This window comes from Leptinotarsa decemlineata, unplaced genomic scaffold (genome assembly GCF_025532065.1).
Source record: "Leptinotarsa decemlineata unplaced genomic scaffold, Ldec_3_MD MMD2_tig00026314_RagTag_RagTag, whole genome shotgun sequence".
NCBI classification, from domain to species: domain Eukaryota; kingdom Metazoa; phylum Arthropoda; class Insecta; order Coleoptera; family Chrysomelidae; genus Leptinotarsa; species Leptinotarsa decemlineata.
In genome coordinates, this window is record NW_027412684.1 from 13,313,276 (window position 1) to 13,425,763 (window position 112,488).

Here is a 112,488-nt window from a genome sequence, read left to right on the forward strand (position 1 = left end):
CCTTCATTGAAGGACACTGTCTGATGGTTGTTTGTAGGATACTTTTGAATTTAGTACATATTTGATCAATACTCATAAGATCATTGAATTCACTTTAGTTTATATTGTTGAGTAATGTATTGAATTTTTCATGGTCAATTTTTCTGAAATTTAATCGCCCACAGTTAGCTGTAAAATATTTTTCTTTGATAATATCTCGAGTGAACCCAACTGATCATACAGGATGGTGAATGTCAAGTTGAATCTACTCATGTTATCAATGACAGTTCGTAATGACATTCATTCGTTCATTTGATTGAATTTTAGCCATAGAATAGATCAAAACCTTTGAATATTACTGGAATTTAATCCCAACTCCAAATCTTTATTTTCAACACCTCGATACGTGTTTTAATTACCAAGTGATCATCTTCAAGAGGAAGATGAGTTAAATCTATATATATAATTTCGAGAATTTTATGATTTGGAGGGAGAAGAAAAACATAACTTCGTTTTTCGAACGTTCTTCTCGTTTATTTCAAAGATTTAGCAACCGTCGTAGAAAAAGTATAGTACTCACCTCGAAGATAAGGCCAATAATTACCTCCACTTGCGAATTATTCGGCTAATTCGGTTCGTGGGTGATTGGCTTCTTATCCTACTCGGTACGTAATATACTATTAACGTCGCGTCGTTTTGAAAAATTAAGAATTTAAGAAGACACCCTTTGCATATATGTATATGAAAAAGTACCTACATTTGTTGTTGTGAACAATTTTGTGAACAAAATACTAATATTCTTCATTCATTTCTATAAATGTTGAAGTCTGAACCCTCATCATTGTTCCCTGTTGTTTTCAATTCCTTCGATATCTATGAATTTCTACATTCTATTTATGAATAGTTGTTGAATAAGGGCAATTCTATTCAAAGGTGTGTAAGCTACCCCATTACTTCGAACATTTGGTTCTAGGAATCTCTTTGATGAATTTCTTCCTTTCCTTCATGTTCTATTCTGAAACATCATCCTATTTCTTCTTGTAATTATTACTTTCATGTTGGTTGCCTTGGCCCCAGCATCCCATCATTCTTTCTTCAAAGAATGTGCTGAAGTTAGAAAAAGCTCTGTCGAAAACAGTTCCATCAGATTCAACTAGTTCTTCGGTTATTTTATCATATTTGTGTTCCGCTATTTCCACACAACACCAATAATAATTATAATACATTCAGGCTCTGGTTACAAGAACACATTTCTCAATGAAAGATTCTTCAATGGATGCCTCAGAATCCCGCCCCAAAAGAACAACAAACAAGAAGGAGGCAGGAAGAGAATCATAACAATGATACACCACATAATGGAAGTCGTACATATTTGTTCTGACTATTAAGAGGCAAACTCGAACATTCCACAGGGCTACAACAAAAGGCACTTTCTGGATATCATAAAACCGCTCATATTTACCATCACTTGGCGGTATACAGTCGGGGGTTGACACTTCTGTGCTAACAATATGAATATGAAAACAATCTCGTTGCTGCTTTGTCAAACAAAAAATGTTTACCGGATTGATTGTTCAAAAAACGAAGAAGGACGCGCTATTTAATTACCGAGAAACCCCGTTATGTTGCTCAGTTTTGGAATTTCGATAACAACACCCTCTTTTTAATTCTAATTCAATTCATGCGGATATTTATATGATTTGACAGGATTTGGAATGAGTTTTTTTCGATTGATTCGGCCGTTACTTGATGAAATCAATCATTTGAAAAATATAAATTAAATTGTGGAACGTATTCTAAGGTACATATTGGTCAAACTGGCAGAACATTTAGGAATCGAATCCAGGTACATCATATAAGCTATGTAAATAAGAAAACAAGTTCAACATATTCAAATCATCTTTTAGAAGAAAACCATGTCTTTAACAAAGAGTTTGAAATTTTACACATTGAAAAGAAAGGTTTGAAACTGAAAAAGATTCAAACAATCTAATGAATGACCAACTGGATTTGAACAAATCACCATTATTGAACTTGTTTTCTTAACAAACCGAGGAAGTATTATTGTATTATTTTTCAAATAAAGTTTGTGGATATCAAATCGTGGATTATGAAATTTGGAATAAGTGAAAATTGATTCAATAACTTTTATAGCAGGGGAGCCCACGATGAAAAATGGGGATTTACTCGAACGTCAGATTTTCTAAGGGGGTGTAAAGTGCAACAAAAAAAGCTCTCATTCAATAATCTGATGATTTCGATCTGACGCAAACTCGCGGCCATTATAATAATGTGCAAAAAAAATTCGCCATTTTGGAATACTCAAGCGCGTCAGATTAAATATGGTTCATCTTTGTGTTTTAGACGTGTTGTCTCATAATCTGACGATTATCTAGAGGGATTCGCTTAATCTGACACAAACAATATTTTTCAATTTTTTTTCAATTCATTGTACTTAATTAATTAAAAAGCTCAGGAAATAGCATGCAAATAAATAAGTGTATATTTTTTAAGTAGAATTCTTGTATTTATAAGAAAATAATTTTTAAAAATGCTCAAAAAAACTTAATTTTTTCAATCAATTGGTTAATTAATAAAGAAAAGAGAAATTAAACTGTATATGTTTTTTACCACTTTTATTTGTAACTAGCGTTACTGCAGTTTCGTCTTATAAGGACATTTACAAACTTATATATTGCATAAGTTTGAAAATGTCCTTATATATTGTATAAGTTTGAGAATGTCCTTATAGGACGAAACTGCAGTAACGTTAGTTACAAATAAAAGTGGTAAAAAACATAGAAAGTTTAATTTCTCTCTTCTGCATTATGCTTTCCTACCACGTAGTAACGGCCACATCCATCAATTAATTGATTAATTAATCATCATCTTCATCACGAACGAGTCTCTGTGATCAGCTGTGATGGCGTCATGGCAACAGAATTCAGAGTGGGGACGGAGTGAGAGAGTAATAGATAGAGAAAAAGTGAATAGAGGAATAGAAACTCGGAGAGGGGAATATAGGTATCACACAGCTGCACGCATTAAACTTTATCGACGATTTTTTGTTATTTCAGCTTGCGGAAATCGTCAGATTATAAATTTTTCGTTATCCTTGAATTATTTCCTTCGAATTAAAAAAAAATCAGCTACGCTCGAGAATGTCGAAATGACGTTATTTTTTTACAAATTTGCTGCCCTCCCCTTTCTTTACGTCACTCTCAAATTGTCAGATTACTGGAATATACACTTTTTAGCAGGTAATTAACTCACCCTACCTTAATCTGACGCGCTCGAAAATTTCTGATGATCAATTTTTTTTACTAATCTGATCCTTTATCCTTCACGGGCGGCCTTATATATGGGGCTCATATTTAGTGGAGGTACTTAACCGAGTACAAGGTATCCCCCTGTATATTAATCTGCCGCTCTTTAGTAAATCCCGAAATCCCCGCTTGGGCTCCCCTATTATCAGATGTTGTTCATTTTTGTCGTTGATTCGCATTTTATAGATTCGCATTCAGAGATAATTACTGCATATTATTAAACTAAGTCACCTCACGGCGTGTTTGTCTGTCTGTCATAATTTGAACAATGGGGAGCAAGCAATGTGTTTTGATTCCACTGTGGTAAATACTGGTCGCCCCATCGGAACCTGCGTTTTTTGAAAAAATTATTAAAGAAAAATCTTCTTCATTTAGCATATCTCAACCATATTTTAGAAATTTTTCTCAAATCAGTTTTTGATTCAAAAATAGCACAACTACTAGCCCCCACTCAAATATTTTCAAAAAGTTTCAGACTGAATGGTCGACTCTAGACAAGAAAAAATACAAAACTGCTATTGGAGATGAAAATTTCAGACATAATATAGGGAATTCAGATGAAATATCAATTTTTTTTCAAAATGATTGAAAATCCAACAGCATGTTGTATCGGAATGTCATAATTTTTTTCTGGATCTGCAAAAGCCACGTTATTTAAGCCATTAACCACCTTAATCTGGTAATCAATCGTAAATATGAATTATAATAATAACTGCTTCCTTTTCCTTTCTAATAGGTACCTTTCTGCTTTTATTTTCTCCAAAACCCATCATTTTCAATATACATTGTGCTGTTTCCACTTCGGAAGAAGTTTTAACTATACCTTTTCTCATGTACCAATTTCGAAAATAAATAAATAAAGAAAAATCTGAACGGCAGATGTAATCAAATCTTGCAATATTGTTAGGTAATTTATAAAAAAACTCATTTGAATAAAAAGTATGAATTTTAACCTTGTAGCACGTGTTAACCTTATCCCAATGAGCTTAAATTTCCTCATTTCTCAGCCAATTTGCAGCTCTTGCAACTCTTAAGGGGGTTCTCCTGGACAGTCCGACAGCTGTAACTACATTGATCCATTTAAATTCGCATGCAGAGATCGAAATGATCATTTGATATAATACACCGTGAAGGCAAAACTTCAAAATATTTGATTCAGATTTGAAAGGAATGAATGTTCAATTATTTGTTGAACAGTAGAGCGTCAGCCACCCCTGTGTATGGATAATACTGGAGTATTATCCCAACACAAAACCGTAATTTCAACACGTCGACAAGTGTTTCGATCGCCAAGTGATCATCTTCAATCCCTTGGTGATTGGAACACGTGTCGAGGTGTAAAAATAACGGTTTGGTGTTGCAGCAAAATCTAGACAGCAGATGTAATCAAATATTGCAATATTGTTAGGAAATTCATAAAAAAACTCATTTAAATAAAAAGTTCAAGTTTTAACCTTGTTGAGGTACGTGTTAACCTTATCCAAATGAGCTGAAATTTCATCAATCTCATTTCTCAGCCAATTTGCAGCTCTTAAGGGGGTTCTCCTGGAAAAATTACATTGCATAAAAATCATTATGAAAAACGTGTATGGGAACATTACATACTACAGGCCGTCTTTTTAGCTGATTCCACTATTGCTATCTCGGAAAGGTAAGAACATCAATGATTGTTTTTGAAATCGTTTATAACTGAAATTGTCGAATTTCGTTTTTTGCCTCTATTACGAATGATATAAAAAAGGCGGGAAAACTTTCAATATTTGTTATAATCTGATATAAACCAACTCTGGCAATACGCCGTCTCATCTTCACTAATTTTCAAAAAAAAGCATCTCTACTTTTTTTCATCAACTTTTGTAGTCACTGTAAAACAAACTCAGCTATACAGACCGCCACTGAAGATGACCACCACACTTGCAGTTGAAACGTTTGGAGATTATAACCAAAAAAGACCACGGTCAAACCCGGAAACCCACCAAAACACAGCTAAATATTTTTCGCTGGAGCGGCCTGTAACATCTAGTAGGTTCAGATGATCCACATTAACTTTTTCTGCTGAATTTTACCAATTGCTATAAGGAAAAATGTAGCTGTGTATGTATTAGCTTAATGGGTAAATAGAACAATTGATGAACCTCTAAAATATACATCAGAAATATTGGAGGTCTGAAAATCGACCTCCATGAGTTACAGGTGAAGTACATCTTCACCAGCAGCAGGACGTTGCACATTTTAACGAGGGTTCAGAAGTGATTTCCAATTGAGGTGGAACTAACCAGGTTCAATTCAATGCCACGAAAACCCAGACATCGGTTTTCTCCAAAAAGATAAAAAATATAAATGTCTCAGAACAGGACATACAAATCCGCTTTCTGCTTCGATAATTTGTTGGGGGTTGAAATGGACACCAAATTGTCTTGGCACTATCATGTTACTGGAATAGCAAAACCTGCTTCTCAGAAAATTGTTGGCACCTCAGCAACTCCTGATGTTTTATAAAGCTCAGATCAGACATTCTTTGGATTATTGTTCTCATGTATGGAGCTCCGCCCCTGAGCATGCCCTGAAGCTGCTGGATTTCATCCAGAGGAGAGCCATCCTTGATAGAATGGAACGTCGAAAAAAGAAATTTTTCTCTCTTCTATAGATACTTTCACGGAAAGTTTTCAAGTTACTTAGCACATTTGAATCCAGCAAGAGCAATTCATATCAAAAATACAAGACTCTGGCGGCTCATCGTTTTGAGGTTCAACTGAGTACACCTCAATCTCCAATGTTACAGAACTCTTCCATCTGGAGAACTGTGTTTATGTGGAATCAACTTCCTGGGAACATTTTTCCGAATGGATTTAATCTACAGACATTCAAATCCAATGTGAATCGCTACTTTCGCACATACACCACTCCTGTAGTGGTTGTGTTTTGTCCTTAAAAAATTTTGGATATTGATCATCAGAGCATATGGTTTGCATTCGATGACTGAGGTAGCTTCTCAAAAGTTCCAGCTCATTACACAGAATATCACAGATGCTTTGCTGTCATCCAAGAGGACCATGGATTACAGAAAAATTTAAATAATGTTAAAATGAAACTAATTGGATAATGAAAAACCTAAATCCATAAATTCCCTCAGTCAGATCGTCTCATATATGAAAATCCTCAAAATTATCTAGTTGCAACTTTTGCAACTTTTCTGAATATTTGTATTCGGCATCAAGTCAAAGACGTGGAAGATGAATACCAAATGAGAGAGTGAAGCGCCAAAACGAGAAAAAGTCTTACTTTGAGATCATAAATGATATTAATCGTCATGATGTAAGATGCAACGTAATGCCTCCTCTTAGTCTATCTAAAGCCCTCGACTTCAACTACGATGTGAAATTGGTTTACAGCTCAAGAGAAATTCCTGGGAAGTTTACAGAATGATTATCTCAATGAGAGTATTCTCATAAGCCCAATTATAAAATAGCTTAGGAACATTGAACAAATATGCTCAAGTTTTTGTTATTCGAGGGAACGATGTTTGTTTAAACGTATGGCGTTTGAGGATATACAATACTTACAAAATTCCTGTTCCTTTCCGAGAAATTGTCCAATGTTTACCGACACTCTTGTTAATACATATCAAGAGCTTAACAAGTGAGAAGTTGAAAAAGCTAAGAGAGTGTGAGATTTCATTCGTAAAAGAAAATTTATAATGCAGAATGCCATGAAAGCTGGATATTTTTTATTTTGAGACTATACGACACCTGTTCGAAAATAAGGTGAATTTCCATTTTTCCATTTTCCAATCCTCTAAGCAGTTCTGATATGCACTTTTTTCTCAGTGCATCCTCGTCCTCAATTATTGTGGCTCTTCAATCATGGGAATAGGAAAAAGTCACAGGGGGCGAAATCCAGTAAATACGATGGATGAAGAATGACAACAGTGTTGTTTTTGGCCGAAAAATTACAAACAAGCAATGACGACTGAGCAGGTGCATTATCGTGATGCAAAAGCTATTATTTGTTTTTCCACAATACCGAACGTTTTCTCCGAATAACTTCTCGCAAGAGGCGCATAACTTAAGAATAAAGATCCTTATTAATAGTACGACTATGTAGGTAAGGTTAGGTTAGGTTAGGTCCAAAGTGAGTGGGTCTATTCGACCCTCCACCGCAACCCGCAAGGATTTATTGGGACTCACACTTATTCACACTCGACCAAATAAATCCAGTTTCTTAAAGAAGCCGTTTAGTTTTTATGGTAAGTGGTCTTTCAGGTCAGATGGTAAGAGTACGGCTCTGCCGAACTCTTAAAACCTGTCTAAAAACCTGATTCGGTCCCCAGCGGGGCAGGCACAAAGTATGTGCTCTGCTGTTCCATCATTTTCCAAACAGAGGCGACACACACTGTCTTCCGACAGTCTGAGTCTCTGCATATGATTATTCAAATGACAGTGACTTATAAGAAGGCCTGTTAGACATCGTAGTTCATTCCTACTGTAGTTCAACAACTGTTTGATATCAAGCTTTGAAGCGTGAATAAACGTCTTGGAGTAAGACAATTCTAGATTGGAGGATTCTGCCAGAAGTCCATAAATCTTCTTGCCATCCAGGTATTCAATCTTCGTTTGGCAAAGCCTAAAGCGATGCCAATCACAGGTTCTGGTCCGATGAAGCTGCTTGCAGCACCCTTTTTTGCAAGGGGCCTCATTGCCTTCCAGACCATTATAGCCAGGAATCTTCAGAATGAAGATCCTTTTTGACATTAGGATCATGTAGCGAAAACTCCTGATGCACTACGACACAGTAAGGACGATTGGACTTTGGTTTCGATGTCATTAGATTCATCACCAGTTATGACCTTTTCAAGCAAAACTGGATAACTGTTGAAATCAACCAATTATTCCTGAGCGATGATCATGCGACGGTTTTTTTGGTTAAAATCCAGCGATTTGGAAACGAATTTCTCCACCATACACTTCATACCCAAAATTTCTGAAAAAATCAAATTGCATGAGCCAATAGATATGCCGACATCTCGACCTTCTGTGAAAAGCTTGCACCACTTATAAACATTTTTCTGACTCAGGGTACAATCACCGTATGCCACCGTCAACATTGCAAGTGTTTCTGAGCACTTGATTGTATTTTTTTTCATAAAATTTGATGCAAATTCTTCGATATAATTTTTTTTGATAGCAAAAAATCGCCAAACACGCAAAATCTTTATAACTTTCATGCCTCTCACCAACAAACTGAAAATGCTGAATGGCTTAAACCGTGAGCATATGTTCGATACGATTGTACCAACATAAAAATAATAAAAAAATCGCTAATCCAATGTACGTAGCCCGCGTACTCTTGTTCACTAATACTAAAAAGTAATGAATGCTTATCATAAACGCAAAACACTAAGTACTCAGGCAAAAGGTTGTGATTCAAGAAAATATTAGGTATAAGTAAAATTATGGTGTGTCATCGGATGAACTTGCCTGATTGATGACCTATTTATTTTGTAGAGATTCTAATTGAATATAGGATATCTGTATCTGTAGAGTAGGGAGGGTGAGTGTAAGCCCACGCACTTAGGCCACATGTGACCCATTGTACATCCTCCCGAGGAGTTGTCCTCCTAGGTCATCGTCCATCCTGTCCTCTCCAGGAAGGGGGACAGGTCACTGAGAGACATCTCTTTTATATCGGCAGGACACACACTCTCTTATTAACGATAACTCCGGGCACTCGCACAGGACATGCCTGACAGTCTCATCTTCCTGTTCACACATCCTGCATAGAGGTGTGTCCAGTAGCCCCATATTATGGAGGTGTTTCCTTAGCTGACAGTGGCCAGTCAGAAATCATACTGTAAGGCGTAGATTTTCCCTGGTCATCGCCAGATATTTCTTCAGCGCCAGCTTCCCAGGGTCGCCAAAGGTGATGCTGGCAAGATTACATCCTTTGATTTCATCCCATCTCTTTAAGGATTGAGCATGGGTGTAACATTTGACTAGTTCCGCAATTGTCGAAGTCATCAGGCCGTGGGTGCCACTGGTTCCTAAAATTCTCAGTCCAGCCGCTTCCTTGGCTAAAGAGACTGCAATGCGATTACCGAATATAGGATATATTCAAATCCTCAACTTTTTAAATTGTCTTACAAGAAACGTGTTTTCCCTTCCTGTTGGAAGATTGCTCGCGTTCAGCCTATTTCCAAAAAAGGGCATAAAAAATTTTCCAAATAACTATAGACCAGTCGCTTTGCTATCATAGATATAAAAAAATCATGGAGAAAGTCGTAAACCACTATATCCTCAAATGTTTGGAAGGCTTCAACATCCTGAGCGATCATCAACATGGCTTTCAGAACCAAAGATCAACAGGCGACCTTCTATGGTATGTCACCCATATTCGGAATAACGCAATCGAGAAACATGGAGAATCAAGAGCTGTTGAGCTTGATATTTCTAAGGCCTTTGACCGTGTGTGGCATGAGGGTTTGCTGGCCAAACTTCGAAGTTATGGCTTATCGTTCCCTGCAAGTGGCCGTCGATTGGTATCTTTCGAACGAAACTTTCACCATCAAGACCGGTGTACCCCAGGGATCCATATTGTCTCCAACCCTTTTTTTGTAAATCAACAACTTATTGGAAAAACTCAAGAATCCAATATATTACTTGCCTCGTGATTCCATTTGTATTCCAGGACATCGGCTACGGAGGCACATCTTCACCGGCAGCAGGAGGTTGCATATCTTAATGAGGATCTAGAAGTGATTTCGAATTGGAGTGGAAGTAACCAGGTTCAATTCAATGCCACAAAAACCCAGGCATCGGTTTTCTCCAAGAAGATTAATGTCCCCGAACCGAAAATAATAATGTCAGGTCAGACAATTCCGCTTTCTGCTTCGATAAGTTTGTTGGGGGTTAAAATGGACACCAATATGTCTTGGCACAATTCTGTTGCTGGAATTGCAAAGGCTGCTTCTCAAAATCTTGGAACACTGTTCCGAACCAGAAAACTATACACACCTCAGCAACTTTTGATGCTTTATAAAGCTCATATCAAACCTTCTTCCAAAGTATTGTTCTCATGTATGAAGCTCGGCCCCCAAACATACCCTGAAGCTGCTGGATTCTATCCAGAACAGAGCCATCCGTCTGATTGGAGACACGAATATCACGTGCAACCTTGATAGCATAAGCAATACTGCGGTTCAAATCCTGTGTGAATCGCTACTTTCTCACAGGCACCGCTCTCAGAGTATCTTAGGGATTTATTCTGTATTGCTTGTGTTTTGTCCTTGAAAAAAAATTGTGATTCAAGATGATATTAGGTAAACATATGGTGTGTCATCAGATAAATCCGATGAACTTGTTCGGTTGATGGCCTATTTATTTTGTAGAGATTCATATTGAATATAGGATATATTCAAATCCTCAACTGAATTGTTTGATTTCCATATGTTGTTCTCTTTTTTTAACATGTTCAATACATTATCGCCATTTTTTTGGAATAGCTTTTTTTAAGAGCAACTTCAACAGTATAATGACAGCTTTCATTTCAAATGTCTTGTTTTTTCTTGCAACGAAACCATTTACCTGAGCCCAAACGACTTCAGTGGTGTTAAGTTTGCAGTGATAAGAGGGCCGGTGTAGAATAACAATTTTCTGTTCCATCTTGTCGACTACATATTCCGAAAAACGAGCTCCATTTGAATATTCTATGGAAACTCTATAAATATGGAATTCGTGGAAAATCGTACGACTGGTTCAATTCATACTTGAAAAATAGAAAGCAAATGGTAGAACTGAATCAAAAAGACAAAACGGCAAGATCTGATGTTTTAGATGTGTCTATGGGTGTCCCACAGGGTAGTATTCTCGGTCCAATATTATTTATTATATTTATCAACGAACACTGCTCACATGATCAATTATGCTGATATTATAAAAAAAGGTAGCAAAATAATAGAACAATTCAAAGATTATTTTTCAGAGAATAAGTTAGTTCTGAACGATGGAAAAACAAATTGTATCATGTTCAAAGTCAATAACAGTATAGAAACACCACAAAACATAATTATGCACATTCAAAAAATCATTTGTAATACTTCGGTGAAGTTTCTAGGCATATACATTGATGACACTTTAAGTTGGAGTAGTCATATAGATAACCTTTGCAATAAACTATCCTCGGTAACATACGCCATGAGAGTTCTAAAAAAAATGTTGATCTTGAAGCACTAGTTGCAGTATATTATGCGAATTTTTACTCCGCTATGAGACAAGGGATAATCATCTGGGGCTCATGTCATGGGTTTAATAGAGTTTTCCTATGTCAAAAAAAATTATCAGAATAATCTTTAATATAAATACAAGAGATTCCTGCAGAGGGGCCTTTAAGATCAACAAACTACTTACTGTGTCAGCAATCTATATATATGAATCGATAAAATTTATTATCAATCATCCAGGCCCTTTTGATATACATCGCAAAACGCATATTTACGAGACAAGACAAAAAAAAGACTTCTCATATCCCATCCATGCAAAATCCCTATATGAACGTAGCACTATCTACGCTGGAATGAAATTTTATAATAATCTTCCAAAAACATAAAAGATATTGTCGTTGCTAACAGATTTCTGAAATCTGTAAGAAAATTCTTATGTAATCTGGAGCCCTACAATACTGATGAATATTTTCTGGCCTGTGGAAATTTAAGAAACAAACTTTTATTCAAAATTGCGCTATGTATTTTTAGAAATTATCTTTACTTTCAGTAATCATGCGCAATATGATGCACATTTCAATATGTTTGTAATCGTGTTTGAAACTTGAAGCAATTCATTTTGAATGCTTCATTTTTAGATTTATATGTACACATATTTGATATCTTTGCAATTTTCCTTTCGACGTATTTCTCAGACAAAAATTTTCTGCCACTCCTGTGAATGATTATAAAATACTCTGTTGAAATAAATGTATCTATCTATCTATCTATCTATCTATCAACAGTTCTTTTTTGACTCTCATCAATTGGTATGGTTTTTGTCGAAGCCACTCAGTGACATCCGCAGATATACAGATATGTATTTTAACGTTTCGGAGGTTGAATCTGCCTTCCGTCTTCTGAATTGAAAAAATCTCATTATATTTCCAGTTTTTCCTTTGGCTCGTCTCATTTTCAAATGTCCTCGACAGGTGAAATGTGAAACATGAAAACACCCAAAGAAATGATCGATGAAAAACTCTGATTTCCTCCACAAAAAATTACTCACCTTGAATATTTCATTTTCTGAATAAATTTTTTCTCTTTTTTTTCTGACTGATTCGGCTGTTACTTGATGAAGATCCATAGTAATTTCATAAACTACAATTGCAATTGTAGTTTATGAATTGCAATTGTAGGAAATCCTGAAATGAATTCCTAATTATAGGAAAAATAATTGCAATGCAATTATTTTTCCATATGTTCAGATGTTAGCTGCAGCCAACTAGTGAAACTATTCATTCATCATCCGAAAATTAAACGAGTTGAGCATGGAAGTTCTGCCTCACTCACTATACTTTTCAGACCTCTCGCCAACCGACTGTCATCTTTTCAAGCACTACGATAATTTTCTCACCGGTAGAACCTTTGCCAATAAGGACCAGGCATAAACGGCCATCGTCAACTTCATCAAATCCCGAGAACACAATTTTTATGCTGACGGAATCAATCAACTTGTGTTACGTTGGCGAAATTGCATTCATACAAAAAGCACTTATTTTGATTCGATTGAATAATTAACGGACGAAACTTTTGAAACATTTGATAAATTCTTGCCAGTAAGCATTTTTCAGAATATTTTACTAGTGTTTGATAATCATAATTTTTTACACTGGTTGAAAGGTTAATGAAAGAGACATTTGTGAAATCTGACCATCTGGTGTTTGTTTTTTTTTTAAACAAATATAAATTAAATAACTAATTGCAAAAGTAATGAATATTAAGAGCGTCAAGACTGGCACTTGGAGTTTAACTTATATTTTTTCTAATGGTCCAAATTTTCGGCGGACACTTTATCAGCAGATTTATCGTTTTATTCAAATATATCAATGTTACTTCCTCTTGACGACTTGCATACATTAGATATTTGAACGAAACGTCACCATAGTTGAGGTACGATACGTGACTTTATTTATGAATATTCTTCGTTCATTCATCAGTTGGTTCCATGCAGAGTGTCCTCCCCTCCATGAGACACCTATTTCATTCATTTAAACATGAGCTGATAGTGCGCCGTCTGTCGCTAACTCGCGAGGCGGTGTTGCCGGGTGTTCAGTTTTTTTCGAAATATCAAGGATATTTGAATAACCGTCAAACTCAGAACATCAAGTCTGTAACGCACGTTAACGTCCTCAATATGTAGTGTTTTTATTTCGTTCAATCTTACGCTAGCTTGAAAAAATTGTTGGATAATATATACAGTGTGACCAGTAAGGTCCACATCATATGATTTTTTTTATTAAATAGCTTCATTTGAAGTTTGACATTAATGTCGGTTCTGGTAGGAATGAAATATAACTGAAAAAAGTAGTCACGTGTTCGCATTGTTTGTCAAGTTTTAATTTTTTTTATTAAAAAAAAAAGAGTTAGGATACGAATCATTTGAAAAAACAATTTTAAACTCAGTTTTTAGTCCACAAGCAAAATTTCAGCTCCATAAGATAATTTTGATATTTCTATCTTTTTTAAATTGTTTTACAAAAATATAACTCAGCGTTAAGACTACATAAAAGGTATAATTGGCCACAGGTGGTGCAAAGTTTATTTGTTTTTGATCCTGCATAAGGTAACTTCATGCAATATCTATTTTTGAAAATGTAGGTCTTAAAATAATAAACATCGGTATCTAAAAACGGTTCAATTCAGAATAATTTGTTGTTGATCGAAAAAGTGAAATGCGTTTTACTTTTTTACATATCACGATTTTTTTTATTAGAGAATATGACTACATTCAGTTGAAATATTTCCTCAATATTGAAGCGTATTACTTCAAGACACAAATGAGCATTTCAAAATGAATATTTCATGAAGTTACCTTATACAGAATCAAAAACAAATAAACTTTGGATCACCTGTGATCAATATTTAATAGACCTATTTCGATTTAGGACAGAAACATACGTAGGTTTTATTTCGAATCTACTTTTCCAGTTCAATTGTAGATTTTTCATCAACTTCTTTTGATATGAAATTGTTGAGGTAATCAAGAAGGTGGAGGGTGATGATATTCAATAAAATACATAATACAAATGAACAGAAATATTTGTATTTCGGTAAAGTTTCGTAAAATGTTCATTCTTACAAAAAATATAAAGTTGATTTTGAGAAAGAAAGTTTTTGTGGGTATCTTCCAAAATGGAGTAGTAGAAAGCCAAAAACTTCCTTTTATAAAAATTAGTCACTCCCTAAAATATAATCCTTTCAATAAAATTGATTTTTTCAATAATATAATAATAATAATGTAAGTTTATTCATAACATTTTATAATATATACATAGGAAATAATAAACAAATTTCTTAATAAACTATTGCAAGAGTACACCCAGCCAATAAAGATGTAGTTCATCTCATCTGATCAGATTGGAAGTTGAAATTAATAAATTTGAATGGTCAAGACAAAAAAGTGAAAATTATGAAAAATGATTGAATATAATTCACAATATTTTTCAATAATTTTTAAGTAATGTAATTTTGAAATATTTTTATGATAAATATACCCACAGTAAACATATATTGTTTACTATCTTATATTCCCACGTAGAGGCTTAAACCTTTGGAGGATTTTGACATAAATCTGCCAACTTATCTATGCATCGTATATTTTCAGTAATTATTTTGTGTTTTGGTAATATTTTCACTTGCTATCGTCCAACCCGTGTTAGGAATCACACGTTAACAGGTAAGACCTCGTTGATCCTTAGTTCGCACAAGTTTTGACTTCCGAGGGTTGTCGTTCGTAGGGGGGCGACAGCTAGTTAACGGAAAAACATATTTTGAACAGAACAGATTCATTATACAATTTCCAATACAGTTTTTTCATCATAACACATGTACTCTGCTTTTTTAATGAAAATTCATGTTTTTTGTTTATCATTTTGTGACTTTTCAAACTTCCTCTAGTATTTGTGGGATTTATTGTATGGGTGATGGTGAATTAGAACTCTGGAAATATGATGAAATGGAGGAAATAAGTAAACATTTTTTACTGAAATAGTGGAATGAGTAAAAAATAAGCTACAGATGATATCAAATCAAATCAAATGAAAGGTGAAATTTCCAATAAACATTAAATGAATATTTTCAACAATAAAAATCAACAATACACAATTGCAAAGGGTAATAAGAGGTATTTGAAACCGAGTAAGCCAAAACTTTTTATTTTGACCTTTTTTCATTCAGTGAGCTGCACCCCGCTTTTTATCATTGGAAACTTAAATTCTTCCTCAATCGTATGTGAATGAATTGTTTGCTGCTTCTTCAGATTTCTTTTGAAAAAATCCTTACAAGAAAAATTGGCTCCAAATAGATGCTCACCTTATGGTGTAATGTAGTTTCAGACTCAGAATCAATCAAGCTAGGTTTCTAAATAATTAGTGATATTGCAAAATGTTAACGAAATAGTTTCAAACGATTTCACAATCCCACGTGATTTAAAAAGATACAAAAATATTTTGTATATTTCATAGCTATTTCAAATATAATAGAAAATCTGGCGAATATTCTGACAAAGAGAATTCTAACCAACAGTATACATTATCTCCTATACGAATTAGTATTTTTGGACGATGGTGAGATTGAAATTATCAAATACTCCAGATGAATCTAATCACTCTCCTATATTTTTCATATAATATTAATCATCAGTATGCTACGCCTCTGCTACGCAAACAATGGGTTTCAATTCGATATTAATCTTGTTTAAGTAATGAATATTCAACAAATAATTCTCATACCATACGTATAATTTTCATTATATTTTATGATTACTAATTTGCAGTAATCAATTGGGAAGTACAATATCAATTTTCGCACTTTTCTAATGGAATTACAGTACCAATGATTCCCAGCTCGAATAATGCTGCTAATGAACATTGAGAACATGATATTTTCCAGTGAATCATGCATTCATAACAACTACAATCTTATGGATCGATGAAATCTGATAAAGGATATAGGTAACGATAATGATGGTGATACTGTTAACGAAAATGATAATGAAGAACAAAAATAAACATGTTTTTATCGGATTGATGGAACAATTATGTTTCTGTTAATATTTTGTTTTCAAAAAGTATCCATATAAATTAAAGTAGCAGTCAATGCAAATTGGATTTCCTTGTTTGTTTTGTATCCTACGATGAATATCGAGTCCAAACGTGTCTTGATTAAAGCCAGATCGTAATGTGTGTAGCTCAGAAACAAGTACAAGATTCTGAAATCTTTAGGGTACAAAAAGGAGCAATATAGATAATTGTCAATGCTGCTTTTCGCATTTCTTGAAAAACTTTGATCAGTGAGTTGAAAGTCATGACATTGTATTCTCAATATATCTCCTGGTCTCATTAATAAATTGCTATTTTCGTTCTGAGTTACGTCAGTATAACAATGATCTGATAATGACCCGGTATAGTCTCTTTAGATCACCCATGATTTGAACTTGTTCAATAAACTGCCAAATGAGGGGAAACGTTTGAATCATGAGGAATAAAAAAACACAATTTTTTTCTATAGCATTTCCTTTTACACTCGCCACGAATATAAACTTCGCCAACAATGAGATGTCACTTAGATACCTTTTCCTGGAAGGAAAAATTTACACTACCTACCTTTCAAGCCAATCACAATGGCCCGCCAGAAATTTGTAATGCGGAGAAAAAAAATATCCTTTCCAAAAGTTCATCTCCTGATAACAAAAAAGAGTTCTCAAAAACCCAAATAAACCCAAATAGCTTTGTGGCAAACAATTCTCAATCTGCTTGTTGAAGTAATTGTTAGATCGCTGAATTTGAGTGCCAATAGTCCTGGGATCAATTCGATATTGGAACTATTTGAAATCGAATGAAATAAGCAAAAACAATATTTTGAATTATTTTTTAGGTAGCATTTTCTATGAAATGTAATAGTATTTCTCTCATTCGGCATATCCTTTACAAACGAATCTTATTTCAAAATACGTCTGTTTTAAGCCGTATAGAAAGTATAGTATTCAACTCGCGAAAAAATGGCACACCCACGAGTAATGAACACATAATATTCTATTATTCTCTAATGCACGATCTGCTCAGACATCTTCATAGACTATTACTGGAATTTTTTCCCAACACCAAATCGTTGTTTTTTTAACACCTCGACACGTGTTTCGATCACCAAGTGATCATCTTCAAAGAGGAAGATTAAAACTGGAAACTAACGCGAAGCTAACCCTATTTATGCTATATAGATATCCCATACAGGTGAACCATCCAGGTGTACCACCCATACAGGTATACCAACCTAAATTAATTTTACATTTTCCTTATCTATTATTTTACAACATATGTTTAACTGTTATAAAACAATTTTCAGCTATATAAAATTAATTTCACAATATTGCCTATCTAAATTTATTTTTGCAATGTGTCCTTATGTAGTAATCAGTAAACCCAACAAATACTACTTTTTCGTCGAAGTATTTTCCTAGAATTTGGCTAAGGTATGTGGATGATATTTTCGCGATATTCGATACCAAAAAATCGAATATTGAGGACTTTGTTTCCATTTAAAATAATGGATGTCCATCAATAAAATTCACGTATGAGTTAAAAAATAAGAGACAACTACCATTTCTTGACGTTTTGATAATGAGGAGCCAATATGGAGGGTTAGAATACGATATATTTAGAAAAGAAACAAGCACGTACAGGTATATTCCTGACAGTTCACATCACTGTGGACAGCACAAACGTGCTGGGTTGAATTTTTTAGTGCATCTTCTTTTGACTTTCCCTCTAACACATGATAGGTTCACAAAAGAAAGACGTACAATACAAAAAATAGCAGCCACTAACGGTTTCTCGAGGGGTATTGTAGATGACATAATAAGGAAGAAGAAGTTTAGGTTAAGAATGAACGAAATCTTGACTTTCAGGAACTTTGGAAAGATTTTCAAGGAACTAGGTATGAAGGTGGTTTTTAAAACAAGTCACTACAGAGCCTTTTGGGAAGTCCACTTACCCCCGCTTTCCATTTTCCGCTTCACTGGTTCCGTGGGAGATAACCGTTTTGGCGGGAGTTGACCGTTTTGGCGGGAGTTGGCCATTTTTCGCTTGATGATGGGTTTCCATATGTTGCGTATTTCTACGCTGGCTTGGCTGAATACGTTGTTAGACAACATGTATGCGGCATCCTTGAATTTTCTCCTAGCCAATGTTCCTCTCTGTGCAAGATCTCAGCTTGGGACCACTCGATGTTGTGTTGATGGGTCCAAACATGGTCTGTTATTCCTGATTTGCTGGTTTCTCCTCACTGTGTGTGTTTCTTGTGCTCGGCAATGCGAACATTCAATGGCCTCTTAGTTTCACCAATATAGGAATTTCCGCACTCACAGGGTATCCGGTAAATGCAATTCTTGGAATCGCAGTCCGCGTTTGATGGCCTGGTTTTCGTGAGGCTGCCACGGATAATATTACCGGATTTGAAGCAGGTTCTGATATTGTACTTGGAACCAATTCTTGTGACGGCACAACCATGGAAAATACTTCCATCCCAGTCATAAAAATCAATTTTAATGAAATATGAAATATTTTTGGAAGCTATCACTTTTTAAGAAAAAATTCTTTTTGGCTTTTCAGTTTTTCATCATCGTAAAGAAAATACAGACCTCCCAAAGGAAGAAAGAAAAAATTTAATGAAACTTATGAGCATGATGTACACATTTTATGGTAACTTTCTATTTATATATTCAAATAAGATATATTTAAATTAGATAGGTTTTGTTTCCACAAATTGTTCTAGTATCATCAAAGTTCCCTAAATAATAATAATAATTGTAATTTATTGAACAAAATTACAATTTTGCTCAACTGACTATCGACCGAAGTCCTTCCGCTCCTCTAACAAAATTGCTTTGAAATTACATAGCTTACTTTACAATATTACAAAAATAAAATTATATGAATATAAAATGAACAAACAAAACAATTTCATTGATGAAGTTGTGTTAATTTTTCTAATAGTGTTTCTGTTGGGTGTCGATGTCGTACTCTTGCATAGGAGTTTCTTGTCACAGCATACTTTCTAATTATATTTCTACATTGTCCTCTTTTCTAGCAAACTTCTGAGTCAGTGACGTTAGTCTTTCCTCGATAGGGATAATACCAGTGAGTTGGTACAACAGAGGGTTTGGAGGGTTATGTTTGGGGTTATTGGAATTCCTTAATCTTGTTATTTTCCTGACAGCCGTTGTTTCAGATACTTTAATTGTTTTCAAGGCCCTCTGTTTGATATTGAGAAACAGTGGGTGCGAGTATTCAATAAGTGAACGACATATTAGTTTGCTGTGTGCGGCTCTTGCAGTCACTTTTTTTTGTTATTGACGAGGCTGTTGAAATTCAGTCTGGAATTAAACATAACACCTAGGAAATTAACTGTCGATTTTGCATGTAAGATATGTTGGTAAACGTTGGTTGTTGGAGAAGTTGTGGAATTCCGATTATTAAATATGATGAACAGTTATTTGTTATTGTTGCAAGATGTTCCAAATTGTTAATAACTTTGTCTAGCGTTTGATCGTGTTCAATTAGGTCGGTGTAATAGTAGATCTACAATGATTGAACCAAATCGGAAGTGCTCAAATCTATAATGAGACATCCAGCTCGGAAGTGTTGAAATGTACAATGATTGAACCAAATCGGAAGTGCTCAAGTTCACTCGGCGGCTTCGTCGCGATGTTGTTGACTTCGAGTTTATCAGTAGGAGCGCTCGGCAAAAACAAAAATATTCGATCGGTAAAGTGGTATAATAATAATGATGATTAGATTTAATAATTGAAATATGTCATCGACGTTTGAGAAAAAAAAATCCGTGGGGATATACAGGGTGTGCAACATTAAAGAAAAAAAACTTTCCTATTGTGAAAAAATAATGATGATTGAATTTAATAATCGAAATATGTCATTGACGTTTTGAAAAAAAAAATCCGTGGGGATATACAGGGTGTGCGACATTAAAGAAAAAAACATTCCTACATACAGGGTGTGCAACATTAAAGAAAAAAAAGCATTCCTACCGTAAAATAATAATAATAATGATGATGAAGTGAAATAGTTGAAATATGCCATCGACGTTTGAGAAAAAAAAATCCATGGGGGACAGGGTTATGTTCCATTATAGTATACAGGGTGTGTAACATTGAAGAAAAAAAAACATGCCTACCATGCCTACCAAAAAGATCGTGATTACACCAAAGTCAACAATGATCCAACGCAATTCAACCATGTAAATATTACCAATATAACGTTGACTTTGAACGGTGAAAATTACCCCAAAGAAAATATGCATCTGAATTTTGGGAAAAAGAATTTTTTGCAAGCCTATTTCAACTACGCACAATTCGGTCTTACCTACAAATTGACTAATCAACATAATCCTCTCATCAATACCGCCGACTTTATACAAAAAACTCTCTTCATCATCGATTGTTCTAGAAGGAACGAGAGCATCAAGAGTTCCAGTGTTGATGTGAAGCTCGAAATCGAAGCATCTGAAGGATTTCCCAAAAATACTAGAGCCTATTGCATCATTGTGCACGACACTGTCATCGAGCACCTCCCACTTAGCGAAATTATCAAGAAATGGAACTGAAGATGTGATTTTGCTTCAGTATCGATCGCAACGCCAACATGAGAATAGCCGCAGTAGATATTCAAGGCTTCACCATCGAACAACAATTCCATCCTAAGAAGATAGCCATTAGAATTGGAATTCAATGTAGTAACTTTTTATTGTTGCCGAACATACCATTTTCGTCTTTGAGTAAAGAGGATCGACGTACCGCCTGTTTCTTGGAGCGAAACGTTCACGGATTGAGGTATTCCTCCGGCTTTGTAGAGTACCACCGATTAGATGCCATCCTCAAGGAGAATTTGCAAGATGTAGACATCATTTATGTGCGAGGACACCAGAAGCGAGATTATCTCATCGACAAATTCAATCAATTGGCTATACCTACACGCGTTGTGAATTTGGAAGATTATGACAATACAACGTGGCTGGTTCCCACATTCGGCAGCAACGATGGCGTTTCACCTTGTATGCATCACGACCGAAGAAAAAACTACAATTGCAACCTCCGAAACGTTGATATTCTTTACAAATGGTTATGTGATATATTACCCAAATAAAAATGATTTATGAAAATGTTTCTTTATTTCTAATGAATAAAAGGCGAATTGGCGTTTGAAAAATCAAGCGACTAACCGACGTGGCATCGCATGCTAAAATATGGGGGCCGCCTCCTCACGCTGCCTTTTGCCTCATTCGACGCACGAATATTTTCACCGAGCGTAAGGTAGGCATGTTTTTTTTTCTTCAATGTCACACACCCTGTATACTATAATGGAACATAACCCTGTCCCCCATGGATTTTTTTTTCTCAAACGTCGATGGCATATTTCAACTATTTCACTTCATCATCATTATTATTATTATTTTACGGTAGGAATGTTTTTTCTTTAATGTTGCACACCCTGTATGTAGGAATGTTTTTTTCTTTAATGTCGCACACCCTGTATATCCCCACGGATTTTTTTTTCAAAACGTCGATGACATATTTCGATTATTAAATTTAATCATCATTATTATTTCACAATAGGAATGTTTTTTTCTTTAATGTTGCACACCCTGTATATCCCCACGGATTTTTTTTTCTCAAACGTCGATGACATATTTCAATTATTAAATCTAATCATCATTATTATTATACCACTTTACCGATCGAATATTTTTGTTTTTGCCGAGCGCTCCTACTGATAAACTCGAAGTCAACAACATCGCGACGAAGCCGCCGAGTGAACTTGAGCACTTCCGATTTGGTTCAATCATTGTACATTTCAACACTTCTGAGCTGGATCTCTCATTATAGATTTGAGCACTTCCGATTTGGTTCAATCATTGTAGATCTACTTGTAATCTGCGTACTGGAGAATATATATGCTTCATACCTGAAGTGGTTGACATTCCCTTATTGGTTATGATAAAAATCAGAGCTGTATAAGTTATATAACAATGGTGAGAGCGGTGAACCCTGTGGAACTCCCTGCTCTGGGATAAATTCGTCTGAAAAACTAATCAGTACGTTAACTCTCAGTTTCCTGTCAATTAGCAGATTCTTAATTGTATGTACTAGATAGTTAAGACAACCCAGTTGATGCAGTTTAAATAGAAAACCCTTATATACCAGATGCTATCGAATGCTTTGTTCATATCCAGAAAGATTGCTGCCGTTTTCTTAAATTTCAAGAATAATTATTGAAATTAATGCACTTTATATAAAGTAGAGACTCTACAAGAGTAGTTTTGTATTTTCAATGACATATCCAGAAAAATTGCTGCCGTTTTCTTAAATTTCTAGAATAATTATTGAAATTAATGCACTTTATATAAAGTAGAGACTCTACTAGAATAGTTTTGTATTTTCAATGACACATTTATACTGGGCCATATTTTTTAAATTATGCTATGAAAATAGAACAAACTTTGATGCAAAACGAAAGTTTATGAAGTGATGTGTGAAAAGAGTAGTTTGAAAGAAAATTATTTTCTATTCAAACTATAGATTATTCTTGTGAATCCAGGCACATCTCGAGCCAGTTCCTGGATTCGCTCTTCTTCGAGTTCGATCATGTCTCAAAATTTCGTAGTGGGTCCTAGTTTCGACGGTACGCCACTGTTAATAGTTTAGGAAAATTTGCTGCCATTAATAAGTACCCACGCTGGTACCTTCACTCCGTTTATTTCGAGAAATTCGAAGACAAATTAATTTTTATTCACAGTCAGATACACAAACTCGTACTACAAGGTCTTCCACATTGTCGACAATTCAAAAATTCATATTAACATTTCGTGAGAATCATCGCCGAGTTCAAACGTTTTACCTGTGAACGCAAAAGTCCTTGAGATATGACATTCAATACCACCACGGGGAATGTTTTAATTGGAGAACGGTAAGAGTTGATAAGGGGATTTCATCTCGTGAGGTTATCACTAACTCTTTTCTGAGTTCAGGATTTGGACTGAAATATTTACCCTGAAATAATTTGAAATAAATTGCCTGTTAGTCCCAACGGTTTAATATCTTTCTATACTATTACTCCAAAATAGTAGGCAGTAAGTTCTCAGAAATGACTGTGGCGTTTCACCTTGATCTGTCTCTTGCAGTGTCCGTTATTCTATGGCCATTTAGCTGCTTGTGTATGATTTGAATTGAAGATGATGAAATATATAAAATGACAACCTGACAACAATGTTTTCGTTCTGATGCAATATTTCTGAGAATTTAGTGTCTACTATTATGGAAGTTCAGTATAATCATTCCAATTCAAAAATTGAACAAATTCAAACTCTTCTACAAATTATTGATTTTCTGAGAGAAACCCCACCCACTATTTCCAATGTAGAATTATTCACACTATGCTGGATCTTACGTTTCAGAATACTTCTTATTTAAATAACTTTGAAAAGTACGGAAGCGTAGAAGTGTCAAAGATTATTTGTTTATTTGATCCACCATAATTTCGACTTAAAAGTCGAAATTTCGACTTTTATCTCGTAATTTCGACTTTTTATTCCATAATTTCGACTTTTATCTCGAAAGTTCGACTTTTATCTCGTAATTTCGACTTTTATCTCTTAATTTCGACTTTCATCTCGAAATTTCGACCTTTATTGTATAATTTCGACTTTTATCTCTTAATTTCGACTTTTATCTCGTAATTTCGACTTATATCTCATAATTCCGACTTTTATCTCGTAATTTTGACTTTTATCTCGAAATGTCGACACTCTTTTCAAATCATTTCGACAGTGCTCCAATAATAATAATAATAATAATATTTATTAGTTTCAAGAAACACACAGTTTTTAGACACGTCAATACAATTTCTAAAATAGGTTTGAGAGGGTAAGATTTGTCAATATAGTTTTAAAAAAATGCTTGTAGATAAATTGGATTTACAAAAAAAAATAATATAAGACTTGACTAAAATGTAAAGCCATGAGCTTCTACAAATTATAAACACATAGCTAACGTATTATATATATTCAAGTTGAGTAAAATTTCGGGAGGTGACCACAAAAGTGTCTCTTTCTTCTTGGATAACTTCGAAAAATTGATCAATTTCATATAAAGGATGTTTGGTTAATATTTTCTTCAATAAGTTTTTGAATCTTCTAAATGGCAAGTTACGAAATTCGGCAGATAAGGCATTGTATATATAGCTTATTTCCTATATTATCTGTTCTTTTCAACCTATTAGCTGTAGGAACAAGGTTTGATTTATTTCTTGTATCATGTTAGTGTATATCCTTGTGAGCAACTTCATTCAACAAGTATTGTTGAACAAGAAGCAGATTTTAATATACAATAACTGAATATAGGGTCATTATTTTAAGTTTTACAAATATTGGTCGACACTTTTCATCATAATTGGCAGAGATTATGCTTCTTACTGCAGATTTTTGAATGACAAATATTCTATTAAGATGTACCTTTGATGCATTATTCCAATTGATTATACCATACCTAAGGACTGAATGAAATAGAGAATGATATGTTGCAAGTGCCGCACTTTGATTTACTATTTTTTTGATTCTTCTGATAGTAAAAACCGTCTTTCTAAGTTTACTACACATGTTATTTATGTGGTCTATCCATTTCAGGTTGGAATCTATTTCCAATCTTGTCATAGTGGTATGTTTTTTACGAAGAAATATGACAGAAACTGATTTTATTGAATATTCGAAGCCTACTCATTTTTTGATAGAACCTTCGGGAACCATTCTGCTCCAATTAGTTTTTTGCGTCATTAGATCTCTACGATTTTTCGAAACGAGGAGAGAAAACCTAAAATACCTAAGAAATGAACATTGTATCTCTTCGAAAAACATACCGACAGTATTATTTGGTTGCCATTGCGATATGAATGTGTAGAGTATTCTTTCAAAATGTTCATGAATTTCTACTAGTTGTAGTGAAAAACTGAATTTCAGATAAGTTTTGATAATGAAGTAAGGATATTACTGATCAGATTGATTTACTATGGTGAGAAACTAATATTTTGGCAAAAGTCGGAAAGCATTTACTTTTTCAAAAAGGTACTGAATGATATCAATGCATAATTATCAATCTAAAATTTATTCAAATAACATAATTAATTCACTTCTCAGGTTAATGTATAAATCAATAGTGGCATGAGGATCTAGGGACCTTGTGTAATTATCTTTTTCATAAAAATTGAACATAATTTCCAAAAATCTTCATCACAGGCTGTCCGGGGATATGTACACTTCGACGAAAGATGTTTAAAAGAGAATGATGGAATCTTGATGAGGTGATCTGCAACTCCATAAAGGGAAGGCATCGCATACAATATACTTGGTCTTCCTGCTGGAGCAATAACATTTCTTGTTTTCCGTAATCTATGAATACATTCAAAACATACTTGATCAAGACCACTCTGAAATAAAAATTATAATTGAAATTTCATTAACTACATCTCTTGCTTGTACTAATGGTATGAAACAAAATTGAACTAGAGACTTGTCCGAAAATGATGCATCAAATAAATTGTCTTCTATTAGGGTTTGAAATAAATTCATCCCAATATCTATGATTCATCCAGTATTGTGCATTATTTTTACGTAATATAGGACAGCAAGATTCTATCCTTTGATTGTGCATGCTTTCTCCATACCTATACCATCAACCTATAAAGGTACCTATATTAAACAGGCGTTATTACATCTCACTTCTGAACATTATGGGAAAAAATACTGTTCAAACGAAGCATTGGTTTGAAAAGTGTTATAAGGGCTCCTCTCCATCAGAAAAAACAATCAAACGTTGATTTGCTGACTCCAAAGGTGGTCGTAGAGACAACTGTAGTGCAGAACGCAATGGACGTCCAAATGAGGAAGTAACACCAGAAAGCATTAAAATCCATATAGGAAATCGTTTTGAATGATCGAAAAAAAAAGTTGCGTGAGTTAGCTGACATTGTAAAGATATCACAAGAACGTGTGGGCTTTATATTGCATGAACATTTGACTATGAGAAAGCTATGTTCAAAGTGAGTGCCGCGTGAGCTCAGTGTTGAGCAAAAACAAGAACGTCTTGAATGATGACTTGAGCATTGTTTGGCCATGTTTAAACATAACAAATCGAAATTTTTGCATCGATAGGTGACAATAGATGAAGCATGGATCCATCACTTCTTGGTGTAATATTTATCGACTATCTTGAGAATTGGAAATATATAAAATATATATTTTATTTCTGACCGGGATATTATAAGCTTATATCGTCATAGTTACGCTATCAATAAAGAGGGTCATAACTCCCTTGGGACATTATAGATTTTATAATTCCCTCTACCTTTCACAAGTAAAAATAAATAGAAATGAAAAATGAACCATATTTTATTTATTCACATCATTACAAATAATAAATGTACAATTTTGAAATGTTCCCTGAAAATTACTTCCGCCACTGGAAACAATTTCTTCTTTTGTATGGCTGGAGCTTCTGTTCACTACAGTCGAGGTACCTGCCTCTTCTGATGACAAAGTAGACAACATACGGCGCCGTTTTATTTCTCAATTCGATGCTATCCTCCAAATACCCCTCCGCCACCGTGGAACTTTTCCAACCTCCGTGTCTTTTTAAGTTAGTCATAGTTGCTCCTGCATTGGCTAGAGCAGTAGCAGAAGTGCGACGAAGGCAATGTCCCGTATAGGAAGATGAGTTTGGCAATCCTAAATACATTTCGATTTTGCTGGGGATTTTCCCAAACATGTTTTTTCCAATTGGCTGAGATGTACATTTATTTTGTCGGAAGCTCAAAAAAAATCGTTCAATACCTTTAGGACGCAAAGACATATAAAGTCTTAATGAAGGCAAAGCGGAGAACTCTTTTTCATCCACAACTGTAAATTTCTTCGATACACCAGTTTTACTTTCCGGTACGTTCACTATCATAACGGAATCCAGGTCCTCTATATCCGATATCTTCATATTCAAAAGTTCCTGACTTCTGCATCCTCCAAAATAACCCATAATCAAAACAACCTATAACTAAAAAAAGGAAATAAATACACACAAAAAGGAAAATAAGAAAAAAATTACCTTATGCAATAAATGAATATCATTAGGAGCGTCCTTTAGGAATCTGATAACATCTTTAGGAGATAAAACAGCAGACTTTTTCGGCTTATAACTCTTACTCTTCCGTTTCAAAAAAGCCTGTAGTTCATTGAACTTGGTGATATCTCGTTTCTCATGTATAGTCACCATCGATTTTAGCATTGAACATTTAGTCCATAAAGAATTCGGACTATACGTTTCTGACTGAAACGAATAAACACAATTACTACCAAATCTACCGAAAAACATAGAAAATTCCTTACCAGTTCTTGAAAATATGCCAGAAATACAGTTTCAGTGACATCTTTTGGCATAACATTTTTCCGTGTCAGCCAGTCCAGATATATCTTGTATTCTTTTTGGTATACGGCTTCACTTTTCGATGGAATTAATGATTCTCTTGCTTGTTCAGCTTTTTTCAAAATATCCTCCATTATATTTGGGGTAGAAAACACGTTTTCACCGCAAACACAGCTTGATAACAAAGTTCTGTTTATAAACAAGTAACATAGCAACAACCTAGCAACAAGAAAACTCTACTATAATCAACGGTACCTGATTCAAATATACCGGGAAGGTAATGAATTGGTACATTTTTCCGTTTCAAAAATGAACAAAATTTTATTGAAATCGGTCAGAAATAAAATTATCTATGTACCACGGGAATTAATGAGCCTTAATAACCTCAGGCAATTGCTGTCCCTCGGGCCAGAGGCCCTCGGGACGCAAACTTTGCCATCGGTAATTAAGGCCCTCCTAATTCCCTTGATACATAAATAACTATTACGTCGATAACTTGACATTTGTCAATTTGAAAGACTGGCATCAAAATACAAAAATGACAAACTCTAATGTATGGTAAACGCTTAATTTTGGCAATGGAGTTATGTAGAGGACTTTCCCTTTACTGTTTATTTTTCGAGAAAATATAATATTTTCCAGGTCTGTCTAAACATATATATTGAATCAAACGGACGTCTAACGTTACAAATTTCCGATACCTTCGTTACTAACGACTTGTAAACATCGCTTGAATCGCTTTTGAACGTTGGCAGATCTCCATCAGCAAAACCAGATACGTGTTTCGGTCTCACGGGTTGAAGAAAGACGGCGAGACGAAATAAAATCTTAACCGTCTTCGCCTTTCATTTGTCCACGGACCACACCGTAGACTGGCTTTTGTTTGTTTGGTCATGGCTACACCGCATAGTGTCACGTTTAGTCATTACAACAATAACAAAAAGCTCGCCATATAGGAGTCGAGTAAAAATCCAAAGCTAGAATGTCTGTTGTTGTTTCGTGTGCGAAAATGATGATTGGTCCGATTTTTGCCTTATCAGGGACGGTCGACCAGGACAGAATTCAAATATTTGCGTCCTAGCACGATACACCTTAAAAACTCCACCCAGTGAGAATAATCCCGAATGTTATGGATACAATGGAAATTCAAAATACTCCCTCTGGTGTCGATGGTGGGAACTAGAGACAAGCACAATATTCATCTTAGTCATTAATAAATATATATATTTATGTCGCTGTTATAACATTAATTATTCGAGATATATCTCGATGCAGTGCCATCAATTTTCATCATTTCCCTCGAAAAAATCAAGTTTAAGTTGTAGTGTAAATTATTTTAGGATTGAAAAAGTATGTGAATGACCGAAAGTCCTGAATGAATACCTATGTTGAAAATTAGAAAAATTGACTCCACTATTTCAGCCATTCTAAATGATTGAAAAACCTTTCACAAACACGTTTCACTTTAGACAAATCTGCATTACCTAACCTAACCTAACCTAACCTGTGGTGTCATTATTGTTCTGGGTCTACCAGAACATTCAGCCTGTGCAGTTGAAGATCCAGTTTCGCAGCATGTAATCTTATGATATTCTTTCTGGAAATTGTCTGATGGATATCGCCTTTGATTAACTCGACGGGCTTCTAGAGCATTGCCACTAGCAAGCACATTAATGAAATGCATTCGACTCAATTCGGCTTTTTTTTACTTATTTGAAGAGGTAATGTTTAGCCCTTGAAACTATTTTACTTCTACTGAGATAACGATTGAAATTCAATGATCGTTGCTACTTTTCCATTACACGACCAAAATCTTTGTAAAAAAATACTAATCACGTATTTCCGTAACATCAAGATGAAAATTGATTTATGTTCTGTTCTGCATTCTGATCAGATATTGTTATTCTTGTGTGGTAAGCAAACATAATTACATATACATCGTCTAAATATTTGGAAAGTCATTTACATACAAAAAAAAGTAAAGGGCCAAGAAGTGAACCCTGTGGCACTACATAGTTTCATAGCCTTAACATAGAAAACAGAGTTGTTACATTTTACTGGCATAATTCTATCTGACTTATATGGTTCTATCCAATTCTGACTGAAAATTTTTCAAGTGATCTATCAGTCTTGTAGGTAGGTACCACTTTTTCCAGCAATTTGGATGAGAAACAAAGAAGATAAATTTGCCTCCAGTTATCTGATTCCTTCGGGCTAGATAAGCAAAAAGTTATGCTACTGCGTCTGTATTAGAAATAGTACTGTCTGTATCAGCGATTTCAAATTAGATTCAAGAAATATTTATTTGAAACTCAGTGATCTATTTTATTATTATTCTTATCATACCATGCCTTGATTATAGTAGAACGAATTATTTTATAATAATGCTCTTATAACACCGCAGCGACTTTATCAGGTTAAGTGGAAGAGCAATTAATAACGATTTATCGTTATAAAAATTTAACTTCGCCTTTTGTTTCCAACTTATTCATATTTTTATCCATACTGTTCATTAACTGTTGACCCTTATTACTTGTAAAGCATAAAGACATTTATTATTATTATTATTCTTTTGACGAAGTACGATCTCATCTTTCTATTTCTTTTCCAGATCTAGGTCGCTATTTATAATTTTATATGTTTATTTAGTTTTAAACTGCAATTTCTTTATTTTCGATGTGTACCTAATGATTCCTTTTTGCCTCATAACTTTTCCCCTGTGTTCTTCAACTTTCAATATATCCATTCTAATGAATGACTACCACCCACTATTTAATGAAAATTTAATCAAAAATGTTTTTTCAATAAAGGGTGAATTGAAACACATGTTTTTATTCGAATGAAACACCCTATAATTCATTTACATTAATATCTGAAACTTTTGAACGACACATTTTTTGATAACTTCACTCCTTCACCTCAAACTTTTAATGGAAGCTCGATGTGATACACACTGTATGTCTCAATATAGAAATAATATATAACCGTGCTATTCGGAAATTCAGGCTGGAAGCATATACGAGGTTTCTTCATAAAATTAAGTAAATGTTCAAATTCCGCTGGCAACTTACCTTCATTCGATTGGAGATTTTTTATTTTTTTTTGTTGGTACACTCGTCTCGAACACATGTTCACCGTTTCAGCTGTTTAGCATGTTTAGTTTGTTGGTGAGAGGCATAAAAGTTGAAAGTGTTTTGCGTGTTCGCCGATTTTATGCTATCGTAAAAAATGGATCAAAGAATTTGCATCAGATTTTGTGTAAAAAATTAATAAAGTGCTCAAAAAGACTTGAAATGTTATTGAGAATCGTTGAATCACTATTATTTTTTCAGAAATTTTGGGCATGAAGCATGTGACAGCGAAGTTCGTTCCAAAATTGCTGAATTTCGACCAAAAAAACAGCCGCATGAGCATCTCTCAGAAATTTGTTGAATGACGTCCACGGGGATCCAGATTTGCTTAAAAGGGTCATAACTGATGACGAAATGTGGGTATATATTGAAAGGGTATATTTTTAGGAGAAATTAATTCTTGTGAAAGAAAGTTTTTGGCTGTCTACTCTTCTTCTTGATACAAAAAATATGGGAATCTTCCAAAGAAAGGAAAGAAGCAATCAATTTATTCTATATAAAGATAAATTGATAGATGTAGTCGTTACTACGTGGTAGGAAATCATAATGATGAAAAGATAATTGAAATTTTCTATGTTTTTTACCACTTTTATTCGTAACTAACGTTACTGCAGTTTCGTCCTATAAGAACATTTTCAAACTTATACATTAAACTAACAATGATTGATTACATATATCACCACTGTAGGTAATAATAAAGGTACTTAGCTTGATTGAGTACCTGAATTTTGCTAACTGGTGACAATGTGGATATGCTAATTGAAAACCGGTGAGTAACCTAAATTGATTTGATCATTTAACAGGTTACACCTGCAATGTTTATGCTTGTGAATTTCCAAGGATTCCAAATAATTGAGTTTGCAAACCTTCCTTGCATAGTGCAAAATTTCCGTATCCAACTTGTCCACTTTATCTTTGGCCTTGAAAAGGAAATCAGATAACCCGGCATGTGGTCTAAATGCCACTTCCACGCTGTTTTTTCTGAAGAAACCCGCAATTATCTGTTCTTTTACCAAAATATGTTAGAGTTACCCATTTCTGATTGTTTGATCTGGGTGTATATCAATCTGTAAGTGAATTTACGGTTTTGTTTTTCTTACTAACTTCTGGATTGTATCTGCGTTGAAACCATTATTATGGCCTATCTGTGTAATTATATAGATTGTTAGCACACAAAGTCAGTGAGAATTCTCTGTGCAACATTGAATTGTAGGCTGCTAATTTATGACTTGTTTGGATGGAAAGAATCACTTGGGATGGTAATGTCTGTATAGTTAGGTTTTCTGAAAACATTGAACTCCATGGCTTTTGCATCACAATAATGCACCTGCTCATTGCTTCTTCGTAATTTTTTGGCCAAAAACAACACCTCAGCCACTTCCCCCTCGCGATTTTTTCATGTTCCCAAGATAAAACGACGGCGTTTTTCGACGATCGAGAAGATAAAAACCGAATCGCTTAGAGACCTCGAAGACCGAAGAACCTTGTTAGGAATCACACGTTGACTAACGACAGCTGATTAACGGAAAAACAGATTTAAGATTTTTTTAAACATACCGAAAAATGCATATCAAATCTGCTTCGAGGATTGAAAAAAATGCTGGCACAAGTGTTTCCGAGTGGGACTGCTTTGAAGGGGACAAAATGGAAATTGATGAATGAATGAAATTTTTTGAGAAAAATGAAAATTCATCTCATTTTTGAGACATATTAATATAAGTTACAAAAAGGATTTGAAGCTTTATAACTCTTATTTAATGTATGTATGTAACGTCCTGTGAAATCGTCAATAACAACGGAGTACCTCAGGGCAGTACACTAGGACCACTATTATTCCTAATATATATAAATGATATTGTTAATGAGGTAGACAAGTGTAAAATTCATCTTTTTGCTGATGACACACTTGTATATTACTGTGCACATGATGTGGAACATTTGATAGATACAATGAATAGTGAACTACAAAAAATAAGTCGGTGGTGTAGTTATAATGTATTGAAATTAAATGGTAATAAATCAAAATTCATGTTATTTACTAATGAAACGAGATATCATGAACTTGAAAGCAGACATTTAAATATCCATATTGATAATATAGAAATAGAAACCGTTAGTGCGACGAAATATCTTGGAGTCTTAATTGATGGAGGCTTAACATTCAAAGAACACATACAAGAGATAATAAAAACTATCTCAAGAAATGTTAGCTTTCTAGGAAGGATTTCGTCAACACTTACAAAATCTACAAAAATTATAATATATAACACACTTATATTACCACATTTTACATGTTGTGCATCGATAATATATACTGCCGATAAAAATGAAATGGATAGATTACAAAAACAGCAAAACCGAGCCATGAGGATCATATTAAGAAAACCAAGAGAGACACCAATCAAAGCAATGCTGAAGGAATTGCAATGGATGGCTGTGACAGATCTCATATATTACTATACAATGATAATGATATATAAAATGAATAATCACCTATCACCAACATACCTGAGTAGGCATATTGAATACAATAAAAATCATCATCACTATAATACAAGAACGCGTAATAACATATATGTAGGAGTTAAAAATAAAAAGTGTACTGAGAAATCCATTGTTAGCTTTTAATAGTTTGAACAAAAATATTAAAAAATGTAGCACACTTGCATTATTCAAAAGAAAGTTGAAGAGTCATCTATTGGGTGAATGAACTAGTCTTTATATAATATAAATTTTGACTGTATTAACTTTTTTTTTGTATTCTATATTTGTATTTTGTTTGTGTTTTATATTGACTAACAACTGTGATATTTTAAGTACCTAGATGTTGTATATTTATTGTAGTACTCATACTTTGAAATTTTGTTCCTGAGTTTGGTTGACTAACACATTGTGGTATCGTATTTGATTATAGATGTATTGTATTAGCAGTTTCATTGCTAATCAAAGGATTTATAATTATATGCAAGCGCTTTCGACAGTTGGTCGTGCTGTCAAAGTGCTTTACTGTGTTTGCAACTATACATGATTTGTTTTTTTCAATTACTCAGCTAAGTGAGTCGCCGATTCACTTTTGCATACGAATAGCTTTCGACCAGCAAAAGCATAATGCAAATAAATATTTTTAATGTTACCAAAATATGAGCTACCTATATTAGAATTCGTTAAAAAAAATTACAAATTTCTTCAGAGACATGTCTCGATTATATCAGTTACAAACTTCAAGGTAATTTCGAAAGATATCTTAAAGGTGCATTTAAAAGATTTCACAGGCGTATTGCAAAGATATGTGATGGAATCGGCCGATACTTAATGAAAATCCATAACGTATTTAAGAAACAGTTTATTGTGAGATTTTCACTAAACAGTTTTACAAAAACACAACACGTGTTTCGCTATGCAATATATTCTTCAGGCGTGCCTATACCAACTGAAATTTACATTTTCAATGCTTCATATATATTTCACAATTTGAAGTAAATCAATCAACATAAACATAAGAAAAGAAGAGAAATTGAACGAACTTAGTTCAATAAACATGTAATGAATGCAATTACCTGAGCTTATGTATCAGTTATTTAGCAGTTTTCACATTTAAAAAAATACTCAGTAGGGGGGTCATTCAATTCTATTTTGGTCATTCAGTAAATAAACCGAATTCCTTAATGTATATAGTTCTGAACGTTCTTAAAAATTGAGTTTCAAACTTTACTCTCCTAAATGTAACACGCCATAGTCATGACTGAACTTATGTCTTTCTGCTAAAAGATAGTTGGCAAATGTGGAATTGATCTTTCCTTTCAAAAACATACTTCTGTTCTCTTTAATTCTTTGGGAAAAAGTTCTCCCCGTTTGTCCAATATGAAATCTTGGGGAAAAGCCACAAATCAACTTATATACTCCTAATCTATCCGACACTGAAGTTTTTTCTTCATAAATTTTAATAAACTTGTTCAAAAAAACGAGCAACATTGTTAGTGGGTTCACCAAGATATGTCAATGTCATATAGTGGACGCTTTCTTCTCTGCAAATTATTCGGGTGATGACTGTTATCACCCGAAGTCGATTTTGGATACTACAATCGAAACGTAATGAAATAACTTGGTTTGAATTTTTTTAATTTTTTTTTTTTCATTTCATGCTCATTTTCATTTCATTTTACTCTGTGGTCAGTTTCGTTTTTATCTTTGTTATTGTATTTTCATTTCAAGTTTTATTGCTTGATATAATCGATATTTTACCTATTCATTCTAATTTTATTTGTTCTTTCATAAATTTCTAATCATATTAGATAATGGAAGTCTGAACTAGTAAAATTCATCATGATACATTGTCAATCACTTTCAAACAAAGCATATTTGATTGAGTGATTGATTGAGATGGCTTGAGGTATATCAAATAAAGAGTTTTCATTAATGTACCATTTATTTTTTTTATCTTATTTCGGAATTCTATATAATGATGGAAGAGTAGAAAGCTAAAAATTTTTCCCCAAAAAAAGAATCGCTCTTAAGAAAATATTTCCTTTTCAATTCATTTTTTTTTCAACGTTTTTCGTCAGATATCTAAAGTCAAAATTTTTTGTAGTATACACTGCTTCATGTTACATGGATACCGAGAGTCAACTATTGATTTGCTGCTTTCCTAAAAATATTTCCCCTCGTTGACATATTGAAACCGAATCTCCGTTTAAAAGCATTTTTCCCATGGTCTAATCACTACCAGCTTCATCACTATCAGAATAAGCACCCAATAGAGAAAGACCACTAGCAGTTGGTGCTTTTACGGTTTCAACTAGTTGATCAGGTGTTTTTTCTGTGACTTCTTTGCTTTGTGTTGCTGTTTCCACAGATGTATTTATTGCCTTCGGTCTTACAATTCCAACGAGAGACTTATGCTTTTTAACTGCGACACTTGCTTTCCTATTAGCGATACTCCAACTGCTACTAGGGCCTGTATCAAAGGGTTGGTGTTCAGTTTTTCCTGAAGATGAATTTGCTGAGATTGGAGTCGATTCTCCTAGAGAGTCAGGATTTGGATCTTCACAGTCCTCTTCAATGTATTCCTCTTCTACTACAAGCTTCCTTTTCTGGCCAGAGTGAAACTTCACAGACCTACGATAAATAAATCAGATTATCAAACCGTGTCTGAAAACTGAGATACATATGTACTAGAAAATAAATGTTCATAATAATAATACATATTCCTCTTCCAACTACCTGCACCTTAGGTCCTGGTGAATGCTTGCCGAAAAACATCTACTTTCCTGACTAATACCACGCTGGATATTGAATCATATCCGACAGACATTCATGCAAGATACCTCACAGAGATTCTTCCCCATTTGGGGCTTTGTTTACGAGATACGAGATGGAGCTGTTACTAGGTTTCACACATGAAGTTGAGCCCTGTTGAAATGAATCGAGCCCCAGGCACTTTGCAGTACCTGGGGCACCTATAGACCTCGAAACCGGTCTATAGCTGATCTACTCGAATAACTTCAGAATAGTCATGCTGCTAGATAAACGAGAAACATCTGCGAGTCTAACCTCTGTGAAGTATTTTGCATGAATGTCTGTCAGATATAATTCGAAGTCCGGAATGGTATTAGTAGGGAAAGTAGTTGTTTTCCGGCAGGCATTTACCAGAACCTACAGTGTAGGTAGTTGGAAGAGATGAATATTTTGAGATTTTATTTCGAAATATTTATTTTCTAAATGAGGTTTCACTTTGTCATCAATCCTTCAAGAACAAACAAACTAGCAAAAATAGTTTCAGTTCTTCGAAAAAAAGACGTATAAATTTATGTCAATTGAATCGCTTACGCAAATTACTTTCTATCGAGCATGATCATCTTGATAAAATATTTAGTGGTTTGGCGTTTTTTTTCACTTATAATATCAACAAGCGAGCAAGCAAATTACAGCATACAAAAGCATGTATATCATAGCATGTGTACTAGAAACCACTATTATTTAGTTTCTAATTTTTATACGTGTGTATTATTCACCTATATAAATTTTTGATGTTCGTATCTAAAAAAAATTTTGGAGAGAACTGAATTTATATGAAATTACTACATCAATTTGAAATATTCATTATATAAACCTCTTTCACTTATTTATTTACAGCATTGCCAATTTTTACAAAATAATTAACACATTCACACATTTGTAGTGTAACTCTCAGCTAGATGCAAGTAAAAAATATAAAAAACAAAGAAAGGCACAAATAAGCCAATCAATTACAATCTTTTCAGTCTATAAATATTCCATAGAAGAAGTAAAGAGTTCTAAATCCATTTTGTAAATATTTGCAAGTCTCAAAATTCTACCTATATACTCATTCTGGCCATAGATGATAAAATGGGAGTACTTAGAAAATTTCTGTATTTCTTGTTCTCTTTGGATTCACATTTAAAGATATAAGTTCCGGAAAATTAATAGATAGATTATTTTGTAAATTCTAATCTTCTATGAGGCAGAGTCTTCAAGTTTAGAATTTCCAATATAATTTTATAGTTATACTCATCAATATGATATTCCAGTTAAAAACTTGTTTTGAAGACTTTCAAGCACATCTATATCCACATATATGGAGTTGTTTTCAATTATTGATCTAACGACTGAAAAATATATGATTTTCAAGGAAGAGAGATAATTCCTCTGCAGATATAAGAGTGAAACCTAACACTCTTAGTCCTCTAGAAGTAACATTTGCAATAAGGAGTTTGAATGAGTTTTTTGAGTCAAAAGTCATTCCTGAATCTTTGATTGTATTTGTTGTTTTCAGTTCAGATCGCTTGATTTTGTATGGACTATTCATGGAATTTTCGTAACGGAAAAAAGAACATTGGTTCAGGAGAAAATTTAAGGAAGCCGCATACATGTTGTCCAACAACGTATTCAGCCAGGCCAGCGTAGATATACGAAACATATGGAAACCCATCATCAAACGAAAAATGACCAACTCCCGCCAAAACGGTCATCTCTCACGGAATCAGTGAAGCGGAAAATGGAAAGTAGAGAAAGGGAAAGTATTTCAACGGCCTATAAAATAGTCATCTCTCGGAGGAATCAGTCCAGTCATCACCCGAAGATGATTGTAGATACCAACAATCGAAACGTCGTGAACTAACGTGACTTGGAATCTCTACACTTTTTATTTTTTATTATTTTCTATTTTTATTATTTTCTTTTTTTTCATTCCTTTGATTTTTTGTTTGTTCAATTGTTGTATTTTTGTTTGTAGGTTGTTTCACTGTCATTTCATTTCAGGTTTGTTGTTGCTTAATATAATTGTTATTTTCAACTATTCTTTTTTAATTATTCTTTTTTACTTGTTTCAGGGATTTCAAATCATTTTATATAGTAGACAATGGAAGTTCGAACTAGTGGAAAAAAGTAAATTTGCACACCAGTGTACAAGAATATTTTGATGATGCCCTGTTACAATTTGTAGAATTCGCAGTACTGTGTGAAAAACATATTTTTATTTGTTGTCCCAGTTCTTGTACTGTAACTTTGCATTTGTATAAATGCAACAAGGTGCAACACTTACTTAATATATTCCTCATCAAGCTGTTGTAACTTTTCTTCCCTCTCCCTCTCACTGATAGTGTTGTTGTAACTTAACAACATTGTCTCATAATCTATAACCTGCTGTCTTTTGTTCAAGTCTTTCAGTTCCTCTAATGATTCTAAAAGTTCAATTTCATTCTTTGATTGTTTTGTACGGTTCTCTAGTAACTTCATGGGATTATTGGCTTCTTCTTCCTTGGCTTCCTCCTCTTCTCTTTGGGCTTGTTCTTCAGCAAGTTTAAGTGCCATGAAATTACGAGTTGCACCAGCTTCGATTTCGTAATCAGTATTCTTTGGGTCTGTTTTGAAAGATATTTCTTGCAAGCATCGTGTACACTATGAACAAATTTCAAGTTGAATGTTAATTTTATTTGATATACCTCAAGCTGCCTCAATCACTCAATCAATATATGCTTTATTGATAAAGATGAACTCTCAACTGACTTGAAAATTGAAGGTATTGGGATTATCAAAATATAATTGAATTTACATATAAAACGTCCACTCGTTAAGATCAGTGTGTAATATTCATTTCTAATAAGTAAACTACTGTGTTAGCCAAACACGTCTAGAAATTAAAATGTTTGTGAAAATTATATAATTAGTATACCTTTATATAAAACCTGTATATTCTGATTCCCATATAATCCTGATTTTCCACATCTTCTTTCCTTGCATTGAACTTCTTTCCTTTATATATATATTCTCCACAGGTGGCACATCTCATATTGAATGGTGCCATCAATCTTACAGTGTATTGCCTATTTTTGGGCAATTTCATACGAGGGATTTTCGAAGGGTCAAAGTCAGGGGGGTAATATTTCTATAAAAGAGAAAACAATAATAATAGAGAATATAAAAAAATGTGTTTATAAACTTACGTTCAAAACTTTTCGTTCGGACATCTTTTATGATTTGCGTAGAGAATGAGGCCAATTATAAATTTTTCTTACTTTCCTAACAATAATAACAAAACAGAACAATAAAACTGAATCTGAAGTTTAAATTTTAAGGTTATGTTACAAAATCAGCTTCTTCTTCTTCACCGGTAATAATAAATAGTATTCTTGGGCAATAGGTGAGTTTTGAATATGAATAAAATTAGTGGCCTAATTGTTGATCATTCAATAGGTAATTTGAATGTTTGCCCTTATTGATTTTCAGGTTGAATTTCTGTCCTTCATTTTCGATATGTAGTAGGTCGCAGACAGTATTGAAATCGGGGTTGTTCTCCAAAAGGTGGCACGCATAGATGGAATTGGTCTTCTTCATTTCAAAACTTCTTTTATGTTCAGAGATTCTTGTTTTAAAATTCATTGACGTCCTTCCTACATAAACTTTGGGTCATGATCCGTATATGTTAGTTTGTAGACACCTGATTTGTCCTTGTCCTTGTCTATGTATGACTTATGTTCTTTATATGTCTACCTAAGAAGTTATCAGTCTTATATGTTATGTTGATTCTATTTTTTACATAGTCCTTTCATTTTATTTATTGTTTTTTCAGTATATGTGACTGCCTTGAAGGTACCAGTATTATATTTTATGTGAGGGTATACTTGATTAATAGCTTGTTTGAAAAGTTTTTTATCAAGAATGTGATTAATTACATTCGGGTTGAAGTTGTTATTCGCTGCAATATTTTATTATATTCAAATTATCTGTTGATATTGGTATATTAATGGGTCTGTGGATTACACTGTGGTAAGCTATTGATTTATGTTACTATGGGTGATTAGAATGGTTGTGTATAATTGTGTCTGTATAGGTGGTTTGTGGTGAATTGTGAAATCGTGTTTCTAGGTGATTTTGTAATTGTGAGATCTGAAAAGTTCACCGCGAGGAATGAATATTTCCCATCAATTTGGCATTAGGGGAACAACGAAATCCTGATTTTCAACGTGCAATTAAAATACTGAAAAAAATATGTGTCTGTTCCTTATTCCTAAATCTGAATTAAATTGAATTGATATCGTTTCGTGTTTTTACTTTACTGCAAAGTATACTATCCCATTCAGACATTTGAAGTATTTATCATGAACAGTTAAGATATCCCTCAAAAATTTGTCTTAAACGTATTAAGACAATATTTTATTTGAGGTATATCTGAAATTGAATTCGGCCATGCGCTTTATAATCATTTCTGATAGACACGACCAGCTGTCATGTCATATTAGTCATATCATACGTCAAAGTGTTGTCAAACAGGCAAACCGGTCAAACACGTCATCCGTCAATAAGGTGGCCTGATAATTTTAGACTTCAAATAAAATTGAATCTCTCGCATAAAATATCAATAAAATAATATGTATCAGTGACACGCATAGCTTTGGTTGCGTTCAGAAAAAGTCTGAAGAAACTTCCAGAATGGGTATTACTTGGTAATGTGTTTTTGAATGTGCAGGTTAAATTTCATTTATTCCATAGGTTTGTTATTCAGTTATTTCAAGAGCCTGATAGGTTCCCGTGAAATGAGAATTTTAATATTAGGCTTGGACGGTGCTGGTAAAACGACAATATTATATAGACTGCAAGTAGGAGAAGTTGTAACTACAATACCTACCATAGGCTTCAATGTTGAGCAAGTTACTTACCAAAATCTGAAGTTCCAAGTTTGGGATTTGGGAGGTCAAACAAGTATTAGGTATGTTTTCTTTTCTGTGATAGGAGTTGATTAGTGTGTTATCATAATTAAAGTTATCAGTGCTCAGAGGTTGGTTCTGAATGGAAAAACCAAATTTAAGCATCATTCAAGATGTAAAAGATTTTGTCAGCTGATGTGGTTGTATAGGGGTAAATAGTTTTGTCTGCTGAACACGAATCTGAAGTGAAAACTTGGCGATCCTGTCTACTTTTGGAGATACCACTACTCAACAGTTGAAAAATTGACTATTCTGGCACTGATCACAATAGGCTACTTGCATATGGCGCTATTTTTGCTTTAATCTTAATAAAACCTTTCATGAAACAATAGTCATGATGTATTTGTTATGAAAATAGTTTTTTGTTAGCAAATATGTAGACATTTCATAAACACAAAGAGATACTACAGTAGAAATTCTACAATAGGTCCTAGCAGAAATATTGAATACACCCTATAATTTCACCAAGAAGCCAGTTTTGAATCAATATGTTTTTATTATATTTTGTAAAAGATAAGTGAGATAATTTAATTTTGAGTAAAGTAACTCACAGTGGGATTTCCAGTTTAGGTACAAACAAGATAGCTAAGGTCCCAGAACCGAGCCCTTAGCAAATTTATCTCAAATGTCCTAATTTCAAAATTACCCAGTTGTATACTTTTATTGACACATATTCCATCCTATTGATCAAAAAAGACTTCAACCACCATAAGTTATCTCTACTAATCACATAAATGTATAACTTTTCCAAAAGAATATTGTGATTGCAAAGTATCTCTTCTTTTTATATTGTTTGACAGTTTATTGAAGTCCTTATGAAATAATGAGTGTATGATCCTTGAAGGATCGTAAACTTCTGAAGGATCTTTCAGAACCTTCAGAATTCAAACTTTAAATTTTTTCTGTGAATATATCCTATTTGAGACATAAAAAACTGTTCATCTGAAACTACTTAAGTCTGCAACTATTTGAGTCACTCTAAAAACCTGAAACATATTGTACAAGAATATCTTGAAATATATTTATTCAAGTAGTTTACGAATTTTGATGTTGATAACCGACTTAGTTTAGTTTGCAAAAGATTAGATAACTTCAACCAAACCATTGTATTTCCAAACATTGCAAGCAACAAGGTTTTGTGAACACATTTGTCTTGACGAATAAAGGAATTAAGTTTGAGTTATTGTAAATTCAATTACCCTGCACTTTTTTTTTCAGGCCATATTGGAGGTGCTATTATAGCAATACAGATGCTATTATTTATGTGGTAGACTCTGCCGATAAAGAAAGAATAGGCATATCCAAAGATGAACTGGTTCCCATGCTAAGGGTGAGTGTTTTTATTTTTATACTGAAAAAAATTGTTACACTCTGTTTTGTTAAATTTAGTTTTGTGATATAATATTACATCTTACAAGTTGAATACAAGTTTTTAAAATTGATTAAACTATTGATCTTAAGAATATGAATAGATAAATTTCCTGAAAATGGATGTATTTTGTTGGTACTAATCTCATTCCAGATTGAATTATTTCCACCAAAACTCATTTACTATCCCTGATTATTCAAACAACAACAGAGATAAAGAATAATGTTGATGGAAAAAATTTGATCTGAATTAGGATCAATGTCAACAAAATGCATGTATAGTGAATGTCGATTCTATTCAGATTGTTTTTTATAATTTCAGGAAGAAGAGCTAGCAGATGCCATTCTTGTAGTCTTGGCCAACAAACAAGACATACCAGGGTGCATGTCTTTGAAGGAAGTGCACCAGGCACTAGGTTTAGAAGCCCTCAAAAATAGAACTTTTCAGATATTCAAGACATCAGCTACAAAAGGGGAAGGTCTAGATATGGCTATGGAATGGCTTGCCAATGCTTTGAAGAACCGTAAATAACACAATATTATTATTTTTTCTAGTCCTGTAACCTGCTCCAGCGTGATTTTGTCAAATCACGTTTCAAACATCAGAGAGTCGATCTTTGATTTAATGTATGTAAATTTAGAAAGTTATTCATTTTAGATGGAATATTTTATTTTTGTAAATGTAGTCGGGTAATTTCATTTGAAGGTTGCTGCTAGTTTCCAAATTTTTTTTTAAATGCATTAATTAACATTTGCTTGGTGAGCTGAAAAATTGCTCAATCCACCATATGAATTGACCTTGGATGTGAATGTTGGTACCATTGGAATTCATTTGACAGTGTTGCCAACATTGGCACAGTTCAAAATCTGTTGATGAAAATATTCATACCAATGTACATGGTGTTCATTATTTATGTAACAAATATTTACATAAGACAGTAATATTTCAATGAATACAGATATTCTGAGCAGCAGCCGTTTCTCATCACTTTTGTTTATGCTCCATATGGAAAACTGGTCCGTCTACAAAAACCTCCACCTGACTATACATATTCTTTAGATGTCATTCCAATGCCTACTTCATATTTAGTATTATTTCGTGAATAATCAATTCGGAATCATAAATTGATAGTATAATGAATTTTGTACATTTCGATAGAATATAGATGTCAAATATAACTTATTTAAATATTTTATTTTTAATTTGTTAACCCACTACTATAGAACTTCCTGAAGTTATTTTATGGGATATTTTAAAACCAGTTACTACTGTATGATGTGCAGTAGTTGGGAAAAATTTGAAAACTATAGTAAAAACTCCAAGAAACCAAGAACAAAAGATGAGAAATAATGATTTTGTAAGCCTTCATCAGTTTCCATAATACTTGCAATTTGCAATTCTTTTAAACTATAGTTCCACGAAACTGAAGTTTCACAGCTGGAAGTAAAAGTTATGGCTGAAACATTCAGAGTTGAACTCTCCATTAGACCATGGCTACCCAGTCCAGATAACTAAAGTTTGAATATTGTCTGATTGTAATAAAGTTTTAGGTAATTCATATCTGAATTTTTCCATCTATCTAAATCAGTGTTTCTCAAAGTAGAGTATGCGTACCACTGGGGGTACGCCATTGGGTCATAGGGGGTACGCGATAAAAACTAGAAAAGGTACTTTCCATGAATTGGTAATACTGAATATTGGATTCGAAATCCATTCATGATCACTACAGCTAGCATTAATGAAGATTTGAGCATTGAGCAACATGAATCATTGTTGGAAATGTCCGCAGATCAAACTGTTCATATTGATTTTAAAAATATGTCTGATGGATTTTTGGGCGGCAAAAATCAAGAATATTCAAAGCTTTCCGCTACAGTTATGACATATCTTCACATTACCAAACGCCCACTATGACAGGGAACATTAGCAGGATTCGTAATTATAATTATATTATTTAAGAACCTACTTATATTATCTTTTTAAATTCATTCAAATAAACAATTAATACTATTTTGAGTATTTCTTTTTGAATAAAATATTTTATTTGTTCTATTACCTAACGCTGAAAATGTTTATTTATTGGTTTTTTGAATAATTTTGTTTAAAGAGGTTTGCCGTGGTCTTGAAGGTCTAATAGGGATACGTGGGACAATAAGTTTGAGAACCCACAACTAGATCATCAGTAACTGACGTGGAAATGAAAATTCGATCATATGCACGTAATATAGTGTACAAAAGGAAAACGGGGTTGTAAACGAAAAAAAACATTAAATTTTTTTGCTTCTTTATTAACTTTGACTTCAATTTACATATTTACAATATTTTATAACTAACCACATTTTCAGTCTAGGACTCAACTTTCAACTGTTATTATGACCTATGCCAATTTTTGAACTTACAGTTTGAATTCAAAATGAACTAAAAAAAATTGTTATTTCTCAACATAACCATTTCCAGTTGTTTGACAACATAAAACTATTATAAATGAATTGATTCAGAAAATAATGGAAACATTTCAAGGTATCATTTATACATCCTTCAAGGAATAATTTTCATTCAGAGCTATAATGAAGATAAAGAAAACTTTTGAGTGTCATGTATAAAGAATCAAAACTTCATAACTGAACTTGAAAAAACTCACAGTATATGAACTATTATGATCCATTGAATGGCAACATAACTTTCTTATAGTCATCATTTGTTCACTTATTGAAATAGTGGTATTATCACCAATGAAGCACATTGACAGAAAAATGACAACAAGACTTTTCAAGTCTTCATAACCAAGCAGTAAAGAGACAATATATTCCAAACTATTTTCTTCAATTTTTTAGATAGTATCAACTTTATAAAATACTTTTTTCAGTATTCTTTTGAATCAGAAACCTCTAGATGGCAAACTAAGATAAACACTCAGAATCTGATGAAATCAGAAATCTAATGAAATAAAGCACATGAACTACGTTTGTTAACCGATCATAGACGGTCGAAAGAGTCGTTGTAAAATTGTGCCTAGTTCAGCTGATGGTGCAGTCTAATTCCCCATGCTTGGGAAGACACTCTAGAGTAACAGCTACCGCTCTGGTCATGTAGGTCATAGTACCGTAGCAACCACTGGGCGCGCTGTCATAAAAGTGCTGGCATATGTATGCAGCTCCGCCACAGAGTAATCCGCCAGTTCTTGAAGTTTCTCTGAAATCTTTCGGTTTTGCACAGCAAAGTGTGGCGTCTCCTTCGCACTTCATCTGAAAATAATAAGTTTGATGAATTTGTTGGAATTTCAACACCTATTATGTCAAAAACACGAAAAATATATTTTTGGGTCTAAATTTTTGCCAGCGTTAAAAGGTTCATTATTCCATCGGCTGAATATTGGGAAAAGTCAGTTAAAAAAGGGAAATATCAAAAAATTGAAAGAAACAATGAGTATGAAATAACATAATATTCACAGCGAATTGCCATTTCTATATATGATGAAGAAAATAGCCGACAACAAGGTTTGGTTTTCAGTATACAGAAAACCAACTAGAACAAGACAGTATCTGAAATGAGAATCCAACTACCACCAATGGAAAAGCCCTAATTGATCATGCATTCACTTTGTGTAATGAGGTGGGAAATCCTGAAAAGGAACTTGGCCATATAAGGAAAGATCTTCAACCGAATAGTTACTTGAAGCTGATCTTGGCCAAAGAAGAACCCTTCAACTAATACCATTTTATTTTCAAGTCAGAGGACTAAGTTAGGTCTAAACACATCATTAGAACCTGTACAGATCCGGAAACACCAACGGTAGCAGCCTCACCAACACCCAGCCACCAAATGCGGCAAGAAAATCGCACTTATATTTTTAATATCAATCTACTGGATACCATATGAGTGCAGCAAAGGCTGTTCACATTCCATATTGGCGAGCACAAGAAAAACATTTAGCGAATAGAGTCTCAAATTATCCACAGGAAGTAACAATGGTTTGAAAAAAGTTTATAGTTCAATGATGACACAATCCGCAATATATAGAAACCTCTACTTGCCCTATAGTCATGAAGTTTTAGGCATAGGCCAGGCCAGAAACGTTGTTAAGTAGTTTGGTTTGGAAACTTTTGTCATTCTCTTTTCAATTTTCTTTTTCATCGTTTCTCTTTATATATCTGAATGTATATTTACTATTTGTGTGTTATTGAAATTTTATTCATGTTCAACGCACTTGTGGGTTAATTCACTTTCAGGTCACCACAATTTGTTTTTTTTTACAAATTGGCGTTTTTATATTTTGAATTTTGTACTCAATCGTCAATATTTTTCTCATTTTACAACTAACTAATCCGAAAATTTCAGTTCTGGAATTTTTTATATTTCATCCATGTTTTTTTTCACAGCTTTCCAATCTATCGACACTTTTTTTGGAGAAAAGTCCTAACGTCTTATCATTCTCGAACAAACCACTAATGAAAGTCTACTTTTACTCATTGTATCTTTTTCAGAAAGCAACTTCACAACAGATTTATGGAAATATTATTTAGATTTCACATCTTAAAAAAATTCTTCAAAATCTTACCTGATCATCTAGGAACAATTCATTGGCCTTATGCACCAAAAACTCCACTTGAATGATCCCACCAAGATTAGGAGCAATGTTATGTTCTGAAACCAATGTCAAAACCATCAAAGCCTCCACAATCAGTTGTCGGTATTCAGGTTGGGGTATTGTATTCAAAACGGTTTCGACTGCCAAGGCGAATTTCAGCTCTCCTGACGTCATTTCTTGTGTTAAGGTTTGAGGAAGAACTTTCCCTGCTATGTCGAGACCTTGACACTAAAATATATTATTATTATTCATATATTATTAAAGTGTTTTTTTTTCAATACATCCAGCACCAGATTATTAGGCTATTCAATAGATTCCATAAGGAGTATAACCAAAGAAATTATCCTGAATAGTTGAGTGTGTAGATAAAATGCGAGAGAGGCCCAAAAACTGATTCTTGTGGTAGTCAAATTTGAAAGAGTTAGTGGCGCCAACGTCTTTTGAAACATACAATATGAAATTTTCAATACTAGAGAAAGTTTATGAATTAACATGTGTACTTACTTTTTCGAGGATACCCCACACTCCAGGATAAAAATCTCTAGGTACTCTATTTAGAGCTCCATCTAATCTTCTTCGTCTCAGCCATTGACCCTGTCGTTCCGGTTCGTTAGTATCTTCGGATATATCAGTACCTAGACTTATGTGACTTTTCTGAAAAGTGGACAATTTTAAGTAAGAGCAACCACGAACCAAAAAGGATACCTACCTTACTGATGCGGCTCGATTTGTTGGTTACGATGGAGAAATTTCCTCTACCAACTGAAAAAGAAAAACTTGGGTAGATACTAGTATGTTGAGGTTAGCAGAAATGTATCAGAATGTAAAAATTGTTCCCTCGGGGTTCCTCAGGGTTCTATATTAGGTCCACTCTCATATATAATATATGTAAATGATTTTTATTGTGATCAGTTTGTTATGTATGCCGATGACACATCTTTATTGATAACTCAGGAAAATATTAAAGCCACAGTTAATAAAGCATCCGATGAAATAAAAAGAAACGAAAAATGGTTCTCAGCCAAATGTATCTTGTTGAATGAAAGAAAAACTGTGCTTTTACGTTTTAATCATTCAAGAACCACTCCAGATCACAGTTTACTAGTAACGTCAATTAATTGAACAACAAGAGGAAACAAAATTTTTTGGTTTGAACATAACAGAAAATTTTAAATGGAACAAGCATATTGATACGATTTGTAAAAAGATATCTTCAATATCGTATTGTATTCAACAACTACGCTGGAATGTGAATAAATCACTCTTATTAATGTACTACCATGCATACTTTCATTGTAACATTTCCTATGGTATTATAGCTTGGGGAGCATCTAGTGATTGTTCCAGAATACTCAAAATCATCTTCAGCGATGAGGCTAATTTCTGGATAAATGTGTATGTGAACACCAGAGCTTCAACAGTTTACTTCATCTCCTGAAGACGTCAATTTGGTTGGGGAAACGCGCGGCGCGAATAGTATTGCAGTTTTGGCGTTTGAGAAATATGCTTGTTTTGGATAAAAGATTCAAACTTTCAACTATAAACTGAACTCTATTGATTATAATAAAATAAAGATTGAAATTGGTATCACTACCTTGGAATATGTGTCTCAAATAAAATATCTGGGAGTTATTGTAGACAACACTTTGAGTTTGAACTGTCATACTGAATATGTTATAAAAAAAAATCAAAAGAATTTTTTTTTCTAGGATAGCAAATAATTTGACAGTTAACTCCAAAATATTAAAATATATTATGCATTTAATAAACCAAAATAGGGTTTCCCAACTTCAAAAACTCCAACATGGGGCATGAGAATTATCTTAAGATGCTGTCTTTATACTTCCATTGATCACATGTTAATTATGCTGCGATGGCTATCGATCTCAAATTGATTATTCTTTTTAACAATGGTTTTTATATTTAAAATAACCAAAAGTCTCCAACCAGCATATTTTAATTTTTTGTTTTCAATAATCAAATACATAAACACGAGATAAGATCTTATGCCAATTTTCATATATATACAGAACTCACAATAGTGGCGGTATGAAAAACTTATTCTACAAGGGACTAGGGGAATTTAACAATTTACCAAATGGCATTAAAGAGGCAAATACTGTAAGAGGGTTTGAAAGTGAATTATTGGAATATCTAGAGCGTTAGTTGGTTGGAAAATATGTATATATGTATGTGTGTGTTACTATATCAATATTTGTTTTTAACATTGGTTCTTATAAATTGTGTATCTTTTTTATTATTGTCTTTTATCTATTTTATCTTTATTATTGTTATTATCTATATACAGATTGGAATGTTATTGATATTTTTGGCAGTGTGTGGAAATTTAAATTTAAATTGTTATTAGTTATTATATCTTGTAAGATTGGGATATATTCTATAATAAAGATTACTACTACACCATTTCTCAGAAGGAGGGGTTTCAAAGAAGGTGCCTTAGATCTTACCGTAATAATTATCAATCAATAATTTATTCCAGTTACATTGTACAGTTTATTAGCCCTGAAATTAGTGGAAAAAAAATGGCCAAAATATTGAGCCGCGTTTTTCAAGAAAAGTCTGTATAATAAACAATTCTGAATGGTAAGTATATAATGAACAAAAGTAACTTTTTGTGGAGGAAAGTTTTCCATTACAATTTTTATTTCTTCAGATTGCGAAAGGAGAATTTACCAACACTCGATCATTTGTATGCCAGTTCTTGGAGAAATTGAGGTGAAAAATTACGTACATTTTCAAGAATTTTGAACAGGTTTGAACAATTTTCAACCTGAATCATCCTGTTAACGAAATCACCCTGACGAAATAAATTAATAATACATACCACTGCTTATAGCGAACTCCTTTCCGCTGATAATATGATGCAGCAAATTCTTCATTTCAAAAGGACTCAAGTTCAGTAGATGTTCCGATGCTTCATCTCCATCGCAAATGAGAGTTCTTGACAATTCCGTTGCCATAACTTGAATTATAAGTCCCACTCGCAGTCTCAGCATTTCCATGAACAGTTGTGGTTCCGTTCTGATGAACATGGCCAGATAGGAAAGCAGTTCTTGCGTCAACATGGCCGTACTGTCGTCTTCGCCGTAAGCTTCATGGATGAGCAGTCTCAGATCACTTTCGGGCAATGGAGCAGTGATGGTGTGCTCGTTATTGGGGGGCATACCGACCGTTATTTGTTTTTGCCGTACGAGTAAATCGGTAACAGATTTGGCAAGGTCTTCAACTCTCTTTCCCAACATCCCAGCCGAGTGCCTCACTAGGCCCCACATTTTTTGGAGGCAAGCTTTGGCGTAGAGACCCTTCAGGAGGTCTTTGACTGTGACTATTTTACCATTTTCGAGCATTCCAGTGTTGAAGTTCAAGCCTTGAGAGTCCACCAAATATTGGAGGATGTCACCCTGTTCGTCCAGAGAGTCCGATTCTCTCAGCATTGCAAACAGCTCCTCTACCTGGAATTAATAATATAATATAATAATAATTTAACCAGAGATCAGTTCTTTTGCGGAACCTTGGTCAAAACTGTATATCACGATTCAATTTTGGTTATATGATGGACTTGGTGAAAATTCATAACGAATGCAAGTATTTTCCATCGACCGTGGTTACCCGAACCACCCGGCGTAAAGGGCGGCCCCTGACGTCACTTTTTATAACCTTTCATTTATTACAATATTTGACATAATGGAAAAATACATCACAAAACTTGAGAACGGACGTTATCGGCACCACGGCCACCTCGATACTCCAACAAATAACTTGAAAGAGGTTTATAGTTGTTGGATTTTGTTTGGTTGATAACTGATATTATGCAATCCAGAGAATAGAAAAAAATCTTCATCTTCGCCTGCCAGAATTTCTTACAAATTTAGATATTATCTGCCCAACAAAACAATTTATTTGTTTGCCGAATCTTTCAACAGCATTACTGATGATTTGATGTTGAATTCAAGAACTAGTTTGATTTGGTTGACATCATTGACAAACAACATCAGCCAGAACTCAAGTTAGTAATTCAAAGTAAATGGAACTGAGCGCGAATCGTGAACTCTACATAAATTTGAACAGTTCAAGTAACGACATAAACCATATTAAAAATTTAAAAAAATACTGTTTTTCATTCATCCTAACAATAGATGGTAATAATCACCCATGTATAAATCACACTTGTTCTGGTCAGTGGCAGAAATAAGTAAGTCGAGGGGAACTAAAACTCCCCAGAAGCCTTTGCCATACATGCCACCATGGACCAGCCTACCCAAGCTAAGGTGTAAGGAATCGTGCCGATAGTTGAATGGCCGCAGGGTGATATGCGGTCACGAACGATCCTCTTGGGGACTTGGACGAAGCCTCATTGTAATCAGCCTACCTCTGATAATGCGGGGCTCTGCCAGAGATGACCAACTCTTCCTTTGCTACTCGTGGGAACACACATGAAAGAAACAACACGAAAATAGAAATAACAAATACAAAAACCAATCCCGAGGCTGGACAGAAGTGCTCACCTTAATCTAAGGTGGTGACTGGGGATGGATATAGCAGATCACCTCGTGATGTAATACAAAGGCCAAGGCGTAAGCGCATTTGCGGCACCGAAGCCAAAAGGAGAAAGAGAGCGAAATAGACAGGAGTGGCAGCAACTATAAGTGCACCCTCCTCCTCCTCCACTCCACCTCCAACAGCAAAGGCACTTCCTGCGGCGGACGCAAAGAGCTCCACCTTGAATAAAGGCAATGGACCGGCTGGCCCTGCAGGAAAGCTTCCTCACTTGTGCACCTCTACAAAGGGAACCCCAAGAAGGTTGAAGAAGCCGCGCAACGACAGTAATGTCGCTGCACCTTCCAAAACCTTCGCGGAGCCCACCGAGAGACACCTCAAGCTTGCCAAAGAGAGTGTGTGCTCGGCGAGTCTTGGCCTACACCTGCCAATATAAAAGAGATGTCTGTTAGTGACCTGTCCACCTTCCTGGACAGGACAGGATGGACGATGACCTAGAAGGACAACTCCTCGAGAGGATGTACAATGGGTCATATGAGGCCTAAGTGCTGTGGGTCTACACTCACCCTCCCTACTCTACAGATACAGAGATAGAGCCCCGTGCAAAGATGGACAACACCACTTGTTTGCCAAAAATAGGAAACAACACATGCGCATGGAGTCAACAACAGGAGCCAACTGCACATTTATGGTTTCAGTTAATAGATCTTGAGTTTGCAAGAAAACCATCAAAATCACAACGGAGGCAGCTATGGCTTCCTGCGTGACATCCGGGTCCATGAAATAATACAAATATGAAGGTTACTGAGTGTCTTGATATAAGATACAGAAGTTAATGATCGGATGTAGCACTCAAAAAAGTGGCAAATCATAGAGACGTGTTTCGGACTTTTGGCCCATCATAAGTATGGTACAGCAAGTGTAAGGATGGGCAACACTTGGTTGCCAAAAGAAAGAAATACAAATGCACGGAGATTTTCTATTTGCTTCGAAAAACATTCTCTAATTTGCATTCATTTACTAACACTTTTCTTATCCATCCTGTATTCAGGACCATTTACGTTTTTTAAGTTCTCTCTGTGAAGTTTTTATCCTGTCTACATTTTTCATTCATCCAAGTTTTTTGTTAGCCAACTTTTTGTTATTATTTTTGTTGGATATATAGCTTATTTGCTATCCAAGGTATAAACCTTTAACGTCAATAATACATGTAAATCTTCATTTCCTCAGTAAATAGATTATATTCAAGGTGTTTGTACAATACAAAATGATTTTTTTCTTACAGCATAGGTTTGGGTTTAAAAACGTTCCTCATCTAATAAAACATCAAAGGATACAAGTGCAGATAATAAATTCATTCCAATAAAAGTTTCCGAAAGTAGAAAATCATTATTCCTGCCCAAAAACACAAAAAATATTATATATAATAACAGACAAGTTTACTTATCATTTGATAGAAATTGTTGGAATCCGTCATATCTAAAAACAATAATAAATGATAATGGAGAACATGAACGACACATAACTATTTATCACTAGTTAAATCGAGCTTGGTCAATGCATTTTGAATGTCCTCAGTAAGTAGTGTAGACTTCTTTACTGCTTTAAGACTATTCTTCCTTGAGAAGGAATTTTTTGCTGCGGGCAAAGAGTCTTTTCTCGGGCGATGAACACTTTGTTGTGAAACACTCTGTTTCCGTTGCGAGTATAACCTCTGAAAAACATTAGGTCCAGTTTTTTGTTTTGAATTCAACGGAGTCTCTTGAATATTAGAGCTGACATTGGGATCCGTTTTTCGGACCGGAATCAGGGAACCGTCACCTTTTCTATGTTGGATTCGTGTATTTGGGGTGATAGTGGCAGAATTTCCATTTTCAACTGTTTTCGCCATCCTACTTGAAGCGAAGACACCTACTTCTGAAGAACTCATTATGCGTCTTTTCTTCGCACTTTTCTGCTCACTTTCACAATTTCCGGAGTACTTTCTTTTTGTCGAAACTCCCGACACTTGAGTAGAGTTCACAGGTTCTGGAATTCGCGATCTGTTAGCACTAGGTTTCGCGAATTTTCTTTCAGGATGCATCTTCTGTGCTGACTCAAGCTTGTTTCTCGAAGTTAAATGTTCTTCGATGATTCTCCTCTGGTTTTGGCTTCTTGCTAGAAGTTCCAAGGTGTAGGAAATGATTTGTTGGTTTCGTGTATGATTGAGGTTTTCCATATTTACTTTACTTAATCCAATCATAACTTGTGATTGTAGTTCTCATATACTGACAGCCTAAACGGAATTTGGCAGGATGTCGCAGTTGCAAAGGGTGATTCATTAAGTGACCCCCTCCATTACTCATTGAAAGAGTGACAACTGAGCAAAGAAATCATATGAGTTTTTTCCAAACGTTTTCTGTGTTGCAAAAACATTCTCAGAAATGACTACTTTTTCTGAAGAATTTGAATTCTACCCAGAATTGAATGATGAACACAACTATCCTGGAAATGTAGATTTAAAATCGATACAAATTATTTTAAAAATTTTGAGATTGAGAATTTTGAATGAGATATATGATAGATCTGAGTTATTTTTTAATGGAACAAACACCCTTTTGGTTTTAAAATATTCTCCAAAAACTAGTGTTGTCGAATTTCGTTTTTTTTATGTACCATCTCCATTTCGAAAGATATAAAAAAAGGCAAAGGAACTTTAGATAATGTTTCATATTTGTTATAGTCTGTTCAAAAAGCAATTTGCAATGCGACGTTCCGGTCATTAGATTTCATTATCAACTTAATTTTTTCAAATACGGACGGACCTCTAGTTTTCTTCATCGATTTTGGTAGTCACTGTAATAACAAACTCGGCAATGTATTATAATACAGGTCCGCATTTAAAAATGAATTCGCATTGCAAATTGGTTTATATGAAAGTTCCTCTGCCTTTTTTTATATCGTTCGAAATGGAGGAGGAGCCAAAAAAAACGAAAATCGACAATTCTAGTTTTTGGCAAACATTTCAAAAATAACTACTGATATTCTCGATCTGAAAAGAGATTATTCTACTTCCCTAAAATAGGAAACTTTTGTTTGATTTAACCGACATTGTAGGTCTTACCGTTTACGAAATAGCAATAGTGGCGTCAGCTAAAAATAAAAACGGCCTTTATATTTATTCTGATGAAATTGTGGACAGTGATGAACCAAAACTTGCTAAATCCATAGTCTAAAAGTTATAAAATTGAATTTGAAAATAGTAAAATAGCATGTTTGTCAAATTGTCAAAAACTAGGTGAATCTAGTGGTATAGTCAGATTAAAGAAAAATTGCTAATATATATTTTTTTAATTACTAATAGTTTTTTTCAACATCTGACATTGAAAAATAATAAAAGTTTAAACTGAAAATGAAGACGCGTTAGAGGAATTTCGTGTTCTAGTATGTAGACTTCTCGAATGTCTACCTGATACAAAAAAAATCTAATCGGTTAAAAAATATATGTTTTATGAGGGTGCTTTCTTTTTAAATGGGCCACACTGTACATATCCTTATGAACCAGAAGCTAATTAAAAATCTGCCGTTTGGGCATTTTGTGATGAACTGAGTCTCACAAAAGTTGTTTATTCACGAAGCACTTCCAAAAAAAGTATCTGAGACCAATGTTTTAGAAATATCAACTCAAGAATAGAAAACTGTTTTGTACGCACGCGAAAGTATATCAATTTGAAAGGCGAATTGATGAAAAAATATTTACGGTATCCTCGTATCACAAAATTACTTCAATTCGGGTAAAGCAACAAGTTGATGAAGTTAAAAACAACTTACTTCTGTTTCAGCGTACTGCGTCTCCGAAATATTCCTATGCCGAGTGATGCTGATATTTGGCAATTCCTTTCGTAATTCCCTTGGCGATTCCACACTTGATTTTTTTCTTTCGGGGGAAGGAGTTCTCAATTTATCTCTGTGCATGAAAGGGTTATCAACCTTGTCGATGGAGCTTGCCGAGAAAAACATGGATCCTCTTCTTTCCAAACTTTCGTTGCTTTCCATACCCAAAGTATCAGCTATAAATGGAACGTGATCATTCAAATAGAGAAATAGTTTTACTGTAGGTATTTATCAAACTGTAGTCTTAAACAAATTTTGCATACAAGGTGTCACAAAGTCCGTGATTTGATCTATCTGAGGACCAAAAATAATTTGTAGCACAGAGAAACATGTGAATTAGATTTGTCAAAAATTTATGAAACAATTGTGCCTGTCACATCCTTGACACAGCGTACCCAGCGAGGAGCAGGAGGGCAGCTGCCCTCCATGGTGTTATACATGAAGTTTAAACACAGTGCAAGGGATGTTTTAAAAGTTTTAGGAATCCAGCTCTACTTTAACTGGGTCAGACACATTTTGACATATTTGCAATTGTGCTTTTGCTTTGCAAGCTTACAATAATCAACACAAAATATTATTCTTTCATCTGAACCATTCTGTAGCAGTATTTCTTGCTGCAACAGAACAATGCAAGACTACACGCAACATGAAAAATTAAAGAATTTTTCAACGATTTGCAGTAGTAATTGCTTCCAGATTCCACCTACAACTTTTACTCATGAAATCTAAACATAACGAATATTAGTTTGCATCAAACATAATTAATCATTGAATTAAATGAAGTTTATATTAAAAAAACATTTCTAATTTGTAAAACTAGTTTTGTAAAACTAGTTTTGTAAAACTAATTTGTAAATTAGTTTCAATATGGATTTTCATCAAGTATCGGCCAGTTCTATTAAATTTCTAATTTGTAACCAAATTCCTACAACTTTTGGAACAACTCTCGTAATATTACTAACCTTTCTCGTCAATATAAGTTGGAAAATATGATCCAGGAAAAATATATAGTGCCGCTTGAATGTAAAAAAATAAAAGATAACCATTATCACTAGAAAAGGGTTTTTCTTTTTTCTTCAAATTACACAACAAGACTTTCAACTTTTATACTTCATGAAATCACACGTGTCAAGTACTTACAATCAACATTGATAGATCTGGTTTTCTTAACTGCTCCTCTGACAGACATTTTTCTTTTGAGTTGTCTGTTTCTCGTACCAGTCCTCGAAACAATCAACGAAGATGATTTGTATGATAGAGATTTGACAGAATGCTCTTCCAGATATTGCTGTACTTGGGGATTTAACTCTATATATAAAAAAATCAAAGAATATTAGTTGAATACTCGTCAATTCATCTAACGATAAAAATTTGTATTGATACTCACTGTCAGGTAACCCATCCTCGTGACATCCCAAAAAATTCAGGTTCGTTATACAACTTGTACTCAAGAAATCGTTCAGATTGCCTAGTGTCACTCTAGTGCCATTGATGTAACCAGAGTTGAGTTTTTTCATTGTTGTTATCATTGCGAGAGGCAATTTTCCGTCCTCTAAAAATTTTAACCTCCAGTAATATAAGACTGAGTAATGATGTATAGCTTGATTTATCACCAGGTGTAAATGTCAAAGATGTGTTCATGATTCAAAAATGAACAAAATTTTTAATCAAAATCTCTACAGGTCGTTTCAGAATCAACTGGAATATCGACTGGGAAGTACAAGTAACTTATATATTCACCCAATAATTAGATTGGATGTACTGAAGTTCCAAATTTGGCAATAGAGATTGTGGAAGTACTAACTGAACTAAATTATCTTCTAAAAGAACAATTCATTTAGGCCAGTCTCAATTCACCTACATTGTAGGTTAATGGACTGACGACACCTATCAGAAAACAACTACTTCCCTGGCTAATAACATGTAGGACGTTGGATTATATCCGACAGGTGTCAGTACAGGATTTTTCACAGAAATAATTCTTGCATATGCTGTTAATTGGTAGCTGTATCGCCAGTTTTCAAGTATGCCCCGTACTATATGTGAGATGTCTTCCTCGTTCACGGGCAGATGGGGCGATGACAAATAAGTTGTTTGTCGTTCGCTTTAGCCTAGTTCGAGGAATGATACTCAGTAATTCGATTTTTAATTACGGGAAATCATCGACTTCATGTTGATGATGGACACAGGCCAAATGGCCTGTCACCGATCTGCAAGTGTGTTCCAATAATTGAAAATCGATTCTGGTGGATATATCGCCAACAGCATACGCAGGTGTGTCTCCTGTGGAGAACCCTGCACTGACACCTGTCCAATATAATCCAATGCCCTTCATGGTATTAGCCAGAGGAGCAATTGTTTTCTGATAGGTGTCAGTTTATTAACCTACAATGTAGGTGAATTGAGACTGTCCTGAACGAATTGTTCTTTTAGATAATTTGATTTACAGCCAGTTTTCCAATATGCCCCGTTATTATATGCTAAATGAACTAGCTGGTAAGTTGCCCATTATACCTTATCAGCTAAACTTAGCTGGCATCTCCCTAAATCCTTTATGCATGGGTGAAATACCTTCTATAATATTTATTGCTAGTAGAGAAAATAATCCCATGTTCAAAAATGCGACTCGAAAGAGGTTTTACGTCAAAATTGATGATCCAATCCAATTTTGCATAACCAATAATAATTTTGCTTGAAAATGATCAGAACATGTTTTGAGGAATTGTAAATATCCCAAGAATTTATTAAGTGATGTCTCAGCCTAATAATCGAGATTACGGAAAAGTTTCAAATGCTATTGAGAAGGAACAATGACGTATAGTTGAGAGAGCATGACAGATTAGAAAATTTTGTTCATCCACTGGAACATCTATAATCCATGCACTAACTTGGTTCATAATCTCTTTTCAACAAAATAACTGTAATTCAATGATGATAGATAAAATAAACTATTTTCAGAACAACAACAAAAGCGACTGACATGACTTTTAAAATCCATGTGTTGCAATATAATAAACCTGGCACTAATTGAAGCTGAAATTGACTGATAGAGACATCTCTGATGAAATGAAGAACTAGCCGACACAACTCTCTGAACTTGAGAGAATTTTAAAATACCAAAATCAGAATGTTCTAGGAATTTGGGAAATTTAAAACTTTCAAATGTTTTAAAATTGATCTAGTATTTCAAGATTCACTTGAATTGAAACGGCATTTTTGTCTTCAGTTGTGGTAGAAGCCTTTGTGGTATTCATACCAATTCTGATTTCAATAATATTCAAATTATTAGAACTTTACTATAGCTTTCATTTTACGATTCTTATATTCCAGATGAATTCTGAAACAATGTACATTTGAACGACACACCAGTGTAAATCAAGACAAAATAAAAAAATAATCAAAATGGTTAATACATTGTTAATAGCTAGTCCTCAACCCAACATGCAAAATTTCGGTGAATGAATACGAATATAAATGGTATGTTAAAAAACTAGGAGGAATCTTTACACTGAAACAACAATTAACCAACGAGACACTACTTCAAAGACCTTTTTGTATTCAAAGCAAATAAAGAAAGCGAGCTTTATCGAATAAATGAGGTATGTGGTGTGATGTTTTAGTCCAAGTTTATGTCGTGATAGCTGACGATGTTAAAATAAATATCCAATTATTTTCCTCAATATAGACTGATATTTTCTACTCCATCTTGAAAAACTACAAAAATATGTTGAAATCAAGTATCTTGACGTAGTTGTTGCCTTTGAATATTTCACTTGTAATATAATACATCAATACTACTTAAAACAATTACAGGACTTTATCACAAATATTGAATTTAACGTGAATCATAAATAGAACATAGTTTTCAGAATTGCTGCTATTTAGCTTAGTAAAAAAAATGAATTGAGAAGACATTTGTCAGCGACAGTCAAACTCTTTTCTTACAGATTCTTGAAACATTGAGAGTAAAGATATATTTTACAACACAACACAATTTCTTGTCGGATTAGAAATTTTCATGTGAGGAAAAAATTTGTCCGTTAAGTGAGTTTATTGAATTATATTATAGATATTTTCAACATTGAAAAAATTCAATAACTTCTGATTTGAAATTTCTCTAGATACTCCATAGAACATGAAATTCTCTTTTCAAAGATAACTGAAAAAGCAATTTGTTCTCTAGATGAAAACATTACATGTTTTGTAAAAAATATAGCAACAAAGGAAGAAATTTGTATTTTTAATAAAAACTTTGACAGTTTTTTTTTGTAATAGAAACTGACCACGTTTACACGGCATCCTAAAGGAGGATTTTTAATATGTTGTTTCGAAAGTTTTGTCCGTTACAATGTCATATGTTTTAGTAGCTCCATATCGCAATAAATATTTATTCTGTGCCGTGGTATATAACATTAATAATATTTATTAAGTTGGATCATCTATAGATGACATTGAGTATGTCATAAAGTGTGCGAATACAAAATTAAGAATACAAATTCCGTGTACTTAGAGGCACAATATATAATTTACATAGATAATATAATATATAATAGTCAAAACCTAAAATAATCTACTATTTATGCAACAGCATCGTTATTAAAATCGGACTAAAATTTGAACATGTACATACTACATTAATGTCAAAACCAAAAATAGTCTGTTATTTATGTAACATCATCGTTATTAAAATCTTCCTAAAATGTTACACATGTACAGGGTCATAAGTTATCATCCATATATTCTTTGATAGAATATTAGGATTTATCCAGGAGCAACTCTTTGAAATGACATGAATCAGATACAACTAATCTGTGTGATGGCACTTCCAACTGTAGGGAATTTCTAGTATTATAATTCTTATTAGCATCAAGAGTAGGAAAACTAGTTATGTGCGATTTTACATATTTTAATATCTCATAAATGTATATACTTGTAACAGTCAATATTCTGAAATTTTGGAAGATGAGTTTGCAACTTGTCCTTCTAGTAACTCCTGCTACATACCTTATGGTTCTTTTTTGAATTTTGAGTATTCTGGAACAATCACTAGATACATCGCAAGCTATAATACCATAGGAAATGTTACAATGAAAATATGAATGGTAGTACATTATTAAGAGTGATCTATTTACATTCCAGCGTAGTTGTTGAATACAATAAGATATCTTTTTACAAATTGTATCAATATGTTTGTTCCATTTGAGATTTTCTGTTATCTTCAAACCCAAAAATTTTGTCTCCTCTTGTTGTTGAATTGATCCATTATTGATGTTACTAGTAAACTATGATCTGTAGTGGTTCTTGAATGATTAAAACATAAAATTACAGTTTTTATTTCATTTAACAAGAGACCATTGTCTGAGAAGCACTTTTGGGTTATTTTCATTTCATCAGATGCTTTATTAACTGTGGCTTTAATATTTTCCTGAGTTAAATATAAAGATGCGTCATCAGCATACATAACGAACTGATCATTAAAAAAATCATTTACATATATTATATATAAGAGTGGACCTAATGTAGAAACCCTGAGGAACTCCGAGGTTTCCTCAGGGTAAGGAATCGTGCGACAGCTGAATGGCCGCAGGGTGATTTGCGTTTACGAACGATCCATTTGGGGAACCAGGGGAAACCTCATTATAATCAACCTTCCCCTAGTAATGCGGGGTTCTGCCAGAGGTGACCAACTCTTCCCTTGCTAATCGAGGGAACACACATATATGAAACAGACACAACAAAAACCAATCCCGAGGCTGGACAGAAGTGCTCACCAGCGGCGGCTCGTCAGAGGTGGCAAGGGAGGCTTAGCCTCCCCATAAAATTTGAGGCTATTCATCGCAATAAATTAAAAGATATTAACAAACAATTATGATAATTTTTTTTTAAAAATGCTTGGGTATCATTACCATTAATTTTCAATACAAATACATGATATGCCCGAAAAAACACTATCACTCATTATGTAGTACGTACCACACTGTATCCTGCATCAACAAAACTCAAACGCACCGCCAATGAACGAATAACGAATAAACCATCAACCCGAAATAATAAATGACATACGTTACAAGGGAGCCAAGCCTCCGACCGCTTTAAAAAACACAGGCTCCACGAGACCGATCCAACCAGCGACATACGTCCCGATTTGTAATTTTAGTTGCAGAAATTATAGCGTTAGAGGCGGCTAGCCTCCACTTGGTCTCCGTTAGTCGTTAGTGTATGACTGCGCTTGTTTTTTTATTTAATTATTCGAACGGGATGCCGTGACGGACCGGAACTGAAAAATATTTTGGTAAATCGTTTTAGTGTTTCTTGATAATATTTGTTATTTGTGTATAAAACAGGCAGTATTGTATTATGGCAGTGCTTTTTGGTAATATTTTCAATGTGTTTTTAAAGTGTTTTCTTTCAATTTCAAGATGTTTTCAGGTTTTCACTTTTCGGTAAGTTTTTTTTCCATTTATTATGGATAAGTTGCACGAAATTAAAAAATCTGACGGTATAGTCCAACCAAATTTGATTTCAATTAAAGCGTCAGATAATCGACAAAATCGAGGATTTAATATTAGTTGGTACGATAAATGTGATTGGTTAACCGGCTCCATTAAACGAGAAAAACTTTTTTGTTGGCCCTGTGTTTTATTTTCCGTACAAACCGAATACCAAACGTGGTCTAAAATAGGATGTTCCAATTTGAAAAAATTACCTCGTTCTACAGAAAGACATTTAAATCGGTCGAATTTAAAAAGACTCATCGATATTACGATTTATTTGGGTTCCCAAGAATTAGCTTTTCGCGGTCACGATGAAACCGAAGATTCGATTAATCGCGACAATTGCAAGGAAATTTTAATGTTATGGGGCAAATATGATTAACAATTTGGCACTTTTTTAAACGGTATCGTTTTTTCGGGCACCGCAAAAACCATCCAAAATTAGCTTATAGACAGTGTGGCATATATTATTAAGGAAACTATAAGCAAGGAGATTGAAAGTGTTTCTTTTTTTGCATGGAAAATTGATGAAACTACTGATATTACCTGTACATCACAACTTTCAATCGTTTTTAGCAATTTTGGAAAAAACTGTTATATTAAAAAAGAAGTATTATTTTATTGACTAAGAAGAGTTCATTTACAAATTTTACAATAAATAACATAAAGACAACCCTTTTTCCTTGTTTTTGTTTTTTTAATGGTCAGTTTTATACGTATAATTTTCTGCAATACTCAATTTTTGTTTGCATTTATGAAAATATTACGTTTTTTGCTTTAAATAGGTGCGGTACCTCAAAAAATTTTCGCGCCTCCGGCGGGCTTTGCTGTGTGTATATAGTCTTTATGGCTTCAGCCTCCCCTGTTCTCCAATGCACGAGCCGTCACTGTCGGTTGTTATAACAACTGATGCTCATGTAAATGTGGTCAGTAATATTTTTCGAAAGTATAACATCAAACTGTATCGTTTTTGTACAGTAAAAATAAAAAAACTTTTCCAAGAAACCAATCTACTACGAACATTACAATATTCTGTGCAATTATTACCTAAATGATTTTTTGTAGCAACAACAGTTATCGTCGGCCTCCCGAGCATGTTTCGCCAATTCATTGTTAAGAAGGACAAGTGTGCAACCACTTTGTCAGCCAATAGGGCGATGTCGTAGCTGGTGTAGTACTCTTCGAGGTCAAGGTTCTAATACAAACAGGAACAAAAACATGCAAAACACACCACAAAATCGTTCAGCATTAGCGTCACATACGTGACTGAACTGAAGAATCACCGGTTAGTAAATCCCCAAAACGTCCATTCACAACAATTAAAAACTTTCTGGACGATATTTTTGAAAATTCATACATACTTATAGTAGTCAATTATTCAAAAATGGTGGTATTCTATTGTTTTCACTGATCCTATTTATTATTTACCATATTTTCTTTTAGTCTCACTCAAATGGTAAAACGTTCATGTAGGTATATAATAAAAATTGTTTCTTTAATTTATTCTTGTTATGAAGACACCATCTGTGATACCAAAAATTGAACACCCTTTTCCTGAGATGAACCAGAGTGCCTGAAGACAATCTGCTGCAAATCCGAACTTCAATATAGACAGTGTAATATACAGTGTGTAAAAGCCAAATGGAATAATTTCATTATTTCGGTTACGGTACATATTTCAGCAAAATTCCAAAACACGTCAAATTTAAATTATAATTTGACATACTTCAACGGAACAATGCCAACACTACCTTCAACCCCCGTCGAATGACAGGTACAACCTCTAATTTTTTAAATGGGAAGTATAGGCTTGTGAAATAACGTTTGAACGGTCTCTTCATTCTCTATTCAAAAATGTTATCGTTTTCAAGTTTATTGCAACAATTAAGATAAAGTAAATTAAAATCATGTGGTTACCGAAAAACGTTAAAATACACTCAAAACTTATTACAATATACTCAAAACTTATTACAATATACTCAAAACTTATTTTATTTTGAGGTATTGATAATAAGAAAGTAAGCAAAAACCATAGCTATGTTCTTTTTATATGGTATCCTTTAAAAAACTGTAAATAATTTCCGTGGCAACGTTAGTTTAAAAACGACTTGTCAACTTGTTTTGTATGTCACAACATTAGTTGTCAGTATTTTGATTTTAGTTTAAAGTTCGTTAACTTCAAGTCTTACAAATGGTTAGATCAACTGAAATGCGTAAAATAACAGTTTTTCAAATGATTGGTTACGGAGATAAAACCCAAACACAACAGGAAGTACCTCGCCTATTTCATGAGAAATTTCCTAATTTACCGCCCATATCTCAGGATCGATAAGCAAAATAAAGAAGCAGTTTCGCAAGCTTGGTAGTGTGGGGCAGATAAAAAAAGCAGCTGCCAATGCAATGAGTTATAAACTTAAATTAGATGTGATGCTTGAGTTTGAGGAAAACCCACATACATCGAGTAGACAGGCATCCACTACATGCAATATTAGCCAGGCATACAGTAACTGAAATAATAAATGAATTTGGTCGGTCGGTAGCCAAACGGTTCGGCGTGGGTGCTTTGTTCACTCACTCGAATTGACTGCCATGTTGGTCGGTGGTTCAAGCCCCAGTCTGAACGATTGATCTTCACTTGCTACCCAACCTGTGTTAGGAATCAACACGTTAAAAGGTAAGACCTCGTTAATCCTTAGCTCGCACAAGTTTCGACTTCTGAGGGTTGTCGTTCGTAGGGGTGCGACAGCTGGTTAACGGAAAAACAGATTTTAAACAGACAGATTCCATCTGGCTTTTACACACTGTAGAAAAATCACTGTCTATGGAAATTTGTTACAGACGTTTTTCGATACTATTGAAATAATCATTTGGAAAGTATGAGAAAATTGTAGATATTCGAATTTATGAGGAGAAACACTTTGGGACTTCTCAGAAGGCAGTTCTAAATATTATTTAAATTTCCAAGACATAATATCGAACATGATGTGAGATGTTCAGGCCAAATTAGATCAATAATTGATGTTCCAGATTATGTTCTGTTTTCGAGTTCATTAGCAACGGCCAAAGCGAAAATGGGACTAGATGTCGGATGGCCAAGCTATCCTGTACACTCCTGAAATACTTAATGGATTACTGACTTCTTTGGCTGGCACAAGACTATTTTCTATTGTTCAAGTAGATTCAGCCTGCATGAACATCTGACAACCTTAATATCAATCAATCAACTGGAATGTCTTCAGTATGCCATCACGGCTACCATAAACGATATTCCAGAAGATGGTCCCCAGTTAGTCTCACAGATCTACGAGACTAACCTTTGCGAGGTATCTTGCATAAATGTCTGTCGGATATAAATCAATATCCAGCGTGATATTAGCCAGCGAAGTAGTTTTTTTCGGCAGGAATTTACCAGAACCTACTGTGCGGCTAGTTGGGAGAGATGAATGTTTTAAAATTTCATTTCAAAATATCAATTATTTTGTATACCTCCATAATTTTACTTATTTCATACTTTAGATAGATATAAGGAATCCTTGTCCGTGGATCAGAGGTTTAGCATATTCACCTTTTATATTTTGTATAATTTATGTTACTAACTTATTGAATCCTTGTCAAAGTGTGAAGAGGGAGAAAATAAATATCTATCTATGGTCACCATAACTATGACATATAAGGATGACTTCGTTAAAAACTGAAACACAACTTGTGATTACAATTTTATAAGAGATTTTCAAAAACTAAATCCAAAACCCAGTTCATTCACGCACTCCCAAATTCAAGAAACAGTTGCAAGATTATTATTTTGGAAGCAATATATTGTTGCAGTGATGACAGCTGTAATCACAGAATATATGCAATGGTGATCAAGGAATTTACCCACCCCACTACTTTTTCACAACAAAACAAAAATTATGGACTCATTGAACAGTTACCAAATAACTTTAAATATTCATGTGGCTGATAATCATCAACTTTTGTAACATTCAGGAGTTTATAGGAGTTCTGAGAATAAGATTTTCTAAATTTAGAAATAAATTGTACTGGAGCTGGTTACCCTGAGTATTGTTATAATGAGACAATTTGATGACATAACAGATCTTGAGAAATTTTTGAAAAATATAAAATACTTTTGGCGAACAATAAACTAAGTGTTGTCACAAACTTTAAACTTGAAATTTAATGTACTCTGAAATACTCATCTCTACAACAAAGACTCACCTAGTATAAAATTACATTTCAACAGAATACACCCTGACATGATTTTTGTTGTGCCAAAAAATAGTTTTTAATGAAAAAATTCAGTGTAGTAAATTTTTCACTCCCTTGAAAATATTTAGGAAAACTGTAAAAAGTAGCGGAAAAAGTATATCCCTCATAGTTTGAACTCGCACAAAGTCTTGTTAGCTTTCCAAAGAAATAATATTCCGACAATGAAGTACCTAGATGCAATCTTCGGCAAACCACAGTCACCAATGGCCTGCCCAACATATTCTGCCAACTCGACTTCAAAAAGTTTAGTTCGCCCTTGCAAATATCTATCATCAGTTCGTAATCCGTTGCCGTGTAATTTTGAGACATGTCCGTGAACTGAATAATCATATAAGTTAAAAAAATAATCAAGAATGATGAAACACATTCACTGGCATATTGTGGCTTTCAAATAATGATGTGTATGGGAGGAGCAAGCTACAGGCATGACATGTAACAATTCGAAATAATTGTGTTTAATATTAACAGCATATCAAGATGAATATGAAATTAACATTTCACCACAAGTCAATAACTTTCAGAATTGGAATCTGTTACCATAATTCATATTGAGTTGGTTGACACTTAATTTTTTTAATTTGGATAATGGCTCGCACTTGGCACATCGCAAAGAGATAGCTATACAAACGAAAGTCTTCGGCAATGTCTTAGATTTAAGGACAATTAATCATATGTCACTATTATTTGACAATGTAACACTTTCACTGTACTGTTTCTACGATTTGAAGTGTTTTATACTACACAAAAAGTTGTTTTCACAACTAATAAACTATAGGAATTTCACATATCACAGTAAATACATTTTATCTCATGAAGATGAATTTTATCCTCAAATTGGGAGTGTCCCTGATTTATAACTGGATTATTCGAAATGCCAGATATCGAAGTTGGTAAATGGAATATACAAAATAATGTTTTTATAGAATCATCAATGGAGTGCTGAAGATTTTTATGAAATTGATCCAAAATCGTAATTTGTTGTTACTTTTCAGTGAAGATTATAAATAGAAGCTTTATTAAAATATTAGGCCGTTTGAAGTAAATAGATTAGAAATAATTAAATAAAAATAAAAAATCAATTGATTGAAAAGTGTCTTCTGATTTTAATATTAGATTGTTCAAAAAGTTTTGCCGTTTTGATGCCATGTGTTTTTGTAGCTCCATAAGTCAATAAATATTTATTCTTTTATGTGTTGAGATTTTATGTTGAAAAAATCTGTCGAAAATTGTGCAAGTTAGGAATTAGCGAGGCCTTACCTTTTAAAGTGCCAATCATATCGAAGGATTGAATGAATAGAACGAACCACTGAAGCTAATTCAACTGTGTTTATAATGAATAATAGATTGAAAAGAATGGTTTCAAAATTGATTGATGTAATGAAAATAAGTGGCAATGATAATAATACTTCTCAATATATAATTGAATTTCAATAATTTATGGATATGTAAATGATATAAATGATTGTCTAGTTGTATCAACTAATAATTGAAAGGTAAACTCTTCACATGGCAATAAACACGTTTCAAATGACTATATTTTATATGTATTTCCAATATCTATATTTTTTCAGTAAACTGTCACTATTAATGGAAAAGAAACATATATCAACCTATAGCTAGGTACTTTGACAGCTGTCACAGTACTCTGAACCTAATTTGCACAAAATTTGTGGCAGAAAGCTCAGCTGACAGTGATTGTGTTTCAAGAAAAAGTGAAACAAACTTCAATTAGTTCCTGGTAAATTAATAAAATGCTAGAGAAATATGAGTTACTGATATATTATAACAAAAAATATCACTTGGTTATTTCATTCTCAAAAGTTGGCCATTTTGATAAGTAGAACTTGCCTTCTGGCATTATATGAATCTACTGGAAGCACTTATTTTACACCAGAAGAAAAATACTGTATCACACCATGCGTTTCCCCAACTAAGTTAGCATCATCAGGAAATGACTAAGACTCTCAGCCATTTCCTGATGATGCTAACTTGGTTAGTGCAGCACAAAGTAGGCTACCAAAAAGGATTGAAGCTGTTTGAATTTTTATTATTATATCTTTGCTTTGCATTGCTTTACTAGCTATTTACCCTTTCAAAATCATTTAATTTTATCCAATTATATATTGACTTTTTGAAGTTTGCTTCACCATCGAGTGGTACAAAATTCCATGTTGCGACTCACCTGAGGAGTGAAAGCGAATATTTTATCCCCCAATGAGTAAAGTTTACTAGTGGACAAAATTCCAACATCACGTGACTTTCTTCCAGACAAACCCAGTTTTTTGTTACGACCTTAAATGAAATGAAATTAAAGGATTAATTGAAACCGCGAGAGATATAAAGTTGGTTAAATTTTTAAAAACCAAAACCCATTTCATAGCTTATTCAAATAATGTAAAATTTCCTAAGTGAACAATTATAGTGACACATCAGTAAAGTTGTTGCCAAAAAGGCTTACCTACACCAGTTGATTTTTTTCAGTACATATAAGTGGACTGTTCAAAAAATAAGGTAAATGTTCAAATTTCGCGGGCTTCCTAAATTCGATTCACGATTTTTTTATGTTGGTACATTCGTCTCGAACATATTTTCACAGTTTCAATTATTTTGTATATTTTGTTTGTGGGTGAGAGGCATAAAAATTAGAAGAAATGTGAAACTGCTCCTGATGAAAGTCCAGCAAAATATTAAGTGAGCAGTTTGATTTCATTGGGCCCGGTACAAAATATTGACGCTGTCACTGCAAAATGTCAAAATTATAATTTATGAATTTTGGCGCCAACTGACTGCTTTTATCCTTCGATCAGCGACCTTGATCCTACAATATTTTGTACATTAACAGAAAGGATAAATATATTTAATAATGTAATAAAATACAAAATTAAACACAAAAGGACAAAGTACGTTTATAATACTTTATTATACTTTTTATACTGATTATACTTTTTCGGATGGTAAATCAACAATAACAACTAGTAAAAGTTCAAAATTCCTGGGAATTGAGCTAGATTTTAGACTGGATTGGAAATCTCATCTGGATACTTTGTCAGAAAATGTTGCAAGGCATTGCTATGCCCTAAGAGTCATCACTAAAACAATAAATGTTCAAGCGTCAATGTCTGTCTATTATGCACAAGCCCACTCAAGGCTTAAATACGGCTTAATTTTTTGGGGTGCATCTGTGAACGTTAAAAAAATTTTTTCACTTCAAAAACGTTGCCTTAGAGTTATTTATAAATCCAAACAAACTGATAGCTGTAAACCTTTATTCATAGAAAAGAAAGTACTGACCCTATACAGTCAGTATATTCTTGACAGCATAATGTTTATTAAAAGCAATCCAAAGCTTTTTAACGACTTTGATAAAGCACACATCTACCCAACAAGAAATAAAGCAGATTTGGTTACTAATATTCCTAATTTTACTTATATTCAGAAAAATATACCGTATACTCTAATAAAAATCTATAACAAACTTCCAAATGCACTAAGAAGCCTCTCTAAAACAACACTCAAAAATAAACTTAAAAACTTTCTTCTAAATAGAGCATACTACTCAACTGATGAATATTTTAAAGATACCATCCCTTCAGATTTTACCTGCTAAAATGTCTCACATTTAATTGATTTCAATTTTTAAATGTTGTTAACTGTATATTTATTACACTGACATGTTCTACGCTCATCTGGGCATTTTACTTCATTGTAATTGAACAAATAATAAATAAATAAAATAAATAATAATATCAACCAAGCCCAAAAAACAGGTAAAAAACATATGATACAAACAAACTGACAGGAATAACATTTGCTAACATTTATTGAATTCTGCTGCACATTCTCTTCAGAGTAGCAGATAAGGTACTAAATAAGAAAAGGATGTTTCGGAAAATGAAGTACGATGGATAGGAATAAAAAAATCTATCATTTATGTTCCTCACTAAACTGTTGAGTAGTCTGGTAGCCAATATCTTATTAACAAGACATGCATAGTGAACAAAATGTGTTTCATCAAATTTTAAAAGTTACAATTCCCTAATGTGGAAGGTGATATGTACTTGAGGGAGAACAGCCTTTTATGAAACGAATGCACAGATTTTGAATTTTTTGCAAAGGACGTGCACCCTTCATGGGAAAACAAGGTCCATAAAGTATGTCACTTTAGAGAACAAGATAGTTGTAAAGCCTTTTTTAGCGGTAGTGTTTAGATCCCTTTTGTAGAGGAATAGTTTTTTCAAGGCTTAGGTAGGTTATCTTCGCGACAACACCAAATTCTTTGGAGAATTTGAGCTGTTGAACAAAAATAACACCAAGACATTGTAGTTTCAGAGACAGTAAGAATAAATTTGTTGTCAATACATTCAGGGAACTCATCAAGGCGTCTTATGTTGCAGGATGACCCTATAAGAATATTTTGGCTTTTTGCTGGGTTTAGGAGTAGGGAGTTTCCTCGGTCCACCTCTATATGGTTGTAAGATTGTAGTTTATTTTTATCAGCGTATCAATTTTTTAAAAAGGCTGAAAGTTCAAGTAGACAGAGTAGGCTAACACATGCAGATTACAATTTTCCATTAACTGCTGCGAGTTAGATGTAAAAAATTTAAAAAAGAGTGGAAGCGAATACCGAACCCTGAGGTTCGTCATGTTTCACAATACGAGTGTCTGAAGTGTCTGTTAGGTGGTCATTTACACTGACAAATTGTGATTGGTTGAAAAGATAGGATTCAAGCTAGTCTGAAATTCGTCCATTAAATCCATAGTAATGGAGTTTGGCGATTAGACAGTCAAGTTTGACACTATCAAAAACCTTCAACATATCCAATAGGTTTCCTGATTGATTCGGTCGTTTGTGGAGATCAAATCGTGAAGTGTAATTTATGAAATATCCAATAGTGTAGAAGATACCACTTCTTGGTTGTCTAGGGCTATGGAGAAATCGTCTGTCATAGAACTTAATGCCGAAACAGTAATATGAACTTTAAGAAGCCTGACTGGTTTGAAGGTAGACTATGCTATTCTTTGATGACTCCATCAGCAATTTTGAGGGGTACAGTCATGAGATTTATAAGATGAAGATCACTGAAACTATTTACTTTTGCAGAGGGCCACTTAGGGATAGGTTTGACAACTGATGTCTTCCACTGCTGGGAAAACACAACCTGTTTGAAATGATCAATTGATTATATGTGTGAGGGACAAAAGGCAGTTGAAGCTTTTCACCTGAGATTTTGTCAGGTCCTTCAGTATGGGGCTTCTACTTCATCAACAAATAGTAACACTGTTCGACATATGACATTTACTTTCAGCAGTTATAGCGTCAATGTTATAAAAAGAAATCAAGAAAAACAAGAATCAAATTTAGTTGCAATTAATAACTACTGCAGATTACCAATGCTCAATACTTAGATATTTCAATTAGCCTTCACTTGGGATACACTTCATTTTAAATAATTAATTGAATAATTAATATCTCATTACTGAAAGGCTACGCTTCACCATTTCTCTGCAATGATTCTTTAACGACAATTACAAGTTGAGCCCTCAAATTTTTCAAAGATTATTTTAGAAAAAAATTCAACTTCTAAAACTCAAAATAGACTGTTATTCACACTGAAATAAAAATATTTCCAAAGTTTCATTAGGATAGTGAGTTAAACATTTTTCTGAGACATGTACTCAACACACCTAAACTCTTTATATAAGAATCTTACTGTTACAACTGACTAGGTATATTAACAACCTACCTAAATAGGTATATAAATGAGAAAGCACTCTGGCGGGCTGTACTTCAATCGGGGCAACATCCGCTATAGTTTGAACATGAATATCATGCTCTGCTAGCTTATCTTTAACTTCGTTATCTTCAGCTAAAATCACAACTTGCACCACAACATCAGGTTTTTTCTCAGAACACAATCGCCTGTTCAGAGGGTCCAGTTCTCCGGGTGCCAAAAAACCCTAAGAATGATCATGAAATCAACCAAGTTTGTTTTGTTTTCTATTGTACAAACTTACTTCTTGTAATAACTTCCCTACAATAAATAAGGACTGAGCCCAAAGAAACGGACACTGGCCTAAAGGTATACGTTGCTGACTGCCAGGTTCTTTGTATTCTGCTGCTGCAAACTCTGCGGGAACTGAATACAGTTCTGGCACCAATCTCATACCCTCTTCAGTTCTGATCATAATCTACAAATAATTGATTGAATGAAATACTGAAAATTTTTAATGTATTTCTATGATGCTTGAAGCAAAAAATATCTGCCTTGCTTTGAATGAAAAAATCAAAAATAACAATAACTTGACATGTTGGGCTAGGTTATTGTATTGTATTGATGTTCTTTTAGTTCACTAGCATTATAATAATAACAACTTTAATGTTTTGATTGACTTCCGGATTTTGCCTGGACACATCAAGAAGAGTACTTCAACCACGCCACTGAAGATGACTGCCGTAGTTGTAGTTGCAAAGTTTAGAGATTATAACCAAAGAAGACCGTGGAAAAATCCAGAAGCCAATCAAAACATTGACGCCAGCGTGAAAGCCTACTTTAATATTTATTGAAGTCATCAAATCTACAAGTCACAATCTGTAAGATATGTTTCAATGTATTGAGCTCAAATATTTGTGAACCAAAATTAACAGTGACATATTGGACAAATAACAAGAGAGATTTAACAGGTTTCAAGTTCAAATGAATGCATGCTTCCAATAGATTACAGGGAGAAAGTTGAATAATTTGATGAGTCTGTACTCAGCCCCACTTTGAAATAAAGCTATTCCACATTAGGTGGTATTGTTAATCCATTATCTGTTCAGCTTTCCAACAGAATTTGAAACACGCCTCTCAATAGATAAATTTTGGTCAATCTCTATTCCTAAAAATTTTGGAAATGGGTGAACCAGAGCAGATTTTGAGCCAAGTTCCACTAACATAGAATTCTGGTTCAAGTTGGTTACTAGATTGAACCACAATTGTTTACCAACAATCAGGCCAAGGTTGGTACAAGAACACCAGTCTAACATCTCATTTGCCAATTTTGTTGCCTTGGCTGCTACAAGCAAGACATATTGGCAAATTGACGAAGTAATGGTGAGGATAAACTTTGAGGTATGTCATTGACACGACAAAAAAAAAGCAGAGGGGCCTAAATGGATCTTTGGGGTACACCCACTTGGATATTTATAGTGGCTGAGTAGAATTCTTGAAGTCTACCATTGATTTTAAATTTGAAAAGTACGTGTTGCCTCCTTTCTGTCAAGGATACACCTCCGACACCATACATTTTACCGAGAACTTCATTGTGACTGGGGTGCCACATTGGTCAATATGACTGAGACAGTTCAATCACGTCCTGCAAACCAATTGCTCAGTACTCATCAATGACCGAGTTGGCCGAAAATAAAGGTTGCAATAGTCCAGTTTTTAAGGTATGACTTATATCCAGAAAAATTGAAAAGTATTCTTTATCAACAGAATATTTCAATCTAAAACATATTTCACAAATGACCACCGTAGACAACTAACATGACTTTTAATGAGTGTGTGTATCTAGGCAATTGTTCATAGTTCTGACCAAAATGGTGACCATGTTGGGGTAGACTATGTCAAGTATTGAAATGCACTGGTTCGATCTATTTGAGGAAGATATATTTTGGCAAATATTGAAGTAGAAATAAGGAATTTTGAAAAATGTTAATAAGGTATCTCTGCACATTTTTGGCCAATGTGACAAAACCCATATTGGCATGAACATATCAATATCGGTTTCAATACTACAGCAGGCAACATGTTGAAATAAAATGTATAAAAATTCAAGACTTTTAAGAGTTATTCATCGTAAGGATTGAACCACATTTACTTACCTCTTCCATTTGCTTGGTGTATTTAGCTGCAATTTCTTTATTTCCTCTAAAGCAATTATCCAATATTAAATAACAGAAAAACAATGGCCATTCACATTCAATATTTTCAAACATTCTCAACTCCCACGGTTCATAATATAATCTTCTTGGGTCCTGGAACAAGTAAATTTTCAATCTATAAGAGCATATTTTTTGTTTGTAACACAGTCAAATCTTTAAAGAATATGTAAATTTTCTTAAATTTGTAGCTATTAACTTTTGGTTAACAAAATATATATTTCACCTGGAAATTGGCGAATTTAACAACATAATTAAACTTTGTTGCTATTTTCAGTATATTTTAAGCTGTTCCTCTGATGAACAATGAAAGAAATAGATCCATAATTGAACTTTGGGAAAAAAACAAAATTTTCCATCTACATTTTCGATACAATATAGCAACCTCGGAGTATGCTTATGCGCCCTGGTTCATACAAATTATGCTTCACTGAATTGGCTTTATTCGTTTTTGTATTCACAAAAACAGTATACCATTATTAAAAGCCAAAGTAATAACTGTTTGACGAATATTTGATGTAAAAGTGAATTTAGGAGTTCCCCAAGAGTTAATATTCGGGCACTACTCTCTTCATAAATGATCTCGATAATTTACACACTGAGGCCCATTTCATTTCATATGCTGATGACACTTCCGTTATAGTCCCAAACACACCGACGAGAGATAATACCTCGAAACCGGTGACCTTCTCGATTTTTTCAAGCATGGTTCCGCTGCTGGTTGAATGAGAAATATCTGCAAGATTAACCTTTGTGAGGTATCTTGCATAAATGTCTGTCGGATATAATTCAATGTCCAGCGTGGTATTAGCCGGGGAAGTAGTTATTCCGGCAGGCATTTACCTACTGTGTAAGTAAGCTGGGAGAGATGAAAAATTCGATATTTTATTTTGAAATATTTATATTCTTATTCTTATATATAACTCTGCGATACAGTCTTCAGAATTGTTTTAAATAACTAATTATGTCTGAATCCATTGAAAAGAAACGTCTACACTTTGATTATAGACGAAAACTTGTCAACACCCGAAGTCTCAAAATAGAAAACACTGTTTCACAGAAACACTGAGTCACAAAGTTCCTTGGAGTATATGTCGATGAGCATCTTAATTTCTACTCACTCTTCTCAATTAGTCTCAAGATTGAACTCTGAAGCATATACATTGAATAACTTATAAACTGTTCTCACTGAATACCAACTGATAAATCTCTATTACACTTTAGTTGAGTTTAGGATGTGATATGGCTTATGCTTCTGGGGGAGCTTCTACATCAATTGATGATATAGAAGCCCCAGAAAAGACATGTTCGATCTTGTTTCTGGAAACAAGCCACAATTTAAACTCATCAACAGTTATTATTATTTTTGATCATTAGGGCAAATGATGAATTATCATATACCAGATGCTAAGTACAAAAAAAAATCAAAATATTTTCTATTAAAAAGTAGTTATTATTCCTTATTTGACATTATTTAGTACTCACATTACATATTTCTTTCCTATGTGTAATGTGTGTAATATGGACGATATGTACATTTTGACTTTTTTCTTTTTTTTTTTCTCTACTTCAGTGGTTGTGACGTATCCTTCACAATTATGTGATTGTCTTCGAAGAAAATAGAGGTCTTTATTATTATCTTTTTATAATAAAAAGATTAGATAAAAGTGAACAGGAATGTGAACCTTGGGGCATATCAAAAGAGACATTTATTAAATGAGATCTGCTTATATCTGCTTTCAATAAATAAGAATAGTGGTTCAAAATTTACAAAACCAGGAAATTTCTCAAATATTCTTAATATGGTCAATAGTAGACCATATTCACTAACTGAATTGACCATAGTAGTTTCCTCAGATGAAACCTGGTTATGAGTTCGAATAAAACCTAAATATTCATAAATTTCAGAAGTGACTACATAATTACATATTTGAATATATAACTACCTCTTTGGGAGTCTTATAACCGTCTCTCAAGAATCTCTTGCAACCGTATTGACCTTGAAGTTTTTCAATGATGCAATCTCTTGTGTATTCAATTAAGGATGGATCATCCACAGCAAAAGCTGGAAAACCAATCACAGATAATAGTCCACTGTCGATTTCTTTTGAACTGGATTCTCTAGGTAGCATCGACTGCAAAAAAATTATTTTATATTGACATAATACGACAAAAATGATGATATATTGATTGGTATAGCATCAAATATGATTATTAATACATTTATTCATCAATCTATCTTAAAGTTCTCAGCTTCCACAATCTGCAAAAAATAAAAATTGTAATGGATCGTACGTGGCTATCCGTCATGGATAAAGATAAAGAAAGTGGAAAAATTAAAAGAGAATAAATAATATCAGAAAGCACTACATTGAAAATTTGCAAAGTCGAACTACATAGACATATTTCATATTTCAAAATTTCTTTTTATTTCTGTCAACGAAGTTTGAAAAGGAATCAAATCAAAGAAGAAAAATAGCATAGTTGATTTTTTCAATTTTTGAGAACTGGAGGCAGATTTTGGCTTTAAAAAAATTAATTTGGGTTCCTGCACAATACTTAGCAGTTTTTCTAAAAGGCAAGGTTATGAAATGCAAGTTTTCCATTGTGAAAAATAAATTGTATTAGCAGATCAAGATATATACGGGTAAATTAGAAATTTCTAAATAAAGTTCTCCATTACAATTTTGATTTTTTTTCATTATCTTACGTGTCGAGAATACCCAGAAAGATTAATAAAAAACTTTGATTTTCCACACGAAAAATTACATTTGGATATCAAATCTAACACCCCAGTACTTATATTTATACATTTTTGGAATCAACAGTTCATTTTACATAGGAATACTGGAGGAAAACTTTTATTACTGTGAAAAAATACCAGTACATGTTTTTTATAAAAAAAATATTACTTTTAGAAGGCTGTGACCACCTGAAATCATGTTTGACAATTTTTGCACAAGTTAATTTGAGTTATCTCATTCAATTCCATAATGAATGTTTGGAGTACAAACTGAATACAGTGGAGTCCCGATAGTCCGAAACGATCGGGACCGGACCCATTTCGGATTAACGAATATTTCGGATTAAGCGAAATCATGACCAAAATTAATGTTATAATGGCGCAATTTTGCTGCGAAGGAGAGGTCTTCTTCTCTTCGACAGAAAAATGTAACAGACTTTTATAAACCAATATAGTTTTGAACTACATACGCTCAAATTGTTCTGTTCTGTTAATTACACTTATCTTTGTACATACTGTAATCCTTAGTATGTATATATTGCAATACATTTCTTCTACTTTTCTTTCGGATTAAGCGGACTTTCGGATTACCGAAGTTCGGATTATCGGGACTCCACTGTAGTAAGAAGGTATTTTTGTATAATTTTGTTCATGTGAAAGTAATTGTTTCAAATGTACTTTATCTTTCGTGTAACTCAATGTTTATATGAAAGAAGTAGTTACAAGAAGGGTTCTTCCAGTTTGTACCTGCAAGTAACTTCTTTTGCATGATCACCACATCTTTGTAAATAATTTATTTCGAAATTAGTTGCTTTCTTCTTTCCTTTGAAAGTTTTCCACATTTTGAAATGAAGATGGAGAAGTAGAAATACGAAACCTTTCTTTCTCAAAAATTAAACCCTTCTAAAAACATACCCCTTTCAATTTGGATGTTCATTGTCTCAAAATGTTGGAAAAACAGGGACATTCGTGAATGATATGGTGGTGTAATTTGAAAAGAATGTGTTGTCATTGAATAAAAATATCAATTGTTAGTAAGTGGTTACTTGCAACAGCAATTTGATTTTCACATAGATCTTGGTGGCAAAGAAAATGTTTTTCAATAATAACAGCCTCTTAGACATAATAGTTTTCTCAAACTATTTCAAGGTTTTTCCTTTACTAAAAGAAGATATTCATGTATGAAATGAACTACTGAATCAAAAAATGGTAAATATCAATTTTTTCTCCTTGCTGTAGTTTATGGAAAATTTTTGATTAGACTTAAAGGTTTTTGTCTACCAATTACAAATCTGAAGTTAAAACTTGTTGCCCCATTGTATTTTCAGAGATAGGACCATGAAAAAGTCAAAACTGTTGAAAAATTTACTTCCAGTAATTCATTTCTAGTAATGAAAACTTGTAAGGTGACACCTTCAAAACAGTATTTAGTTCTCTGAAAAATTTTGAGGAAATTAAATGTTCAGTATGTAAAAAAAAGGAGTGGCAAATGAATAAAAGTTCGTAGAATGCAATTGTGAAAGAGTGTTATTTAAAAAAATTTGTGGAAAGTGACCTGGAATTAGTTTGAATTGTATCTCCGAAAGAAGACTGGAGCATGAAGTTTCAACTTCAGTCTAATGAAAAATGTTTCAAAAAAACAGCACTAGACGGACATCTAATATTCATTGACTTCAGATTGAAATTGGACTACTGTCTTAACAACACATTTCAAAATTCAGATGGTGATTCAAACCTGTAATACAGCCTGGCACTTCTGTGCTTCATCCGCCAGGACGTGAATAATACTGTAAGGACCCCCTCGAGCACCAAACAAATCAAGCTCATTCATAGCTTCTAGCGCAGCCTTAGCCATACCGATGGAACTAGCATTCAATTCAGGCAACCCGTGGTTCGTCTTGTCACCTCTTTCCCATATCCCATAGTCTGGAGTGCAATAGGCACACTCAATATAAAAAACCAGATTCTGAATAAACGCTACCTCATCGAGAGTGAATATAATCTGTAAGCCCGAAGCCGTCATTTGAGCCAAAACCAGGAGATACAGAGAAATGGCATCGATTTGCAAATGTCCCCATTCGTTGTCTCCCACAACAATCTGGCCAGACACAGAGGAGTACTTTGCATGTAGAGAATCCAAGGGGTTCTGAGTTTGCTTGAACTTTTCGACTTTGTCCTTTTGTTGCATCATAGACATGAGCAATCCCCGCATCAGTTTGATACAGGTTTGTTCCAACTCATAGGTCTTCGCCCGATCTTCGTCCTGATCGGCCATTTTTTTGTAGGCCATGGAGAGTCCCCAGACCGACAAAATACAGTAGACATTGTCTCTTATCCAGGCATGATTATTGTCTGTGCTGAGTGGGAATAGGCCCGTTATTTGATTTTGGTGTTCCATAATGATTTTGTGAACCTGACGCTGGTAATAGTCCAGGCGGACCCCTGAGTTACTTCTGTTCCTCATTTTTAGCTGTATACTGATAGAAAAATTGAAATAGATATTACTTAAATTCAGAAAAACATTGCAAGATTCAAGGTTAACTGAATGGTATTGTCTACTTCTAAAATTTATTTCTGATTCTTCTTTGACGAGCGGTGTGAAATTGGCTTCTAAACAGGTGATAGAATTTCCGATTTTACCCGAAGCCGTTATAAACATCAGTGGCGTTCAAAGTTAAATTTAACAAGGCGTCTTATTTCGATCGCATAAAAAACTAAGAATCCAAATTTAACGGACGAGATACGAATAATTTGATTGCAAATCAAAATATCAGTGAACTGTTCAGAAAATGATTTTTATTCAAACACATGAACGACAATGTGCATTAATGATAATCCAATATCCAATCCAATGCAAGCAAACTCGTGAAAAAATGTAATTGACAATACGCCTCGGAAAATTTGACATAATACACCACTGATATTTAACCGCTTCGGCTAACATCGGAAATTCTAACAGCTAGGTTTATCAGCCAACTTCACTCTGCTTCTTTGAAGCTAGTCTAGTGCATTTTACCCAGTTTTCAATTTATTGGGAGGAGCTAAACAGAACACATGAACTTTTATCTTATGAGTATTAAGCTTATCAATAGCGGCTGGAAAGCTCATGCTCTTCCTGAAACAAAGTATTGTACCCTAAACAGTGGCATCGAAAAATGCGTAGGTATATCCGGAAAATGGGACAAATTCACAGGAATATAACACGAGTTATAACATGTGTTTCAATGTGAAATAATAATGAAGAGAAATTCATTTCCATTTTTGCGGTGAAGATGAATTGTGTAATATGGTAACAAAACCTCTAAGCGATGTAACCTGTTTGCTGGGAGCATATTGTGTATTGAGAATGTATACACATTTGGGCTCTTTGAGGGAATGTATCTAATATCGGATATGAAGACCACTACTATTGAAAATTGAAAATGTGACAATAATTACGTTTGTGATGCGAACGTTGAAAATTATTATTGACCAGACACATCTGAAACAACCTATATTGTCGCATTCTGAGAATAATGTTATCTCATAAACTACAACCCACGATTTGATCTCCACAAACCTTATTTGAAAAATATATCACGACCTGTTTCGGTAACACAGTAGCTTCTTCAACAGTGATTTGAATACTACACCTTGCTTCTTATGCTAATATTTATATACCACAAGTAACCATAATTGGGACTACCTCCATCAAATTACCTAAACCTCTAAAATTCCCATATACCCGAGGTGCCTCTTCAATTATGATTACCTGAAGCATATTACCTCACTACTACATCAATAATGATACTTCCTTGGTTTTTAAGAAAACAAGTTCAATAATGGTGGTCTATTCAAATCCAGTTGGTCATTAATTTGGATGTTTGAATTTTTAAGCTCAGTAATTTCCATTGCTTCCAAATAATTTAGTTTCAAACCTTTATTTTCTATGTGTAAAATTTCGAGCTCTTCGTTGAAGATATGATTTTCTTCTAGAAGGTGATTTGAATATGTTGAACTTGTTTTCTTATTCACATAGTTCATATATGATATGTTGCTGGGGATTCGATATGTCGTGATATATTTTTCAAATAAAGTTTGTGGAGATCAAATCATGAGTTGTAGTTTATGAAATTACTATGGATCTTCATCAAGTAACGGCCAAATCAATCACAACAAAAAAAATTAAAAAAATAGTCTCATCCAATAACAACTGTGTTCTGAATACTTGCGTGAAGTTAGCGTCGGACACCAGAACCCAAATTTAGCGCCCGCTCCACTCTCGAGTCCGATTTACACCACACACAATGTTCAGTCATGAAGATCGCTAATATATGGCAACCAATATTTCACAATATTTCCTCCAAGTCCAGTACATCATTTGATAGCAGTTTTCACTCATCATCTGTCAAATTTGAGGACAATTTACAGTTTGGGAAGCGAAATATTCCACTCAGGTAGTGGGAGTTCGTTTTTTTATGACACCGACATTTTCCTAAAAATTAACTATTCAATAAATCATTCTTCTGATGCATTTTTCACTTATAAATTTCACCAGTTGTAATCCAACATGAGGTTGTTGTGTTTTATATTTATCGCTTTCATGTCATCTAGTGATTAATACAGATTATAAAAGCTTCATGCAGTATTATAATAATTTGAAGTTTGAAGTCGATTCGGAAAGAAACTAATCATGCAAAATATTGATTGTCAAATTAACGATCTTCATGAATCAACAAACTATTAGTTGTGTGGTGTGAATTGGACTCGAGAGTGGGAAGCGGACGCTAGATTTGGCCGCTGGCAGATACCTATTTTTTTGATCATATATATTATTCTATTGTCTAAATATTAGCTGTCTTAAAATGACGTAGATCTGTATGCTCCGGGAACTTGAATTACTAATTTCATGTAGCAAATTATTTTTGTACCCCAATCAATGGCTTATTAAAATTGAATTTCATTAGAATCAAATAAGCTATTGACTCAATAAATTAAACTTTGTTTTCGATGCACTGCTGCACTAGAAGAAATACCTAGTCTTTTATTTTTTATATTTCAGGGACAAACTTTCATTACAAAATTGTAAAAGGAATAATATGAGCCTTTCCAGGTATAAGTACTAGAAATTGAAAGTCTCGTATTTTTGGGAAAACAATGTTTATTATTTTCCAAAGAAAAAATCCAAGTTTATATTTTCTTGTGATAAATGGTATCGTTATGTACTTGTTTTTTATGACCTCACTAGACCTTTAGCTTCCACATCACTATGCAGATAAGTGTCTTCAATTAGTATCTTCATTATATCCGTCTTGAGATGGACTCTACAATTTAATTCTTTGAACAACATATTGCTTTAAGTAATGTGAATATTTTTTGGTATGTAACGATATTTCTATATTTTCTCTAAAGCGAACTCAAATTTTGCGAAATTCCACTTGTGAACAGATTCTCCTGTTGCCGATTTCAATTTCCTCATCGCAATATTTGTGAGAAATCAATTGAATGTAATGTAAAATTATGAAATTTCAGCTACAACTATCAACATGATGCAAAATGGAAATCATTTTCGTATTTTTGATTATTCACCTGAGATATGAATGTTTAGGAGAAGTCTTGGAAACGGACAAAGAATGTTTTATTCCCGACAATGATATTAAAATTAAAAGTGAGTATGTTAAAAACACCAATTTAGTAATATTTATTAGGTAGGCTAAAAAATTCGTAAGCTAACACAAAGATGGCGCTACAAGTATTAAATCTATATAATTTTTAGTTAACCCTTACCTTCAAGACACGTGTACAAATTTCACAGCCGTCAAACTATTAGTTTGTAGAGAAAAGTAAGTAAGTAAAGTAAATTTTATTCAGGTAAGCATAATCTACAATATGAATTCAAGATTAAAACTAGCCAACTTGAGAAACTAGAAAAAAAAGAAAAGAACTAACTAAAACTGGAAAATGTGAGTCCAGGTCAAGCTACCTAAGCAATGCTTGTGTTGTAGTCATCAACCTGGATTACATTGATTATTTACATATTGAGTGGTGAGTAGAAAGAAGGAAACAACAAAGTAAAATCCATTGTGAGGGAGAGAGAATATGGTTGTTTATTGTATTTTGTATTTCTTGTTATTATTCGAGTTCGTATATGGTTTGTAGTCTGCTATAATTTTGGTTCACATATTCATTAAGTTTTGATTTCATTTTACGTTTATTAGGAATATGACTATCATTTCTATCGGGATTAGGTTTAACAATTTTGTACCAAAGTATGATATAAATTTCTGTGTCTACAGAGGGGAACATTTGTTTTCTGCTCAGATTTAGTACGTGTGTTGTAAGTATGACTTGTCTAAGAGATTGAGGTATTTTGCATCCATATTGAGCATTGATACGTATACAGCTTTCTTACATCAAATAAGCTAGTTTCTTTGTAAAGGTCTTCAGTTGAGTAGATACCTTCTATTTTTCTTAAAAATTATTTTTGATATGGTATTTTGCATGACCTCTAGAATGTGTAATGATGTTTTACTGAGACCACCCTATATAATGATACAGAACCTAAATAAAAATTCAGCGAATGAAAGCATTTTATTATTCAGATTTCTGATTTGATATAATTTAAAAACTAACTTACTTCCTCTCTTAACTGTGTTGTCAATGTGTTCTTCCCATCGCAGGTTTTGGTCCACTTGTACACCCAAATACTTCATGTTGTCAACTTTTTTAATTATTGGACACGAACACTGCGTCGGGATTTGGCATAAATACTTATGAACAGTGAGAGTGTTATTTTTAGAGGGTTGGTCTTTTTTTGTTGTGGTGAATGCCATAAACTTAGTTTTTCCACATTCAGACTCAGGAGGCTCACATTCAACCAAAAGAGTACATATGTGAGTTCTGTTTCAGCTTTCTCATAGACTTCATCCCAGGAATCGCCTTCAAATAAAAGTGCTGTATCGTCTGCGTGAGATATTATTCTGCCATTGATATTATGAAGTTTATAAAAACTGTTAATATAAATCAAATATAAAATAATAATATGTTATATATACCCTATTCAATTCAACTTTTTTTCTTCTCCATAATATTTAGTTTCTCCTTCAATCGCCAAGTTGGTGATGAGTAGTAATTTTTTTCTAAGAAAACTATATTGGTGTTCACGAAAAATCATATCAGTCAACTGAAAATTTGCTTCTTCTTCGCCTGATACATCTACAAATAATTTAATTTTTTCACATTGCAGAAATTAAAATAGAAAAGCGTTTGAAAAAAATACAATCCTTCATATAATATTTGTCTGTTTTTTAAATTACTTATAGTGGACCAATTTTTTTTCAGAGTACCTGCCGGAATATATGCGATGCCACAGACACGTAGTTCTACAAAATTTGAATCTGACCATCCTCAGAGGAGGCGCTTACAGTGATCTCCAGTGCGACTTTCTGAGTCTGAAACGGAACAACATCCAGGCTATCCATCCAGGCGCTTTCAAAGAGTCTTCCATTATAAATCTGGATCTATCGGAAAATTTTCTGAAATGCCTTTTCACCGATCGACTTCCACCGAACGATTTGGAAGTACTAGATCTGTCTAAGAACAAAATCACTTACATTGAACCAGGTTCATTTCCCTCAACAATTACTGATCTGGATTTGAGTTTTAATGGTATCACTGAATTCGACATAGACAACTTCGATAATTGCGAAGGCATTCGTAAACTTAGGTTGGCGGGAAATGGACTTGTCTCACTGATTTTGAATAAAGATTTGATGACGAAGTTGGAAAATCTAGACCTGAGTTATAATAGCATACACCAATACAATTTTTCCGATTTGGTCAGTCTCTCTCATCTGAACTTGAGAAGTAATAAATTGAGACGACTGATGCAAAAATCTTTTTCGAATCTGGATAACTTAGAAGAGCTGGATTTGTCTAATAACAAACTAGATGATGCACTTATCATGTTAGAACAATTTCCGAAACTACTTACACTCAAACTGCAAAATAATAATATAAAACAAATACAGCACAATCTCTTTCTCAGCTCGAAAAATCTAGGAGACTTGGATTTATCTGGTAACAGTTTGCAGAACTTCAACTTCACCAATAATGATCTGCGGAAATTATGGCGCTTGAAGTTGAACAACATGGAGTTGAGGCAGATTCACTCGTCGCAATTTTTGAACTTGAATGCTCTGTACGAATTAGAATTGTCTTATAATTCCTTGTCAAATTTCGAAGATTTTAACATACCAACTCTATGGCGACTGGATCTGAGTTTCAACCGTTTAACAAGAATTTGGAATAATTTTATACACTTGAAAGCTTTGGGGAGCTTAGATTTGTCCCATAATAACATCTATCGGTTCAACATCGAAGATTGCGATCTGGAAAGAATTTGGAAAATCAAACTGAATAACAATTACATTGGGAGAATAAGTGACAGGCACTTACCGAACATGAAAGTCCTTTTGTTCCTTGATTTATCCAACAATCATTTGAAAACCTTCTCCATTTCAGAGAACAAACTGAGCCGATTGAGAATCATGGATATATCTTCCAACAACATCTCTGACTACGATGAAGATACTTTTGAGAGTTTCACAAACTTGCGATTCTTGAGTTTGAGAAATAACTTCATAGGTCAAGTTCCCTCATATATTTTATTCGAAAACTCCCAGATGTTTCACCTAGATTTGTCGTACAATCTGATAACTTCTTTCAAATATAACAGACATCCTTTGAATACTACTCTGAAGACTTTCAACATCTTCGGAAATCCAATTAACTGTATTCATCTCAGGCAAATAGAGGAGTTTTGTCATCAAAACCGAATTGACCTGAATATTTGTGATAAGCACTGTAGAGCCGACGGAAAAACTCCAGTTTGTGTTGACTATGGGTGTGATTGTGAAACTGTATTCAACTCGTTGACAGAGATGTACTTACGAAAGGTTCATCAAAACAGTATTCAAAAGTGTAGCTTTGAAGAATTGACACATAATCTAGTTTGACAATAAATGCTTCTGAATGAAAAGTTCATTTTTGCAGCTTATTATATTCCAAGTAAACTAAAGAAGCTTAGAACATTCTCAACAATCAATAGTTTCACCAGTCATCCCCAAACATAAATCTTTCATCTTCACCCGCTGCTTCTCGTATAACGCCCTCAAACATAATAATGAACTATCTTATGAGTTTCGATCTTATACAATTAAAAAATTCAAAAAAAGGTTGAAAACCTACTTAATTGTCTAGTGTTTTCTCCGTCCTCGACCTTGGCAGTACATAAATAAATTTTCTACAGCGGTTGAATTACTAATTTCCTGATCTTGTCATTACAGTATTACTGTTAACTCGTCTTTAATTAGTACTATTTCCAGGTTGAGTTGAAAAACAGCTTTGGCTGATACTATTTCACCATTTCGTTTTCTTCTATTTGCCTGTTGCAATTGTACTTTTTATGGTGAATGAAGACGTATTATTCACCTAATTCTGCACTGGTCAGGCCTTATCTTCTGAAGCCCCGATACATTCAGAAGGGTGCGTTAGCATTATATACTAACGACTACTCCCCACACCGTGGGGTAGGCGATCATTGGGACCGAGAATCCTGTGCCGTGAGTAAGCGCAGTGAGCCAAGAACGACAGCCTTCTAAGTTAGTCCGGCAAAGATTTTTGCCTTAGTGTGGCAAGCCGGCATGACTTTGAGATTAGAAAGTAGATAGGGCATCATTCCACCAAGCACTCCAATAGTCAGAACAACCATCTTGACAGAGTGGTCCGTATAGAGTCTGTGGAGTTCGAAGAGAAAACCCCAATATTTTTTCCGTTTTCCCCCTCTTTTCGAACGATACTCGTATCGCCAAGAGCGTCAAATATCGTCATGCTCTGGTGGTCGAGAAGGACTACTTCAGGCTTAATAACTTGAACGAGTCTGAGGGTGGGGAACCAATAGTTCCGATGAATTCGGTAATTCTCGTTACCCACAACGGATTCAAAATCCCAGGAGCGTAGCCCAACAAGTGTGTCTCATAGATACCGTAAAAGTACCATAGGTGGTAATAAAGCACTTTCAGGGCTGCGTTATGTCGATGGATAAAAGCTGAGACCACATTTGCTGGACATGCAAGTGCATTAGGGTCTCAGACGCCTCGCGGCTGGCCCTGAACCTTGTATGAGGAACCTCTATACCTATCACGCGACTGCGGTAGACTAATGTGTTGAAGACACCATATTAGTGGTGTGAAATGTCCTATTTCCTGCTCTCTCATGGTTGCGAACCATATAGATAAGGGGATTCGAACGCCTGACGACTTTAGCATCTATATCCAGTACCATTCGGTCACGTAGACACTCCAAACTCAAAAGTCCACGGTCTCCCTGTTGTCGGGAGAAGTACAACCGTGGAACGGATGATTTGGGATGCAAACTCCTATGGAGGTGCATCATTTTTCGGGTCTTTACGTTGAGTTCATACTGCTCCTCTAGAGTTCAAACGAGTGGAGTGAGAATGGAATGACTAAATGACTAGCATATTCGTTGCAGCAACTTTGTTCTTCCCCGACAATTCCGAATACCAGATTTATCGAGTTTGTGCTGATACTTGCCGCGGAGAGAGTTCTTCGCTGTTGTTATCTCCTGTGAGTGGCGTTGTTCCACCCCGAGCTAAGTAAGTATAAAGACGTATTACTACTAGTTGTCAGAAAGACTCATTTCTATGTAAAAGTCAACCCCTTTTCAGCCACCCCGTTCCCATCACAATTCCGTGGCTTTTACATATAAAAATTTTTGAATACTGAACTGAAATCATAGAAATCTATCGAATGTTCAATGTAACGGTATATAATCCAAATCTTGGCCAAATGCGGTACATACTATGAGAAATTACTGAACACTCAGATCCGAAGGGGAAACCTTTTCAGAAGATGCAACAGCCCAAACCACAGAAAAACAGGGGGCCGAAACCCCCCTCGCTGGCAGGACGAAGGACGAAGATTCGAGAATCCTAGTGGATACTCATTCTATCACAAACGCCAATCCGGACCAGGACTTCGTCCACTTCATCGAATCTGCAGCACACCATTTTTATGCTGATGATATCAATCGACTTGTGTTACATTGGCTAAAATTCACTAATTCAAATGGCGCTTATTTCGATTGAATTGAATGGGTATTTACTGAGATATCACAGTTCAAATTAGACTCAGAAGAATGGAAAAAACTTTTGGAATAACTGAATGACTCAACATTTTATGCACACTCATTCAAGAATATTGTAATAACTGCCATTGCGATAGTAACATAAAATATTATTGTATTCATTGAAATCGAGGTCGATCACCCGATCCCTCGGACCTTCGAGAGTCGTTGTGGTCATGTACAAGTTGGGCTAGACTAAACAAATGACTATACTACATGCTGCCGATGAGCATATGATTGGGAAGGTTAAAAACGCTGGGATGAGGTTTTTGTGGCTGACGCGAGGGCTTGGAAGTTTTTGCGAGAGACAGAAAAGAGTGGGTCAACGGATCTCGTCGAGACGAGATCGGGGGTCTTCTCCCTCAGCTGAAAAGGAAAAATAAATGGGAAAGAAGAATTTGTAACAATATTTTTGAATTTTTTTAAAGATACCTCAGTTATATCTAAATTTGTTCCATGTATGAGTAGAAGTGTCCGATCAATAGCCATAATTTGTAGTTGGAAACAAGCAACATTGTAGTTGTAATAAAATGGAGGCCATATTATTGAGCAGTAATCTAATTTTGAGATTAATAGAATCATGTAAATTATACTGATGACCTGAAGAGATAGACGTTTGCCATGTCAAATGATCCAATTCATTTTGCAGTTTTGTAGTCTTAACCACAATATGGTTTACTTGGTCTAAAAATTGAAACACATGCTGAACTCTGGCCATTAATTCAGTAAGAAGTAGCATTACCATTATCATCAGTATCATCAATATAACATTTCAAAAAGCAAAATCATTCAATATTCCAAGGTAAACTGTTTTCATAACACCATGTAACCAATCAACGATGTCAAGTGGCTTTAATGCGACATCATGACGAGCTCTTACGGAAACATTCAGTGACATCATTATTAAAAAAAAATTAATAACATTGGTGCACAGTGGGAACCCTGAGGTACCCCTGGTATAACCTGAATAATATATGATACATGTAATACCTCAAACTTCAACTTCAATTAGTATACACTGCATCCTTTGCTTTCCAAAATATCCAATATTTTGTGTTTGAAGATAAAAAAGTCAGTTATAGTAGATTTATATTGTGACAATTCAATTATTGTTGTTTCTCACAATGGAATTTCAACTGGTCGGTGACTAATAAGTCCACGGTTTTTGCAAGTGAGGACTGATTACAAACATTTCGATAATTTTACAAATCCTGTTTATCTCCAGATCTAAATATAGGCCTACGTTGCCACCGGCCAAGAAATAAACTTGTATCTAATAAACATTCGAACAAATAGGAATTCGAACAGGTTATTCTTGAATAAGAATCTTGTTGATCTTCAAGAACCGCCTCTGGATGTGCAGACTGTATTGTCCCCAAAGCCGGTCCAGTACTTGACCTGATCTACCGAATTCAAAGAAATCTGTAGCCCATGTTAATGTTATGAGAAATATAATATGTGTTACGTTGGTTTTCAAAGGAATTCCCTGATCATTAAATGTATACTTTATAATTTCCTAGTAAGTGCACCAATAAGTTTTCTGGAAAACATGTACAGTGTATTATTTTTTTGTTGATAACAATTGTTAAAAGACATTTTAGAAGTGGTGAGTGCTTTTTAATGGTGAGTTTACATTCAGTGAAGGTTATGTATCAGTGGCGTCGTAGTAAATATTTCTAGGTTTATTGATAATTGCGTAAATTATTCTATATATTTTTTTTTCTGATTGATTCGGCCGTTACTTGATGAAGATCCATGGTAATTTCACGAACTACACCTAAACGATTTGATCTCCACAAACTTCAGTGAAAAAATATATCACAACATCTTTCGCTAAACCTTAGCTTTTTCAAGTGATTAATACATCAAATTATTCTTACATTCAGGTACAGGTAAGAAATTGCCTGAACCTCTACATCTCGTACCTGCTCAATTATGATTACCTAAAACAATACCTGAAGCAATGTGAGGCAATATGCTGCCAATTGCATAAGCAGGAAATTTTCTGTGGAGATTTCTGCACTGACGCCTGTCGGATATAATCCAACGCCGTTCGTGGTATTAGCCAGTGGAGTGGTTGTTTTCTGATGGGCGTCAGTCCATTCAACCTACTGTGTGTAGGTATATCGAGACTGACTTGAACGTTTAAAGTTCATTTCTTTAGATATATGATGGAATTGGTCATCCATGAAGACTGCGCTTGCGACTAGTTTCGTTTTCGAAAACAGAAACAAAAAACTTGTAAGTTTGGAAAACAAACTCGAAACTCGAATTCCACTAAACAGATAAAAATAAGTCTGAGTCGCGCGGTTTGTTGTGAACTGTTTTTCATCTTTTTTAACAACATAAACAGCATTTAAATTGCTACATTCTTCAATCGTCCATTGCTTTTTTCGATCATGCTCTAATACAAAGAATAATTCAATTTGATTCTTGTTTGAAATAAACAACAATTCAACAAATCAATAAAAATTTTCTGCCCAGTGCCGATTACCGAAATTTATATTCACCACAGATTAACACTTTGAATAAAGTAATAATGTGAAAGTGAACTGAATTGTTGCTTCTTGTTGTCGCCTACCGTTACCATATAGCGAACTCTGTTTACAAAACACCGAAAACTTTTGATCTTTCCTCCTGCAGAAGGGACGAAAACAAAGTCTTCAATATGTTCCTTATTTTGAAAAATCAAGTTTCTGTTTTGTCGAAATCGACAACGTTGCTGTTTTGTTGTGGTTTTATCCGTTTGGTGGAAATCCGCCATAAAACCTTCTAGATAAACTTCAGAAAACAAAATATCCATAGCTTTGTTTCATCGTCAATTGAAAACTGAAAATTATCAGTCAATTCAGTTGCCAGCCTTCACAAAACACAGATAAATGAACAACAGTTGCTGAACCGAAAACTTTGAACTATCTACTAACCAAATCACTGAAAAAAAATATATTTTAGGTTCAACAGTTGACATCATGAAAACGAAAAATGTTGCTGAACGAATTATAATTTATTTGTTATTTCTGAGGAGCAGGTGTCTGGCAGAAGTTCTGGAAACTGATATCGAATGTTTTGTTCCAGAACCTGCGATTGAGATCACAGGTAAATATTTATTCCATTGTATCTGGCAACATCTTCAAATCAAGCTTTTCTTCTTCATCCAGTTTCTTGTTCACATCAGGGTTTTTGCAGATTGTTTTTCTGAATATTATTTATTGGAAAATAAGTCACTGGTTAAATATTTGGAAAGTCCGAAAAGGGGAGGAGAAACGGATAAAATATCAAGATTTTCTCTTCAAACTCCGCAGACTCTATCCAGATCACTCTGTCAAGATGGTTTTTCTGATTATTAGAGTCCTTGGTGGAATGATGCCCTCTCAAACTACGTTAAAAAAATAACAGTAATAAGGCATTTGATACAATATCGCATGATCTCATCTTGCATGCTCAAATGCCTTGAGGTACCTAACAAAATAGTGAGATGCATTGAAGAACTGATACCACTCTGGCGAACTCGCTTCACCATAACATCTAGTCAAGCCAGAGTTCAAACAGGGTGGGTCACTTTTAGAAGGAGCGATTCCAAAAGTCCCCTTCTGCATCTCACTATTGCCATTACCCGCTCAGAAATACTCGAGGGTATAACTGTTGCACCCTCGGAAACCGGAGGCACAAGGTCCCCCATTTGTACTATATGGATGATCTTAAACTTCATGCCTCTGGAGAGAAGGATCTACATCAGTCCTTGAGGGAGGTGGAAGAGTACACGCATGCTATCGGTATGAAATTCGGAATAGATAAATGTGCAATGGTCCATCTCAAAAGAGGACGATACGAGGACTACGAAGAGGATGTGCAGCTCGTAGATGGAAGCATCCTACATCATTTGGATGCCGGAGAGACGTATACTAACCTCGGGGTAAAACAAAGCCACTCACAAGAGGTAACAGCAGTGAAGAACTCTCTCCGCGGCAAGTATCAGCACAAACAGATCTGGACATTGGAACTGTCGGGGTAGAACAAAGTTGCTGCAACAAATATGCTTGCCGTTCCAATCTTACTCTACTCGTTTGGAGTTGTGAAGTGGACACGGGAGGAGCTGTTTCAACTCGACGTAAAGGCCCAAAAAATTATGCATCTCTATAAGTGTTTGCATCCCAAATCGTCCGTTCCACGGTTGTACTTCCCCCGACAACAGGGAGGCCGTGGACTTTTTAGTTTGGAGTGTCTACATGACAGAATGGTACTGGATATGGCCTGTAAAGTCCTCAGGAGTATGGATCCCCTTTCCTGCATGGTCCGTGACCATGAGAGAGCAGGAATTGGAGCATTTCTCTTTAGGGCAACTGCCTGAGTAGCTGATGAACTCGGTTTAGTTTTCGACACAGAAGGAGGTGACCACAACTCTCTTACCGAGTTGGAACCCGTTCAGCAAAAAGCTCATATAAAAGCCGCACTTCCGCGGAACCACAAGGATAAGCCAATGCATGGCGTCTGGGAAGTGGTCGTTGGTTAATAATGTTGGCGCACCCCCCAAAAATATCGGGGCTTCGGGGGATACAGCCTGACTAGCGCATACTACGGTTAAAAAAATATTTTTTCTGTGACGGGAAAAAAGTTTGATATTTTATCTCTGATGACAGGTAACAAAATGTCACTTTTCATGAAATTACTTTTTTTCCCGGTCCCCGTGAGAAAAGTGAATACTTTTCCACTCCTCCACTGAGGGTTTAACCCTGTGAAAAATAAAATAAGTTACAATCACAATTACTCACATGAAAAAATTTGTTGTAATAGTAAAAAAATAATAATGAAAGTATAATTTTTTCAGAATACCTCCCAGAATACATGAAAGGTGGACAGAATATCGTATTAGAGGGCCAACATTATCCTGTCATCAGAGCAGATGCTTTCAAAGGACTCGATTGTTTTTCTTTGAGTTTGAAGTCAAATAGCATCGAAGCAATCCATGGAGGGGCTTTCGGAAGTTCTTCCATAAAAGTTCTGGATTTGTCAAACAATTTACTGAAATGTATTTTCAAAAGCGGATTACAAGTGAAAGGTTTAGAAGTACTCAACTTATCCAAGAACCAAATTTCATATATTGATACCGAGTCATTTTCTGATGGCTTGATGAATTTGAACTTGGAATATAATAGATTGACTGAATTTGATACTAGGAATTTCCCGAATTTAAAAAATATCCGTGATATCAATCTAGCTCGAAATGGACTAATTTCAATACATTTCGATTTGATGACCAAGATAGAAAAAGTGGATTTGAGTCATAATTATCTGCACGAATATAATTTTTCTAATTTGACGAGTATTACGTATCTAAACCTGGAACACAACAAACTACGACGCATAATAGGGGAATCCTTTCTGAACATGGAAAATCTGCTGGAATTAGATTTGTCTAGTAATATGCTAGAAGATATACTTTTCATGAATAATAGCTTTCCAAAACTGATTATTCTCAAGCTACAAAATAACAATATAAAACATATCCCAGATAACTTGTTCCTGAAGAGCGACAACCTGATGGAGTTAGATTTGTCGCGAAACTATTTGCGATATTTCAATTTCTCTAATAATCAATTGAAGAAGGTGTGGCGACTGAAGATGAACAATATGAAACTACAGAAGATTAATCCGTTACAATTTTTGAATTTCGATTCACTTTCTGAAATCGAGTTGTCACATAATTATTTGTCGGATTTTAACAGTTTCTCTTTCCCAAAATTATGGAGATTGGATTTGAGCCACAATCTTTTTAAAAAGATTGATAACAATTTCTACAATTTGAAAGCTTTGGGAAGCTTGGATTTATCTTATAATTACATAGATTCGTTTGATGTAGCAAAGTGTGAACTGCACAGGCTGTGGAAGATAAAATTGAATAACAATAATATTGCCGAAATTAGCCACAGTCACTTTCCAAAATTAAATTTTCTACTACTTCTGGATTTGTCTAACAACCATCTAAAAACTTTCAGTATTTCTGGAGATGGATTTCAGCGGTTGAGAGTGCTCGACATGTCTTTCAATAATCTTTTAACGTACCAGGAGTCCATTTTTGATAGCTTGAGCTCCTTGCGATTCCTCAACCTGAGAAATAACTTCATAGATCGAGTGCCATCATCAGTCTTTTTCGAAAACTCAAAGTTGTTTTACTTGGATCTCTCCTATAATCTCATCAACTCATTCAAATACAATGAAACGTTTAGAAAAACTAGTCTGAAAACATTCAACATATTCGGGAATCCCATCAATTGTTTACATCTCAGACGAATAGAGGAGTATTCCAGCCAGAATGGGATAGCGATGGATCGTTGTGATGCTCGATTTTTGGGAAACGGAAAGATCCCAATTTGTGTTAACTATGACTGTGATTGTGAATATATATACAGCCCTTTCACTGAAAGTTTTCTCCAGCATGCCTTTCATCGGCGAGATATTAAAAATTGTAGTTTTGATGTGTTATCCCATAATGGAGCCTGAAAAATTATATAAGGTGATTGAAAAAATAAATTGCGACGAGTTGTTCAATTGTATCAATACTGACAAAACAGCCCCTTTGGCGAAATTATGCACTTTGAACTTTGAATGGAGTTCAACTAACATTTTCCAAATAAATAAAATACTTGGTGGTGACCGACTAAAAATTGGCTTGGATGTGCTCAAGAATTTTTGCTTCAGAATATTTGTAAACGAAAATGATCTAATTTTTGTTAAGGGAACAAACACTCGACCAACTAAACCCGGCTTCGTTAAGAAGCTGGTTTCTATGGTGAGTGGTCTTTCAGGTCAGATGGTACAGCTCTGCCGAACTCTAAAAACCTGCTGTTTCATCATTTTCCAAAAAGAAGCGACACACACAGTCTTTCGACAGTTCAAGAATCTGCATATGATGATTCAAATGACAGTGACCTGTAAGAAGGTCTGTTAGACATCCTAGTTCATCCCTACTGTAGTCCAACAATTGTTAGGTATCAAGCTTCGAAGGGTGAATAAACGCCTTGGAGTGGGCCAATCCTGGAAGATTCTGACAGAAGTTCATAAATTGTCTTACCATTCAGGTGTTCGATCTTTGTTTGGCAAAGTCTAAAGTGATGCCAATGACAGATGCTTGCAACACCCTCTTTTGCAAGGGAGTCATCAGCCTTATTGCCTTTCAGGCCAGTATGACCAGGAATCCAGACCATAGACAATCTGTAACATCTTCCTATCGAGGAGAGTTGTTTTTGGCAATTTGCTATCAATTTAGACGTTTATCGGTAGGAGCCAAGTCCTTCCAATGCCGCTTGACTGTCCGAGAATATTTTTATTGACTTGCGCAAACCAAAAGGTGTTTTTGATCCATCTGTGAAACAATAACTATTTGCTCTAAATATTTCCTTCTCCCGGAGGATCTTGTCCTCTCTACTCGTGAACAGTACTTTATAAGGCAGTTCCAGAATTCTGTGACTTCCAGTATCAACTAACAGTCTGTTGCACTCTGCATTAAATTGATTTGTGCAGTTGGCAATGTGCACAAGTCTTTATGCAGACTATGTACCCTCTCTACCCAGAAAAATGTGGAGAGGAGGTAGATCTAGAAGGATCTACATGGCCGCTAACGGTGTGGTACTGATGGCACCGCTGATGGCCAGACAAGCCTGTCTCTGTAAGCCAGAGAGCTTCGCCTGTGGCGTTTTCTGTAAAACTTTGGCCACCAGGCAATTGCACCATAAGTGATCATTCGTCTGACAATAATCACATAAATCCAATGAATTTGTTTGGTACCTAAACGCCAAGTTTTACAACGAATCCATAGGGACAGTCTGGCTTTGTGTAAAACTTTCGTGAGTGTTCTATCAAGAATAATGCCATCTTTGTTCAAAATGGAATGACCTCACCATTGAGGGAAAGTGGCGTTAGATCGTCCGAATTCCTCCTCTTGGTGATGGGGATGATCAAAGTTTTGCTGGGGTTAATAGACATCTGCTCCCTCAGGCACCAACTGTGAACAACGTCCATCGTGCTTTGGAGGAAATTACAAGCTACCCTTTCCGACGTGGACGTGCACGTGGACGTGCATAAGCTTGCAAATCAACTTTTTTTCTGTCGAGGGCATCAAGCAGACTATCCATCAGGAGCGACCACAGAATGGGAGATAATATCCCACCTTGAGGGCAGCCTCTGGTGACCCTGAACCTAAAGGCCCCGCCTTGAAGAGTTGTAGTTGCAGTTCTGTTTACCAGCATGGCATAGCTCCAGCCAGTTATGGTCGATTCTTTTCCTTTTCTACCCAGAGACGATGTTACAGATTTAGGTAGTGCATTGTCAAATGCTCTTTCAATATCAAGAAATACAGCAATCCCAATCTCCTTGTTGTTAAGGGATTGGAAAAATTTCTCTACAAGGTTGTTTAATGCTAAATCTGTCGATTTGCCTGTTTGATAAGCATACTGGTGGTTATTCAGTATGCTTATCATGATGTGTCTATCCAGTATCCTTTCAAGTCCTTTCAACAGGAAGGATGTAAGGTTGATTGGTCGTACCCACTTTAGGTATATATGCCACCCTTGCTGCCAACCATCTGGGAGTCCGTTTTGAAGAAGAGCTGGAAATATACCATCCTCTTCAGGACATTTGACGGGCTGAAACGATTTGATAGCCCATTCAACTGCCGGTGCTGTGATAACCTTCTTAACGACCTCCCAATCGTTTCTTTTGGGCGTTTGGCGCCCTCGAAGATGAGAGGTCTGTTGTTATCAAGAGTCAGATTTCCAGGAAAGTGGTTTTCTATCAAAAGCTCTAACGTTTTTTTTTACTAGAGGTTGTGAATGTTCCATCTGGTCGTTCAAGCAACCCAATTTCAGCAGTCGGCTCTCTAGAGAGAAACTTGTGAATTTTTTGGCTGTCTAAATTAGGAGAAGGTTGGACGTTGTAGAATTTATTTTAAACGATGTTTTCCTTTCACAGGTTTGTATAGTTGAGTCTAGCAATGCAATCGTGGTTCAGTATAGCACCATTGTTGATACCTAGAGTGAGTCGAAGCGCGCTGATGTTTCTACTTTGTTTTTGGATTCTGATTGTAGCTCTATAGTTGCTATAGAAGACGTGGTGAACTTATACCATCAGGAGTGTGTGCAATGAAAGAAATATCAGAGTCTTCAGAGGTTTCAAGTGAAGAAAATATTTTCAATTTCAAATATTCATTTGGTATATCCCCAAAATAGCTAAGCGAAACATCAGTATATCAATTTATTCCTAATACTATTCAATACACAAATTTTGACTCCTTGTGGTTGAAAATTTAATTCGAAAAATAGATTTCAATTTCTTTCTTCAATTAAACAAGCATTTGGAAGTTTAGAAAAAGTTTTCTGTATCTCACGACTCCAATTTTTGAAGTTTTGTCATTTCACTAGTAGATGTCGCAACATGTCTGATTCTGAATATTAATTAGGTCTGTAAACAAAGATTTCTATTATTTGTATTCTACAAGTAGTTTCTGAAAATAATTGAAGATTGAAGTATATACGGCTCAGTTTATTTCAATCAACACCACTTCATTTGAGATGACTTTATATATTTTTTCATTATTATCTGTAGAAAATGTTATATTCTTCGTGAAGGCTTTGTATATAGATTGGTGAAGGCATTTTCAAAGATCCACTTCAGACTTACGTTATAGGATGTCGCTAGATACACGATTTCAGAATTATAGCGGAAAAATTGTTTCATTTCAAATAATGAAAAGTGAACTTCAAAGCATTCAATGATTTTATGAGGAAAGAAACAACAATGTGAGCCACAAAAACTCTCTTCCTTGGAATAGTACATACCATTTTTTCTTCGAATACATATATTTTTGACGATTGAAGAAAAATTAATTGTTTCTCATTGGTACACTGAAATTAATTCATCACAAACTATTTTTTATTTCGTCATTATGAGTTTGGGATAGCACGATAAATGGTAAGACCCTCGTTCACCCTTGGATCGCAAAATTATGATGGAGACTTCTGAGTATAGTTCATTTCAAATGGATGAGGTGTACACTTTTCATCCACTGCTTACGGACTAACAAGAGATACCGATCTAACAATCTTCTGAGAAAAAAGTCAATAGGAAGCAGTTCAGGTGGACTTGTATGAAATGTCTACATGTATCTATTCATTAGTTAGTGAAAAGTATATTCGAGTGATTATTAACATTTTTCAGTAGACTTACTGAACATTCCTCAATTCCAAAACAATAACAGTTGATAATATTTTACCTATTCCTGTTTTCATAAACTCCTTACAAAACTATCAATGATTTTGTTTTATGTTATTGCATTTGTTTTAAAAATGATAACTTTTCAGGAATTGTGATGTGTACAATTGATTCAATCATCTCTATTAAATCAGTGGTATTATCAATATTTTTCGAGTAAAGACGGTGCTCCACGAAACACTCTCTGAGAAGTCGTTTAACGAATGGGAGCGTGACGTTATCAGATATACGAAATGCGGAGCCGACCGGAAATCTCCAGAAGTTTCTGTGTAAGTAGTGGAATATCTCAAAAATATATTGTATACAGGTATTGTACATGGGTATACCTATTCAACCCGAAATGCACTAAAAAATTGTTCATAACTGTAACCAAAATAAATGAATGGACTGAAAGGTAACAAACACTTGTGAACAGCTTTGCGAAGAAAGTAGTTCCTTGAATGAACTTGTTCACATGCATTCCTAGCTTTCAATGAATAGGGTGAACAAAATTACAAACTTACCAATACACTCAAATATATTGCTTCACTTTGAATTTTTATTATTTTTAGTTCTTATTTTAATAATTGTGTCTGTCTCAATAAAACTTTCCTGGACTGAACACAACCTGTTCAGACTTGGCTAAGGCGCTGTACCAATAACGGCACATATCTTGTGACGTCACACTAACACTCGTGTAACTGGGCCGGTTGGCTGTCCTTGTTCATATTTCACTGCCTGAACCACTGTGCATGCTGTTTTTGGCAAGTGCTTTGGCTTGGGATGTGGAGGTTGAGCAAACCGGCCATCGGATGCCTGCTTCTACGTAGCCTCGCTGGATACGAGAATGACAGAATCACTTGTGGGTCTGTTATTCCCTGACTGAATGGTGTGTATATTCGTGCCGAGAGGATGAATGACACTGAGTCTATCAGCTGTCTCTACGGAACCTTCGAGATACCGGGCTCCCTCTCGTCGTAGCATCGCCTTGTCACGGTAATGCGGGGCTCTGCCGTGATTGACCGTCTTTCCCAAGCTACTCGTGGGATATTTTTTGAACAGAGCAAATTTAAATGAAATGTTTCTGAGGCTGAGTCTACAGAGGAGATGGATGTCGAGTTTACGACTCCAACTGATCTCCCTGAAAATTTAGTTCAGGAGCGAGAGCTTCTCATTTTCTCAACTCCTGATCCAATAACTTAACCTAAAAAAAAAGGTTTGGTGGTGCAGCCACGGTGAGAAAACGACTGAGTCGTCTCCTCAAGAGCTGGGTACCTTATAAAACTGCCTTTCACCAACTTCTTGAGCGGCGTACGCAGAATCTGTCTCAGGGCGGGTTAGCAAACGTTTGCGCTCAAGTGCTTTAGGTGTAGCTGACGTGCAAAAACCCTCATATGGAAGGTTGTCGCGGGTATCAAGATGGGAATCTTGCACCTTGACTATCCGACTACCTCATTAACGATGAAACAGCAGAGCAAATACTATGACCATCTGACCTGAAAGACCACTCACCATACAAACTAATCGGCTTCGTTAACAAGCTGGGTTTATTTAGTCGAGTGTGGATAGGTGTGAGCCACAATAAACCCTTGCGGGTTGCGGCGGAGGGTCGAATAGACCCATTCACTTAGGACCTAACCTGACCTGATCTAAGTAGATAATGGTTATTGCTACGATTTGAAACTTTTTCTGTTGTTTTCTAGATGACAATCACTATCAAAATATCAATAGATAAAACACAAATGCATAACATTAGATTTGACTAAACGACCTCATTGATTCAATTAGGTATCAAATTCCAATCAAATCTTTGGCAACGATGTTTCCAATATGCGAATTTGTTAACTTCATTTTCTTCCAATGTCTGCTAGATTATACCTATACCTACTATATACTTTTTTTAAATATTCAAACTTTCAGAAAGAATTGTGTTAAGAGAATTATTTTAATGTTAATTGTAAACAGTGGGATTGTTTATTTTTGATATACTTATGTATTTCGAGGTGAAGTGATTCGAAAATCATCGATTTTTGTAAGACCACCGAACTCACTGACCTGTATAAACGTTTCGAAATGTAAACAAGTCACTTTTTCATTTCAGAAGTGCCTTAAAGGATTCTCCCAAGTCCCAAAACTCCCTGCGAATTTACCGAAACACTGAATTTCCACAATCCGACTCGGCTTCAATCATCAATCCTTTGTTGGTTTATAGGAATATATACCGATTCCCTTCTTCAATATTTAAACATGGTAATGAACTCGAAAGAAGTCAATCACATCTATTTGAATAAACATTGATTTAAACCTGCAAATATCGGTACGTTTTCATATTGATTGAGCCCGCTTTTCACTTCAAGTAAGGCCGTTTCGTTATTCTGACCTTATTTCGATGACTGAAACGAGTTTACTTAGTGCGAAAATTGAAAAAAGCTTTCGGTATAATTATACGGTTACTGTACTTTTGTTGTATCAGCTGAGGAAAAGACAAAGACAGAAATAGTGCAAAAATTTAATAAATTCTACTGACATATTTTGTCATAAATAGGGAATATAAATCAACACTTTTTTTGATTTATTGAGTATTCTGAGTAGGCTATCTTATATTATGTAGTGATATTATTATTTCCTTTCCGAAACGTTTTTGTCGGTTGAGTAAATGAAAAATATTAACAATTATATATCTATGTACATTTTGAATTGTGTTGCCTATGTTGAACCACATAATGATAGATTTAGAGATGAAGATTAAAAAACCATTGCATCTGGTATAAAATATCGTCAAAAGTACTAAATATCAAATCATTTAATAATAAACTACTTCTATCTATAAAAAAATATCGAATCCCAACTCTTTTAGGAATAACGTAAAAGATTAATTGTACTAAACAACCTTTAACTATTTGGAAATTATAGATATTTTCTGTTTTAATTTACTTCTTTATTTTGTTTTATTTTACTTATGAGTTTAGTGTTATATTTCATCTCACATGTGTATGTATAATCTTTTCTTTTCATTTTGGTACCATTTCCTTACTTTTACCGAAGTTTCAGAAAATAAACAATTGTTATTATTATTATTGTAATTAATTTTTCATGGAGGATTCCTCACTGAAATTTGCTTCCTGCACGGAATAAATCCCACTGATAATAATGATAATAATAATAATAATAAACTTTATGCATCTGGAGAGAAGGATCTCCATCAGTCCTTAAAGGTGGTGGAAGAGTACACGCATGCTATCGGTATGAAATTCGGGATAGACAAATGTGCAATGGTCCATCTCAAAAGAGGACGATGCTGGGCTACGGAGAGGATGTGCAGCTCGTAGATGGAAGCATGTTACACCATCTGGATGCCGCCACTCACAAGAGGTAACAGCAGTGAAAAACTCTCTCCGCGGCAAGTATCAGCACAAACTTCGGCAGATCTGGTCATCGGAACTGTCAGGGAAGAACAAAGTTGCTGCAACAAATATGTTTGCCGTTCCAATCTTAGTCTACTCGTTTGGAGTGATGAAGTGGACTCGGGAGGAGCTGTATCAACTCGACGTAAAGACCCGAAAAATGATACATCTCTATAGGATTTTACATCGTCCGTTACGGTTGTACTTCCCCTCGCAACAAGGAGGCTGTGGACTTTTGAGTTTGGAGTGTCTACATGACAGAATGGTGCTGGATACAGCCTCTAAAGTCGTCAGGAGTTCGGATCCCCTTTTCTGCATGGTCCGTGACCATGAGAGAGCAGGAATTGGATCATTTCTCTTTAGGGCAGCTGTTCGAGCAGCTGATGAACTCGCTATAGTTTTCGACACTGAACGAGGTGACCACAACTCTGTCACCAAGTTGGAACCTGTTCAGCAAAAAGCTAAGATAAAACCGGCAGAGATTACCTTCTTCTTCTTCAATAACATTGGAGACCTTGGCTTATCAAAGCGCCTGACGTTTGATTTTCTCAGGTCGAGTGGGCTGAAGTCGGAAACTGAGGGGTTCATCATGGCTTGCCAGGATGGTGTCTTCAACACCTTAGTCTACCGCAGTCGCGTGATGGGTGTAAAGGTTCCTGAGACCCTAATGCACTTGCTATCAACATATCCAGTATATGCGATCTCGGCCTATATCCATCGACATAACGCGGCCCTAAGAGTGCTATATTACCATCTACGGCCCTCTTACGGTATTGACGAGACATCGGTGTTGCCCTACGCTCCGGGGGATATTGAATCCGTTGTGAAGAACGAGAAGTGCCAAATTTATTGGAACTATTCGTTCCCCACCCTGAGGCTCATACAAGCTAATAAGCCTGATGTACTTCTCGATCACCAGAGCCAAACGATATTTGTCGTGGAGTTTTCAGCTCCTTGCGAGACGAATATCGTCAGAAAAGAGAAGGGAAAACGCATAAAATATCGAGATTTTCTCTTCGAACTCCGCAGACTCTATCCAGATCACTCTGTCAAGATGATTGCTCTGATTATTGGAGTCCTTGGTGGAATGGTGCCCTCTCTACTCTCGAATCTGAAAATTATACCGGCTTGCCGCACTAAGGCAGAAATCTTAGCCGAACAGATGCAGAAGGCTGTCATTCTTGGCTCGCTGCGCTTGCTCAGGGCACATAATTCTCGGACCCAATGATCACTTACCCCACGTTGTGGGGAGTGGTCATTGGCTTGCTTTTGAAGTTTTTTTGTTAAGAATGGCGTTTATAATATCTACCTTATAACCGTTATTAACCGCGATTTGTTTGATCAAATTCAGCTCTTTCTGGAACTCCCTATCAGACAGTGGAATATTCAATAATCTGTGAAGCATACTATTGAATGCAGCAACTTTATGTTGGTAAGGGTGTGTGGAGGAATTATGTATGATAATGTCTGTGTACGATGGTTTGTGAAAAATTGCAAATTCATGTTTATTGTTATTTTTCGTAATGGTTGAGTCAAGGTAATTTATTGAATTATTCACCTCCCTCTCCGTGGTGAATTTTATTGACGGGTGGATGGAATTGGCATATTCAATGAACTTGCCTAATTGCCTATCGGTACCAGTAAAACATACTAAGATATCATCTACGTATCTGTACCAGCACAAAAAACTGTTAGCTAACTGATTATTATGGATTTCATACTCTATGTTATCCATGAAAATTTCCGCCAGCAAGGGACTCAAAGGGTTTTCCATTATTAGTCCTTCATTGCATGAATAGAATTTTTCGTCAAACTGGAAATAATTTTGAGATAGACAAATGGTGAGTAAATCTACAATTTCCTGTTTTATCAGGGGATTCACGTGGTTCTTGTCTAAGAGACACTCAACTAGTCCAATTGTTTCAATTGGCGGGATACTGGGAAATACATTTTGGGCATCAAACGATATTAATTTGGCGTTATCTGAAAGAATTACGTTTTTAAGATTATCCACTAATTGATAAGAATTATTTATACTGAATTTTGGCTTGAAATTGGTATAGGTTAGGATCAATTTAATCAAGATTTCTGAGATTTTTACGGTAGGTGCCGTTACAAACGACACCACTGGTCTAATCGGGAAATTGGTTTTGTGTAATTTAATAAGGGAATACAATTTTGGTGGTTGTGGACTCATGATCGATGCTAGTAGGAGATTTGAGCCGGTTCTAAGCCTCCCCCCACCACTATGACGTATTAATTGCTTTTTTATTGGTTGTTGTTTGGTGAAGTCAAGGTGATGTGACCTTGAAGGGTGTGGTGTATGGATCGTTCAGAAATTTTTGCCCGGTTCTAATCCTCCCCCCCACCAATATGACGTGTTATTTGCTTTTTTTTGTTGTGCAGTGAAGTCAAGGCGTTGTGACCTTGAAGTGTCTGGTGCATGGATCGTTCAGATTTTTTTTTTCATATGAGATTTTGTGTGTGTATGTGTGTGTGTGTGTGTGTTAGAGAATGCACGGTACAGGGTTTCATCATGTGCTTGTTTGTCTATGTACAAACATACGTCTGCATACTTCGAAGATCCTCCAAGTAATGAATGCTCCATCGGTGTGAGGGCACCAAGTTAGTAGTGGAGTGACGTCACAGCAATAACCGTTCAACGGCTAGAGAGCGACATGTTCACTCTACGACGTGTGGCAGAGTAATGCGTATTCATCGGTCTGCTCTCACCTCCCTCGATGTAGTGAAGGATGTGACGTAACGCCCCAGACTCGCCATCAATGGTGACACGCAGGCGGGCGAGGACTGTGCTAACGTCTGTCTTCTCCGAGAGCGCAACGACAATTGCTTGTTCGGCTATCGCTCTCGAAGCAGTGAATGATGTGACGTAACGCATCACCCTACCCTCGCTATTGATGGTGACACGCAGGCGGGCGAGGACTGTGCAAACGTCTGCCCTCTCCGAGAGCGCAACGATCACTGCTTGCTCGTGCCGGCAACTGTTATCGCATCAAATTGGGAGATGGGCTTGGCTGTGACGTCAGGCATGTCTAGTGGATAGCAACTAGCAATGTGAACCTTTCACGGTTTCATGGTGGGGGTGACTCGCACTGTTTAATATAAAAGAAATGCCTGGCACACTATGAAATCAGTAGACGAATATATCTGCAGCAGTTAGCAATTGGTAGAGTGTTATTCAGTTCGTAATAGAAGGAAGACGGTGAGTGTATTTGTCTGTTGGAAATTGTTTATATTTTCATATATATTATCATCATGTCCGTTTCAAAAGTAGACTTGAATAAAATTAATAATTTGATTGTACAGGAGGTTGAAATACTAGAGCAAAAGGCCTTATCATCATTGCCAATTGATGAAGTGTACATAATTAAAAATATGTCAACTTATTCTACACGATTTGGTAAATCAATTTTATTAACTTTGCAAGATGTGAGCAATGATAAATTATTTAAAACATGGCTACCAAAACGTATTTCGTTGCAATTCAGTGATGACGATATATCTTGTATCAACTCATCAGGTGGTAAATATACGATGGTGTATTTAGGACAGAGCCAACAAAGTTTTGCTGGCATGAAAACGCGATCTCTAGTTAAATTCAATATGATTGAATAATAATTGTAATAATTTATAGCGAATTTCTTTAGGTCATAGCTTACAAAGTTTTTTTTGGTGTGAAAACGCTAACTCTAGTCAAATTCAATATGATTGAATAATAATAGTAATTATAATGAATTTCTTATTGTTTTATTAATATTCATATATTAGATGATAATTATATGGAAATATAAACATTACTAACTTAGTTGAATACACCCACTTTGTAACTACAAGTAAAATGGGAATGTGAGTATTATATCACTGAAAAATTGGAGGTTGCTTATTGTTTTTTTTTATTCGATTTCAGTTCCACCATTTAAAGATGTGGATGCAGTACGCAAGTCAAGATTGGGTCGATGTTGTAGATCTCAAATCATCGGTTCAACATTTGTCGTCTAAATTGAAGGTGTTGGGTGATGGAGCCGAACATGCAAGCAATTATGATATGAGTGTATGCTATGATGAAAAACAAATCGAATTATGCCTTCGTGATGCTGAGAAGTATTGGAGTGGTGCAGAAGTTTGTAACAAATTTTTGGATAATGAATTGGAATTGTGGCAACTTTGTGAGGTTATGATTGAACTGAACCTAAGAAGATTCCTGTATAGCCTCCAACCATACTTGCCAGAATGGATTATTCATCACTTTGAATTGAATGATGAAAATCGAGAGGAAATTGAAGATGGTCGCGAAAATGATGATTATGAGGAAGAAGTTATTTTAGATAGTCTGTATGTTCCTGTAAATCATAAATAATGTCAAATAAAAAACTTTGAATTATTTTCATGTTTTATTTATTTAAATCTCATGAAATACAATAGAAAATGATTACAAAACAATAAATATGATATAAAATACAATACATGATATAAGTCAGTTACAAATAAAAAAAAGATCATAAAACAGTATATGATAGAGTGAAAAAAAGTGTCAATATCTGCTATGAACTGAACCATCCAATGCATTGTATGTTAAAACTGTATCATGCAAAATTAATGCATATACTTTAGTGTTGTCTGGAAACTTGGTCTTCCTCGTCTCAAACTCAATCTTTATATCAATAGTTGATGATTTTGTTGCATTCGGTTGATGGGAACAATCGATGACGAATAGTGGATTCTCTCTAAATTGCCCAATGTCCATCAGAGGTTCACTCATATCTTTATCATAATAACTTCGCTGGAAACTCTCAAAAGCATAATAAGCAGGAGCATCAAGTTTTTTATCGAAATTCAAATTCCAACGCTCATATGGATAAACTTCAGAATTCAAGTATACTCGAATACTATTGATATCAGCAGTTGTGAATTTTGTAATATCCTGTGTTCTATCTTCAGATGTGGTAGTACTTTGGAATGCGATGATGACAAAACGAGGAGTTTCCAATGCATTAGTTGTTTTGATGGCCCATATGTCTGAAGAAGTCCCACGTAATGATGGTAGTTCATAGAGGTCCCACATACGATACGCCAACTTGATTTTGGCATTCAGACCGCTTTTGTTTATTCTACTCAAAAGTTTTAGCTTGTGTTTATCATCTGGTACAATATGTCTTATTTTCCATTCGATTTTATTTATTTCCAAATCAGCATCAACCTCACCTATATACGAGTTTTTGAATGATCGAGCGATAATCAAAATCAATTCCTGTTTGGCATTCAAGATACTTTTGTTGTAATCTTCAGCAAAACCCATCAAATATTTCAGTGGTAGTTTTCCACTAAAAACATGACTGTTTGTATCCAAGATATCTTGCTTCAATTGTGAAAGTCCCCAACCAGATGTCAATAATGTGTTAGCATGAGATTGTCCAAATGATATCATGGTTTTCATTGTAGATGTTATCCCAGGTTTTCTAACAACAGCCACTTGTTCACCACCCATTTCATAACGAATTTCGTCAAAGAGAAATGCAATTGCATTATTCGAGAGATAGCATGTTTTCGCTACATCTTTGGGGGTGAATTTACCTTCTATGTAAATGAAGCTGTCGGCAATATCTAGTATAACATCTTGATTATTGATTGCAATTCTGATTTCATCCGAATTCCTGAATAGCGGTGATCCATAGGGCTTATATGTGTGCTCATGTAAACTTATGAGAGAATGATCGAGCACTGGTTCATTGAATATATTCAACTTTTCACTGTTTGTTTCGAGCACCATTGTTATTTTCTCACTTTTAATCCAATCGATTTCAAAAATTTAAGATCACTCACAGACAGAGCGTTATGTGCTAACTGTTTAGCATACACTTGTGGAATGAGCTTCTTTTTATGCACACTTTTCTTTTTATGCACACCTTTCTTTTTGATAGTGCAACTCGTTTGGGATTGTTCAATGCGATTTTGTCTATTGTAAATGAAACCCATAACAACAGTTATTCGATTTTCTTCAATTCCAAAATAATGAAAATCTCTTCTTCACTTCCAAAATCGATAAGGTTATTTTTTTCATCCAAAATACGCACTGTAATGTTGTGAATCAATTGACGACCTTCTGGACTGACAGGCATATATATAATACTGTGTGGTTCTTTAGTAAGATTGTAGCCAGGTTCAACATCAATATCGAATGAGAAAAGAATGTGAGATTCTTCACCATTTATATATGAACCTGATATAATATTGCAATCTAAACGGATAAGTCTCACAGTTGTAATGTTTATTGGTAATGATGATTCATGTATCTGATTTGGTGAAAATATTCCATGAGCGAACCCCATCATTTCTGCTATAGAATTTGGATGTGTCAGATCAATTTCATATTTGGATCGCATTTCACATTTGAATGTATTATTATTGGCGTGTAGATAGAAAATATCATCTGCAACGACATCATTTGGTTTTTTATCATGAAACAATCTGAACATGATATGTTTCTGTATGACGGCATTGATCTCTTCTATTTCGTAAGCACCACATGGAATTTCAATTGTCAACTTTTGGGGTATCGATGAGTTGTCATTACTGATTCTAAAACTAACTAAGTTATTAGCTTCAGTTATATTATTGATTGTATTGCATCCATAGAATCCCAAAAGTCCCAATCCATAACGACTGTTCCTATCCAATTCAATTGGTGGAAAAAAATCCGCACTCAAGACACTTGTCCCGACAGCTTGTAGCTCGAACTTTCGTGACATGACTGATGAATATTTTGAAACACATTTCAATTTATTATTGTACACAGCAACAGCACATTTGAGACAATTTACACTTTTTGGAAGGTGTTGTATTGTAATAAGTATCATTTTTATTGATACCAATATTCACATCCTCTATATTACAAATACAACACATAGATTTTCGAGGTATAGGACCATCATTAACATCCGAATCTGAATTTTGATCGTGGTGGTGCTCATAACAATATCTATGTTTCATTATATCGATGTCATCTTGCAGATGCTTAGGCAACTTTTCCCAAACATATGCAATCTCATGTGCAACACATGCAAGTATCACTTCCTTAGGCATATTTGCAAGCATCACTTTATCCATTTTTTTCAAGGTACCATATTTTGAAAACATTCTAAGTGAAAACCCCATTCCCTTGATAGCCTCCCGATCCAGTTTTGGTGTTGAATCCATTTTTATTTGGAAAATTATTTAGAGAGAAACTGCAAGCACAAGTGACCACAGAGAACTGTATTAAATTTCTGTTGTCGATCATAGTTATATTTGATTTTTACATTCGAACATTTTCGAAAGAATCGAGTCAATTCCAATGGTGGGGGTAGATCTCCAAAACTATCGAAATATGTGACTTCTTTCCCACATTTTTTATATGCCACCCAATGTGTTCCTGGTCCACTTATTCCATCTAAATTAACAATAGCTGTCTCGTTTTGTTTTGGACCTGAAGATGGTAATCTATCACGCATAAAAACACCACGAAAATGTGGAATTTTCATTTTTTGTGCATAATAACTGAGATCGAGATCAGTAAGAGGCCTCTGAGGTAGGGGTTCAATCAGTTTTTTGTTTTGTTTGTGGCTTTGTATGGTTTTAAATATAGTCCTAAACCTTTACGGTATGGTTTGAGATATATTCCACTTCCGCGTTTGCCTAATGCTACAGCCTCCATGGTTTTATTGTGACGATTGGCTTCCATTAAAGCCGCTCTGCTGGCTTTTGCCGAATTAACGGCCTTGGTAATACCAGCAGCGGCTCCCGCCAAACTTCCTAGTGCGGATAGTCCAGCAAAAATTGGTATCAATGGTAAAAGTCCACCGATCTTGGGAACAGGAATTATGCGTGGTGTGCGGATTTTCTTCTTTCCACCGGCAGCTTTAAGGTATTTACGTGCCGCCTGCAATGCCACAGTGATAGCTTTTTTGCTATTATTCGTCACAAATTGATTCCCACCAGCTTTCTTCAATACATTTCGCACTTTATGGACTATCCCAGCACCAAATGCAACTTTTTTAATATTATTTTTCTTCGATTGTTTCCTCTTACATTTTTTCTTATTGGTACTACAACCCATGCCCATATGTCTTTTCGCTTTCATAATGTTGGTGACAAGTAATGCAGCTGCTCTTTCCCCAATACTCGCGTCCTTTGATTTAACCCTATCCCAAGCGCTGTATTCAAGTTCTTTGTCGGCTAAATGTCTTGCTGCAAGATCAGATGGATGCTTAGAATATTGAATATCGTGTTTTTTGCATTCAATATCTAATTTATTGATTCCAGGATCGTTACGAGCTAAACGTTGTTTCAATTTTGTACCCGGTCCACAGTATTGATATCCTCCAGGTAGATGTAATTCGAAAGGAAGTTTGTTTATTAAATCATTAACAAAACCACAACCTCTTTTAATTTTACGATCACTTTCAATACGTCCGTATCGTTTGATGGTACACATTGAAATGAATAAGCTAATAACATTTATATAGTCTCCAACCACGGCACGATGCGCATTGTAAAACAGAAAGAAAAGTTTGCTGTAGATAATCTAGATGAGAAATTTGGGTGTGGATTGAATGGACAAAGAGTATTCAGACATGGTCCACTACTTCCATCATCAGTTCGAGGACTCATTATAGGACCTTCAAATTGTGGAAAGACGAATGCAATGATATCACTATTAACACATCCACAAGGATTGAGATTTAGAAATGTGTATCTCTATTCGAAGTCACTCAATCAACCTAAATATCAGTACTTGCGAAGTGTTTTGGAACCTATAAAAGGATTAGGTTTTTATACATTCAGCAATAATGCAGAAATAGTGGAACCCTCCGACGCTAAGCCTAATTCTGTTTTCATTTTCGATGATGTGATATGTGAAAAGCAAGATATTATTAGATCATATTTCTGTATGGGACGTCATAAGGATGTTGATTGTTTTTATCTAGCACAGACATATTCACGGGTACCCAAACAGTTAGTGCGTGACAATACCAATTTCATTATAATGTTCAAACAAGATGAGACGAATTTACATCACATTTATTCAGATCATGTTTCACCCGATGTAACATTCAAACAATTCCAATTGATGTGTGTTAAATGCTGGGAGGATCAATATGGATTTCTAGTAATTGATAAGGATAGAAAAATAGATGAAGGTAGATATCGCAAAGGATTCGATAGTTTTATATACCCATGATCTTGTTTTTGAAACTTATTCGATCACTGAATATTGTAGAGGTCACTTCATCAACGAATTGAGCTATAATTTAAAAAGGGCATTATGAATACAAAAAACGATTCTGAACATAAAAACAATGAAATGAATTTGAAACGTCAACTAGTAGAGACAACAGAAGCTGTCAGACAGAAATTCAACTCTATCAAGAATGATAATATTGAAAATCGTTCGACACTTGAAAGATTGTATGAGCCCATAATGAAACCATTGAATGTTTTATCATCAAACGCTACTTCTAAATCAGCAGTGTTATCACCAAATCGTGGATCTGTTCAATCTACTTCAAATTATCCCATGAGTACTCCAATAGGAAGAAAACAATCTTTTGATGGTGTATCATCTGTGAATAGTGACACGAGCACACTTCAAGACGATATGAGAACAACTCTATTCGAAACACCATCATCGTCCCACATCGATTCCTCGGATCCTGACATCTCACCTGTTATGAATGAAAGTGGTGAAGATGTTTTGATGAAACATTTGAATAATGTAAAATCTAGAAATCCAGCATATGATGGAACATTTGGCGTACGTATGGATCCAATTACACAAAAGCTGAAAATGGGAAGTCTAGTGGTACATTTCAAAGATGGAAACATTTCATTTTGGGATGCTAATAAAGTAAAAAAATATGAATGCGCAGGTAGTCCAGAATTATATGATATGATCTTTTTGAAGAATCCACAAGATGTTGATAATGAAGAAACTCGTCAAGTATATTCCAAAATATTGAAAATAACGAATGCTCCATATAAACAATATCATCTGAAGAATGGTTTTAAAAATACAAATTCTAAAAAATTTCGTGAAGTCATCAAACCACTATTAGACTCACGACAATATCCAATTAGGAGTAGAAGTAAAATTGGTGGAGCACTCAAACGAGTGAAAATGGAGAAAACATATAATTCTAAACCTGCGAATTATGTGTACTGGAATTCACCGAAAGAGTTAGTTGCTCGCCTACGACTATTGGTAGCATCAAAGTCAGCTGGACATACCGGACATGATAATGAAATAATTTCAATAATTGAAGAATTACGTGAAGAAGGTATAATATATTAATATATATCCACAAGTAATGATCACTGTCACATCATCATTCAATGCAGTAACATTATCACTTTTTTTCTCTTTAATCATATTGAAATAGAATGACTAATGAAGTAAGTGATATCAAACGACAAGTTGTTAATGAATTACATAG

At 34.7% G+C, this 112,488-nt stretch overlaps 6 protein-coding genes across 12 annotated transcripts; 3 read left to right on the plus strand and 3 right to left on the minus strand.

Annotated features, from left to right (window-relative positions):
• Positions 1 to 26,879: 26,879 nt before the first annotated feature.
• LOC141485241 (uncharacterized) lies at positions 26,880 to 28,523 on the minus strand. The gene is made up of 3 exons (XM_074181565.1): positions 28,000 to 28,523; positions 27,719 to 27,940; positions 26,880 to 27,661 (listed from the first exon to the last, which is right to left on the minus strand). Exons 1-3 carry the CDS (start codon positions 28,168 to 28,170, stop codon positions 27,071 to 27,073), a joined length of 984 nt encoding a protein of 327 aa, XP_074037666.1. The 5' UTR covers positions 28,171 to 28,523; the 3' UTR covers positions 26,880 to 27,070.
• Positions 28,524 to 34,494: 5,971 nt separating this feature from the next.
• LOC111513660 (splicing factor YJU2) lies at positions 34,495 to 39,788 on the minus strand. The gene is made up of 4 exons (XM_023169878.2): positions 39,630 to 39,788; positions 39,359 to 39,571; positions 38,729 to 39,084; positions 34,495 to 36,282 (listed from the first exon to the last, which is right to left on the minus strand). The coding sequence occupies exons 1-4, from the start codon at positions 39,651 to 39,653 to the stop codon at positions 35,880 to 35,882; spliced, it is 996 nt and encodes a 331-aa protein (XP_023025646.2). The 5' UTR covers positions 39,654 to 39,788; the 3' UTR covers positions 34,495 to 35,879.
• Positions 39,789 to 40,945: 1,157 nt separating this feature from the next.
• Arl1 (ADP ribosylation factor-like 1) lies at positions 40,946 to 43,949 on the plus strand. The gene is made up of 4 exons (XM_023169879.2): positions 40,946 to 41,119; positions 41,176 to 41,392; positions 42,609 to 42,720; positions 43,081 to 43,949. The coding sequence occupies exons 1-4, from the start codon at positions 41,116 to 41,118 to the stop codon at positions 43,288 to 43,290; spliced, it is 543 nt and encodes a 180-aa protein (XP_023025647.1). The 5' UTR covers positions 40,946 to 41,115; the 3' UTR covers positions 43,291 to 43,949.
• Positions 43,950 to 45,677: 1,728 nt separating this feature from the next.
• LOC111513659 (probable phosphorylase b kinase regulatory subunit alpha) lies at positions 45,678 to 79,745 on the minus strand. Of its 2 annotated transcripts, none has more exons than XM_074181567.1 (15): positions 78,904 to 79,745; positions 76,372 to 76,560; positions 74,369 to 74,521; positions 72,517 to 72,690; positions 72,246 to 72,459; positions 68,684 to 68,793; positions 63,280 to 63,427; positions 57,126 to 57,290; positions 56,879 to 57,046; positions 55,676 to 55,914; positions 50,193 to 50,820; positions 48,057 to 48,109; positions 47,852 to 48,001; positions 47,318 to 47,575; positions 45,678 to 46,004 (listed from the first exon to the last, which is right to left on the minus strand). In XM_074181567.1, exons 1-15 carry the CDS (start codon positions 79,630 to 79,632, stop codon positions 45,777 to 45,779), a joined length of 3,606 nt encoding a protein of 1,201 aa, XP_074037668.1. In that variant the 5' UTR covers positions 79,633 to 79,745; the 3' UTR covers positions 45,678 to 45,776. The 2 variants fall into 2 exon arrangements, with proteins under 2 accessions (XP_074037668.1, XP_074037667.1); XM_074181566.1 differs by lacking the exon at positions 63,280 to 63,427 and adding an exon at positions 66,672 to 66,819.
• A 2,657-nt stretch (positions 79,746 to 82,402) lies between these two features.
• LOC111517033 (uncharacterized) lies at positions 82,403 to 86,190 on the plus strand. 4 transcript variants are annotated; one of them, XM_074181779.1, is made up of 4 exons: positions 82,407 to 82,432; positions 82,483 to 82,526; positions 82,680 to 82,815; positions 84,489 to 86,190. In XM_074181779.1, exons 3-4 carry the CDS (start codon positions 82,704 to 82,706, stop codon positions 86,162 to 86,164), a joined length of 1,788 nt encoding a protein of 595 aa, XP_074037880.1. In that variant the 5' UTR covers positions 82,407 to 82,432; positions 82,483 to 82,526; positions 82,680 to 82,703; the 3' UTR covers positions 86,165 to 86,190. The 4 variants fall into 4 exon arrangements, with proteins under 4 accessions (XP_074037879.1, XP_074037880.1, XP_074037882.1 ...); XM_074181778.1 differs by having other exon boundaries at positions 82,403 to 82,526; XM_074181781.1 differs by lacking the exons at positions 82,407 to 82,432; positions 82,483 to 82,526 and adding an exon at positions 82,924 to 82,994 and having other exon boundaries at positions 82,679 to 82,815.
• A 3,473-nt stretch (positions 86,191 to 89,663) lies between these two features.
• On the plus strand, positions 89,664 to 94,893 carry LOC111515088 (uncharacterized). Of its 3 annotated transcripts, none has more exons than XM_023171328.2 (3): positions 89,664 to 89,871; positions 91,305 to 91,448; positions 93,178 to 94,893. In XM_023171328.2, exons 2-3 carry the CDS (start codon positions 91,322 to 91,324, stop codon positions 94,848 to 94,850), a joined length of 1,800 nt encoding a protein of 599 aa, XP_023027096.2. In that variant the 5' UTR covers positions 89,664 to 89,871; positions 91,305 to 91,321; the 3' UTR covers positions 94,851 to 94,893. The 3 variants fall into 3 exon arrangements, with proteins under 3 accessions (XP_023027096.2, XP_023027094.2, XP_023027095.2); XM_023171326.2 differs by having other exon boundaries at positions 89,665 to 89,975; XM_023171327.2 differs by having other exon boundaries at positions 89,665 to 89,958.
• The last annotated feature ends 17,595 nt before the right edge of the window (positions 94,894 to 112,488 follow it).

Bases quoted from the DNA above. Each gene is read 5' to 3' on its own strand.
- LOC141485241 (XM_074181565.1), bottom strand. From the start codon at position 28,170: ATGGAGGATATTTTGAAAAAAGCTGAACAAGCAAGAGAATCATTAATT. The intron at 27,941-27,999 runs GTAAGGAATTTT...TATTCGTTTCAG, and splicing joins TGGCATATTTTCAAGAACTG to TCAGAAACGTATAGTCCGAA. The intron at 27,662-27,718 runs GTAATTTTTTTC...TTTTAGTTATAG, and splicing joins ATATTCATTTATTGCATAAG to GTTGTTTTGATTATGGGTTA.
- LOC111513660 (XM_023169878.2), bottom strand. From the start codon at position 39,653: ATGTCCGAACGAAAAGTTTTGAAC. The intron at 39,085-39,358 runs GTATACTAATTA...ATTTGTTCATAG, and splicing joins TATACAGGTTTTATATAAAG to TGTACACGATGCTTGCAAGA. The intron at 36,283-38,728 runs GTAAGTGTTGCA...TATTTATCGTAG, and splicing joins CTTGATGAGGAATATATTAA to GTCTGTGAAGTTTCACTCTG.
- Arl1 (XM_023169879.2), top strand. The intron at 41,393-42,608 runs GTATGTTTTCTT...TTTTTTTTTCAG, and splicing joins GGAGGTCAAACAAGTATTAG to GCCATATTGGAGGTGCTATT. The intron at 42,721-43,080 runs GTGAGTGTTTTT...TTATAATTTCAG, and splicing joins AACTGGTTCCCATGCTAAGG to GAAGAAGAGCTAGCAGATGC.
- LOC111513659 (XM_074181567.1), bottom strand. From the start codon at position 79,632: ATGAGGAACAGAAGTAACTCAGGGGTCCGCCTGGACTATTACCAGCGT. The intron at 76,561-78,903 runs GTTTGAATCACC...ATTTTTTTGCAG, and splicing joins AGTGCCAGGCTGTATTACAG to TCGATGCTACCTAGAGAATC. The intron at 57,291-63,279 runs GTAATAATTGCA...TAAAATTTTTAG, and splicing joins TGCTACAAAAAATCATTTAG to AGGACGGAAAATTGCCTCTC.
- LOC111517033 (XM_074181778.1), top strand. From the start codon at position 82,704: ATGGAAATCATTTTCGTATTTTTGATTATTCACCTGAGATATGAATGT. The intron at 82,816-84,488 runs GTGAGTATGTTA...ATTTTTTTTCAG, and splicing joins CAATGATATTAAAATTAAAA to AGTACCTGCCGGAATATATG.
- LOC111515088 (XM_023171328.2), top strand. From the start codon at position 91,322: ATGAAAACGAAAAATGTTGCTGAACGAATTATAATTTATTTGTTATTT. The intron at 91,449-93,177 runs GTAAATATTTAT...TAATTTTTTCAG, and splicing joins ACCTGCGATTGAGATCACAG to AATACCTCCCAGAATACATG.